The 129,246-nt window shown below is 60.3% G+C and overlaps 3 protein-coding genes across 7 annotated transcripts; 1 reads left to right on the forward strand and 2 right to left on the reverse strand.

Moving 5' to 3' along the window:
- Positions 1-1,267: 1,267 nt before the first annotated feature.
- Positions 1,268-40,915, forward strand: LOC311621301 (tryptase beta-2-like; the record flags this gene model as incomplete). 3 transcript variants are annotated; one of them, XM_084881237.1, is made up of 6 exons in its annotated part: positions 39,200-39,216; positions 39,418-39,481; positions 39,623-39,794; positions 39,905-40,170; positions 40,324-40,487; positions 40,562-40,915. In XM_084881237.1, 5 exons carry the CDS (start codon positions 39,418-39,420, stop codon positions 40,724-40,726), a joined length of 831 nt encoding a protein of 276 aa, XP_084737363.1. In that variant the 3' UTR covers positions 40,727-40,915. The 3 variants fall into 3 exon arrangements, with proteins under 3 accessions (XP_084737364.1, XP_084737365.1, XP_084737363.1); XM_084881238.1 differs by lacking the exons at positions 39,200-39,216; positions 39,418-39,481 and adding an exon at positions 1,268-1,328; XM_084881239.1 differs by lacking the exons at positions 39,200-39,216; positions 39,418-39,481; positions 39,623-39,794; ... (1 more) ...; positions 40,324-40,487; positions 40,562-40,915 and adding exons at positions 1,268-1,328; positions 1,470-1,644; positions 1,757-2,022; positions 2,928-3,091; positions 3,168-3,698.
- On the reverse strand, positions 22,063-25,132 carry LOC311621303 (tryptase beta-2-like). Its single transcript, XM_084881241.1, has 5 exons — positions 24,862-25,132; positions 24,566-24,737; positions 24,187-24,452; positions 22,911-23,074; positions 22,063-22,838 (listed from the first exon to the last, which is right to left on the reverse strand). Exons 1-5 carry the CDS (start codon positions 24,920-24,922, stop codon positions 22,674-22,676), a joined length of 828 nt encoding a protein of 275 aa, XP_084737367.1. The 5' UTR covers positions 24,923-25,132; the 3' UTR covers positions 22,063-22,673.
- A 2,568-nt stretch (positions 40,916-43,483) lies between the features above and the next one.
- CACNA1H (calcium voltage-gated channel subunit alpha1 H) lies at positions 43,484-107,180 on the reverse strand. 3 transcript variants are annotated; one of them, XM_084881191.1, is made up of 35 exons: positions 107,026-107,180; positions 106,424-106,746; positions 69,726-69,837; positions 69,472-69,605; positions 69,026-69,123; positions 67,737-67,896; positions 67,138-67,456; positions 66,829-66,921; positions 64,689-65,484; positions 62,762-63,204; positions 61,104-61,255; positions 60,184-60,369; positions 59,413-59,530; positions 58,991-59,146; positions 58,737-58,827; positions 58,374-58,582; positions 56,247-56,657; positions 55,638-55,738; positions 55,389-55,512; positions 55,229-55,297; positions 54,905-55,089; positions 54,614-54,740; positions 54,309-54,434; positions 53,913-54,002; positions 53,481-53,673; positions 52,942-52,959; positions 51,642-51,793; positions 50,667-50,776; positions 50,170-50,303; positions 49,937-50,007; positions 48,618-48,696; positions 46,622-46,743; positions 46,122-46,548; positions 45,841-46,001; positions 43,484-45,269 (listed from the first exon to the last, which is right to left on the reverse strand). In XM_084881191.1, the coding sequence occupies exons 2-35, from the start codon at positions 106,723-106,725 to the stop codon at positions 44,295-44,297; spliced, it is 7,044 nt and encodes a 2,347-aa protein (XP_084737317.1). In that variant the 5' UTR covers positions 106,726-106,746; positions 107,026-107,180; the 3' UTR covers positions 43,484-44,294. The 3 variants fall into 3 exon arrangements, with proteins under 3 accessions (XP_084737317.1, XP_084737318.1, XP_084737319.1); XM_084881192.1 differs by lacking the exon at positions 52,942-52,959; XM_084881193.1 differs by lacking the exons at positions 49,937-50,007; positions 50,170-50,303; positions 50,667-50,776.
- Positions 107,181-129,246: the final 22,066 nt, after the last annotated feature.

Below are 129,246 nucleotides of genomic sequence, written 5' to 3' on the forward strand. Positions count from 1 at the left end.
GTAATTCATTATATTGACAGACTATGAAAGAGTAGCTATTATTGTCCTATGCTTAGCAGCAGAAAAAAACTTTTACATAATTCAACACCCATTTCAATTCAATGGAAATAACTATAGCATGCTGTCTTGATTAATTTGCTGAGAATTTCTGTTGGATTGAAATGGGTGTTGAGTTGTGTTAAAAAAAAAAAAAAAATTCTGCCACTAAGCATAAGATAATAGCGGTTCTTTTACAGTTTGTCAATATGATGAATTACATGGATTGATTTTCACATGTTAAACCACCTTTGCATGTATTCCAGGCCTGGGTCAGCTGAGGTTATAGACAGCTGGGAAGAACATCACTCACAAACTGCAAATCAAGACATTGCTGGACCCTATCAAAGAACTGAGGTCACAGGGCAAAGAGCTGACCCAACATCTGGAGAGGAACCAGACCAAGCACTTGGTCACCTGGGACAGATGTGTAGGAGCCAGCCAGGGACAGATGGGTCCCAGAGCCAGACGGGTGTCTGGTCAGGGTAGAGGGCAGCCCGAGGCTCCCCTAGGCCACAGGAGGGGCCATCTGGATGGCAGTGGGTGATGCAAAAGGATCAGGACTCTGGGTGTTGGGGGAGGTGGCTAGAGGCTCTAGTAACAAGCAAGCCCAAGGGACTGAGGAGCTGGGAGGATGAACAGGCAGGGATAGTGGTCAGCCCTGGTTGTGGAGGGCGGGGGCCAGGTGTAGTGGGGCCTGACTGAGGGGTGTCCAAGGGGAACTGGCACTAGCTGCTTGTTATCGGTTACCTCTATCTGCCTGTTCCATCACTGATGACACTCAGATCCCAAGATAACAAGGTATCATGGAGATCAGCAGAACTGCTCAGATAACACCCGGACATGGATGTTGTCAGATACCCAAGAAATCCTGGGAGGGGGATCAGGGCCCTGGGTCTGAATCATCCACTTCCTCCACCCCTGATTGGAGGATTGAGCAACCCCTCCTCTGACCCGCCACTCACCCCATCTGGAAGGATAAATGGGAGAGGAGAGTGGGCTGGGGCAATAGCAGCAGCGACCTGTCAAGGTAAGCACCCCACCAGACCCCACCACCTGGGGTTAGTGCACTGAGTAGCTGAGCCTCACATCTGGAGCAGCAGGACCTCAGACTCCGGGTCTGAACTGGCCCCTCATCCCAAGGTCCTCGACTCCATCTGCCCCCACACTCTGCAGACCCCTACCGGGCTCAGCCCCCCTGGGTCAAGCAGCCCCTCCTGGCTCCTTCCAGATGCTGAGTCTGCTGGTACTGGCACTGCCCCTCCTGCTGAGCCCGGGCCATGCAGCCCCTGGTGAGTCCTGACCCTGCTCAGCCCTGTCCCTGCCCCTGCCCCTCCCCACACCGGCTCCACAAGGGGTGGTGGGCTCACAGAAGCCCAGGTTTGTGTGGGCACAGGGGCTGGGCTGTGTCCTAAGGGTGTTTCCTGCCCCAGCCTTGAGCCAGGACCGGGAGAGAGTGGGCATCGTGGGGGGGCAGGAGGCCCCTGGAAACAAGTGGCCCTGGCAGGTGAGCCTGAGACTCCTACGAGACGAATACTGGCAACACATCTGCGGAGGCTCCCTCATCCACCCCCATTGGGTGCTGACCGCCGCGCACTGCCTGGGACCGTGAGTACCCGTGGGACCTGATGGGTGGGGGCTGGGGCTGGGACTGCATCCCCACTCCCTCTGAGTTAACAGGCACCCGCTCAGTCCTCTGAGTAAGTGCCCCTCCCTCCAGGGAAATCAAAGATCCCGCAAGCCTGAGGGTGCAGCTGCGGGAGCAGCACCTCTATTACCGGGATAAGCTGCTGCCTGTCAACCAGGTCATCGTGCACCCCAACTACTATGATGTCGTAGAAGGGTTTGACATTGCCCTGATGGAGCTTGAGGATCCTGTGAATATCTCCTGCAATGTCCAGCTGGTCGCTCTGCCCCCTGCCTCGGAGACCTTCCCCCCAGGGACCCCGTGCTGGGTGACAGGCTGGGGTGATGTGAGTGAGAAAAGTGAGTCACGCACAGTTGGATGAGGGGAACCAGTCACACCCATGACCCAGCTCTGGGGTTCCCTTTTGGGGATGGTCCTGATGGGACAGCTCAGGGAATGGAAGTTTGGTGAGCTCGGCCAGGGAGAGCTGGCAGGGGCAGGGTGTACCAAGAGAAGGGACTAGGTGCCTGGGCGAGGAAGTCACTTAGGGCCACCGTGCCTCAGTTTCCCCTGGTATTTCATGGATGGAATGTAGGAAGGAGAGAAAACACACACCCAGGCGTCATTACTAATAAGAAAAAGAGATCAGCCCGCCACCGCAGGCTGGCCTGCTCTTCTCCCTGTGCCCCAACAAGGAGCCCGAACCAGGCACCAGGGGGCAGCTGGATGTGCTGAGTCTGACCCTCCAGCACCATTGTCTTCTCCCCCTGAGCCCACAATCCAGGGCAAAGCCTTAGGGACACTGAGCATGAGCAGGCGCCCTGCGTGAGGCATGGCCTCTGGGCCTCCCACAAGGGACCTGGTTGTGGCATCACTCAGGCACACCTGAGACACAACATCCAACCCATCCAGCCCCGAAAACTGAGTCCTGGGGCCAGGCTGGCCTGGAGGCGGAGCTGGGAGGAACCCGGGCCTGGCTCCCACCCCTTCCCTTCCCCAAAGGGGCGTAGGTGAGGTCAAGGACGAGGCCCGCTTTGGGGGAGGAGGTGGTAGCCCTGCATGTGCCTGGGCTCAGGCCTGGCACCAAGGAGGCAGCGGCAACCCCCTGCTGCCATCCCCGCCCCTGTGCCATCCCCACCCCTGTGCCATCCCTGCCCCTGTGCTATCCCCGCCCCTGTTCCATCCCCACCCCTGTGCCATCCCATGGCAGGTTGGCAGAGCCTCCCAGCCCAGCCTGCTTCGCCCTCCTCCTCTCACCCCACAGAACATCTCCCCCCGCCGTTCCCCCTGAAGGAGGTGAGGGTCCCCATCGTGGAAAACAGCAAATGTGACGCGGAATACCACACTGGCCTGTACACGGGGGACAATATCCAGATTGTCAAGGACAGCGTGATCTGTGCCGGGGACAAGGAGAGTGACTCCTGCCAGGTGCGCCCGTGTCCTCCCCGGAAGCCCCACCCCCCCTCAGCCTCTGCAGCCCCTTGCTGACCCCTCTCCTCCCCAGGGCGACTCTGGAGGGCCCTTGGTCTGCAAGGTCAACGGCACCTGGATACAGGCGGGTGTGGTCAGCTGGGGTGACGGCTGTGCCCGGCCCAATAGGCCCGGCATCTACACCCGCGTTACCTCCTACCTACACTGGATCCACCAGTACGTCCCCAAGGAGCCCTGATGCCACCTGGAGCCAAAGACAATACAGCCCCCTCCTGTCCCAGACCACTGCTTCCTGCCCAGTGTCAGCCCTTTCCTCTCCCTGCCCTCTGCCCTAAGCCCCTTCCCTCCAAGCCAATAAGCCCAGCATCTCCTCCTACCTGCACTGGATCCACCAGCATGTCCCCGAGGAACCCTGAGCCCCTCCCTCGGGCTGCCACCTGGGGCCGAGGAGAATCCAGCCCCCTCCTGCCCCAGACCACTGATTCCTGCCCAGTGTTTGCCCTTTCCACCTCTGTGCTCCCTGCACTGAGCCCCCCCAGCCAACCCCTCCTCAGCCCAGGGAGCGGGTGGTGGGCACTGCCCCTCATTAAAGTGTGTGAAGAGCACATGTGGTTGTGGCCGTGTGTCTCTCTGTGGGCCTCACCGAGAGGGAGGGAGGGCTCCAGGGGCAGACATGCAGCCACTGTGTGTCACTGTGGAGACCCGGCCCTGAGCACTGGCCTGGCTGTGGGGACACCCCCTCCTCAGCCCCTAGTGCTTTGGCTTGTCTCCTCGGGGAGCGGTCATGGGAATTCAGGACACAGAAAGCAACACAGAGCATTTAAAAGACGACTCCAGCCCAGACAGAGTGGCTCAGCGGTTGAGCATTGACCTATGAACCAGGATAATTCTAGGGGCAGCCAGATACCCAGCATCGGGGTCACAATGTAGACCCTTAGCCCCACACAATGGGGCCCCCCGACCATGCAGTTCCCGCACTCCCCAGGCCCATCCTCAGCCTCAGGCCGCACTGTGCACGCACATGTGGACATCGGGAGGCTGCCTAGGTGTCCCCTCTGCGGACGGAGGGAGGGAGAGGCTGGAGCCTCCCATCACACAGAGACCACGTGGTGCCGTGCCCGGGGCTGGGTGCAGGGGGGACACTGCTTCTCACAGTCAGTGTGCCAGCTCCCACGCGGAGCCGTCTCCAGGCTGCTACAGGGACAGAGCTGTCCCCAGTCAGGGTCTCAGGACCAGAGGCGCCTGTCCTGAGCACACACCCCGCATGTCTGCCCTGTGCCAGCAAGGGAGCTGGGCCTGAGTCCAAGCACCTCCGTTTCCTGGGGGCCAGATGTCCCCACAGCAATGGGGGCCCTGCCTGTCACCCTCCAGCCCCCCATTCTGGTAGGGGGCAGCATCTCACTGAGTTTTAATTAGCATTTTATGGGATTTGGTGTGGGAACCCCTTTCACAATTGGGGCCCCTGGGCAGGAGAGGGGGCAGGTGTCCTCCTGCAACACTGACGGCCCGAGGCCCTCATCCAATGTGTCCGCCTCTTGGATGAGTGGTCGCTGAGCAAGCTTCCTGTCACTGCTCAGGGCCAGTGGCCGCTGGTTCTGTGCCTCAGGCTTCTGTGCCTGCGGCTTGTCTCCTTGGCACAGCGACCATGCCTGAGCTCCGCTGCCCACGGTGCAGACTTGGCAGGTCCCCATGGGAGGGCATCTGCCCACTCACCTGAGCCTCCCCGCTGTGGACACCGTGGTGGGGAGCTCACCTCCTCCTTCCCTGTCACCCTTAACCATCTGATTGCAGCCAGAATACCGCCCTTCCTCCGTGTGAGAGCAGAGGGGCGGCCAGCGCCCTCCCCGCTCCCTCTCCGCACCACACTCTTGGGGCTGCGCTGTGGTCGGTGGCTGAACTCCCTGGATTGCTCACCTTGCACAAGCCCAGCTACACGTTCCCAGCACAGGCTGTTCTGGGGACACTGAGGGACAAGGGCTCCTCCGGTGGGGGTGCAAGGAAGAAAAGGGACATGGGGGGCCTGGGGCTGAGACCCCCACACTGAGGGAACAGGGAGGAGGCCGGGCACCCCGCTCCCCCTTGTCTGGCCCTGGGATCTGGAGGCGCTCAGCCAGCAGCAGTGACAGACAGTGAGTGCTGGCTTATCAGGGAGGCTCAGCGGGCCTTCCGCTGGGCCAAGGGGGCTGTGAGGGGACAGCCCCTTCCTCTGTGCCCACATGGGTCCTCCTGAGGGTGCTCCGTGCAGGCCCACGGTCACCGGCTGCTGGTGACCCGCACCACAGGTACAGGCGAGGTTGGCACTCGGGTACACCACCCCTCCCTGTGCTCTCCTGGAAAATGGAACCGAGTCACGTCAGTCATGGAGAAGGCCACACCCATGGTGATTGGAGTTTCTTGTTGGAAAAAAGGCATGCCATCTGGAGGTGTGCAGGTCCTGCAGGAAACCATGTATGGGGTGCCGGTGGAATGAGGGGTCTCAGTGCTGGAGACAAATGAGCTAAAACAGGTGAAGGCCCTGAAGGCCCATCGTGTGGGGACCAGGGAAGGCCCTGGGGGTCCAGAGGGCAGAGGACTAGGTCCCTCCCGACCTGCCCCACCCCACGCTGGGCATCATCCGGCCCCCGGGGCCAGGCAGGGCCGGCCTGGGCTGCAGCCCCACTCCCTGAGCTGGACAGAAAGAGCGCTTTCCCCTTTCCCCTGGAATATATTCCTAGAAGTGGGATTACTGGGTCATATGGCAGTTCCATTTTTTTAGTTTTTTGAGGAAACACCATACTGTTCTCCACAGTAGCTGCACCAGTCTGCATTCCCACCAGCAGTGCACGAGGGTTCTTTGGTCAGGGGCAGGACCAAAGCCGGAACTGTGATGAGGGTGTCCGAGCCCTGATAGGGGAAGGCTGAGGGCAGGTGGGCAAAAGGCACAGCTTCTGTTACCTAACAGCCTCGTTGTGCAACACCTCAGTGGAAGCTGGACAGCGAGGGCGGGTGGGGTGCTGTGGAGGGAGCACTGTGCCAGCGTCCAGGGGTCCTCACGTGTCACAGTGGAGGTCTTAGGGCCCGGGGCAGGGAGGGCTCCTGAAGGCCCTCATTCATGTCACTGGCTGTCCCATTCGGGCCCCACTAAACCTCAGGGCAACTGTGAGCACCCTGACAATGACACTGAATCTCACTCACTCTGCCCCACTGCTCAGAGGGACACAGGCCCCAGCGCAGCTTTGTGTCCACAGGATGGCTTTGCTCCTCACCGAGGGCAGCGCCTGGACTGCCTTCGAGGCAGCACCCCTCTCCACAGTGCCCGCCAGGCTCTGACCGTGGCCGCTGATTTCTGTGTGCTGCTCCCTGGCACCTCTCCTGGTGGCTGTCCTCCCACAGCCAGGCCTCTGTCCTAGATGCCGTGGTGCCATCCATGACACCCAGACTGTCCAACTCCATCTCCACCATCCACTCCTTCCTCCTGCTGGCTCCCCCCTCTCCACTCTCCCTCCTCCCAAGGCCCAGGCACCCTGGCACCCACCGTGTCCTAATGGGTAGGAGACTTGACTGGCATCACCAGGGCTTCCTAGGGTTTGTTTACTGGGCTCCTACCACACAGGCTCCGCAGCTGGAGGTTCTCATTGCCTCTGTGGGGCGTTCCCAGTGTCTTGGTTAGTAGTTGGTTTGCTTTCCCCTGAGGTGACCAGTTTTGCCAGAAGAGGCTCCAGGTGCAGTGGCCTGGCTGCTCCCCCTGGCTCCAGGGCATGCTGGGAGGGAAGGCTGGAAGCCCAGGGCCCCGAAGACAGACTGCCACCCATGACTGAATTCTCAGCCCCAGGCTGGTCTCCCTGCACCCGGAGCCTCCTAGGGCCTCTCTCCATGTGTCCCATGCATCATCTTCTGCATGTGTGTGGGCATGTGTGCTTATATGCATATGTGTGTGTGTGTGTGTGTGTGTGTGTGTGTGCCTGTTCTTGTGTGTTTGCGTGTGTGTGTGGTTGTTCAGTTGCATGGATTGGGAAGTTCTGATACATGCAGACATATGGTCACATATAACTTTGATAGACGTTGGACAGGAGCAGATCACAGCGAACACCATGTGACAAGACCACTTGTCAAGTTCACTGAGTTTAAGAGCGGCATCCTGTATCCCATCTTTTGTTACTGACACTGGACATGTATTTCTCTGCCTTTGTTTACGTCCTCGGCAAATACTGAGCCTGAATTTCTGTTCTCAGAGGTCTCTTCCAGTGCCTTGTATTGGAAGACAACAGGCTACATTGGTATTTTAAGCTTTCTCACACTTATATCAAAAATGGGCACAAGCCCTCCTACATTGGGAAATTTAAAAAATGTACTTTTAAAGAAATGTCAGAATAAAAATTAAAAAGTATATATGACTCACAATGGTGACAATACCACGTCCTAACATTCACAGGGACATGGGGGCTTGCACCTGGAGGGAGATGAGCAGTCCCTTCTGGATTTAGTACAAATAGAACAGAGAATGTCCTGTTGAAGTCAAGAAGTGAGAAAAAAGATGTCAGAGGAAACTGAGAGAGAGCATAAGCAATAGGATAAAAGATCAGCCAACTAAAGGAAGGGAGTAAGGGGTGATTTAAAACCAATAAAAGAGCATAATCATTATTGCTTGTCTCATTTTCTGTTCTTATAAGTGTATTTCCAGTAGGACATGATCTCACTCATCTAGGAGAAATGAAGAACAACATAGACTGATGAACAAGAACAGACTCAGAGACAAGGAGCCATGGGTCAGACTGTTGGACCTCAGAAGGAGGGTGGGGATAAAGGGGAGAGATCAACCAAAGGACTTGTGTGCATTCTAATGAGCCTAACCAGTGGTCAAGGACAACAGGGGGGTGGGGCCATGACTGGGGAGGGGTGGGAATGGGAATGGGGGGATGAGGACAAATATGTGATACTGTAATCAATAAAGAAATTTTAAAAATAAAACAAATAACAGAAGCACCTGGACTATATAATAAAGAAATTACAGGGTTGCAAAGCCAAAGGTGAGTTCCTAAAATCTAATGAACTAGGCCAGTGGTCAGCAAACTCATTAATCAACAGAGCCAAATATCAGCAGTACAATGATTGAAATTTCTTTTGAGAGCCGAATTTTTTAAGCGTAAACTATATAGGTAGGTACATTGTTATTAACTTAATTAGGGTACTCCTAAGCTGGCCTTTGCTAAAAACCCAAGGGGCCAAAGAGCTTGCGAGCTGAAGTTTGCCGACCACTGAACTAGGTAAACCTCTGGCAAGATCGATCAGGCAGGAAAAATGATGCATAAATAATATTAGTAATAAAGAGGGGAACAGAAACATGGACAGGCAGAGATTTTTTAAAATCGGAAGAGGTTAGTATGAACAACCACATTAAACAAATTTGCCCGCAGGTGAAATGGACAACTTTTAGGCAAATATAACTCATTAGAACTGACTTTAGGAGAACAGGAAGCAGGACCGGATGTAGATTCATGAAAGGCCAGCTTCTGGGTGGTGAACATCTACCCAGAACTAAAATATAAAGTACAACACAGGAGAGTTACAGCACAGCATGGCTTCCTGGAGAGTTACACTGAGACTTAAGGCCTGAGCTATTTTTCAGGGAACAGAAAGGAGGCAGCTCCCTGGTACCCTGTCTGGAGCACAGAACCAGACACAGAGAATAAAGGAACATTTCAGGCCACTTTCCATTATGATCACAGAATGAAGAAATGCAAAGTAAATCATTATCAAACCAACTTTCAATGTGTAAAATAATTACCAAAGAACCCAGGAAGGTCTGAACCACCATGGTTTAACACCAATTAGTGCAATATGCCACATTAACAGAGCAGAAATAGATGATAATAGCCATGTGATAATCTCAATATATATGAAAAAATAATTTTATTTTGGTTGATAATTTCAACTAGTTTGTGATGAAACTCTTAGCAAACTTGGGCCCTAGGTGACTTCTGTAAATGATAAGGGTGGCTTTCCCAGAGCCCACAGCAAATGTCCTGCTTGTGGGGTTTGGGGGTACGCTGGCAGCCCCACCCCTGAATGAGGGATGATGGACAGGGAGGCCCAGACAGTGCAGGTGAGTCCAGGCAGCACACAGCGACCAGAAACACACAAAAGGAGTGAGGACCAGGAGGAGAACCAAGATGAGGGCATAGGTAATCACCTACACTCGCTTCCTCCCACAACCACATCACCACAACTAAAGGGCAGAACAACCACCACCCAGAACCGCGGGGAAGCTGGCCGAGTGGAAGCTCCATAACCCATAACAGGAGAGAGGGAGGAAGCGCACTGAGACAGGTAAGAGGCGCGGAGGCGCGGAAAGTGCTGGCATCGAGATGTGCTGCTCTTTAAGCCGGGAGAGAGATACAAGCTCCCGCACCCTCTGAACTCCAGTTCAAGGACAGACTCTGGGGGACCCAGGCCCCGTTTTCTCTGACTTCCCACGAGCTAGGGCCGCCCAGCCATTGCTTTTATGCTAATCCCTTCCTGGTTTCACTGTCCCCAGCTTTAGTAAGTGACCCCATAGTCACCTAGACTCGTGTTGTGAAATGTTTCCTGCACGAAGTCAGGAACCCACATGCTACCGGCCGTCCTGGGCAGGCTCGCCAACTGCCAAGGCCCCCTTCCCGATAACAAAAGGATGAAGTATCTTATCACACAGAGCTGGGTGTTTGTTTGTGTGTGTGTGTGTGTGTGTGTGTGTGTGTGTGTGTGTATTTTAATTGATTTCAGAGAGGGAGAGAGAGATACAAACATCGATGATAAGAGAGAATCATCGATTGGCTGTCTTCTGCCCACTCCCTACTGAGGACCAAGCCCAAAACCCTGGCATGTGCCCTTCACTGGAATCGAACCCGGGACCTTTTAGTCTGCAGGCCGACACTTTATCCACTGAGCCAAACCAGCTAGGGCTAGAGCTGGATTTTCATATTCAACCTGGATTTTCATACTCAACCTGTAAAAATGCCTGGATGTGACTCAGTGGGCCAGGGCTGGGCAGAGGGTCCTTATGGGACTGAATGATGCGCCCAATCCTGCTGTCCTTCTCCCGAGAGCCCACACCACCAGGCTCACTGTTCTCACAGCCTGTCGTGTCCCTTCTTGCTTCTTCCACAGCTCCATGCCCCTCCTGCACACCAATCCCTGGGCGCCCTCCCTCTGGCCCCGGCGGGGGTCACCCGGCACCCCTCCTTCCATGCAATGCACTGCAGGGTGGAGATGTGGCCCTGCTGAAGCTGGCACACCCCGCACCTTTCTCCTGCACCCACAGGCTGTCCCTCTGGCCTTGCTCAGCTCCTACTCCCCCAAGGCAGCCTCTGCTGGGTGACTGGCTACGGGGGCATCAGGCCGAACCAAACAGTAGGTGAGACGACAGGGTCTAGGGCTAGAGGAAGCTGCCCAAGGAGGAGCAGAAGGCACTGCCAGGTGCATGAGGCACCCCAGCCTTTTCTCTGACCCTTCCCTACAGGCCCGGTCCTGGCCTCATCCTGCCCCCCAGGCCTGCTTTGGACAGGCATCTGCCTCATTGCCCACACACGTGAACCGCCCTGCCCTGGGGCCGGGACCCATCAGACACTGCCCCTCGGGCTGTTTCCCAGAGAACAGGCACTGAATGAAGCCCCCAGTCCCACCACACCTGCTGCCTCCCAGTCTCTGAGGACCCCAAGCTTCCCTCCCTTCTCCCACCCTCACTGTCCACTCTGCCCCGCAGTGGCCCTGCCCGATCCACAAAGGCTGACACAGGTTCTAGGCCCCTAACGGAGCCCATCACCAAGGAGACGCTGTGGGCTGGCACTTCCAGGGCCACAGGGCTCCTGCAAGGTTCGTCTCCTCTGGTCTGGCTCCTGCCCCTGGTGCCCTGGGGGGCTGGGGGAGGCACTAGCCTGGCTCCTCAGGACTTCAGTTCCCCATTCAGTCTGTGGGGATGAGGAAGCAGAACCCCCATCCACAGGGACCCTGTGATGTGCCATCCTCTGTGCTTAGCAAATGGCTTTCTAAGTCACCCCTCTAATCCTAAGGGATCCCATACCGCAGGCTGGGTCCTGGGCTGGAAGCTGAGGGTAAGGGCAGCTGCTATGATCCAGCTCCATGAGGCTGGGGACTCTGTCTCACCCCAATAACACCATGTGCAACCGTGTGTGTGGCTCAGGGCTGGTGCTCAAGACTCTGGCTGTTCCAGGGATGTGAGCAGGTGCCACAGGGGCAGTGGGACAGGGTCCAGATGCAAAAATGTGACCTGGCTTCTAAGGGAGGCAGCAGGCGCCAGAGGAAGCTCTCAAACTTGGAATAACAATGAAGGGGTTGAATCTAAGCTCTGTGCAGTGAGAGGCTCCGCCCCAGGCCTCCCAGGGGCGGGGCCCAGTTCCTGGCCCCAAGCTGCTGCAGCTGCAGAGATGCTGCTCTGGGGTGCTGGCTGCGGGAGGGCACTATGCTCTGTCCCAGCCCCTTTTGGGTGCTGGGTGCTGCCAGGACCCCAGGTGCAGCCTGTTGATCCCACAGGCCAGGCTGCCAAAGGAGGGTGAGTTTGGACTCCATGCATCTGGGGGTACAGGCACACCTGTTCTGGGGATCCCGGCTGCGGTGGCCCCACTGGGGCTCTGGTCATCTCCCCGCTTCTGTCCTCTCCTCCCGCTGGGTGCAGACTAGGAGGAGTCGGAGGTGCCTTCAGACCTTAGACACATGCTGGGAAGAATTCAAGAGTGAGAGAGAAAGCAGGTTTTATTCAGGAGGGGTCCTGGAGATGATCAGGGGTTGGGTGTGGCTGGTGCGAGGATGGGGGGGGGGGGGGTGTGAGGGGAGAAGAAGCTCAGGTGCCCATGGGAGTGCCACGGGCCCAGCTGGCCCTGCTGCCACCAGTCAGCGCCTGGGATTTTCTACGTTCCTAGTGTTTGAACTTGGCGGTGCCAGATTCTGCCTCTGCCTCTGGGTCGGGAGGGTGGTCTTGTGATCTTGTGCCTAATGTGGTCCCTTCCGGGAGTGTCCTGACCTTTGTTGCCCCACCTTCTACTAGTGGAGCCTGTTCCTCTCCAGCCTGGATTGATCTGTTTCTATAGTCCTTGTTGTTGACCCTGAGACCACAGCAGGGGTTTCCTTCCCTTTGGTCATGTGTGTGTGTGTGTGTGTGTGTGTGTGTGTGTGTGTGTGGTGGGGAGGGAGGGTGGAATTGGGGCTCTGGTGAGAGAACCTGGGGGCTTATTGGCTGTGATGTCTGCTCCTACTTCCTCAATCCAGGTGTAGGGAGTTTTCCAAACCGTCCTCACCCCCTCCCGAACTTCCATTCCTGAGTTCTTTCAGGGATGCTGGGGAGGAGGGGCCCGGTTCTGGCTGACAAGTTTCCTGCCTGTTCAGTGTGGAAGGGAAGGGGCCACGTACTAAACCTACAAGCTCAGGGGAGGCCTGTGTGCAGCCCCACAAACTCAGAGAGCCCGAGTAACCCTCTGGGATGGTCTGAAATGAAAACTCTCTTTTTTTGTTGTGGTTAATTCTCACCTGAGGATATTTTCTCCATCATTTTTCTTAGAGAGAGTGGAAGGGGAGGCGGGGGGGGGGGGGGAAACATGCATAGGAGTGAGACACATCCATAGGATGCAGTTGGGGCAGGGATACTGCAACCCAGGAATCAAACCCTCGTCTCCTTGGTCCATGGGCCGATGCTCTAACCACTGAGCAACTGGCGAGGGCTGAAATGAAAACTTTTTCATTAAAAGCAGTCCGTGGTGGTAGTCCCTTTCTAATGTTATGGTCAGAACTAGTTAACATTGGAATTGTGTCCTAGAAGTGACAGATTGGACAAGAAGGTTAAGAAGGCATGGGCCCGAAATGAGATTTGTGGCAACTAAAGATCTGAGGCGAGGTAAGGACCAAGGGGTAGATGAAAGGACCAACCTTACTTTGTCTCAGATGAAGCTGGCGGAGGGTTTCCCTGGGAGAAGGGGTGTAGCCCCTTTGCCTGATCATAGATCTGTTCTATCCTCTTCAGCCTCTCCACTGGGGTTACTGTAGTGCAACAGGTTTTACCAGTGACACAGAATCTCCCTCTGGTGGCCCCTGGTGTGTACTGCTGCCACCTCCCTGCGGTGTTATGGCCATCAGGAGTCCTAAAATCTCCCCATAGGGTTTTATGGATGAATTTTTAGCTGTTAGGAGTTCCCTTGTTTCCCTAGATCTAAGGGGATCCTAAGCTCTCCTTCCTGAAGCAGGCTTCTCTGGCTTTCTTAGGCAGGAAGGGGGAAGGGTCAAAGGTTCCCTCTGAGTCTTTTCTTTCCTAATGAACAGTCCCAAATCAATATCCAAAAAAAAGCAGCTTCAGGGTGGCAGAATCTTGGTCCCTTCAGTAATTTCTTTGTCATTTAACTTAACTTAGTAAAACTCTAAAGTTTCAAGTTACCAAAGACTTTGGAAAACTTTGTTTAATAATATGTAATTATTACTGAAAAGCTTTATAAAAAACTCTTCAGTTATAACTATTTATTAGTTCTTAGCAATTCTATGAGATTTCAAAGTCAATTATTATCAAGATATATTTTTTTAATTTTCAGTCTTTTTTAATATATATATTTATTGATTTTTCACAGAGAGGAAGAGAGAGGGATAGAGAGTTAGAAACATCGATGAGAGAGAATCATTGATCAGCTGCCTCTTGCACACCCCCTCCTGGGTATGTGCCGACAACCAAGGTACATACCCTTGTCCGGAATCGAACCCGGGACCTTTCAGTCCGCAGGCCGATGCTTGAGCCAAACCGGTCCCGGCCAAGATATTTTCTTGACAAATTTTGTAATGGAGATAAATAGCATGAACTTAGTTTTGTAAACACAGGAAAAGCTAACATATATTTTATGTTAATAACTCTAAAAGAATCAAACTTAAGCCAACTTTAAAATAAAATATTTTCCCAGATCATATAATCCTGAGAAACATTTGGGATAGTTTCTATTTCTTAATTTATATAAGCATTTAATTCATTTAAGCCAATAAAATATTACAACCTAGTAACTGCAATCCAGAGGCAGAAAACACATCAGATACAATAAACAAACACAGCTATTACAAATTAAAACATAAAGAGAATCAATCCCTGCCGGGATTCTTGTCCCAGCATTAACAAAGGGTTCTGCAATCTGGAGAAAGGAGCTGATGTGTAGATGATTAAGAAGGAGTCCAAAGATGAATAATTTTGAAAGGAATTGGGGGTCAGAGGATCTTCAGCTAAAGGAGCTGAAAGACTACCTCCTTGTCTAGGACCCTGTGCTATTTATTAACACAATTTTTCCTAAGGCAAGGTGGAGACATACACTTCAAAGGGTACAGTTTCAAAGGGTAGGTTTACAGAAGCATTGTCAGTTTGGGGAATAGCCTACAGCTGTTCAGGTGTTTGGCCAACAGGAGGCAGTAACATGCCCTGAGCTTCTGGAGGCAGACAATCCTATTCAGGTTTGAGGGAGGCGCTGTTTAGCCTTTCAAAAGGTAAAATACATTTGACTCAATCCTTATTGAGCTCCCAAGCTTCACCAACTTTTTGATGAAACTCTTCTAATATATGACATGCTGGAATTGGTTCCTGGCAAATCCCTTGACAACTTTTAGGGTGACTGAAGAAGGAGGGAAGATATCAGGCAGGGACAACTTTAGCTGTTTGTGCTTTTTATTTTATTTTATTTTATTTTATTTTATTTTATTTAAACTATCGCCGTTTTCTTTTTTTTTAAATATATTTCTATTTATTTTAGAGAGGAAGGAAGTGTGAGAGAGAAACATCCGTGAGAAAGAATCAATGATCAGCTGCTTCCTGCAATAGAGATTGAACCCACAACCCAGGAATGTGCCCTGACTGGGAATAGAACAATGACATCCTGGTTCCTAGGCGGACACTCAACCACTGAGCCATGCTGGTTGGACTGCTTGTGGTTTTTGTTTGTTTGTTTTTGTTTTTAATATATTTATATTAATTTCAGAGGAAGAGAAAAACGAGAGAGATACAGAAATATCAATGATGAGAGAGAATCATTGATTGGCTGCCTCTTGCACTCCCCTCCATCCCTGACTGGGAATGGAGCCTGCTACTCAGGCATGTGCCCTTGACTGGAATCGAACCTGGGACCTTTTGGTTCTCTGGCTGACTCACTATCCACTTAGCCAAATTGGCTAGGACTGTTTCCCTTTTGTTGGGTCCAAGTTGCTCAGCCAGGGACCTGACGTCTCTGGATGTGGGAATTGAAAGAAAATACGAGTGGCCGTGGGAATGTGGGTCATGCTTTATTGCATTGTCGGCAAACTCATTAGTCAGCAGAGCCATATATCAACAGTACAACGATTGAAATTTCTTTTGAGAGCCAAATTTTTTAAACTTAAACTTCTTCTAACGCCACTTCTTCAAAATAGACTTGCCCAGGCCATGGTGTTTTGTGGAAGAGCCACACTCAAGGGGCCAAAGAGCTGCAGTGGCTAGCAGGCCCCAGTTTGCCAACCACCGGATTTATTGCAAACAAAGCAGCCACAACCGGCTGCCCAGTGGCACCTTATATACTCACTCAAAGAGCAGCGGCCTCGGGCCAGTTAGTGACACCTGTGCTCATTAACATAGCAGGTCACGTGAGAGCGCACTTGCACAGCACCTGTAGTGCTACTGCTGAGTCATGGCCCTCCTGCATGCAGATGGCCAAGGGCCTTAACAGTAACACTGCTGTGTCACTGCCTTCATGTATGGCTGGTGGGCCTTTAGCCTCCGATGCACTCTGGACAGAGCCCCACATCTTTGATCGTGTGTGGAGGGGGCAGACTCTAGTGTGAGGACCTGGAAACTTATTGGCCGGTGATGTCTGCTCCTCCTTCTTCATCCCACCTGTAGGGAGTGTCCCCTGAATTCCTTCTATTCTGCCTCCTGACTTTCCTAAATCCTGGAGGGAGGGGAGACAGGCGAGGTCACCAGTCCCTGGGTTCAGGCAAAGCTGAAAGGTCCTGAAGTGGGGACAAGTGGACTTGAATGGCCTCTTGGAACGGGAGGCTCCTCCTGCCTCCTGTCTGGGCCTTATCTCCCCACCATGGCCCTGACCCCTCCACAGAGGGCAGGCGCCAAACCAGCGGCCAGCTGGGAGAATGCAGGATCTTTCCTGAATGCGCCCTGGGACCCCATCGCCCTCTGACCCCACACCTATAAGTTGTGGAGAGGCAGGGGGCAGGTGCCAGAACAGCAGGCCTGACCTGGTGTCACAGAGGAAGTCCCCAAGGAGGAGGGTCCTGCACATACTTCGCTGGTGTCTGTGAGAATGGGGCCTCTGAAGGGAGGGAGGGTATGGATCCTGAGCACCCCCTCCCCTGCTTCCCCTGTCACCTGTGTGACCTCAGGAAGGTACTCCCCCACTCCACCCACAGCCCTTCCCCCCTCCCGGTGCCCATTGATGCAAGCATTCCCAGACCACAGGGATCCTCATGGGTGCTCTCCTCAAGGAGGAGGTGTGGGTGCAGTCAGATAGTTTTATTGACTTGCAACAAGTAAAGGAGACAGGATTCTCATTCAAAGGCCCGCCTCCCCGAAGGGAGGCTTAGCTGTTGCTCATATACAGTATGTGGTTAACTACACATTGACTTCAGCTTTGCAGCTGGCTACACTTACCTAGTAGCTGGTTCCTGTCAAGCGCATCCTGTTTATACCGGTTAGGCCCCCGTCATGACCGGGTGCCCGTGTCGGCACTGAATGTAGGCTCGGGGCACATGGGTGTCTCCCGGGTTCTTAGCCACACCCTCCTGGGGAGCACATTGCTGCTGTGAGCTGGGCAGGGGCTGGAAGGAAGGGGAGATGGGAGGGGCTGGGGGCGGTGGGCTGGGAGAGACCCAGGAACAATCCAGAGGGGATGAGGGGGATGGCTTGGGCCCCTGGAGGGTTTCTCCTGGGTGTGGCCAGGGGTGCAGAAGGCCAGCCAAGGAGTAAAAGTCCAGAAATGAGGAAGGAGGAGGGAACCCCCACCATCTGGAGATGTCCCACCACTCAGACCTCTGTGTGCAGACAGCCCTTGGCCACACTCCCAAGGAGGAGCTGGTGTGTCGACGCCACCTGCTGGGCGGTTTAGGGAGATTCTGTTCGCAGGCCTGGGATCCCACAGCAGGAATAATAACCACAGGCTTCGTTATCTTCATTAGCTAAAGATCTGTGTGCTCCAAAGCTTGGCCACACTGAATTCCTGTTTTTCTGGCAGAAAAATGGGTTGATGCTCAGATCTTTCAAGGTAAATATCTTTAAGAAAAGACTTCTAGCCCTTGCCAGTGTGGCTCAGTTGGTTGGAGCATTGTCCTGTGTAAGGAAAGGTTGCGGGTTCAGTTCCCGGTCAGTGCCTGTACAGAAGGCTACCGATGTTCTCTCTCACATCGATGTTTCTCTCTCTCTTCCCCTCTCTGTAAAACCAATAAGTATATCAACGGGTGAAGATGAAAAACAAAAAAGAAAAGACTTCCATGATGAAAATGTTTAATTAGCTTTATCTTGCATGCGCACATAATTAAATGAGCCAATATTAAGTCTACAATTTGAGCTGGACCAATGCATACAGTCACATAAGCACCACCATAGTCCAACTAGACAACCTTCCACCACCCCTTTGTAATCAGCCCCACGTGCCCGCTGGGGAGAGACAGGAAAGACCCAGGAGGGAGGGAGGAGGAAGAAGAGCTGAGGACCGGCCAGCTGTTCCTTGTGTACATCCTGAAGTGAGGGCTTATTGCCTCCATTTGCCCTACAGGGACCCTGCAGTCCAGCAGCGAGTTGCTATCTCAGAGGCACACAGTCAGACTGAAACCAGACACAATGGGTCTGAGACCGTCTGTCACTACTTGAGCCAAATTCAGCAGAGACACGGTTGAATTATATGTGAGTGTTTATTCCAATAACTACCATGTTTCCCCGAAAATAAGACATCATCCGAAAATAAGACCTACTTACAGGTTTCCTTCTGAGTGAAAAATAAGGCATCCCCCTGAAAATAAGCCCCCCGCCCCCTAGGCTAAACATGAGAGATTTGGTCCACTGATTCTGAAAGAAATGGAGTCACAAGAAATTCACCAGGAAATTCAGGAATTGGATTGTTATGATGATGTTCCAGAAGATGATGACATGATTGTCATTGGATAAATGAGTAAATTCTTGATACTGTAGGATTCACAGTTTGTCTGGTTTTTGTTGACAACTACCATACTACTGTACCGTATACAGGTAATAAATTTCCTTTATTTTCATTTAACAATAAATTCTTCTTCTTGCAAAAATAAGACATCCCCTGAAAATAAGACCTAGCGCATTATTGGGAGCAAAAATTAATATAAGACACTGTCTTATTTTCGGGGAAACAGGGTAGAGGCCCGGTGCATGAATTTGTGCAATGGAGAAGTGGTCTCTCAGCCTGGCCTGCCCCCTCTCACAGTCCGGGAGCCCTCAGGGGCGGGAGGCACCCCAGTGATCAGGGGAAGGTGACACCCCCATCATACTTCTGCTGTCATTGCTGGTGGAGCAAGCCTCGGCCGGTCCAGGATACCTGAGCCTTGGGCGGCCCTGGGTGACTGGGCAGCTGTCATCCAAGGCTTGTCTGTGCCTCGGGCAGGCGTTGGGCAGCTGGGGTCTGGGGAGACTGAACACCGCCATCTTGTGGATGTGGGTAACCCCATCTTTGAGGGTGGAACAGTCAATTAGCATAGTCCCTCCTTATTGGCTGTAGGGGCTGCTATCTTTTGGACAGCATGAGGTTCAATTAGCATGTTCCCTCTTTATTAGATAGGATGCCAGCAGTGTGGGGAGAACAGTCACCCTGGGAATTCTACTCTGACCAGTTGGCTGGTTATAGAACACAAGGGAGAAGTTAGTTATGTGCAGCTGCAACTGTAACAGAGAAAGAGGAGGGCAGGGTCTGCAGTCCGGCCTTCAGGAGCTCAAAGTCCCATAACAAGGTGGCCAGCCTTCTATGACGTACAAACAGCTCAGTCCATTCCAGGGGCTGGAGAATGGTCAGTGTTCCTGAGGCAAACTCGTGGAGGGGGTCAGGGTCCAGGCATAGCCACCAAACCAAAGCACGTCCTGTCCTTGGTCTGTTCTCAAATGTAGTTCTTTTCTGAGTCACGGACCCACCCAGGCATCTGATCTTACAGCCTTGTCTCCTCCTCCCGTTCCCCAGGGTCTATAAGGAAACTCTAATCAACAGTGAGGGGAATCATCACTAAACACCTGAGGCTCTGTTCTTCTCACCGACTATCCAGACCACAGCAGGCCTGGCCGGCCTGGCTACAGGGTTGAGTATCAACCTATGAACAAAGAGGCCAAGGTTCAATTCCCCGTCAGGGCACATGCCCAGGGTTGTGGGCTCGATCCCAGTGTGGAGCATGCAGGAGGCAGCCAATTCATTATTCTCTCTCATCATTGATGTTTCTATCTCTCTCTTTTCCTTCCTCTTTGAAATCAATTAAAAAATTGTCTTTTGGGGGGGAAATACCCCAGCAGGACCCATCATCACCCCAGACACCAGGCTGCAAACCTGCGCCTTTCCTTCTCGCCTGGCACAGGTGATGTCAGTGCTGCCCGCTCCTGGAAGCTCGCCGCAGTTCCCAGGCACACTGGCTCCTCTGTCCTCGGGGAGCCTGGTCTTGGGGGTCCTCACAAGGGTCCCAGCTCAAGACACAGCTTGAACCCAGCAGAGACAGCTCAGGCCCGGTGACCAGACTCTCCCCGCCCTGCCCTCCCTTATGTCCCTGTCCCCATCCCCACCCTCAGGTCCTGTGAAGTCCACCCAAGACCAGCCGGACACAGCTCTAGCTGCCCAACTACGGGCGGCCCTTTCAAACAGTCCTCTGTCTGGCCAGCGCCTGGTGACCGAGCTGACTAGGGCTTCTGGGAAGGGCTAAGACTTTCTGGTCCCAACCCCCCGCTGCCTGCCTAGATCCAAATCAGGGACCCCATGGAGCCTCCTCTCTGAGATGTGGAAACTGAGGCACAGGGCAGGCTGCCTGAAGACCCACCAGGACCGAGCTGCTCCAGAAACTGCCAGAACTCCGTCCCACCAGCACCAGCCCAGAGCCTCAGCTCAGAGGTGCGTGAGCCACGTGGCTCCGATGAACACGGACGTGAGTTGCACCACCTCTGGGTGCAGGCTGTGTGAACAGGTGGCAGCCACACTCAGGAGGTGACCTCGGGAAAGGGGAAAGCGCCCTTTCTGTCCAGCTCAGGAAGTGGGGCTGCAGCCCAGGCCGGCCCGGGGGCCAGATGCTGCCCAGTGTGAGGCGGGGCAGGTCCAGAAGAACCCAGTCCTCTGCCTTCTGGACCCCCAGGGCCTTTCCTGGTCCCCACACGATGGGCCTTCAGGGTCTTCACCTGTTTTAGTTCATTTGCCTCCAGCACTGAGACCACTCATTCCATCAGCACCCCATACATAATTTCCTGCAGGACCCCCGCTTCCCCAGATGGCAGGCTTACTCTCCAACAAGAAACTCCGATCACCATGGGTGTGGCCCTCGATGACTCTGACGGGACTCGGTTCTGTGCCCATTTTCCAGGAGAGCACAGGGAGGGGTGGTGTACCCCAGAATGCCACCCTCGCCTGTACCTGTGGTGCAGGTCACCGGCAGCCGGTGACCGTGGGCCTGCACGGAGCGCCCTCAGGAGGACCCATGTGGGCACAGAGGAAGGGCTGTCCCCTCGCAGCCCCCTTGGCCCAGAGGAAGGCCCGCTGAGCCTCCCTGATAAGCCAGCACTCACTGTATCTGTCACTGCCGCTGGCTGAGCGCCTCCAGCTCCCAGGGCCAGACAAGGGGAAGTGGGTGCCCGGCCTCCTCCCTGCTCCCCCAGTGTGGGCGTCTCAGCCCCAGGCCCCCCATGTCCCTTTCCTTCCTTGCACCCCCACTGGTGGAGCCCTTGTCCCCCGGTGTCCCCAACACAGCCTGCACTGGGAAAAGTGTAGATGTGCTTGTGCAAGGTGAGCAATCCAGGGAGCTCAGCCCACGGACCACAGCGCAGCCCCAAGAGGCGGTGGCCGGCCCCTCTCTGCTCTCACACGGAGGAAGGGCAGAATTCTGGCTGCAATCAGATGGTTAAGGGAGAGAGGGAAGGAGGAGGTGAGCTCCCCACCACGGTGTCCACAGCGGGGAGGCTCAGGTGAGTGGGCAGAGGCCCTCCCACACTGACCTGCCAGTCTGCACCGTGGGCAGCGGAGCTCAGGCATGGACGCTGTGCCCAGGAGACAAGCCGCACGCACAGCAGCCGGAGGCACAGAACCAGCTGCCCAGGGACCTGAGCGGTGACAGGAAGCTCACTCAGCGACCACTCATCCAAGAGGCAGACGCATTGGAGGAGGGCCTGGGGCTGTCAGTGTTGCAGGCAGACACCTGTCCCCTCTCCTGCCCAGGGGGCCCCAATTGTGAAAGGGGTTCCCTCACCAAATCCCATAAAATGCTAATTAAAACTCAGTGAGATGCCGCCCCTACCAGAATGTGGGGTGGAGGGTGACAGGCAGGGCCCCCATTGCTGTGGGGACATCTGGCCCCCAGGAAACAGAGGTGCTCGGACCTCCGGCCCAGCTCCCTCGCTGGCACAGGGCAGATATGCGGGGTGGGTGCTCAGGACAGGCACCTCTGGTCCTGAGACCCTGACTGGGGACAGCTCTGTCCCTGTAGCAGCCTGGAGACGGCTCCGCGTGGGAGCTGACACGCTGACTGTGAGAAGCAGTGTCCCCCCTGCACCCAGCCGCGGGCACGGCACCACGTGGTCTCGGTGTGACAGGAGGCTCCAGCCTCTCCCTCCCTCCATCTCCAGAGGGGACACCTAGGCAGGAGCGCGATGCCCACATGCGCGGGCGCAGTTCGGCCTGAGGCTGAGGATGGGGCTGGGGAGGGCGGGCACCGCATGGTCGGGGGGCCCCAGGGTGTGGGGCTAAGGGTCTACATTGTGACCCCGATGCTGGGTACCTGGCTGCCCCTAGAATCATCTTTTTAAAAACATTTTTATTGATTTCAGGGAGGAGGAGAGAGAAACATCTATGATGAGAGTCGTCGATCGCTGCCTTCTGCTCACCTCCTTCTGGGAACTGAGCCACAACCTGGGCATGTGCCCTGACCAGGAAACAAGCTGTGACCTTCTGGTTCATAGGTTAATGCTCAACCTCTGAGCCACTCTGGCTGGGCTAGAGTCGACTTTTAAATGCTCTGTGTTGCTTCCTGTGTCCTGAATTCCCATGACCACTTCCCGAGGAGACACAGCCCCAGGCACCAGAGGCTGAGGAGGGGGTGTCCCCACAGCCAGGCCAGTGCTCAGGGCCGGGTCCCCACAGTGACACACAGTGGCTGCGTGGCTGCCCCTGGAGCCCTCCCTCCCCCTCGGTGGCCTACAGGGGGACACACGGCCACAACCACATGTGCTCTTCACACACTTTAATGAGGGGCAGTGCCCGCCACCCGCCCCCTGGGCTGAGGAGGGGTTGGCTGGGGCTGCTAAGGGCAGGGGGTATGGGAGGTGGAAAGGGCAGACACTGGGCAGGAAGCAGTGGTCTGGGGCAGGAGGGGGCTGGATTCTCCACGGCCCCAGGTGGCAGCCCGAGGGAGGGGCTCAGTGCTCCTTGGGGACGTACTGGTGGATCCAGTGCAGGTAGGAGGTGACGCGGGTGTAGATGCCGGGCCTGTTGGGCTGGGCACAGCCGTCACCCCAGCTGACCACACCCGCCTGCATCCAGGTGCCGTTGACCTTGCAGACCAGGGGCCCTCCAGAGTCGCCCTGGGGAGGAGAGGGGTCAGCAAGGGGCTGCAGAGGCTGAGGTGGGGGCCTTGGGGGAGGACACGGGCACACCTGGCAGGCGTCACTCTCCTCGTCCCCGGCACAGATCACGTTGTCCTTGACAATATGGACGTTGTCCCCCGTGTACAGGCCAGTGTGGTATTCCGCGTCACATTTGCTGTTTTCCACGATGGGGACCCTCACCTCCTTCAGGGGGAACGGCGGGGGGAGAGATTCTGTGGGGTGAGAAGAGGAGGACGAAGCAGGCTGGGCTGGGAGGTTCTCCCAACCTGCCATGGGATGACACAGGGGCAGAGATGGCACAGGGGTGGGGATGGCACAGGGGTGGGGATGGCACAGGGGTGGGGATGGCACAGGGGCGGGGATGGCACAGGGATGGGGATGGCACAGGGGTGGGGATGGCACAGGGGTGGGGATGGCACGGGAGGGGATGGCAGCAGGGGGTTGCCGCTGCCTCCTTGGTGCCAGGCCTGAGCCCAGGCACACGCAGGGCTACCACCTCCTCCCCCAAAGCGGGCCTCGTCCTTGACCTCACCTATGCCCCTTTGAGAAAGGAAAGGGAAAGGGTGGGAGCCAAGCCCGGGTTCCTCCCAGCTCCGCCTCCAGGCCAGCCTGGCCCCAGGACTCAGTTTTCGGGGCTGGATGGGTTGGATGTTGTGTCTCAGGTGCGCCTGAGTGATGCCACAATCAGGTCACTTGTGGGAGGCCCAGAGGACGTGCCTCATGCAGGGCGCCTGCTCATGCTCAGTGTCCCTAAGGCTTTGCCCTGGATTGTGGGCTCAGGGAGAGAAGATAATGGTCTTGGAGGGTCAGACTCAGCACATCCAGCTGCCCCCTGGTGCCTGCTTCGGGCTCCTTGTTGGGGCACAGGGAGAAGAGCAGGCCAGCCTGCAGTGGCGGGCTGATCTCTTTTCCTTATTACTAATGACTCCTGGGTGTGTGTTTTCTCTCCTTCCTACATTCCATCCATGAAATACCAGGGGAAACTGAGGCACGGTGGCCCTAAGTGACTTCCTCGCCCAGGCACCTAGTTCCTTCTATTGGTACACCCTGGCCCTGTCAGCTCTCCCCGGCCGAGCTCACCAAACTCCCACTCCCTAAGCTGGCCTATTGGCACACCACGTTGGACACCATCAATGTTTGGGCCCCACGTTGGGCGCCATTATTATTGGAGCCTCTGGGTGGGCGTCCATTAATGCCAGGGTTCTTACCCCAGCATTACGAAGGTCTCAACAATCTGGAGAAAGAAGCTGCATGTCCATTCAATAAGGAGCCCAAGACCCCCCTCCATCCCTCCCCCGCCCCATGCCTAAGCCCTACACCTTACCTCCATTGCCCACATCCCCCCAGCCTGTCACCCAGCACTGAGTCCCTGGGGGGAAGGTCTCCGAGGCAGGGGGCAGAGTGACCAGCTGGACATTGCAGGAGATATTCACAGGATCCTCCAGCTCCATCAGGGCGATGTCAAACCCGTCCAGGATGACATAGAAGTTGGGGTGCACGATGATCCGGTTGATGGGCAGCAGCTTGTCCCGGTAATAGAGGTGCTGCTCCCGCAGCTGCACCCTCAGGTCCGCAGGATCTTTGATTTCCCTGGAGGGAGGGGCACTTACTCAGGGGACTGAGCGGGCTCCTGTCCACCCAGGAGGGAGTAGGGATGCAGTCCCAGCCCCAGCCCCCACCTATCAGACCCCATGGGCACTCACGGTCCCAGGCAGTGCGCGGCGGTCAGCACCCACTGGGGGTGGATGAGGGAGCCCCCGCAGAAGTGCATCCAGAATTTGGTTTTGATTCTCAGGCTCACCTGCCAGGGCCACATGCTTCCAGGGGCCTCCTGCCCCCCCACGATGCCCACTCTCTCCAGGTCCTGGCTCAGGGCTGGGGCAGAAACACACTCAGGATACAGCCCAGCCCCTGTGCCCACACAAACGTGGGCTTCTGTGAGCCCACCACCCCTTGTGGAGCCTGTGGGGGGCGGGGGAGGAACAGGGACAGGACTCACCAGGGGCCGTGTGGCCCGGGCTCAGCAGGAGGGGCAGTGCCAGCACCAGCAGACTCAGCATCTGGAAGGAGCCAGGAGGGGCTGCTTGACCCAGGGAGGCTAAGCCCGGCGGGGGTCTGCAGGGTGTGGGGGCAGATGGAGTTGAGGACCCCGGGATGAGGGGTCAGTCTGAGGTCCTGCTGCTCCAGATGTGAGGCTCAGCTACTCAGTGCACTAACCCCAGGTGGTGGGGTCTGCTGGGGTGCTTACCTTGACCAGTTGCTGCTGCTATAGCCTCAGCCCACTCTCCCCTCCCATTTATCCTTCCAGATGGGGCGGGGGTCAGAGGAGGGGTTGCTCAATCCTCCAATCAGGGGTGGAGGAGGTGGATGATTCAGACCCAGGGCCCTGATCCCCCTCCCAGGATTCCTTGGGTATCTGACAACATCCATGTCCGGGTGTTATCTGAGCAGTTCTGCTGATCTCCATGGTATCTTGTTATCTTGGGATCTGAGTGTCATCAGTGATGGAACAGACAGGTGGAAGTGACAGTTAGATAACAAGCAGCTAGTGCCAGTTCCCCTTGGACACACCCCAGCCTGGCCCCACTACCCCTGGCCCCCGACCTCCACAACCAGGGCTGACCACAGTCCCTTGGGCTTGCTGGTTACCAGAACCTTCAGCCCACCTCCCCCAACACCCAGAGTCCTGATCCTTTTGTGTCAGAATGCTCCTCCTGTGGAGCCTCGGCCAGCCCCCACCCTGACCAGACACCCACCTGGCTCTGGGACCACGTGTCCCTGGCTGGCTCCTACAGCATCTGTTCCAGGTGACCAAGTGCTTGGTCCTGTTCTTCTCCAGATGCTGGGTCAGCTCTTTGCCCTGTGACCTCAGTTCTTTGATAAGGTCCAGAAATGTCTTGATTTGCAGTTTGTGAGTATTGTTCTTCCCAGCTGTCTACAACCTGAGCTGACCCAGGCCGTGGATACGATGTCAGGTTGGGTCCAGGCTCTGATTTTTCCAAAGAAGTATAGGTCATTTCTGTAATGCAAAGGTGGTTTAACATGTGAAAATCAATCCATGTAATCCATCATATTCACAGACTATAAAAGAACAGCTATTGTCTTATGCTTAGAGGCAAAAAAATTCTTTTACACAAATGAACACCCATTTTAATTCAACAGAAATAACTATAGCACACTGTCTTGATTAATTTGCTGAGAATTTCTGTTGGATTGAAATGGGTGTTGAGTTGTGTAAAAAAGAAAATTTCTGCCTGTAAGCATAAGACAATAGCTATACTTTTATAGTTTGTCAATATGATGAATTACATGGATTAATTTTCACATGTTAAACCAATTTTGCATTCCTGGAATGAATTACACTTGACCGTGATGTGTCAGCCTCTCCATATTTGGAGGAACTCAATTCACCAAAGTTGGATTAAGGATTTTGGTGGCTCGCTCTAGGAGGGACACTGGTCTGTAGTTTTCTTCCCATACAATATCTCTGGTTTTCTTATGTAAACTTCTCTGGGTCACAATGTGTTATCTAGATCCCATCTATATGGCTCCTGATTCAATCTGCTAATATCTTGTTGAGGATTCTCATGTTTATGCTGATGAGGGATATTCGTCTGTAGTTACCTTCTATGTAATGTCTTTGACTAATTTTGGTATGAGGGTAATCCTGACCTTAAACAAAGAAGTTGGGCAGTGTTCTCTCCAACTGGGATAGATTATGTAGGTTTGGTATTCTTTCTTCCTTAAATGTTGGGTAAATATTTCAGGGATATCATCTGGGTTTGGAATTACCACGAAGTCGGGGCTAGAATGACACATTATTTTCTCTTGATTCTTCTGTCAGAGGCATGTCCTGGGTCTCAGGAGCTAAAGCCCAGGTGTGGGCAGGGCTGCATTCCTCCCGGAGGCTCTAAAAGAGAATCAGTTCCTGGACTCTTTCAGCTTCTAGAGGCCCCCCAAGTGCTTCAGCTCCTGGCCTGTCCTCCATCTTCAAAGGCCACAGGGAGCATCTCTCCCACACCCTCCATCCCCTGCCCACAGCTGGGAAGAGCCTGTGATTTTAAGGACTCACCTGAGGACACTGGGTGCATTCGGACGGCCTAGGGAACTCTCCTGTCTCGAGGCCATCACCTTAGTCATGTCCACAAAAGCCTCTCTCCCGTGAGCCCACAGGCAGAGGCACAGGCAAAGGGGTGAGGATGAGGACATCTTGGGAGGGCCATCCTTCTGCCTCCCAAGCACAATGGCTGCCAGTGGGGAGAGAGGGTCCCAACGCTGGAGGCTAACTGGGGTGGGACAGGTGAGGGCCATCACCCTTCCTGTAGGGGTCTAGATGGCACTGTGTGGTCCAAGAGGCAGATGACCTATGTTACTGCAGACCCACCCCATCCCCTAAACTGGGCCACATCAGGCCCTCAGTGGCCTGGACAGGTGGTGCCATTGCCATCCTTATCATCATCAGGGCCAATGTGGAGCACCCACTTCACAGCTGAAGTTCTTGGCAGGGGGTGGTGGGAAGGAGACAGGTCTGCACCCTAAGAAGACTGGTCCTGGATCATCAAGCAAAACCCTCCTCAGGTCTCAGTTCCCCCAGATCTAAGAGGAGATCACTGACCTACAATGACCTCCAACTCATCCTGTGACTGGGAGCTATCTGGAGGGTCAGGAAGTCCTGGCCCCTCCCAGAGCCCCCTAATCAGCTCAGTGATCCGGTTCTGGCAGCACAGGGGACGGTTAGGAAGGGCTGCCCCGGGCTAGGCAGCTGTGATGTGTCTGTCTGATCTGTGGTGGAGACCATGGGATCAGGGGGCAGCTGAGGCCACTCTGCACAGGGCTTGACCTGTCTCTGCCAGGCTCTTGGGCCTGGGCCTCTAGGCCTGCATTTCTTTTATAGAAATACACTTTTAAATTTTAGAACAGGTTTAGATTTGTAGCCTGCACCCAACTTCCTCTATTAGTAACATCTAATAATAGTCTGAGTTGTTTGTTATAATCAATGACCCCATAGGATACACTATATTAACCATAATCCCTGGTTCATTGGGATGCCCTTCCTCTTTCTGTCCCAGGATTCCATCCAGGCCCCACATGACATCTAACCGTCGTGTCTCCTTAGGGTCCTCTGGGCTGTGACAGCTTCTCAGACACCTGGCTCATCTTGAACATTTGCTGCCTCAGTCCCAGAATCAGCCATTTCACCAAGGACCCGGCTCCTTGTTTTGGAGATGCTTTTAGAAACCCGAGTCTGGGCTTCACTGGTTTGCTGGTTGCTCCGGGGTGTCCTTGCATCTATGCCCTCAGCTGAGAGAACAAGGAAATGTGTGTGTACTGACTGGTGTACAGACACATATGAATAAAGATCTTCTTATGTATTTTTTAGTAAGCTAATCAAGACTTCAAACTTGTGTTTCCAGTTCAAATACATCACCACAGAGGTCACTCTTGCCTCCTCCATGCTTGCCCCAACCTCCCTCCCCAATAGGGAGGACCCAGCCCCCAACACCCTCCGCCCAGTCACCTCACTGCTTACTGTCGTCGAAGCAGTACCAGATGGTCACCCTGCACCCCTGTGGGAATTAACTCTGTCAATCAGAGCGTCGTGCTGTGTGCAGTCCCTGTGCTTTTAGTGTTATGGTCGCCACGCGTTCCCCAGTGGCTCAGGTCAGCCACACGCCCTCCCGTGGGCTCGTTCCATGCATTTGTAATACAGGTGGAGGCTCTGTCACCTTTTGCATCTGTTTCCTGTTATTGCCAGGTGGTATCTCTTCACAGGAACGGACAGGGTGCTTCTCCTTTCAGCTGTTGATGAACTTCTGCTTACTTCCTGCCTGGACTGCTGCAGATACAGGTATGGGCACATGACTGGTGACGTGTTTCTGTGGAGGTCTCTCTGCATCTCTCCTGAGTATGTCCTTGCACAAGCTTCTTCCCGGCCCCTCTCCTTCCCAACTCTGTCACCTCTCCGGTGGCCAAGCTCCTCTCAGGGACAAATGGTACTCAGATCCAAGAAGCTGCTGATTGCTCTGGGACCGAGCCAGAGAATGTGTGTAAGGGCACACATGCACTCACACACGTGCACATGCATTTGGCAGGCACGAGCGCACATACATCCGCACACATATACATGCCCCCACACCTTTATAGTTCTATATCTATATTGAAATGCGAGCTTTCCCCAATCCCAAACCAGTTTATTCCAGCTGTTTCCTCTTTGTATTGGCCTGCCTTCTCCGGCATGTGAGACCTGGTTTCTGTCCTTATGCATCATCTTTTTTTGTCAATCCCCCCCCCCCCCATGGACTCTGACCCCACATGGGCAGAGCAGCCCCCAGCACCAACCCAACCAGGGGCCTACCTGCCCTGCCCCACGCCAGGCTTTAGCTGCTCCATTCAGAAGGAAAGGGAGGGAGAGGGAGGAGAGTGGGGAGTTCTGACATTCCAGCTATTGCTCAGAGGTGGGGGACAGGGGGGACAGAAGGTGTGGCAACGACCTCCTGGTCTGCAGTTTCCTGATGAGTTAGCAAGATGAGCCTCTTGTCATGTGCTTCCGGGTCATTCGAGCTGCTTCTGTGATAAAGGATCGGCACACGCCTGTGCCCCTTTTTAATGGGGTTGGGTGTCCTCTTACTGAGCTGCAAGAGTTCCTTTTCTCTTTCTTCTCTCCCTCCCTCCCTCCCTTCCTTCCTTCAGAAATGTGGATACAGTCCTTTGCCAGGTACATGCATTACAAATCTTTGTCTCCGGGTAGTGGGTTGTATGTTTATTATCTTCACAGTGTTACTCAGAGGGTAAGCGTTAAGTTTTGATCAAGTCCCATTTATCAGTTATTTTCTCTTTGGAGTCCCCTCCGCCTTCCTCCAGGTTGGGAAGATTTTCTGCTTCGGTTGCTCCTGGATGTTTTTATAGTTTTAATGTCTACAGTTAAATCTATGCTCCATGGTGAATTAAATATGTATGTTAGGAGGCAAGTGGCAACACTCATGTTCTCCCCCCACCCCCACCCCCACCCCCGCCCCCACACACGCACACAGGTTACACAATCATTCAGAAACATTGGTAAAGAAAGACAGCCCTTCCCTGGCTTGAAGGTAATTGATCATTAATGTGTGGGTCTCTTTCTGGACTTTTGCTTCATTGATCTAAACAGCTCCCTCTTCTGTTACCGCTCTCTCTGACTGCTACCGCTTTCTACAACGTCACCAGGTCTCAGCGTGTGACCCACAAGGGTGGGTGCCAGGCTCATCGTGTGCAGGTTTATTTCTAGAGCCTTCCACAGAGCACGGCTTGTGCCCCCCCTTCCCTGTGGCTGGTCCCCTCAGTGTCTGTGTAATGTAAATATCTGTGTTTTCCTATGGTCTTACACTCTACAGCAGCTGTTGATCTGTTACCGCTAGCAGAGTCACCTAAGACCATTGGAAAACACAGATATTTACATTATGATTCATAACAGTAGCAAAATTATAGTTATGAAGTAGCAAGGAAAATAATTTTATGGTTGGGGGTCACCATAGCATAAGGAACTGTATGAAAGGGTTGGGGTATTAGGAAGGTTGAGAACCACTGAATTCTAGAGGAAAAAGAACAATTATGAAGAACTCATCCTTTCAAATTTTAATAATTAAGACAATGCAGTGTTGGGGCAAGATGTACACAGAGATAAAAGGGATGAATCAGAGCCTAGGTATAAATCCAGAAATTACAGGGTCATTTGTATTATGACAATATTGCCACCGACTGAACGGGTAACTGGCAGCCTCTCTAATGAATGGCTCCGGGTGGATAAATGTATGGGGAAAAGTGAAACCTGGCCCTTACTCACGTCACACACACAAATTAACTCGAGATGGGTGTATGTGAAATGTGGTGCTAGCACTAAGTTTGTAGAACAAAACAGGAGAACATCTTCATTATGGTGGGATCCTTCTCAGCAGTAAACAGGGAATGAAGTACAAACCACAGAACAACCTGGATGAATCTCAGAATTGTTTCCCCAAGCGTAAGCACTAAGGCGCAGCCCGTATGACCCCTTTCGTGTGAAGTTCTGAAACCACAAAACTAACCGACGGTGATAAAAATCGCAGCGGTGGCTGCCCTTGGGGAGGAGGGCTTGAAGAAGACATGAGGAAACTACTTCAGATAATGGAAACGTTACAGATCTTGTTTAGGGCGGTGGTTATATAAATATTACAACATTCAAACCTAATCAAAACTGGACTCTCAAGCCCTGTGAATTCTGTGTATGTTTTATCTCAATTAAAAAACATGCAGCCCTAGCCATTTTGGCTTGGTAGATATAGCGTCAGCCAGTGCAATAAAGGGTCCTGGGTTTGATTCTGGTCAAGGGCACGTAGCTTGGTTGCAGGTTCCCTGGCCCTGGTCGGGGTGCATGCAGGAGGCAACCTATTGATGTGTCTCACTTCGATGTTTCTCTCTGTCACTCTCCCCCCAACTCTCTAAAAATCAATGGAAAAATATCCTCAGGTGAGGATTAACAAAGACAAAACAAACAAACAAACAAAACACATGTGATTACACACAGGGGTGGACAAAAGTAGGTTTACAGTTCTGAGTACACAGAACACAGAGTTTATTCTTATATAAAAATATAATAAAAATATATTATTATTTATTAATATATTATTATTTAATTATTAATTAAATATATTATTATTTAATAATAAAAATATATTATTATTTATTTTTATCATATTATTTATTTGTATTATGTAAACCAACATTTGCCCACCTTTCTCTTTCCTCCTCCCCTCCCATCTGCTCTGACTTGTAGAGTTTGTAAGTTGTTACTCCTACCCTCACAACAAGAAAAATGCAGTCCTGCCAGTGTGGCTCAGTAGTTGAGCGTTGACCTATGAACCAGGAGGTCAGGGCACATGTCTGGGTTTCGGGCTCAATTCCCAGTAAGGGGTGTGCAGGAGGCAGCTGATCCATGATTCTCTCTCATCATTGATGTTTCCATCTCTCTCTTCTTCTCCCTTTCCCTTCCTCTCAGAAATCAATAAAAAATAATTTTTTTAAAAAATGCAGAACAAACTGAAAGTCAAATAAAGACCCATCAGAGAATCTAGGTCAAAGGGCAAGCCAGTCCCCAAACTGGAGAGATGGGACAGAGAACACTGCTCACGCACAAAAGCTGCAGCAGATCCTAGTCAGAACAGGCTAATTGGCTAATTGCTGGGCACTGATCATGGGCAGCTTGAGAGTTAAACACTCTGGGGTCCCAGGCTTGGAGGGGGGAATCCCATATTTTAATGACTTTTTCCTCCAGGGGTAACTCCAGGGGCAACACCAGGCTTTCAGGTTGCAGGATATAAAGTTAACATTAACTCAACTAGAGGCCTGGTGCACAAAATTTGTGCGGGGGAGAGGGGGTAGTCCCCTCAGCCCAGCCTGCACCCTCTCCAATCTGGGACCCCTCAGGGGATGTCCAACTGCCTGTATAGGCCCCATCCCAGGGATTGGGTCTAAACCAGCAGTCATACATCCCTGTCACAATCTGGGACATTGGCTTCTAACTGCTCACCTGCCTGCCTGCCTGCCTGATCACCCCTAACTGCCCCCCACAGGTCTTGTCACCCCCAACTTCCCCCCTCCTGCCATCATGATAGCCCTCACTGCCCCCCCCACTAACCTGGTTGCCCCTACTGCCCCCTGCCAGCCTGGTTGCCCCTCACTGTCCCCCTCTGCTCCGCCTAGTCACCCCCAACTGCCCAATAACTGGCCTGGTCACCCCCAACTGCCCTCCGTGCCAACCTGGTCACCCTTCATTGCTCCCCTCTTCCAGTCTGATCGACCCTAACTGCCCTCCCCTGCCAGCCTGGTTACCCCTCACTGCTCACCTCTGCCAGCCTGGTCACCCTCCATTGTCCCCCTCTGCCAGCCAGGTCGCTCCCAACTGCCCCCCCCTGCTTGACCTGGTCACCCCTCACTGCTGCCCCCTGCCAGTCTGATTGCCCCCAACTACCCCCTCTGCTGGCCTGGTTGCCCCCAACTGCCCCCTGCCAGCCTGGTCACCCCACGCAGCCTGCTGTTCAGTTGTTTGGTTGTCCCTCATTGACCCCCCTGCGGCCTGGTCACCGCATGCAGCCTGCTGGTTCGGTTGTTACTGTAAGGACATACTGACCAATTTGCATATTACCCTTTTATTAGTATAGATTGCTATATACTGCTAGATACCAATAATGGAGAATTGAAAGTTGAAATTAAAATCAATACTTTTCACTTTAGCATCCCCAAAATGAAGTACTTAAGAATAATTTAACAAAATATGTATAAGATCTACCTACATAACTCCGATGAAAGAAATCAAAGATCTGAATCAATGAAGAGATATCCATGTTCATAGACAGAAAGACAATATTATTAAGATGCCATATCTTCCCATCTTGATCAGAGATTCTATACAACCCCAATCAAAACCCTGGCAAGTTATTTTGTGGATGTTAACAAGCTGATTCTAAAGTTTATGTAGAAGGGCAAAGGACACAGAAAAGCCAACTTGATATAAAATTTTTAATCCTCATTCGAGATATGTTTTTGTTGATTTTATTTTTTAGAAAAAAGGAAGAAGGGAGAGTGAGAAACACTGATGTGAGAGAGAAACATGGATCGGTTGTCTCCCATATGGGCCCCGATTGGGGATCAAACCCAAAACATAGGTATGTGCCCTGATCTGAATAACGCCTGCCACCTTTTTGTGTATGGGAATGCTCCAACCAATTGAACACCTGGCTTGGGCAAAGCCAACATGATATTGAAGACAAAAAACAAAATTGGGGACTAACTTCAAGACTTACTACAGAGCTGTAATAATATTGATGAAAGAAGAGACACATAAATCAATAGACTAAAATGACCCATACAATAGTCAAATGGCCTTTGACAAAGAAGTAAAGGTAATTCCATGGGGAAAAAAAGAGTATTTTCAACCAAGAGTAACCACTAAATAGCTACCTGCCAAAGTGAATCTTGACACAGACCTTTCACAAAGATTAATACAAATTGGGCCATAAACCTGAGTGTAAAATACAAAACTATAACACTTCTAGAAGATAATATAGAAGAACATCTAGATGACCTTGGGTTTGGTAATGAGTGTTAGTACTAGTATGTGTGTTGCCAAAGCCAGTATGTGATGATAAGTTTTAGATACACCATCCAAGACATGATCCATGAAAAATAATTAAGTTGCATTTCATAAAAATGAGAAACTTCTGCTTTGTGAGAGATACTGTTACTAGAATGAAAAGATAAGCCTGAGTGGGAGAAATTCTTTGCAAAACACATATCAGAGAGAATCCAAGATGGCTGCTCAGGTAGACACCTAACCGCAGCAGCACACAACAATTTCAATGGAATACAACTAAAATGTAGAGTGGACATCACCCAGAGCTACAGGTAGTCGACTGACTGAAAATTCTACAACAAGAAGGAAAGAGAAAACCAGAAGGAAAATCAGAGGAGCTGAAAAAAAGCCTAAGGTACGGAGACATGCTGCGAGCTCGCACGCACGCACTCGGAAAGGTCGCAGCCGGAGAGGAGGAAAGGGCTGGGTGCTGCCTGGCGTTCCCTAGCAGGAAGGAAATAAAACCCCCAGCCTGGGCTGAACCCCCAAACCGGCAGCGCTGAGCCCCATGTTATGGGCCAGACCCTGGGGACCCAGGCTCCGGCAGGGGGAGACGGGGCTGTGAGGCAGAATCCCAGGCGAGCAGCGAAAAGCAGAGCCCCCGGAGTCACGCGCACATTGCGCGCAGAGGACTGAATGTTGACTCTGATGCTGGATTACCCTAGCAGGAAGGAACAGGGCCTCCGGCGCCGCTGAGCCTCAGTCCGGACTGCTCTGAACCCCAGTTCTGGGCCAATCCCTGGGGACCCAGGCTCCAGTAGAGGGAGACGGGGTTGTGAGGTGGAGTCCTGGGAGAGCGGCGAAAGGTCGAGCCCCCGGAGTCAGAGTCGCGCACATTGCTTGCAAGGGAAGGAATGTTGACTCTGATGTGGGATTGCCCTGGAGCAGGGGTCCTCAAACTTTTTAAAGTGGGGGCCAGATCATGGTCCCTCAGAGAGCTGGAGGGCCGGACTATATGAACTACTAATTCCTACTGTAACACCTCGGCTGCGCTCACTGCCCAAAAAACCTGGCGGGCCGGATCAGACTCCTCTGCGGGCCGCATGTGGCCCTCGGGCCGTAGTTTGAAGACCCCTGCCCTGGAGGGAAGGAAACGGGAGCCCCGACTGTGTTGGGCCCCAGTTTCGACTGCTCTGAACCCCAATCCTGGACTAGACCCTGGGGACCCAGGCTCGAGCAGGGGGAGACAGGGCTGTGAGGCGGAATCCCAGGGGAGTGGCGAAAAGCAGAGCCCCCAGAGTCGTGTGCACTGCGCGCAGAGGACAGTCTGTTGACTCTGATCCTAGACTCCCCTAGCGGAAAAGAGAAAAAAAAAGCTCCAGACTGGAGGAATGCGACAGGGAGCAGGAGCCCCTGCTGGACACCGGCCAGCTGGGTGCCGGCAGGGAGCCGGGAGACGGGGCCCCCAGAGAAGGGGGGGTGCCCCTGAGCCTTCGACCTCTGAGAGCGGGCAATGGAGCCAAGGCCTTGGGCTGCTTCCTGGGTGGCGCCGACCCCGGCAACAGGCTGGAGCAGCACAGGAGCCCGCGGAGAACAAAGGGGTGCCACAGGCCAACCTGCTGAGCTCCCAGGACAAGGAGGAAGAAACCAAAGAAGTTCTCAATGTGAAGAAATCAAGTGAGAGCAAAAGATAATAAAATTACTTAAGAAAGAATACAAAGAAGATCTTGAAAAATCAAAGACTAGGTCAGAACTCAACACACCAGCCAACATTGCAACATATATGCGTTTAAAAAAAGAAAAAAGGACAGAATGTTGGAACAGCGGCGGCCAGGCCTAGAGTGCCCAGGCACAAGGCAGTGGCAACTGGGCCCGGAGCAGCAACGGCCAGGCCCCAGAGCAGCAGCAGCCAGAACCAGAGCAACAACAGCCAGCACTGGAGCAGCCAGACCTGGGGCAGTGGCAGCCAGGCCTGAGGCGGAGGCAGCCAAGCCCAGGGTGGCCAGTCCAGGAACACCCAGACCCGGAGTGGCCGGGCCCGGAGAAGCCGGGCCCAGAGCAGCCGGGTTGGGAGCAGCCAGGCCCAGAACAGCAGTAGCCAAGCCCGGAGCATCCAGGCTGGGAGCGGCCACCCGGAGCAGCCGGGTCGGGTGCGGCCAGGCCCGGAGCAGCGGTTGCCAGGCTGGGAGCAGCCAGGCCCGGAGCAGCAGCTACCAGGCTGGAAGCGGCCAGGCCCGGAGCAGCCGGGTCGGGTGCAGCCAGGCCCGGAGCAGCGGCTGCCAGGCTGGGAGCGGCCAGGCCCGGAGCAGCGGCTGCCAGGCTGGGAGCGGCCAGGCCCGGAGCAGCCGGGTCGGGTGCGGCCAGGCCCGGAGCAGCGGCTGCCAGGCTGGGAGCGGCCAGGCCCGGAGCAGCGGCTGCCAGGCTGGGAGCGGCCAGGCCCGGAGCAGCGGCTGCCAGGCTGGGAGCGGCCAAGCCCGGAGCAGCTGGGTCGGGTGCGGCCAGGCCCGGAGCAGCGGCTGCCAGGCTGGGAGCGGCCAGGCCCGGAGCAGCGGCTGCCAGGCTGGGAGCGGCCGGGAGAGGCCGAGGCTGTTGCTCCTGGGAGAGGCTGGGCCCGGAGCAACCGGGCCCAGAGCAGCCGGGTCGGGTGTGGCCAGGCCCGGAGCAGCAGCAGCCAAGTCCAGAGCAACTAGGTCATGAGCGGCAGTGACCAGACCCGGAGCAGCTGGTTGTGGAACGAACCAGAGCAACAGAGGCCAGGCCCGGAGCAGCCAGGCCCGGAACAGCTCGCTCCTCGCCTGTCCCTGCCCCACGACTGCCTCTCAGACATGGCTGGAAACTTTTGTGGGAACTTGAGGGTCTGCTGAATCAAGTGATGAAGGCTTAGATCTGGATGTGTTGAGTTAGTATAGGGCTGGGGTGTTGATCTGTGAGTGCCTTGGGTGGGGCCTGGATGAGGCTGGTTGACCTATTTGGAAATGTCTTTTGTGTGAAATGTATCATTGGGCATGTGGAGGTATTATTGATATGAGAAAATGCTAAGTAACTGATTTACTATCTGAAAAGGGATTTACTATCGGGGAAAGGGAGGGAGGAAGAGACTGAACATAAACTGCACCTATGGATGAGGGCAATGGGGGATGGGGAGGGGGCGTAGGGTTGGGTGGGAACCTGGTGGAGGGGGGAAGAAATGAGGAACCTTTGTAATAATATGAACAATAAAGATTGATTTTAAAAAAACAAAACAAACAAACAAAAAAACACATATCAGATAAAGGACTGTTATCCTATCCAATAAAAGAATAATATGCAAATTTACCATCACTCTAAGACACAAGGTGGCTGCCCCCATGTGCACACAAGATGGCCACCACAAGATGGCCAGCAGGGGAGAGCAGTTGGGGGCAGTTGGAGGCCAGGCCATCAAGGAAGGGGAGTTGGGAGTGACCGGGTCAGCAGGGGAGGTCAATTTGGGGGTACTAAGCCTGTAGGGGAGGAGAGTTAGAAGGAACCCAAGCCTCAAGGGGAGGGTAGATGGTGGGGACTACAGCAGCAGGGGAGAGCAGTTGCGGGGACCAGGCCTACAGGGGAGGGCAGTTAGGGGTGGTGACGAGGCCAGCAGAGCAGGGAAGTTTGGAATGACCAGGACAGTAGAGCAGGGCAGTTGTGGGGGGCCAAGGCCTGCAGGGGAGGACAGTTAGGGGACACACAATCCTGCATGGGAGGGCAGTTGGGGGGGATCAGACTGCCAGGGGAGGGCAATTAGGGGTAACCAGGCCGGCAGGGGAGGGCAGTTAGCGGGTGATCAGGCTGGCAGGCAGAAGTGGTTAGGGGCAATAAGGCAGAGACAGGTGAGTGGTTGGGATCCAGCAGTCCTGGATTGTGAGAGGGATGTCTGACTGCCTGTGGGATCTGGCCTAAACTGACGGTTGGACATCCTTCAAGTGGTCCCAGATTAGAGAGGGTGCAGCCTGGGCTGAGGGACACCCCACTATGCACGAATTTCATGCCCTGGCCTCTAGTACAAATAGAGAAATAACTCTTACTCCTCCACAATAAGAAAGCAGGCAACTCAAATAAAAATTGGCTGGGAGGAACATGAAGCAGCCCATGCCCTGGGTGAGCTCTGGGAGCGATTCTGCCTGCGTCAGTCGATGATTCTTGTTCCCAACTCTTCCCTGATGGTGACCTGGATGGAGAGGGGAACGCAGGCAGTTCCGGAATGCCATGAGCGGGGAGGCTGGCTGGGGCCCCGTGACCAATAGGCCGAGGGGAGAGTGAGGAGGTGGGATGGATGAACCGGGGACCAGGAGTAGTGGGGCCTGGTTGGGGGAGTGGCCAGGGGGAATTGGCATAAGGACTGTTATCTCACTGTCACTTCCCTCTGCCTGTCCCAGGATAATGGCACTCAGATCCCAAATAGACTCCACTGTGATCGGCAGAACTGCTCAGGTGGCGTCCGGACATGGATGTTGGAATGGAATCTGCCATCCTGAGGCCTGTGAGGCAGCAGGGTAAGGACGAGGGGCTGTTCCCTCCCAGAGCTCACAGGGAGTCTGCCAGCCCCTCCCTGGCGGTGAGGGGGGAGGGCTGAGCCCTGTGAATACAGAGAGGTGGAGAGGAGTGACCAGGGTAAGTGCCACTGTCCCATGGGCGCCTCCCTGCTTCTCTGAGGGTGGCCCTCAGACACGATTCCTCTTGGGGAAACAGGCAGGGTGGGAGCGGCTGGTTGCTTAACCAGACAGCACCATGGTTCCTGGGCGCAGCTGTGCCTGGAGGCCTGGTGGAGGGCTTCTTACTGCCTCTGGCAGAGGAGAGGAATGTAACCCCAGCAGCTGGAAGGGGAGCTATTTCCGTGCCAGGGCTCAGCTGGCTGACAGAGAGGTACGCTCAAATGTCCAGCTCCGAGGCCATGGCAGGATTGGGGAGCCCTGACACACAGAGAGGACACACGCATGGATGCTAGAGCCCCCGCCTACCCCAGCCCTCGGACTGGACTAGGCATCTCAGCCTCCAGAGTTCAGGAAGGCCGGGCCCACCTCGGGGTGGAGTGATGGTGGCTTGGCCTCCACTTGGCTGTGTGCCCTCCTCATGTGACACCTGATGGGTGCCTGCTGGTGGGGGTAGAGGTCACATGGAAGCCTTGGTCTGATCATCCACTTCCTCCACTTCGGATTGGAGGATCCAGCAACCCTCCTCTGACCCCCACTCCATCTGGAAGGATAAATGGGAGGGGAGAGTGGGCTGAGGCAATAGCAGCAGCAACTGGTCAAGGTAAGCACCCCATCAGACCCCACCACCTGGGGTTAGTGCACTGAGTAGCTGAGCCTCACATCTGGAGCAGCAGGACCTCAGACTCCCAGTCTGCACTGACCCCTCATCCCGGGTTCCCCAACTCCATCTGCCCCCACACCCTGCAGACCCCCGCCGGGCTCAGCCCCCCTGGGTCAAGCAGCCCCTCCTGGCTCCTTCCAGATGCTGAGTCTGCTGGTGCTGGCACTGCCCCTCCTGCTGCTGAGCCCGGGCCACGCAGCCCCTGGTGAGTCCTGACCCTGCTCAGCCCTGTCCCTGCCCCTGTCCCTCCCCACACCGGCTCCACAAGGGGTGGTGGGCTCACAGAAGCCCAGGTTTGTGTGGGCACAGGGGCCGGGCTGTATCCTGAGGGTGTTTCCTGCCCCAGCCCCGAGCCAGGACCTGGAGAGAGTGGGCATCGTGGGGGGGCAGGAGGCCCCTGGAAGCAAGTGGCCCTGGCAGGTGAGCCTGAGACTCAGAGACCAGTACTGGATACACTTCTGCGGGGGCTCCCTCATCCACCCCCAGTGGGTGCTGACTGCCGCGCACTGCGTGGGACCGTGAGTGCCCATGGGGCCTGGTGGGTGGGGTTGTGCCTGGGATGGCATCCCCACTCCCTCCTGGGTGGACAGGAGGCCGCTCAGTCCTGAGTAGGTGCCCCTCCCTCCAGGGAAATCACAGACCCTTCATTCCTGAGGGTGCAGCTGCGGGAGCAGCACCTCTATTACCGGGACAAGCTGCTGCCCGTCAACCGGGTCATCGTGCACCCCAACTACTTCACCGCCGAGAACGGGGCAGACATCGCCCTGCTGGAGCTGGAGGAGCCCGTGAGGGTCTCCTGCAGATTTCAGCGGGTGGCTCTGCCCCCTGCCTCAGAGACCTTCCCCCCAGGAACTCCCTGCTGGGTGACAGGCTGGGGTGATGTGAATTCAGGAGGTGAGTGTCAGGCACCTTTGGAGGGCTTGGGGTAGTGGGGACCAGTCACACCCAGGACCCAACTCTGGGTTTCCGTTGGGGGAGGGGTCCTGACAGCAGGCTGGGGCAGTGCTGGCCTCCTCCCTGGTGCTGAATGCTCTCCTCTCGCCTCAGTGCCCCTCCCCCCGCCGTACCCCCTGAAGCAGGTGAAGGTCCCCATCGTGGAAAACAGCGAATGTGACTCCGAATACCACGCTGGCCTCTACACCGGGGACAACGTCCGGATCGTCCGTAAGAGCATGATCTGTGCCGGGACCACGAACAAGGACTCCTGCCAGGTGCGCTGTGTCCTCCCCCGAGGGACCCCCCCCCTCAGCCTCTGCAGCCCCTTGCTGACCCGTCTCCTCCCCAGGGCGACTCTGGAGGACCCCTGGTCTGCAAGGTCAAAGGCACCTGGATGCAGGCGGGTGTGGTCAGCTGGGGTTTTGGCTGTGGTGAACCCAACAAGCCCGGCATCTACACCCGTGTCACCTCCTTCCTGGACTGGATCCACCAGTACGTCCCCAAGGAGCGCTGAGCCCCTCCCTCGGGCTGCCACCTGGGGCCCCGGAGAATCCAGCCCCCCCCCGCCCCAGACCACTGCTTCCTGCCCAGTGTCTGCCCTTTCTACCTCCCTGCACCCTGCCCTGAGCTCCACCAGCCAACCCCTCCTCAGCCCAGGGGGCGGGTGGTGGGCACTGCCCCTCATTAAAGTGTGTGAAGAGCACATGTGGTTGTGGCTGTGTGTCCCGCTGTGGGCCTCACCGAGGAGGAGGGCCAGACACACAGCCAGGGTCAGACACACAGCCAACGTCTGTCACTGTGGGGACCCGGCCTTGAGCACTGGCCTGGCTGTGGGGACACCCCCTCCTCAGCCCCTGGTGCCTGTGCTGTGTCTCCTCAGGGAGCGGTCATGTGAATTCAAGACACAGAAAACAACACAGAGCATTTAAAGGACGACTCTAGCCCAGCCAGAATGGCTCAGCGGTTGAGCATTGACCTATGAACCAGGATAATTCTAGGGGCAGCCAGGTACCCAGCATCGGGGTCACATTGTAGATAGATCTTTGGCCCCACACCCTGGGGCCCTCCGACCACACAGTGCCCGCAACCTCAGGCCGCACTGCACACGCACATGTGGACATTGGGGACTTATCAGGGGGCAGGTGTCCGCCTGCAACACTGACAGCCCCAGGCCCTCCTCCAATGCGTCTGCCTCTTGGGTGAGTGGTCGCTGAGTGAGCTTCCTGTCACCGCTCAGGTCCCTGGGCAGCTGGTTCTGTGCCTCCGGCTGCTGTGCGTGCGGCTTGTCTCCTGGGCACAGCGTCCATGCCTGAGCTCCACTTTCCATGGTGCAGACTGGCAGGTCCGTGTGGGAGGGCCTCTGCCCACTCACCTGAGCCTCCCCGCTGTGGACACCGTGGTGGGGAGCTCACCTCCTCCTTCCCTGTCACCCTTAACCATCTGATTGCAGCCAGAATTCTGCCCTTCCTCCGTGTGAGAGCAGAGGGGCGGCCAGCGCCCTCCCCGCTCCCTCTCCGCCCTACACTCTCGGGGCTGCTTCTGTGGTCCGTGGGCTGAGCTCCCTGGATTGCTCACCTTGCACACATTCCCAGGGCAGGCTGTGCTGGGGACACTGAGGAACAAGGGCTCCTCTGGAGGGGGGTGCAAGGAAGGAAAGGGACATGGGGGGCCTGGGACACTGGGGGAGCAGGGAGGAGGCCGGGCCACCTGCTTCCCCTTGTCTGGCCCTGGAATCTCCAGGCGCTCAGCCAGCAGCAGTGACAGACAGTGAGTGCTGGTTTATCAGGCTCAGCGGGCCTTCCGCTGGGCCAAGGGGGCTGCGAGGGGACAGCCCTTCCTCTGTGCCCACATGGGTCCTCCTGAGGGTGCTGCGTGCAGGCCCATGGTCACCAGCTGCTGGTGACCTGCACCCCAGGTCCAGGCCAGGGTGGCACTCTGGGGTACACCATCTCTCCCTGTGCTCTCCTGGAAAATGGGCACAGAACCGAATCCCGTCAGAGTCATCGAGGGGCCACACCCATGGTGATCGGAGTTTCTTGCTGGAGCACAGTCCTGCAATCTGGGAGTGTGGGGGTCCTGCAGGAAACCATGTATGGGGTGCCAATGGAATGAGGGTTCTCAGTGCTGGAGACAAATGAGCTAAAACAGGTGAAGGCCCATTATGTGGTGACCAGGGAATGCCCTGGGTGTCCAGGAAGCACAGAGAACCCGAGGCCTACTAGGCCCAGATCCCAACCCCCAGACTAGGTGACATCAGGCCTTCAGAGCCTGGGAGAGCTGGCCAGGGCTACACTGCCTTCCCCGAGCTGGACAGAGGACAGTTCTCCTTTCCTCAAAGTGTGCCCTCACAGGTATGTTCCTGTGACGGGGTCAGTGCAAGAGAGATGGTGCCACTGCCATCCCTGTCCGTTGTCAGTGCAATGTGGCCCAGGCACCTTTGCGCCACATGTGCAGGCCAGGTGCTGGATGGAGACCAGTCTGTGGCCTGAGAAGGCACATCCTCGCTCTCCCCCTCCATGCACCTTGGCTTCCCCCACACCTACAAGGGGGTCAGTGACACAGAGGCGCCTACAACCCAGGCCTGTGACTAGGAGCTGGGCAGGGGGCTGGGACTGGGAAAGTGCAGTCCCTCCCAGAGGCCCCTCTGCAGCTCAGTCATCAGGCCCTGGCCAGACAAGATGGTCAGATAGGGGTGCCCCAAGCTGGGCAGCTATGCTGTGTTCGTTAGGTCAGTTGGTGACCATGGGACTGCGAGACGGATGTGGGGAGGGTGGGTTGGTGACCTCGGTCATGGGGTTTCCGATGTTTTTGCCACACTGAGCCTTGAGCTTATCACAATCAGGCTTTGAGAACAAGGAAAGGGGTCATGGGGCTGCAGCAAGCAGGATGTGGGGCAGGGGGTCAAGGACTCCAGGGCAGGGAGATAGCAAGAGTGAGGTGCCTTCTGCAATCCTAAGCTGACTGCCCCGCTGGAAAGCTCTCCCCGTGGGGACCCCCCACAGCACCCTTCCCTGTCAGCAGCTCTGGCAACAACTTCTCCAGCATGAAGGCAGCGTGCTCTGTTGCTATGATGAGCTCAACGTTTCTGGAACTTCCCGACCATGGATCTGCCGAGCGGGGGGAGCACAGACACCAGCGGGCAGGTGCTCAGGAGAGGACCCTGCCACTCTACTGGGGCGGCGGTCCCTCCAGCTGTCCGCCCTCTCAGGCGGGACTGAGGTGCCAAGGGCCGCCCACTTGTTCTTTAAATAAGTTAATGTTTATTCTGTTTGCTCTGCCCCCCATTCCCTCAAACGTCAGAAGCTGAATTTTCTGCATCGGATTATTGCAACTTGAACCTGAATTGGTAAGAGAAACAAAGTGAAACAGAGGGGACCGGTGGGGACGCTCTGCCCGGACCCCAGGACGGCCGTTGGAGGTGCTGGACGCGGGGTCTTGGCTCCCGTCCCCTGGGGATTCGGCATTTCACAGAGGCCAGAGTCCCCGGGCGTTTTCTGGACAGAATGGCGGGGAGGGAGGGGGGGTCCAGGAAGGGGAGATGGAGAGACAGCGATGGCAGAGGGCGGGATGAATGGACGGGAGCTCAGACTGTGAGGGATGGTGAGGCACGGCTGCGGGGGCCTTGGTGACGGGGCGGCCACCCGGGGGGCACAAGGGGCACAAGCGTGAGTTCCCGATGGAAGGAAGTGGATGTGAGGGCGGGACTCTGCTGGGCAGCCTCTACCTTCTCCCTTTGGCTGTTTTCTGGTCCTTGTCCCTGGTCCTCGCTCGCGAAGGGACTGCTTGCTGACCAGGCTGCCTGCAGTCTGACCATGGCGGCCAAACTCGTAAAAACCAAACCTGAACCGACAGGCCCCCAGCCTGAGGAGCCAACCTTATTCCTTTCACCCAGAGCAGCACCTGCATCCCTCTCCCTGGGCAGACGTCCGTCCTCCCGGCTCCTCTGCCCGACGTGGGGCCCGAGCCGGGGTCCATGCACGGCCCTGCCTGGGGCCACCACCCCAGCAGACACCAACCCCAGTGCCAAGCCCGGGGCCACCACCCCAACCCCAGTGCCAAGTCCGCGAGGCACCTGTCCCCAGCTACACAGGCTCATCTGCACTGTCGCCAGGCGTGGGGCTGGCTGGGGGGGTCCCTGCTCTCTTTGGGGGGCTCTCGGGGACGTTGAGGTACAGCCCCCATCCCTTCTCTGGGGGGTCGCCGAAGGGCATGGGAGACTCCGTTTTGTGGGGTTCGGCCGGCGCTGCGACCCCCGAGGAAGCTCTGGGCTCCGGGGCCGCCCGGTGGCCACTGTCCAGGAACAGGTCCCCGCTGGGGCCCCCCACGTCCAGCGGCTCGAAGGCAAAGCTGGGGATGGTCAGGTGCTCCGCGCGGCAGGGGACCTGGCCCCAGCGCTCCCCCTTGCTGGCAGGGTCCACCGCCGAGCCCTCGCCGGGCTCGCAGGACGGGGTTCTGCGCCGCAGCGTGGTGCTGCCGCCCTCGGCCGCCGGGGGCCAGGCCGCGCCCTCGTCCTCCACGGGGGGGTCTATGGAGATGCAGGGGGGGCTCATCTTCTTCTTCCGGCGTGACCCCAGGGCCGGCTCGGACTCCAGGGCCTGGGCCTTCGCCTCGCCGGGCTCCGGGCGGCTGTCCCCTCCCCCCTGCTCCGCCGGGGGCCGCCGGTGCGGGTCTGCCCGGCCGGGCTGGTCCAGGACGCCCTGAGCGTCCATGCCATAGAGCCCGCACAGGTCCGGCTTGCCGGCCGCCACCCCGCGGGCTTCGGGCGAGGGGCTCCGGGCCGAGCTGGTGATGTGGCTGACCTCCTCGTCGGCTGGGTCCAGGGCCTCCGCCCCCTCCCCGCCCGGGGCCTGCAGCTGGCTGGAGGAGAGGCAAGTCTGTCCGAAAGCGTGCTTTCGGGCTCGGACGCTGGCGGGCCTCGGGGAGCGGGGAGGGGACCGCAGGGAGTCCCCCAGGGACGCCTGTCTCGAGGGGGTCTTCCCATCGGGCTCCCCCACGTCCGGGCCGCAGTCCGCAGGGCCGTCAGCCTGTGCTTCCAGGGAGCTGGCGTGCAGGGCCTCCTGCAAGGGCGTGGGGTCAGGTGAGGCCGTGCAGAGCCCAGCCAGCAGCCGGGGCGCAGACCCCTCCCCACCTGGGCCAGAGGGGGCTCCGGCACCCGCGAGGTGGGAGTCCAGGGAGCAATGGGGCCGAGAGCTCCTGATGCGGGTGTCACTGTCCTCCAGCCTCGCCCATGCCACCCTGGAGACCACTCTGCATGCGGGTGCCAAGCACTTGTGCCTGTCACGATGGGAGGGGCCGTGAGGAGCAGAGGGCTGCAGCCTGGGCAGGGAGAGCCTGTCATGGGCCCCTGAAACCCTGCTGGGCACAGAGCTAGGCCAAGGTAACCTGTGCACCACCAGCCCGGCGTGGTACCCTAGGCTGGGAAGGGTGGTCTGTGGGTTCCTGAGGCCTCAGGAACCACTGCGGGGTGTGGTGGGCACTGAGGCTGCTGCCCAAGTGGGGTGTGGTCCTGGTGGCTGGGACCTCTGTCATCACGAGCTCTAGGGATGAAGCACCCCCGTCACTCATCCTTTAATGGGGAGAGGGGCCCCCTCAGGCTGGGCAGAGTTGGGGAGCGGGGACTCCTCCTACCTGTCTGCAGAGTAGGCGGCTCAGGCTGGGGGAGCGGGCCGCGCCCCGCGGGGGCAGGGTGAGGAGGGCGCTGCTGCCCCTGGCAGGGGAGGATGAGGCTGACAAGACCTGGAGGGAGGCGCAGGGCTCCACAGGCGGCACGTGCTCCACGGAGGTCACACCTGGGCAGGAAGGGGTCTAAAGCAGGCGGCTGTCCCCGGCCCCGAGCCCCCGCCCCGCCCGAGTCCGGCTGCCCGTGTCCTCCGCCTGCCTGGTGTCCCCAGCGGTCCCCGGGGTCGTACCAGAGGTGGTGCCCACGTAGGTCTCCATCTCCACCTCCTGCAGCGGGTGGGGGTGAGGGGCTGAGGCGGGCGCCACGGGCCGGAACATGTAGCTGTCGTTGGGCAGGGAGAGCATCCTGGATACAGACACCTTCCGAGCGACCGGGAGGCTGGGGGCCTCGGGGCCAGCGCCCGGGCTCTGAGGGGCCGCGGGCCCGGGCCCCGCGGGCGGCCCCTGCGCCATCTCCAGCTCCAGCTCCGCGTCCATCTCGGCGTCCTCGCGGGCCTCCTTGTTGCTCTCCTCCAGGTGCTTCATGAGCACGGCCACCACCACGTTGACCAGCACGAACTGGGCCACCAGCACGAAGGTGACGAAGTAGATGGGCGAGATGGCCGGCAGGTAGGTGAGGCAGTGCTTGTCCTCCCGCACGCACTCCCGCAGCGTGTCCTGCGGGCGAAGGGCAGCTGCAGAGGGCACGGGCCCACCCCCATCCCCGCCAGCCGGCCGGGCCGGGTGCTACCTTCATGATCCCGTTCCAGTTGTCCCCCGTGGACACGCGGAACAGCGTGAGGAAGGCCATGCCAAAGTTGGAGAAGGTGGCGTGCCGGCTCAGGCCCTCACAGGGGTTGTCCTCACTGCACTCTGCAGGGCGAGATCCGCCAGGTTATACACGCCGGGGTCAGCCACACATTGGCATCAGGCACACTCTGGGGTCAGGCTCACACGCTGGGGTCAGGCACACACGCCAGTTCAGACACACACTCTGGGGTCAGGCACACACGCCGGGGTCAGCCACACGATGGAGTTAGGCACTCACGCTGGGGTCAGGCAAACACCGAGGTCAGCCACACACTCTGAGGTCAGGCACACACACTGGGGTCAGGCACACACGCCGGGGTCAAACACACGCCGAGGTCAGGCACACACGCCAGCTTCAGGCACACACGCCGGGGTCAGGCACACACGCCGGGGTCAGGCACACACACTGGGGTCAAATACACACTCTGGGGTCAGGCACACACACTGGGGTCAGGCACACACACTGGGGTCAAATACACACTCCAGGGTCAGGCACACACGCCGGGGTAATGCATACACACTAGGGTCAGGCATACACGCTGGGGTCAGACACACATGCCGGGGTCAGGCACACACGCTGTGTCAGGCACACACACTCGGGTCAGACACATACTCCGGGGTCAGGCACACACTCTGGGGTCAGGCACACACACAGAGATCAGGCACACCTGGGGTCAGGCACACACTCCGGGGTCAGGCACACACACTGGGGTCAGGCACACATACTCCGGGGTCAGGCACACACTCTGGAGTCAGACACACACACAGAGATCAGGCACACCTGGGGTCAGGCACACACGCCAGGGTCAGGCACACACGCTGGGGTCAGGCACACACTCTGGGGTCAGACACACACTCTGGGGTCAGACACACACACAGAGATCAGGCACACCTGGGGTCAGGCACACACTCTGGGGTCAGACACACACTCTGGGGTCAGACACACACACAGAGATCAGGCACACCTGGGGTCAGGCACACGCTGGCATCAGGCACACACAGTGAGGTCAGGCACACACTGGCTGGGCACCTGAGACCCACCAGGAAGCAGGTCATGCTCCTCTGAGGCAGGAGTGATTGCCTAGCTTGGGGTCCCTGGCAGGTGGGCACCCAAAGGAGGCATCTGGGGGCATGTCTCTTTAAAACAGGGCAGGGTGCTGCCTGAGCCCTGCTTGTTCTAGATCAAGGGCTTTCTGGGTGGATGAGCCGCGGCCCGGGGGCCAGCCCCTCTGGCTCAGCCCTAGCGCTGCTGGCTTCCCAGACCCCGACTCGGGTCAGGGCACTCCCAGGCCCCAGGGAGTAATGGGGCCGCCCTGGAGCCTGAGGCAGGGCCGGCGGCCAGGAGTCAGGCCTGGGGCCTGGGGCATGAGCTGCCAGGTTCCAGGAGCTCCTTCTGGGCAGAACCCAAACTGACAGCCACCTCAGCTGCCCCACACAGGCCCCCTGGTGGCTCCTGGAAGCCACTGCGTGTGTTCAGAAGACCCCGGCAGGAAGGGGAGGGGACCCTAGCTGAAGTGGGCTGCCAGGAGGGTCCCCACCTGCCCCCTGCCCAAATGGGGTTCAAGAAAATCCTTGGTGACAATTAAGGACATGCTGCAGTTTGTCCCCGGGGGACCAGTGCAGATTAGGGCGACATGTGCACGCGTTTGCATGTGGATGCATGCTCTGGTTCACGTGTGGCTCTGCCTTCCTTGCTGGGCTATAAATACACTGGGTGTGAATGTGCACATGTGTGTGCCATGGGTCTGCGTGTGCTTAGATGCTCCTGCGTGTGTCGCTGTCATGTTCCTCTTGTGCAGTGAAGGTCTGGGAGAGCAGGGGGCCCTGCCTTGGCCTGGCCAGTGGCCCGAGCTATCTGCCAGACGTTGTGTGTGTGTGTGTGTGTGTGTGTGTGTGTGTGTGTGTGTGTGGCTGCGCCTGCCTGGACCACAACTCACCAAGCCTGCCGAACAGCTCCACTCCCAGGGCAGCATAGATAAAAAACAGGAGCATGAAAAGTAGGCCGAGGTTCCCTACCTACACAGGAGAGAAGCAGAAGCAGGTCAGGCCTCCCCCCACCTGCTGGGCAATCCGTGCCTGGCACCCACCAGCCACCCTCACCCCCCGTTCTTGCCAGGCAGGAGGGCAAGTTCCCAGGTAGGTGTGAGAACTCCTTCTTAACCCCCCTGACCCTTGGCCCTGGCTCCCATGCTCCCTAGGGGCTCCCTGTCCTGCCTGGTGCTCAAGGCCCCTCTTTGACCTCTCATGCCCACCCTGCACCCAGAACCACCCTGCCTCGAGTACCTCTGCTCCCCAAGACCTGGCAGGTCTCCCAAGGCTCTGGCAAACTCTGGGTAGGGTCTGCCTCCAACTTTGGGGTCCCCATAGGGAGGCCAAGGCCAAGGCCAAGATTGTATCATGAATCTCACCCACACACCCTCCCAGCACTTACGCTGCCCTCCAGGCAGGGTGCCCTGTCTTCGCATACCTCCATGCCCCTGTCGCTGGGGCATGGCCAGGCCCAGGCTTCCCTCCCCTCCTGTCACTCCCACAGGCACAAAGGACCTTAGGGACTGTCCCTCAGACAGGGCTGAGGAACGCTGCTCAGGGGAGTGGGGGCTGGCTGGGATGATGGGATGATGCGTGTGGACAGACAGGCCTGTGGGTGAGTAGGTGACAGAGAGAAGGTGCTAGATGGACACGCAGCTGTGGGGTGCATGGCTGGCTGGGTAAAGACAGAGGGACACAGGGGTGGCTAGGTGGACGGATGGCTGGCCGAAAGAGAACCGTGGACAGATGGACACATGGCTGAACAGGCTGGGCTGGCGGAAGGCCTGGACACTGCACAGACGGGGCAAAGGGTTTCTTTCTGTTCAAGTGGTCACCAAGGACCGGCGTGGGGACTGCGGACGCAGGAAGTGAGGACACGGGGCCTGCGTTCGCTCCGAGAGAGGAGAGAGGCCTCCAGCCAACCCCCGGTCTTTGGGTTTCTCGGGACTCAGGAGACCACCGTGGCCAGGTCCTCTGCCCTCACCCCACTGCGCCCACGGCTGGACCGGGGAAGGCAGGCACTGGCTGTCTCTCTTCCCCGGAGGGACCGAGGCCCAGAAGGCAGCCAGCCACCTCCCGCCCAGCACCGCCACCAGTTCCTGCGCACGTGGGGGTGATAAATGAGGTCATCACAGTGCAGATGACGGACTGAATGAGTGGCAATGAGCAGGGCTTGCCTTCTTGGGGGTGTCTGGGCTGCCCACCCCCGAGGCAGCCGTGCGCCTACCTGGGGCAGGGCTTGCACCACCGTGTCCAGCAGGGCCCGCATGCCTGTGGCCATCTTGAGCAGCTTCAGCACTGGGGGCCGAGAGCCGCGTGTCAGGGATGGGCTGGGGCCCGGCCAGTCCGATCCTCCCCAGCTGGCCGGGCCTCAGACCACCCGGCCCTGACGTTCCTGTCGCGGGCACCAGACCCCTGCTGAGGCCTCGGGGCGCGGCCCTGGGCCCCCAGACTGCCTACCGCGGGCGATGCGGAGCACACGCATGATGCGGATGAGGGTGGGGTTGATGGGCAGGGCCGCGCTCATCTCGATCTCCTCCAGCGTGATGCCCATGATGGACAGCAGCACGATGGCCAGGTCCAGCTGGTTCCACCTGGGGGCCAACTGGGCTCAGTGCCATGCTGCCTCCTCCCCACCTCCCTGTCCCCCCTTCCCCTCACGCTGCAGCCCTTTAGAGCAGGGGTTCCCTCCCTATCGTCCTGGAAGCATCACCCACAGGGTGTGTCCTGCTGCCACTCTGGGGCTTACCCTGGCATCACTCCGGAGGCATCCTATTGTCACCCTCGGGCATGCCTTGGTGTCACCCCTGGGTGCACCCCACACCTCTGCTCAGCCCCCCGCTTTGCAGACAGAAGGCTGGGACCACCAGAGGGAAGGGCTGTGGCTCTCACCTGTTCCCTCCCCCCGCAAGAGCGCCATGGGTCCTTCAGGGCACCAGGTGGCCCCACCCACAAACCTGTCCTTGAAGAACCTCCGGAATCCAAATGCCACCAGTTTAAGCACAGCCTCAATGACAAACACAATGGTGAACACGTAGTTGCAATACTTGAGGGCCTCGTCCAGCGACTGTGGACAGAGTGTCAGGCTGTGGAGGTCACCCTGCCTGGGCCTCCCCTGCTCCCCCCCTCCTCCCCCACCCCATCGTGGCACTAGGCACCCAGTGCCTGGTCCTGGTCACCCTGCCCCATCGCTCTCCTGTACCCTCTGGGTGCCCCCAGGCAGAGGACAGGTCTGAGGCCCAGCTACTGAGCACTTACTGTATGCGGCCTGTGCCAGGTCTGGGAGGCGTCACCTGGACTGACCCCTGCAGCATTTTGAGGTCAACGCTCAGGTGGGGGGAACCTGCCCCCGTGAGCCCAGACTCCTGGCCCGCCTTGCCCAGGCCCCACCCACAGTCTGGGGCGAGGGCCAGCCCTCGCCAGCCAGAGCTCAGCTTCCTGGAGAGCTGAGTAGGTTCCCACTCAAAGGCTGTGATGCCCTGAGAATCCTCCTTTCCCGGGGGGCGGGGCGGGAGAGGGTGTCCTGTCTTTAATGGAATGATGGCGATGCAGATGTGATTGGAGTGACCGCTTACGCCCGCCTGGCTCCTGCCAGCTCTGCCTGGCTTGTTCCTGGACTGTGAAACCTACAGCCTGGGAAGCTGGACTCGGACATTTCAACAGCCAGAGTTTCAAGATGGAACCACTTGTGGCAGGGAGGGGGGCTCTTTAGGGCAAGTGGCCCTGAGAGTTTCAATTGATGTGAAAAGGAGGACCCTCTGTTCAAACAATTCATAAACCTGAGTGAGGGCTCACCCAGGGCTGCAGACCTCCCGCTCCTGACCAGGCCACCCACTGGGTGCCGGGCCCCTCTGCCCCCCGTGGCACCCTGGGGCTCATCTCCCACCCTGGTCCTGGGCAGGGCGGGCAGGGTCTTGCACCCTGAGCCCCACCTTGGGCTGGTCGTAGTGCTCCATGGACATGGTGATGACGTTGACCCCGATGATGAAGGTGATGAAAAGGTCGAGGTAGTGGCTGGTGCACAGCGAGTGGATGGAGCGGCGGGTGGGCGAGTAGTCGGCGTAGTAGGGCCGGCGCTGGGCCTCTGCAGGGAGAGGGCGCCTGTGACCGGGGCTAGATGGTGGGAGTGGGGCTGGGGGAGGGCTCTGGGCTCAGATGCGGGGGGGTTTCCAGGAGGGTGCAGGAGCCCCTTTAGGTAAGGGGTAGGTCCCTGTGAATGATGGACACCCTGGGTGGGAGGCCTGGGCAGGAGTGGGCCTCAGGGCAGCCCCAGGAATGGCTCTGGACGCTGAGACTTGACCTTGCCCTGCTCGGATCTCCCACATTGGGGCCTTCGTGGTATGCTCCTGGGCTGGCATTGGGGTTCTGAGACACTTAGCAGATGGGAGCTTTCTTAGGGGGCAGGTCCCCTCACCCCTCCTCCAGCGCCCCCGTCTGTCTGGGCATGAGCTGTCCTCTGGCCACCAGGCCTAGAGTCCCTCCCCTCCCAGTCTTCCCAGAGGCCAGCAGCCACTGCCTCCTGCCTGGGGTCTGCCCGGCTGCTGGTCCATCTGATGGCCATCGCCTGGGGAGTCATGCGTTGACCAGCTGGCCTGTCTGCCCTAAATGCTCTCCCTGCAGTAACCCCTTCAGAGCATAGCAGTGCCCACTGAGCGCCCACTGGGAGGACATAGCTGCCACCAGTGCACGCGACGACCTGCCTCAGCCACAGAACCATGCGGGGATGGGGGCCGGGGCAAGGAGGGCAACTGTCCCAGAGCCTGGGAGAGCAGGGCCCGTGGGCCGAGCCCGACCTGAGACCTCATTCTCCTGGGTCTGGCATGCGGTGACTGCAGAGGTCGGCTCAGCCCGAGCAGCCCAAGGGGCCGGCAGCCAGCAGGGCCAGGCCAGCGCTGACGACACGGAGCAGCCACGAGCTGGCAGGATCCCAGAGCACGGCAGGGAAGCAGCCAGGCATGCAGGCCGGGCAGAGGGGCACACGCAAGCTTGCAGGCAGCGGCCTGGACACCAGGCAGGGAATGGACGCCCCTCCCCCCCACCCCGACACCTGGCGCCCAACCCTGGCCGTCCCATGCCCACCCTGCAGCAGACCCCAGCAGGCCTGGCACCCGCCTGGGATGTCTGCCCGTCCACGTGGCAGTGGCTGAAGGGCGGAGGCCAGGCCAGCCTGCAGCCCCGTGCAGGGGCTGGCGGAAGCGAGGGGCTTAGGCATGCGGGGCAGGGGGCAGATACCTGGGTTGGGCAAAGTGCCTGGAAAGACAAGGAGACGGTCTGAGCTGGCTGCGGTGGGCGGGACTCTCAGCGGCCCCCTCCTGCAGGAAGCCCTCCTTGCTCCCAAGCCGGGCAGGGGCCTCCCTGAGACCCTCTCCTCTCTCTGTGCCTTGGGACGACTCTGCTAAGTTTCCCCACCCCCGTGGCCTAACGCGCGGGCGCGAACCCTTTTCAGGAGCGACGGTGGGCGAGAATCGGGGTCTCCTTCGCCTCCTGTGCCACTTGGGCGGGGACCCCTGCCTCCTGCTGCAGCTGCCCTCCTCCGCCTGGCTCCCCCTGAGGGCCCGGCCACCATGCAGGGGCCCAGGCACAGGCGGGCCAGCGTGCAGAGCCATCTGGCGGGGTGGGGGCTGGGAGGCCGAGGGGAGCAGGGCCGGGCAGGGCGCCCCGGGCCCCCAGCCTCACAGCCCGTCCCTCGGTTCGTCCTGCTGCCCCTGCCGGCCGCCGCCCGCCCGCGGGCGCACAGGCGCAGACCCACCGCGGCCTGGGGCGCGACTTACTCCTGCGCTTCCTCTCCAGGCGCCGCTGCCGCTTCTCCTCGCGCCGCCGCGCCTCCTCGGCCTCCTGGTGCTGCCGGCACTTGTGGAAGTTCTCCACCACCACGCCCACGAACATGTTGAGCACGAAGAAGCTGACGATGAGCAGGAAGGAGATGAAGTAGAGCAGCATCCAGGGGTTGTGGTTGGGCACCGGCTGCAACACAGGAGGACGCGTGGGCACCCGCTGCCCGCGGGCCCCGCCCAGGGACAGCCACGCCCAGACCCCCTCCTCTCCCCTCCCCCCCCCCCAGGTGCTGCAGCCTGCAGGGCCAGAGAGGGGGCCCCAGGACACGCAGCTCTCCGGAAGCGTTCAGAGCTGGCTCCCTGAGAGGACCCAGAGGCCACCCGAAGGGTCCACGTGAAGGGCCGGGGCTGCCCACGGCCTGCCCGCACCTGCTGGTCTATGCCCACGGCGTCCAGCCCGTCGTACATGATGTTCACCCAGCCGTCCTTGGAGGAGAGCACGAACAGGGACATCAGCGCCTGCGGGGCCACAGCAGGGCGGTCACTGCTTCCTGTCGGCCCTGCTTCGGGCCCGGGAGACCCCACAGGCCTCCCCCACAGCAGGCCCGCCCGCCCGCCCGCAGCTCTGGAGTCCTGTGGCCCTGCCATTTCTGCTTCCAGAAGACCAGGGCGAGGCCACCCAGGATCACCGCCTGGGTGCGGACCTCAGGGGACTCCAGGTCTGACCCGGCCCCCAGCCAGCCCCTCCGCTCCTGCCCTCCCCTCCCCTCCCCTCCCCTCCCCTCCCCTCCGCTCCCCTCCCGGCCCCACCCGCCCCCTGCCCACCTGGCCCAGGTTGTCGAAGTTGTACTTGCGCCGCACCCAGCGGTAGTGGGCGGCCCGGCACTCCGCCCTGGTGGATATGTTCCTGGTGTCAGGGCCCTCGCAGTAGTAGAACTTGCCCTTGAAGAGCTGACAGGGCAGGTGGTCACCCAGGGGGCCAGCCCAGCGCCCCCCGGCCCACCAGCCCCAGCAAGGGGCCTCCTGGGACAGCAGAAGGAGGGGCAAGGCCAAGCCTTCCTGGGGCCGCCCAATGGCTACCGACCGCCAGACCACCCTCTCTCCGACGGAACACCCCACGGGCGACCCACCTGCACCCCCAGGATGCCGAAGATGATGAAGAAGGCGCAGCAGATGAGGACGATGTTGCCGATGGGCCTGAGGGACGATATCAGGGTCTCCACCACCAGCTTGAGGCCAGGAGCGCGGCTGATGACCCTGCACGGGGCGGAGGGGGCCGGCCGCGGGGCTTACCGAGGGAGTGGCCACCGCGCAGGAGGCGCGCGTCATGCAATGACCCCCGCCCTTTCCAGCCCCACCCCCACCCCATCCGTCCTTGTCCCCTCACCCGGCCAGCGCCACCCCCCACCCCGCCCGCCCACCTCAGAGGCCGGAGCGTCCGCAGCAGGCGCAGCACACGCAGGATGCCCAGGATCTTGGCGCCACCGGCCGAGGCCAAGGCCACGACGATGTCCACCAGGGACACCAGGACCAGGAGGCCGTCCAGCACGTTCCAGCTGCTCTGCAGGTAGGCGTGCTCGCCCGACACCAGGCCCAGGGCCACCACCTGCCCGGATCCCGGGGAGGAGGGTTCAGGCCCGAGGCGCGGCAGCAGACGGGGTGGGGGGTGGGGGGCAGCAGCGGGGAGCTGCTGGCAGGAGGGGGTGTGAGGCCAGAGGACAGACCCCAGGGCTCCCCCGAGGTACCTTCATCGTCATCTCCGCCACGAAGATGGCCGTGAAGATGTAGTTGGAGACGCTGAGGAAGACACGCTCCTGCAGGAAGGGGACGGTGAGAGGGGCCGGCTGCACCTGAGAGACCCCTCCCACCTCCCCCCCACCCAAGCCCCGGAGAAGGGGGCCTCACCGTGCTTCCCGGGTCGATGTCCGGCCTCTCCAGGGCAATGGTGATGCAGTTGAGGAAGATGAACACCAAGACGACGTGATCGAACATCTTGTGAGCAATGATTTTCTGGCAGGAGGCACGGAACCTGGCGGGGGGGTGCTGAGTGAGGGGTCCGGTGAGAGCCCTGCGGCCCTGAGACCAGGGAGCTAACTGCCGGGAAACGTGGAGTCCCAAAGGGCGCAGCCTCCCCCGCCCAGGGCCCCCCTGTACCTGTTCTGCGGGGAGAAGAGGTACAGCGACCAGGGCTCACGGCTCCGGCACCACTCCGGCTTGTAGGGCTCCAGCACCTTGCGCAGGCGTGAGCAGCAGCTCTGGGAGAGGGTGCGGGTCCTCAGGAGGGGCCCAGCCTCTCCCAGCCGACCCTCCGCCCTGGGGTCCCAGCTCACCTCCCACCCAGGCAGGCGCGGGGAGAGTGACCCAAGCTGGGAGCCCATGGGGCCAGGTAGACAGCCGTGCTCAGACCCGCCCCCTCCCCGCCTCCAGAAGCCCCCTGCCTGTGCAACTGGCCTGGGCAATGGAGCGAATGCCTCACTGGGAAGGCAGCCCTGTCCTCTCCTCCACCCCAGAGGGCCCACCAGCGGCTGCTACCTTGGAGCTCAAAACGGCCCTCAGCGGGAGGTGGGGGGCTGACCCTGGGGCCAGTCCGGCTCCAGAGCTCTCGAGGATCGACGGAGGCCCGTTAGCTGGGACAAGCCCCGCTCAGCTTGCCCAGGTTCTCCCCTTTCCTCTGAGGACCCCCCCACGAATGACGTTCAGGCTCTGCTCCGGGAACCAGCTCATGACTAGAGGGAGGCGGCAGGTGCCCCGGCGCCCACTCACATCCTCCATGTCGTCGTCATACTCGGCCGGGTCCTCCTTGTGGCTGTCGATGCGCAGGAAGAACTCGCTGGGCAGGGCCAGCGTCTGCCCGTTGCAGTCCTGGAGCTTGGCGGGCGGCAGGGAGGCCGGCCGCAGGGGCTGCGCGTCCAGCGTGCCGCGGGGGTCCAGGGACTCGGTGCGCCGCAGCGGGGCGGCCCGCGCGCCCGGCGAGGCGCCCACCCGGGGCCGGCCGTCCTCGGCCTCCTCGTCCGTGCTGCCCCTGCCCTCGCCGGACAGCAGGGACTCCCGCTCGCCGCACTGGCTCCGGCGCTTGAGGCTGGGCGCGCGGCCCAGGCTGTTCCAGCTCGAGCGCCGGCTGCTCCAGGCGCTGTTGGGGCCCCAGGGGGCGCAGGGCGAGCTGCGGAGGCTGGACTGCAGGGGGCAGGGGGGGGAGGAAGGGAGGAGGACCAGTCCTCAAGTGCCCCTAAACAAAGGTGACCAGACGTCCCGCTTCTTAACGATTTTTGTCCCCCGTCCCGTGGCGTTTTAAAAAAGTCCCGATTCTTTCCAAGACTTTTTTAAAACGCTGCGGGATGCGGGACAAAAATCGGGACTTTTTTTTTTTTTTTTTATGATGGTCATAAGCTAAGGCTTAGACATTCTTTTTTTTTTTTTTTTTTTTTTAATATATTTTATTGATATTTCACAGAGAGGAGGAAGGGAGAGAGATAGAGAGCCAGAAACGTCGATGAGAGAGAAACATCGACCAGCTGCCTCTTGCACACCCCCTACTGGGGATGTGCCCGCAACCAACGTACATGCCCTTGACCGGAATCGAACCTGGGACCTTTCAGTCCGCAGACCGACGCTCTACCACTGAGCCAAACCGGCTTTGGCAAAAAATCGGGACTTTTTAGAAGGCCACGGGACGCGAGACAAATTGTTAAGGATCAGGACTGTCCCGCCAAAAGCGGGACGTCTGGTCACCTTATCCTAAACAGCTCAGGCTCCCGGGCACCCAGACACAGGAGCCTTTCCCCGCCCGGTCGCTCCATTGGGGGGAATTTGTTCCTCATCACCTCCGTCACTATTAACACCTGTGAGGGGGGTTCTCCGCGCAGACCGTCCTGTTAGGGAGAGGCCAGCCACACCGCTATCCCAGGGGCTGCCTAAGGGCAGAGCCGTGAACGAAGAGCTGGAGATACAGCCAGCAAGCGTTAGGGCTGAGCAGGCCTCCTGCTGGAGGACGGACGACGGGCAGATGCAGGTCACCGATGGGCCTGGGACCGGCCCCTGACCCTCCCCAGACAGCGTGCTCGCTGGCCCTGATCTCTGGGGTGGGGCCCCAAATCAGTTACCAGCTGGCAGACTCCAACCTTGTAAAGAGAAGTTCGGCTGACGCCTTACGAGACAAACCAACCTCGCCCAGCCTCCGCCCTCTCTGCTGCACCCAGGTCACCTCCCGGGTTTAGCTCGGCTGAGGTTTAACGCTGCTCAGGTTCCTGCCCTCCTCCCTCGGGGCTGCCCCGCTCCTGTAGCTCAATCACCTGGCCCAGCCGGGTTCCCTGCCTGCCGCCCACGGGAAGATGCCCTCCGGGCCATATCCCACGCCCCTCCTGCAGTTAGCTCGTCCTGCTCTGCCCCCCCGCCCAGGCCTTCCGGCTGTGTCCCTGGGGACAGACAGCACTTCCTGGTTTGTCTGCAAAGCCCCCACGGGACACTTGATTCTGACACACAGAGCCCTTCACACACACACACACACACACACACACACCACCACATCATGACGTGTGCGCTGACTTTACACGTCTCTGCAGCCTCTTTCCTGTCTTTCCTTCTGACCTGCGCTCTGCCAGCTTTCCTCTCACTGCCGTTTGGAAGATAAACTTCCTGCCTGACATTCTACCAGAGAGAAAGGATCCAATATGCGTTCCCACGTCTGGCCGCTCTGCTCCTCCAGCACAGCCCCTCCTGCTCCGTCTACAGAAATCAAAGCCCTCGGGGCCAGGGGCTCAGAAGGCAATCATGGGGGAGTGCAGGTGGGGGGCCGGCATGTGGGACCCTCACTCATTTTGGGGGAAGACCCTGAGGAGCTGGGTGCCCGGAGCCTGGAGGTGCCCTGAGGCAGGGGCAGGGGACAGTCCCTACCAGAGACTTCTGGTCGGCCAGCTGCGGGTCCACGGAGCTGCTGCTGCCACGCCGGGAGTCCAGGAGGCTGTGGGCCGTGTCCAGGTTTGGGGAGCTCTTGGGGGTGGGCCTGGGCGTGGCCGCGGTGCGCATGATGACCGGAGGGGGCAGGCTGCCCCGGCCCTCCAGGTGCCCGTTGGGGGTCACGGCCAGGGAGTACATCTTCATCTCTGGTCAGGGAGGGGGCTCTCAGGAAGGGGACTCTGCCAGCGGGGACTCACCCCCGGGGAGCCCCCTCTCTGCCAGGTCAGCACAGGCCCTGACTGCCCCGGCCCCTCCATCCCTGACCCCCTCACTCCCCCCCCCCCCCCCCCACACACACACCTGTGGCCCTGAGGTCTCTGAACTTGTCGAAATCCTCTTCCAAGTGAGTGGACGTCTTGTCTTCATCAGTGTCAGACCTGTTGGCGTCGCCCTGCGCCCCCCAGAGCAGAGGCGTGTGTGGGTGGGAGCCCTCTTGCCCCGCCCCCCACAGGGAGGGGGCTGGGGGGGCAGTGGGTGAGGGAAAGGCCCGAGAGACGAGGGGCGGGAAGGATGGAAGCCTCTCGGTGTCAGTCTTGTCTGTGCCGGGCTCTCACCTCCGCCTGGAAGCCCTCCACCAGGATGGCCACCAGCAGGTTGAAGAGCACGTAGTTGCCGAAGGTCATCAGGGCCACGAAGTAGAGGGCGGCCCAGGAGGAGGTGGAGGCCATGCCGTTGTAGAGGACGACGTTCCAGTCCTCCTGGGTGAGGATCTGGGGGAGGAGGGCAGGGAGGCAGAGGGGGGAGCAGGCCCGAGGAGGGGCTGATGTGGTGGGAGAGGGGATACCCGCCCCCTCTCTGGTCCCCTTGTTCTCTGCTCAGTCCTCCCCCCTTATCCCCCCGCCCCCCTTGGACATGCTGGCAGCTCCTCAGAACCAGGAGCTCTGCGCCAGCGAGAGCACATGCCCCCGCCCCAGGGGACGGCACCGCTGCCCCTGCTGCTCACAGCTCGGCGGCTCCGGCCCCGCCCAGGCCGTACCTGGAACACTGTGACGATGGCCCAGAGCAGGGAGTCAAAGTTCTTCCTGTCGGGCACCGTGTCTCCCGTGTCCGTCTTGAGGCTGAACTTGCAGCCGAAGAGGTGCATTCCCAGGATGCTGAGGGTGGGAGGCCGGAGGGAGGTGGTGGGGAGCCGAGGGGCATACAGGTGAGGCCACTCTGCCTGCTCACCTTCAAACCCAGATGCTGCTCCTCTGGGCCTCCTTCCCTCCCTCCACGGGGCCCCCTGCTTTCTGGTTCATGGGGTGTTCGTGGTGGGGACACCAAGGCCAGGGGAAGGAAGGACAGCCAGAGACCACTCTGCTCCAGGCAGGGGCTGGGACCTGGGTTGCCTGCCTCACTCGGCCTGCCTGGGCCGCCCTCCGCCCCGGCCTCTCCCTGAGTCCTGGCCGGGCAGGCACAGCAGGGCAGGCACAGCAGGTGCTCACAAATGACGACCTCCAGCCTGGCTGCCCCCGTCCCTTCTCCGGTCCCCTTGTTCTCTGCCCAGTCCCCAATCTGTCCCTCCAGAGGTCCATCCTGTCCCCACCTTCAGCTGTGAGGCCACGAGAGCAGAGCCCAGCCCGCATCTCACGTGACTCACGCCTGCACAAGGCAGGCATCTGGCACCTGAGCTTCTGCAGCTTTGAGGCTCCCGCTGCCCCCCCCACCACCACCCACACACACACACACACACACACACACACACGGCCCCAAAGCCAGGAGCACGAGGCCAGGCAGCAGGGAGGGCTCCCTCCGGGGGCGGGCCCACCTGAAGATGAAGATGAAGAGCATGAGCAGCATGCAGAAGGTGGCCACGTTGTCCATGGTCTTCATGAGCACCACCAGCTGGCGCCGCAGCGCGGGCATGAAGCGCACCAGCTTCAGCACCCGCAGCAGCCGGAAGGTGCGCAGCACCGACAGCCCGCCGTCTGCCTGCCCGATGATCTCCCAGACGCTGCGGGCCCGGCCGGGGGTCAGGGGTGCCGCCCTCGGCGGGTCCCTGCGCCTTCCCCGCACTCCCCGCTTCCTCCTCCCGGGAGCAGGAATGCCGGGGAGCCACTGTGGCCCGCACCCAACCCATGTGGAACAGCAGGTCTGGCTGCATCGAGGTACCCAGAGGGGCTGAGGGACCTGAGGCTGCATCAAGGGGCCACAGGCCCAGAGGCTACAGAGGCAACATCTCTGAAATCCACGAGCGAGCTGCCATCCCTGGCTCTGGCCCAGACTGAAGCTTAACAGAGGGCTTTCCCATCCTACACCTTCCACAGCCATGCCTGCTCGTCTGTTCTTGCTCAACCCCCCTCTGCCCCCCTTGCCTCCCGAGGGCCTCACTTCCTCCTGGGGAGGAACTTCCCCCAGAGTCTCCCGCTCCTTTCTGTGTGGACTTCGCTGCAGCAGACACTGCGGGGGAGGCTGAGCCCTCACAGAGGCCAGGCAGGAGGCCCGAGGACCCTGAGCACTCACTCTATTCCTGGAAGGAGCAGCTCTGGTAGATTCTAGAAACATACATCTGGCATGCAGCTGACCTACGTGTGTGTACCCCACAGTGCCTGCGGGAAGGGACTCCACCGAGCACCCCCGTGGCCCCCCAGAGAACACTGCCAGCGGCTCCGCTCCCTCTGCCCGCGGCTCTGCTCTGACACCGGAGCCTCCAGGAGCCCCGTGGCCCCCGCGGGAGACGGGACCCACCTGATGACCACGATGATGCCGTCGAAGATGTTGTAGGGGTTCTGGATGTAGCCCAGCGGGCCGCAGGCCAGCAGCTTCAGCAGCATCTCCAGGGCGAACATGCTGGTGAACACGATGTTGCTGATCTCCAGGGCGTTGGTCAGCTCGTCCGGCTGTGGGCGGCAGCAGCAGGACCGTCAGGGGAGGGCCACTGCTGCATCAAGGGGCCACAGGCCCAGCGGCCACAGCGGGCGTCTCAGGAACCTATCGGCTGCTGAAGGAGGCAGCTGGGCCCCAGGGACAGCCTCTCCAGCTGGACCCTGGCCCGTCCGGCCTTCCCTTTGTCACCATTTCCAGCATGGCCCCCTGGCCCTTCCTCACCTTCCCCCCAGAATGCTGTGCATTAGGGCTCTGAAGACTCCCCGGGAGCAGGGCCAGAGTGCCTGTGCCAGGGTTCGGGTGGGTGTGGGGGTGCTTGGGGCACGGACAGTAAAAGAAAGGGTGCTTCCGAAAGCGGGCCCGGTCTCTGGGGCCCTTACACACCCTTCCTTGTGGGCAGAAGGCCCCAGAGGCCCACCGTCCTGGGGACATTCTATCCTGTGTGTGTGCACCAGCTTGTGTGCACACCTGTGCTAGTGTAAATGTGTGCATGTGTGTGCAGGTGTGTGCATGTATCTGTGCCTGTGCACGTACCAGTGACCTGCTTGTGTCTGAATGCCTGAAAATGTGCTACACATGTGGTAGGTGTGCACATGGTTATACACACGTGTTCACATGGTCTACACACGTGTTCACATCTGAATGGGTAAGCCTTGCATATGTGTATCTGTGGACCTGTGGGATTGTGTGCCTGTGTGTGTACTGTGTGCACGTGTGGTGGAGGCTCCTCCATGCAGGGGTCCCTCAAAGCCCACTGCCACCCCTGGCCTGGATCTCACCCTCACAAAAGCCGCCTCCCGCCTGGGTCTGCTTATGGCTGACACTGCTAGGACTTCCCCTAAATTGCTCCAGGATGAAAGAACACAGCTTATGTGACTTGAAGGGACCGATGGGTAGGAGATGAGGAAGTCGATGTGGTCATTAAAAGTAAATGGACCTTGGTCCTGAGAGGACACCATCTCCTGCCAAACCCGGCTGCCGCCCTCCTGGTGTGGCCCTGTCCTGGGCCAGTGTGCAGGGTCCCCTGGGGGGCTGGGCACCCACAATTCCTCCTCCTGGGGCCATTCCACATCCCCACCTATTCTGGTCACCGAGAGGCACCCCATCGGGTGCTGCCGGTGGGTCTGGCTCAGGTAAGGAGGGCCTCTGTGAGAACTGGGCCAGGGGCACCTTCCTGAGAAGAGCCACCAGAGGACCTGGTGAACACCCTCAGCTCCCACTGCCTCGGGGTCTGGCTGGTCTTCACCCCCCTCCACCCCCCAGACCAGAGCGACTCCAGGCAGGAGCCTCGGTGTCTGTGTGTCTGTGTGCACCACTCCGCAGACCCAGCCCGAGGAGGAGAGGGGAGCGTTTGTTGAGTCACTGATAAACATCATCAGTCCCATCTGTCCCCCAACCTCCACAGCCCTAACGTGGGTCCCCAAGAGGCCGAGATCTCGATGCACACAAGGAATGTGCTCCCCAGGGGTCCCGACCCCAGTTGCGGCTCACCGAGGGCACGTGTCCCCGCGCCCACCCACCTGCTCGTGGTACTCGATGCCCATGCTCAGCGTGTTGGTGAGGATGGCCATCATGATGCCGCGGTTGAAGTACTTGCTGTCCACAATCCTACGCAGCTTGCCGCTGATGGTGGCCCACAGGTGGCCGAGCCCACCGGGCCCGCCCGAGGCCGCCCGCGGCTGTGCGCGCCTCCGCACCCCGCCCTGGGCCGGCGTGTCGGCCCCCGGGGCCGGCTGCAGGGGGTCGCGGCGGTCCCCGTGCCGCACGTCCTGCGTGAACTCGTAGACCGCGTTGCCGTCGGAGTCTCCGCTCTCGGAGTCGCTGAACTCGAACTCGGGGTCTCCCAGGGCGCCCGCGCAGTACGGGCAGTCCTTCAGCTCGCAGGTCAGCGTGCCCGCCTGGGGGCTGGGCAGGGGGCAGGGCACGCTCAGGCCTGACAGGCGGCTGGGGGCCTGGCCCAGTCCTGAGGGGTGAAGGGCACAGGCAGGGTCAGGTCGCTCGGCGGTGACACCTGGGGCGGGCCCACGCCCACAGCGAGGCTGCTGTAGAGTGAACGTGCACACCTGGGCAGACTCCTGCTCAGGAGCACACACTTCCCTGGAACACGTGTGTGCACACGTAGGAACACACACATGTACACCTGGGCACGCTCATGCACACCCTGGACAGGTGTGCTCTGCTCTACACAGGGGCAGGGACACAGAGTAAGGTGACCCACGGCATTTTAAAACAGTCCCGCCAAAACCGGGACGTCTGGTCACTTTTTTTTTTTTTTTAATATATTTTATTGATTTTTTACAGAGAGGAAGAGAGAGGAATAGAGAGTTAGAAACATCGATGAGAGAGAATCATCGATCGGCTGCCTCTTGCATACCCCCTACTGGGAATGTGCCCGCAACCAAGGTACATGCCCTTGACCGGAATCGAACCCGGGACCTTTCGGTCCGCAGGCTGACGCTCTATCCACTGAGCCAAACCGGTTTTGGCAAAAAAATCGGGACTTTTTCAAAATGCCATGCAACGCGGGACAAATTGTTAAAAATCGTCACGTCTGGTCACCTTAACATAGAGGGGCAGAGAAGCTCAGCTATCCTAAGCCCACATCTTCCCGAAACATAACGTGAGCCACTTCCTAGCAGCCACGTTAAAGGTGGAATTAACTTCAACACGTCTGTCCTCAGGCACATCGGCCATCATCGCTCCCACGTGGGCCCGACGTGAGAATGACGGAGAGCGCTGTGCACTCCTTCCTGGGACCCGGGCACACTCTGCACCCAACGCTGAGGCCTGGACTCACTACTACGCAGAGGCCCACAAGGCCGGGGCCACCTGAGGGGTAGTGCAGGGCTAGAAACACGGGCACCAGGACACGCTGGCTATCATGGGCACTGCGCACAAGAACACACACGCGATCCCACCCACACCCCTCCCTGCTCTGGGTGCCCCCTGGTCCACACACTTGCACACGCCACACGGGAGGGCCTTATCCTCTGCACGGGACCCCGAGTCTCTCCTTCGACCACCCGTCCGAGGTGGGGAGGTGGGTGAAGCAGAGGTGCCAGGTGGGCATCTGTCTCCCCCCTCTCCCCCCGCCAACCCTTAGGGGCACTGGAACCTGCACTCCTTCCCACCCTCCTGCCTGTCTCCCTTCCCGGAAGTGGGGCTGACCACTCCTCAGGGGAAGCTGCCAGGCTGTGAGCATGGGCGAGGTGGGGGCAACACTCTGCCACCTTCGGCGTTCTCACCCCTGTGGTAAACGCTCACAGTCCACTGAGCCGCTGGCTGCTTGGGGCTCCCACGGGTGGACAAAGGGGGCGCCCTCTCCCCGCTCCTCGCTGTGTCAGGGTGTGCGGTGCCAAAGCCCCTCCCCTCTTTGAGGACTCACAGGTGGGGACCACATCCCGGGGCCCCATCCCGCACTCAGCAGGGCGAGCGGGAGGGCCTTACCGTGCTCCCCCACCAGATGCTGGATCTTCTCGTAGGGGTCGTGGCTGCTCAGGCTGAGGGAGCTGTGCCCGCCGGCTCCCGGCGGCCTGCTGGCCCGCTTCCCCTGGGCCCGGGGGCTGGTGCCTCCTTTGCCGCCACCGCCGGGCGCCGAGGGCAGGATGGTGGGGTAGTTCATGGTGCCCAGCCCCACGGCCAGCTTGAGGCTGGTGGCGGCGGCGGCCGCCGCTTGCACCGCCTGGGCCCTCTCCTGCGGCCCTTCCACGTGGCAGTCCGCGTGGTACACGCTGTGCACCGACTCGGCGTCCAGGGGCCCGGGGCCGGGCGAGGGCGGCGAGGGCAGCGCTCTGGCCCGCACCAGGCTGGCGTCTCTGCGGCCCGGCTCGGGGCTGGGCCGGCGTGGGCTGCTGTGGCTGAAGTGGTAGTGGTGGTGGTGGTGGTGGTGGTGGTGGTAGACCAGGTGGTGGATGGAGGCGGCGCGCCGGCTGGCCCGCCGCGGCGGCTGGCCGGGGCCCTGGCCGTGCAGGGCGCCGCCGGGGTCCGCCCTCTTGCACCAGCGGCCCTGCCAGCGGGCGCAGAGGCGCAGGCCGCGCCGCTTGGCCTTGCGGCAGACGTGGCCCACGTACTTGAGCAGCTCCTCGTAGCAGCTGCCCGGCTCCGAGAAGCTGGCCAGCGTGCTGTCGTCCGACAGGTAGCGGGCGCGCTGCTCCCGCATCAGCTGGTTCTCCCGCTGCTTCGTCTCGGAGAACTGCGTGGCGATCACCACCAGGCACAGGTTGATCATGAAGAAGGAGCCCACCTGTGGCGGGCGGGCGGGCGGGCGGGCGGTGTTGAGCCTCCCCGCAGCCCGTCCAGAGCCTCGCTCACCGGGCCGCGTGCCCCAGGGAACTGGGGAAGAGGGGACACGGACACCCATCTGCCCCGGAGGCCAGGCAGGGGCTGCGGTTTCTAGACAACAGAGAGTCCCCGGCGAGGAGAGACACGCAGAGGCCTACTGTGCGCCGCCCCTCCCAGGGGCCGTGAGCGTGGCCCCGAGTGTGGCCAGTGGGGCGCCCTGGGGCGGGTGGGGTCCCTCTGACTCAGCATCTGGAACAGGCGGCACACAGTAGGTGCTTCTCTTCTCTTTGTGGACAGACGGGTCTGACCCTGACGAGACCCTCTAGCTCAGCGGTCCTCAACCTTCCTAATGCCGTGGCCCTTTCACACAGCTCCTCACGCTGTGGTGACCCCCAACCATAACATTATTTTCGTTGCTACTTCCTAACTGTCATGTTGCTACTGTTATGAATCGTAAAGTAAACATCTGTGTTTTCCGATGGTCTTAGGTCGCGACCCACAGGTTGAGAGCCACTTATCAGTGTCACCTAAGACCATCGGAAAACACAGATATTTACATGATGATTCATTAACAGTAGCAAAACTAGTTATGAAGTAGTAACGAAAATAATGTTATGGTTGGGGGTCACCACAGCATGAGGAGCCGTATGTAGGGGCCGCGGCATTGGGAAGGTGGAGAACCGCTGCTCTAGACTGTGGCCACCCTGCGCTTCCCGTCGGGCCGTCCTCTGTGACACGGCCACCGTGTGAAACCCTCCCTGCTCCTGACGATTATCGGAGACACGTGCCTATTGTGTTCCCGGCTGGGTCCTCGCAGACCCTGCCCGGACCACGTGAGGGACACACCGGGGCCACCGCACCGCGGAAGGCCCTGCCGGGAGCGCGTGGACACGGAGCAGGGTCCCGATTCTTCCGCAGCCTTACTCAGAACCTGGCGTGGAGAGCCTGGGCGCTCCCCGAGGGCTCCTGGAGCTGGGCTCACCCCCTCCTCCCCACACTGGCTCCTGCCCTCCCGCACCTCACTCCCTCCACTGGGGACGGCACCGAAGCCCGGGGTCTCTGCCGCCCCACCATGAAGCTCCGTCCGCCATGCCGGGCCCCCCGAGGGACAGCCAAGGCCGGATGGTGTACGCAGGCGGCATACAGAGACTCACAAATGGGCCTGGGCCGGGCCGACACCCACGAAGGAGCCCTGGGTCTGAGATGCGCTGTCACCACCCAGAGGCACCTCCGCCCTCTGACACCCAGGGCTGCGCAAGTCCTGCCCCGCCCGCCCACCGGGACACGCCTCGCGCCCCGTACTCACGATGATGAGCAGGATGAAGTAGATGAAGTTGTAGAAGGAGTGGGCGTCCATGACGTAGTACATGATGTCCACCCAGCCCTCCAGCGTGATCACCTGTGGGGGGCGGGGGGACAGGCGGCTGGACACACAGATGGCCCCGGGGTGGGAGGGCAGCCCCGGGAGGGCGGCAGGCCTGTGTTCCCTTACGGTCCCGGCTGTGGGGGCGGGAGGGCAAACTGGCCCTGCCTAGGCACCCCCTCCCCATGGCAGGCTCAGCCCCCAACATGAAAGGGGGAAACCGAGGCCACGCCGTCGCGGGCCGGCGCCCACCTGGAAGATGGCGATCCAGGCGTAGCCAATGTTGTCGAAGTTGATGGCGCCGTTGTGGGGGTTGGAGTCGCCGGAGCGGCAGACGTTGTAGTACTGGTTCCAGTTGATGCAGGCGTTGCGGCCAGCGCCGCCCGCGCCCTCGGCCTGCAGCTGCCCGTAGGCCTCCCAGCCCAGCGTGCACTCCACGCGCAGCTCCCGGCGGCTGGGGATGTGCGAGCACTTCTGCATGCCGTTGTCCCGGCGCGAGGAGCAGATGAAGGGGTTCTCGTCCCCCTCCTCCGTCTGGTAGTACGGCCGCAGGAAGGTGAGGTTGTTGTTCCTGGGGGCAGGCGGCCCGGTCAGGGGCGCGGGGACAGAGGGGGGGACCGGGAGGGGGCGGGGGAGAGGGAGGTGGGGGTGGACAGTGGGAGGACACAAAGAAACAGTGAGAGAAGGGGAGGGGGGAGCAAATAGACAGAGAGACAGAGAAAGACAAACAGGAAATGAGAGACAATCACAGACACAACAACATAGAGAGGGGATACAGAGACCCGGGTCCAGGCTGGAGGTCCTCGGGGAGGGGTGCGCCCCCCGGGGCGGGGCCGGGGGCGGGCTCGCACCTGACGAAGGCGCTGTCCAGGAAGCAGCGGTTGCGCAGCAGGCCGGCCCACAGCTGGACGCCCACGATGCCGAAGATGAAGAAGACGAAGAAGCAGAGCAGCAGCACGTTCCCCAGCATGGGCAGCGTGTCCAGCAGCAGCGTGACCAGGATGCGCATGCCTGCGGGGCGCGAGCGAGCGGGCGTCGTCGGCACGGGGACCCACGGAGGGACCCGCCCCCCAGCCCCTCCGAGGCCTCCCGCTGTTCCCCACGGTGTGGGCTCTGCCGGGACGCCCCGCCCCCGCACGTCCAGCGGGCCCCGGGGGACGATGGCGCCTCTGGGTCAGGCCCACATCCAGGGGAGCAAGGCTGCCGGCCGGGACTGTGCCCCTGTAGGCCCCAGGACCGGCCATCCGTCCAGCGGGCCCAGCTCTGTCGCGGGAACAGCAGCCGTGGGGACCCCCAGCAACGTGGGCTTGGTCTGCCTGCGCGCCTGGGAGCCCAGGCACAGGCTGGAGAGCTGCCTTCCCGTCCCTCTGGGAGCCACGATGGGCAGAGCCCAGCACTGGGACGAGGCCCCGACCCGCCTGCCCTTGGGCGGAGTGGACACCCCAGGGGGAGGGAGCACCGCCCTGCGGGTACGTGGCTTCCCGGGGAGGGCTGCAGGACAGGTCCTAACGGCCAGGGCTGGGGTGCCGAGGCCACCAGATAGCCAGCGAGGCTGTGTGCACAGCTGCATGGTACACACAGACCCCCCTTCCCCCCTACACACGCACACACAACCTGACAGCCACACGGGCACTGCCCCCTGAACACAGCCACTGCACTGAACACTCCGAAGACAGAAAAGCCCCAACCCCACCCCCACAGGGGCAGATGACCAAGGAGGACAGGCCATCTTCCCGGCACATGGCTGCGGAACTTCCCAGCAGCCTCTCCACACATCCCTGACGGGCCGTGGGCCTCTGGCAGAGCTCGACGGTGAGAGCCGCAGCACAGCTACAGCACGCCTCCCCCAGCACCACCCTCAGTGCCGCGCAGATGAGGAGTCAGGGCCCCCACGGCCGGCCACCAACCCCGCCCCCCGCCCGCCCCCATGTGGCCCAGGGTCGCCCTGCCCTTCCCAGAGCAACCGTGGCAAATGCTCAGGGCCCCGAGGCCCTCCTCCCCCAACGCTGGGGCCAGAACGCCCAGAACCCAAACCGGCACCATGGCATGGGGCCCTGTGTCCCCGTGGGCCCCGCAGAGCCCTCAGCGGAGCGGGCCGGACAGAGAGGCCGGCCCCAGGCCGGGGAGGGCGGTCACTTACTGGGCACGCGGTTGATGGCGCGGAGCGGCCGCAGCACCCGTACCGTCCGGATGGCCGAGAGGCTCACGTTGTGTCCGTCCAGGGAGTACTCCATCATGCTGGGGGAGGGCAGAGGGAGAGGGGTTCAGGTGGCGGGCAGGTGACCCCGAGGCGGGAGGAGCACGGCTCTGAGTCACCGCTGGACACTCCTCGCCCTCCTGGGTGTCCCAGGACAGGTGCCAGCCCTGGCAGAGGCCCCTCTGGCTTCGCACCTCCGACCAGGCTGCACCTGAACCCCGCCAGGGGGCGCCTCTTCCTGGGGCCAGGAAGAGCTTCACGCCTCTTCCTGGGGGCCCTGCGATCGGGGTGGGAGTTCCCCGCCAGGCGTGGCCAGGCCAGGGGCCTCTCCGGGCGGGCGCTCCGGCCCCGGGCGCGGCGGGGCTGGGCGTGGGCGGGGGGAGCTGTACCCCGCCATGACGATGAAGAAGTCCAGCCTGTTCCACGTGTCGCCCAGGTAGCACTTCTGCCCGAACAGCCCCAGGGCCACCATCTTGATGACCATCTCCGCCGCGAAGAAGGCGAAGATGAAGTCGTCGAAGGCCTGGCGGGAGGAGGGTCTGAGAGCGGGACCCGCGCTCTCCACACCCGGGACGGCGTGTCCCCAGGGGTCACTCGCGGCCCGCGGGCCGGCCCGGCCCAGCCCCCGCCCGCCCGGGCCCACCTCCAGGATGATGCAGCGCTCCGAGCGGCACTTGATGTCCTCGCACGGCCGGAACATGCCCAGGGTGACGCAGTTGAGCATGATGACCAGCATGCTGACGTGCTCGAACCACGTGGGCGCAGGCGGCTGGGTTAAGGGTCAATGAAGGAGGCTGGTAGATAGCCACGGGGTGCGGGGGGAGGAGCTGGACCCCAGGACCTGCCCTCCACCCGCTGCCAGGGTACCAAGCCCTCCACAGCCCTGCACCCACCCCACCATCTGCGAGTTAAGGGACGGAGCCCTGACACCAGCCTCAGATACCACTGTCTGACCCCCGTGCCCAGAGGAACAACTGAGGCACAGACGAGGGCTCCAGGTGGAAGCTGGAGACCACCTGCCGCGTCCCCCCCACCCCACCCACCAGGTCTCTCCCAACCAAACAGGTGACACACACAGGGGAGCATCTCACAGGCGCTGCCCAGCCTAGACTCAGAGCCCCCTCTCCATCCCCGCCCCTCCCCCCCCAGGTGACTCCAGCAGCTGGAGGAGGAGGTGAGCTTTGGGGCAGAGCGGTGACTGGGCCTGGAGGATCTGCAGCCCTACTGTGTGTCTGGATAAAGGGTGATGGGATGTGGATGAAGGCCAAAGGAGGGAGAACATCCCCTGTATCCTCCTGACCCCCACCAGCCAGTCGGTCCTGAGAGCAAAAGCCGCCTTGGAGGGCCACGTCCAGGAGCACTTCCTGCTGGCAGGTAGGAAGCCAGCCCAGGGCAGGGCCTGAGGGTGCTAAGCCGGCAGCAGGTACTGCATCCCAAGTACTGTGTGTACCCGGGTCCTCAGTGAGAACTCGGCTCTTTCAGCGAGTGGCCACCAGATGGCACCCTGGCTCCATGCAGGCCTTAGTGTGGGGGCCGGTCCACTCAGCGGCTGCCGAGGGCAGGACTGCACCCCACACCTGCACCAGTTGGTTCATCAGGAAAAGGGGAGCCCTGTGGCAGGCCAGCCATGTCAAGTAGGAGGGAAGGGCCACCAGGATGGGGGGGCCAAGACCCCTGCCTGGCACATGGCTGTGCTCCATAAGGCAGCCCTGAGCACCCACCCTGGCCCGAGCTACGTGGTGGCACTGGGGCCGGGAGTGCTCCATGCAGCCCCACCTTCAAGGGGCTCCAGTCCCAAGGTGACCAACTGGCGAGGGCTGTTCTGAGATGGGACCGTGGAGGGCACAGGGTCTGTGGAGGGCACAGGGTATTTACAGGTGGACGGGCTCAGCGATGAGAAGCAGGAGGTCACACCCTGTGTGCCCCTCCTTTGTGGGACTCTGGAAGCCAGTCTCGACCCCGCTTCCCCCAGCCTCTGGCACGGGGTGGGGGTAGGGCGACCGTGGAGGCCGGCAGGCCCTGGCCCACAGCGTGACGTGCAGCGTGGCACAGAGCCACCGATGTAATTACACGTTCCCACCGAGCGCGCCATAATTACACTTAATGGGTTCAGCCGTAACAAGTGCCTTTGCTGTGATTTGACTGGGGAAAAACAGAAATTGGTGTCCTGCTAGGGCAGCACGAAGGGCCGCGTGGGACCTGGCCCCGTGGGACCCGCTGAGAGGTCTGGCAGGCGACTGCACCGCCTGGGCCGGCAGGGCCTGCAGACGAGCCCGGGAGGCCAGCCTGCTGTGTGTGTGTGTGTGTCTGTGTCTGTGTGTGTGTGTGTGTGTGTGTGTGTGTGTGTGTGTGAGTGTCTGTGGGTGGGGGTGGGGAAGAGGAGAGCGCTGCAGCTAAAACCCGCACCCAATACCCACGTCACACCTACTGTGCGCCAGAATGGCTCCGTCTCCAATCTTGAGGAACCCACGAGGTGCGGTCCCACAGCAGACTGGATGCTGAGCCCACCCACGGGAGCTGGCCCTCGGGCACGGGACCAGGATGGGAGGGGCAGACACAAGAATGGACTGATCTGGGGGATTCTTGCAGGAACCGGTTCTGGACCCTGGAGCTGGTGGTGGTAGAGCTGAGGAGCTCAGTCCTCAATAGAGTGGAGGGGATGTGTCCGGAGCTGGTCTGGGCCAGGGCCCATGAGAGGCTGCTCAGGTCAGGGGGTAGGAAGCCCCACTCCCAGGCAGGAACTAGGAACTACAACCCAGGACCCCGGCAACTTGCTAGGACAGCCATCCTGGAGTCCCCGGGTCTACATCTTCTCAAACCTCTGACAAGCAGAGCTCCCACTGTACCTCCCTGCCCAGGGCACCCCCTGAGAGCTCAGGACAATCAGCCATGTTGACCGTGACCCAGGACCCAGCAGGGAGGCCATCAACACAGGCTCATCTGAGAAGCGGAGACACCACCACAGTGGCTGGAAGAACCAACCCAGTCAGCACACCCCAGGCACCCAGAACGTTCTCCATCCATCCCTGCAAGCTCTCACCCTTTTGGGGGCTACTATCCTTGTGATACACCCCTACCCCTCTCCCCCCATCACCCCAAACACACATCAAGACCCCAGGGTCCTGAGCTTGGGCCCTGAGACCCTGCCTTGGTCTGTGTGCAGGTGCACACGCCCGAGCTTGGCTCTTTTGAGAGAAACGCCATGGAGCACCTGCCCTCCTGCCTTGGGGACAGCCAGCACCGCGCGGGCTCCCTCCGCCTCCTGCATGCACACGAGCCAACCTCCACAGGTCACGGCTGCCCCCTCGGCACGCCTTGGTGGGTGGCTGAGGACATGCAGTGCCAACTGGACACTCATCACACGAAGCCCAGTGACTTCCAGAAGCTTAATTACACAGATGGATTTTCTGGGTTTTAATTAAAAAAAAAAAAAAAACCTTTAGGTTTTGAACCAAGTGTTGCAAATTAGAATCAATTTCTGCTGTGCGCCCAAAAAAGCCAGACTGACGCATGGTCGGGAGGCAGAGGCCGTGCTGGCCTGGGGAGGGCGTCCTCCAGCTGCCTGGGTCCTGGGTCCACAGCTGAGTGAGACAGTCTCTCCCAGGGACTGTGCAGCCAGGGAGGCTCTGCTCTAGCCTGGAAGCCTCAAGAAGGGCAGTGAGGCCCTGACCCCAGCCCCCTGTCTACCTTGGGCCCAGTTCCTTAGACCTCGCTGATTATCCCTTTTGCAAACAGAGGTGAGGGAGACTACAGGGACCGCCCCCAGCCAAACAGGCCCCTGGTGTACAGCTTGGCAGGGAGGGGCCTGGAGTGACTCTCCCCAGGGGAAGTGCTACCTCTCAAACCATGGCTCCAAAGTACCCCAAATAACCCACCCCACCCACAACGGCAGGCCCCCTCAGCCAGGAGGATGTTTGCTCAGGGGGCGGGGCGGGCAGCGGTCGCTGTCCGTGGTGCTGAAGTGGCCCTGTGCTGGGCATGCTCTGGGCTGGGGAGGGGCACCGCTCACCCAGGCTTTAGCGGAAACCACCCCATCCTGGGCCCTTCCCCATTCCTGGACCCCCGGCTGGCTAAGAAAAGCATGCCAAAGGCCTTTCTGCAGGTGGCGCTGGCTCACAGATGCCTTCTTGAGCATGTGCATGAAGAGGCCCTAGGGCTTGCCCTGTTGCGTGCAAAGCCCAAAGCCCACATTGGTCATTGCCTGGTGGAAATGTCCAGGAAGTGGGGGCAACGCTGCTTGGAGCATGCGTGGTAGCCAGGAGAAGGGGCTTGTGGTCGCTCAGGGCATGTCAGGGGCTGTCAGCCCCTCACCAGCAACAGCAGGGGACCCTGACACTGGCTCTCACCAATTACAGTGGCCTCCAGGGTCCTGGGACAGGGCAGGGGTGCCCAGGGAGGCCTGCCTGGTGCAGGACAGTGTGGACCACAGAGTGGTCCTGACCTAAATCAAATCCTCATTGTTAACAGGCAGCATCCGCCACGCCTGCCCAGAACCGTCGGCTTCTCACACTACCCGGCTCTGAGTTGGGGAAGAGACACACCAAGGAATCCATCCAAATTCTTTTCTGTAAGGCGTCCAGTAGGCCCCAAGCCCCCCTTTCTGTCCCTCATCCTGACCAATGCCACCCTGCCCCTCCATGATGGCCCCAGACACACCGAGGGAGGAGACATGGCATTTGCCCCCACAAGAGGATACTGGGTGGCAGGCTGTCCTGTTGGCAGGACCAAGGTCAGGGCAGGGGAGATCCTTTCATCTGAGGGACACAGACAGGTAAGCGGGCATTCCTCACTAAGATGTGGTTCCCACCTCAGGGCCACGGACAAACAGGGAACACAGTGGTGCAAGGGCCGTGGCCCCCAGGCCTGGCTGCTGCCTGGCCCCCAGGTTAAGAGCGGGCTGTGTAGGTGCAAGGCCCCCAGGCCGGCTCCCTGCCAGGCTGTGATGAGATCACGCAGACACTCTGGGTCAGGGAGGAGGAGAAGGTACCAGCTGCCCAAGCCTGCCCTACACTGCCCGCCGCTCCTCCCCAGAGCAATCTGCTCAGCCAGCTAAGCTCCATTAGGCAGAATCCACAACAGCCTGGCGTGAGCTCCCGGAGCCCCTGTGGGCACCAGGGCATGCAATGGGAAGAAGGGCGAGTGCAGGGAGGGGCAGCTCAGAGCCTGCCACTCAGGACACCCCAACCAGGCCACACTGGCTCCTTTCCGACTCCCTGTACCTACAGCAACCCCCTACCCTTCCTCATCCACTGCCAGAGCCTCCTGGCTGGGCACCGCCCGCCCCACCCACCCCCTCCCCGCACTGCCGAGAGGGGTGGCTCTAGACCAGTAGTTTCCAAAGTGGGGCACTTGCCCCACAGGGGGCAATTTGAGAATGAGTTATTAACAGCGAGTATTCTGCATTTCTTATGGTTCTAGGGGCCATATACAGTCCGTAAATATTTACGCATTTCAGTTCTCTATTACGTTTTGAGACTTTGCTATTTTTTTTTTTCATATCACTTCATATTATTATTTTTCAAACAATTTCTTAGTGATTTCCTCCTCAGTGCTTCAACTGTCCTTTCATTCTTTCATTTTTCTCTGTCATGGATGCCATGGTCTTTGGAAGCTTGTTTAGACCACGTTCATGGCCTTTTAGGCTTCCTCCCTGTGAACAGGCGTTCGCTTTTGGAACAATAAGAATTGTATGTCACGGGGAGGGGGGCATCAGGATTTCAGAGGTGGGGCGCGGCCAAGAAAAGGTTGGGAACCACTGCTCTGGGCCGTCCCTACCAGGCAGGCGGAGCGCCTCGGGCTGGTGGTGCAGGGACACTGACCACGTGTGCGGCTGCAATCACAGAGAGTAGCCTCCAACCCCGACCAGACTCAGATCTTGGGTCTTCCCATGTGGTATGGACAAGGGGCCCGGCCGGCAGAGAGGTCTGAGGACAAGCTGCAAAGGATGGACGTCCGGTAGGTCCAGGGCATCCAGGCTCATGCGTGCCTGCTCCCAGACACACCGTGGGGGCCTGAGGCCCCAGCTCCCGGGCCAAATGCTCCCTGCTGAGCGAAGCCCTCCTTGCCCCACGGCCCTGCATGGGGGGCCTGCCACCCCCCTGCCTGCCATCGTTTCTCCCACCCCATTCATCCGCAGGGGCATTCAACCTTGGGCTTTTTCAATTTGCTTTGGGAGGAAAAACCTGTTTACTCCTGGGAGAAAGCCCCTCCTGCAGAAATAAACGACCCTGGGCCCCCGGAGAGGGAACGTGAACTGAGCCCACATGGGTGAGAGGGTCAGCAGGGCTGGAGCGAGAAGGGCAGCTCCCAGGCCCAAAAAGGTGCCTCACCCGAGACCCCAAGGCGGGTGCAGACTCGGGGGCTCAGTGGGCAGCACTCAGTGGAGGGACTCCGAGAACTAGCCCTTCTCAGAGAGCAGAACAGCTTCCTGCACCCCCACCCTGCCGGCCCCGGACCACACACACGTCCACTGAGAACCAGGGCAGTGCCAGGGAATCAGAGGCTCCGGGACCAGCCACCGAAGTCCCCTGGCCAGGGCGCAGGCACGGCAAGCCAGGCAGCACCGTTGGTTACCTTGCGAGATTAAAACATGTCAGAATGTGTCTATTGCCAGATGTATCCATGAGGCCACAGAGCACAGGCAGCTAGAGAGGAGGCACAGCGCTGCCTGCATCAGCACAGAAACGCGTCCTGGGAGGATGGAGTGGAAGGGCCAGTGGTGGGAGAACAGGTGACCCCACGGATGAAAAAGCCTCATTCGGGACAACGCCTCTCCAGAACACATTAACGTACGTGCGCTCAAGGTACGGGGAAGTTCTGGAAGACCCCCCTCAAACAGGAAGAACCATGGCTCATAGTGGGGAGGGGGTGGATTCGGGAGGAGTCAAGAGGCCACTTTTGCTCCCCCCCACCCCCCTGCTGTCTGGGTGTCCCCACAGTGTGGCTGTGGGCTGCTTATGGTTACAAAAGTGAGGGGTCAAGCCGAAACCGGTTTGGCTCAATGAATAGAGCGTCGGCTTGGGGACTGAAGGGTCCCGGGTTCGATTCCGGTCAAGGGCATGTACCTTGGATGCGGGCATATCCCCAGTAGGGGGTGTGCAAGAGGCAGCTGATCGATGACTCTCTCTCATCGATGTTTCTAACTCTCTATCTCTCTCCCTTCCTCTCTGTACAAAATCAATAAAATATATTTAAATTAAATTAAATGAAATTAAATTAAATTAAAAAAAAAAACAAGCTATCATTTACTGAGACTCTTAAAAAAAATAAAAAAAATTAAAAAAAATGAGGGGTCAGAAAGCCCAGCTGTGTGGCCTGGGGAACTGGTGGCGGAGTGGGGTGCGGGAAGGATCCCTGCCTGATGGGCTCCCCTGGCACGCGGGGGCTCCCTGCCCACCCAGAGCAGGCACACTCAGCTCCCTGCCGTGGAACAGCAGGCACAGCGCCTCAGCTGGTGACCCAGCGCTTCCAAGTTGCCACGGCAACAGACTCGTACCAGCCTCTTCCCTTGGCCAGGCGTCTGAACAGGGAGCTGAGACGTACACCCCTGACTGGCTAGGGGGGTCTCCCGGATGGACCGGCCTCCACACTGCAGGGATCCTGAAGAAGGCCTGGCGGGGCACCCCCAGACCTGGAACTAGGGCCCTGTGACGGCTCCCACCTTCTTTTTTTAAAAAAAATAGAGAGAGAGAGCTAGAAACATCGATGAGAGAGAAACATCGACCAGTTGCCTCTTGCACACCCCCTACTGGGGATGTGCCTGCAACTAATGTACAATACATGCCCTTGACCAGAATCGAACCCGGGACCTTTCAGTCCACAGGCTAACGCTCTATCCACTGAACCAAACCGGTTTCGGCGGCTCCCACCTTCTTGCGGGCTTTTCTGAGCACCTTCAGGGAGCCAGCCTCAAGAAGGCAGACGGGATGGGTGACTTCTGAGCTGGGCAGCAGGGCCCACTTGGGTGCATGCCACCTTCTAGGCGATGTGCCCCCCAGCACACCCCGGGAGCCCCCAGCACCCCAGGGCCCTCCTGGTGGCCTCTTGACAACCAACCAGCCTTGGGTGATGCTGCTTGAAACCTGCCTCCCACGGGTGGGTCCAGGTGCCCGGGAAGGTGGGGTCCAGCAGCAGAGAGTCCAGTGCCGCTGGACCACCCCAGACCTCACTGGCCAGCAGCCAGGGTCAGGGGCTCAGGGGTGTGCCGAGCAGCTGGGCTGCCGCTAATTCTCAGCGGGCAGGGCTGGGTCTAGCCAACGGGGAGCCAGGCTCCGTGCGCCTTCGAAAGTGAAGCCGTCGCTGCAGGCAGCGAGCCGAGGTCATGCCACTTGGCAGCCCCCCTCTGACCCCAGAGTCAGGTGTGGTGCCCTAGCAGGTCCCAGGCTCCAGCCCTGCACCCCAGGGCCTCGCAGGCCTCACCTCTCCTGCAGGTGACGCCCAAGGGCTTGGGGACTCAGCCCTGGCCGGAGCCTCAGGCAGGGGTCTGCTCCTGGTCTCAGGGACCCAGCCTGTGTGGCAACCTGGCGGGGGGCGGGGGGCTCCCCATCCTTGAGACACTGAAAACCCGCTTTGGGCAGAGGGTGTGGACCCTGCCTACTGCCTGTGGGAGGTTATCACCCATTCCCCACTGCCCGCCTCCATCTTGTCACCAGGGTGTCCAGGAAGAGCCCCCTGAGACCTTAACATTTCCGCCCCAGTCTGGGGGCGCTGGCCCTCCTCGAAGCACTAGCACAGCCCCCAGGTTAGATGGTCCTTCCCCAGTGGCTGGGGACAATTGTTCCATAGAGCTCTTGGTTAATTAATTGGTGAGGTAATTAATTAATTATGCTCCAATGGCACTGATGGGGTCCAGCCCCGGGCAGGATGTTCAGGTGCCGATCTTGGGGCCGCTGGGCAGTGGCATAAAACATCCTCACCCACCTCCTAAAGTCCAGCACTCCCATTAGGTGGAAGTGACCCACAGCCTCAGTCGCCCCCTCACAGGCTCACAGACCGTTGGTGATGATGCCTGTGTAGCTGGGACCAGGGGGTTGAAACAAGGGGGCCCTGTGTGGCGGAGGAAACCCCAATGTAACTGTGCCTGGCCCACGGGGACCCCCTGGAGCTGGGAGGAGCCACACAGGGGGGCGCGGTCATTTCTGTAGCTACCCCCCTCGGCTGCAGCCCAGCCGTCTCATTTGGGGGTATGGAGATAGGCCACTGCCTGCAGGAACATGGGAGAGGGCCTCTGCCTCCAGAAGGCCACGCCAACCCCCTCTAACACAGGGGGCCCCAACCCAGGGCCCCGGGGGAAAGCAGGCATCTGCCTCCCAAGGCCCGCTGTGCCACCCAGGCTCTGCCATGGCCCCCGGGAGCCCCGCCTCATGAGTGACAGAAACCAGCCTGAGTGAGTGGACAGTGCCCTCAGAGCTCCCACAGCAGGCCCCGAGCGCATCCTCAATCCCGATGCCCGGACGGGTCCATGCCTCAACAAGGCCCTGCCCTCGCCAGGAGCTTTCTGGGCACAGGGCACCAGGTCCTCACCTTCCAATCCCTGGTAACTGAAGTGGTGGCCAGGGTATATAGCAGGGGTGTTTTATATAAACTGGGATACTATCTCTGCAATCAATCTATCATTTCTGTTTTCTCCCTCCTACTTCCTTCCTCCCTTCCTTCCTTCCATGTGTCTGTCCATCATGTCCCACCCACCTCTCCATCTAGCTGGGCCAGTCCACAGTTCTAACCTCTGATGCCTCTGCAGGAAGCCCCAGGTCCAGTTCTGAGGGCTTGGTCAGGGGACAGTGGGGTTCGTGTGAAACCCGGTGGCGCTGCTCCCTTGTGTGGCCTTGGACATGTCCCTGAAGGTGCCCGTGGCTCAGTCATCTTTCGGGCACCGAGCGCAGATCTCTGTCTCCAGCGCTCACACTACAGTGAGCACACACCACCTTGCAGTGACTTATCTGGACTCCCAAGCAAGCCTCTGAGGGCAGGGGCAGGAGGCCACTAGTGAGGGAAGTTTCTCTTCTTCCCTGAAGCTGTTGCCATGACGACAAGATGCTGACTGCTGAGGACCTGGCGCAGCTGGGAGGACAGAAGAGGGGCCCTGGGAGGGGGGTCCCCTAGTCCACTCTCCTCACTCCTCACCAAGAGCTTCAAGGTGAACCCCTGCGGCTCCGCCCCCTGCCAGCCTGCCCTCCGGGAAGCCATCGCCATAGGGGTTTCATTGAGGGAGAGGGCGGGGCCCAGAGGATGGCCTTAGTGCTTGAGAAAGAAGGGAGTCAGAGAGGGGGGGGGCGGTGTCGGCTGGTCTGGCTGCAAGTAGGTTACTTTGAAGTTAGAAATTAAACGGTCACTAGATGCCCCACCAACCCACACATAGAGGCTCTGCACAGGGAAACCCCTGGGCTCTGCAGGCAGCTCCAGCAGGCTGTTCCTGCCCCTCTGAGCCACAGGACTGTTGCAGGGTGCCCTGACACTGTGGGCCCACCCCATGGTCATGACTGATGCGGGCAGCCGAGTGGGGTCCCCACCTGCAGGCTCTCTGCCCCCTGACCAGTGTGCACCCCACTGGCCTTTACCAGACCGTTCCCTCTGCTGTGAACCCCAACTTCCCTCCCAGCCCTCCCTCTGGCTGAAGCCCTTCTCCCCATCCAGCCCGACCCACCGTGGCCTGGGCCTGCGTGACTCACACGCACTCTCACACTCGCTCAGCTGGCCAGGGTGGGGAGCCAGCCGGCCAAACATGGAGCTGTTTGTTCTCCCCAGTGGCTCAGGGTCACGTGGGAGGAATTGGGGGCGGGGGGCTGGGCTGCCCCTGGGAGACACCTCCCCTGGGAAGCGGAGAGGCCGGGAGTCCACATACCTCGGGAGACACTCAGCGGGTCGCCCTACAGCGCATGACGCCACTGCCCGGCAGCCTTTCTCCTGGACCCCAGTGCGTGTTCTGAGCACTTCTCGCAGTGCCTGACCCCGGCCTGCACTAGACCCCCTCCCCAGGCCCCCCTTGGGAGTCCAGGCCCTCGGAACAGGGGGGGCTCTGCATACCTCTGGGTGGATAGGACCTGGGTCTCTGGCTTCCCACAGCTCGGGGCGAGGCCCAGAGGCTGAGGCCTGCCTCTGGCCCAGCAGAGCCAGACACCTGGACACTGCCTCCACCCCACTCCGCCCATGCCATTACTGAGCTAATGGGGCAGTGCATGGTTCTCAGCCTGGCGGTGGTGTCTGTGCCCGTCTGCCACAGGAGGGAGGGGACCAGGCGGGCAGCCCCCGTGACGCAAGCAGGCAGGGCCCGGTGGTGGCAGGCGCGTAGCACACGGAATCCAGAGTGAGCCTGTGTCCACAGCAAATGCACGTGCACCGGGCACCGGAGAGCGGCTTCTGGGTGTGCGTGCACTGCCTGCTCCGGCAGGCCTTGCACACCCCACACACATGCCGCTGAGCGGGACTGTCTGTGCGTGTGCACACACTCACCCACGTACAACACGCACAGCCGCAGGATGCACTATCACACGGGCACATACATGTGCTCACACACACGCTGAGGTGCGCAGCTTCAAAGCGCTGACCTTACGAGGGACAGGAGGTCGGCCTTCCCCGGGAAGGAGAGCCCCACCCCCAGGACGAAGCGGAATGAACACACAGACACCGTGGAACCGAGCATATGCCCACAGCCCCCCTCTCCGCACAGCTCTAAAGACCACGCTAATTAGGAGGAGAGCTGATGTCTCCGCTCAGAGCTCTTAATAAAGATCTTGATTTGAAGGTTTTTGCTTTTTTCAAGGCACAACTGAGAGGAAAAGTGCCCTGTGTCTGCCTCCAGTCACCGTGCCCACACAGTCTGGCTCGGCAGCCCGCAGCGCCGCACAGAGCCCTCGCCAGCCACTTGGTGGTGGCGGCACCCACAAGTGCTCGGGAGGCCCTCCCCCGGGAGCGTCTGGCCGGAAAGCGGGGCCGGCCCCCAGCACTGAGTCTCTCCCCCACTTCCAGGTGCCCCTTAGGCAGCTCCGTGTCATGGCTCTGGCCCGGTTCCCGCTGGGAGCGGAGGGCTGAGGGCTCAGGCCGCTCCTGGGGCAGGGTCTGGGAGAGGAGAGCTCAGGAGGAACTGGCCTCACCAGGTGAGGCCTCCTTCCCAGCCACGCCCCTGCCCGTCGTGGATCCCCTCGGGGGGAAGGGGACCTCTGCACATCCCACTGGGCCCTGGAAGGGAAAGGCGTGGGCAGAGGGCACGGAGCCAGGAGGGGCCCCTGGGGAAGAGGACCGCCTGCCTGTGGGGACGGGCCTGCAGGGCCTGCTCCAGGCAGGAATTCTTCAGGCCAGAAATAACCGCCTCCGAGCCGCCGCACAGCTGCCCGGGGCCTGAATTAGCGACCCCAGGGGACTGGACGCTCCTTCCATGGGAACGAGGCTTGCAGCACCCCGCTGTTGGCCCGGCCCCAGCAAAGGGGGCCCGGGGCCTGCACGAGGCCGGCTGGAGGAGGCTCCTACCTGCCCGGGCACAGGGGGAGCCGCCTGGCAGGGCACTGGGGAGCGGAGGCAGGGCATCGACAGGCCGAGGGGGCGGCACCGGGGACGTGTCCTCCTTGTTCTGGGGCCCGGAGCCTGCCTGGCCAGGCCTGGCCTCCCTCGCTCAAGAGGGAAACCAAGGCAGCCGAGTCCCTCCCTCCTGCCTCTGCTGGTGACCCTCGTGGTCTCGTCCTTTGTGTTAAGAGCCAGCTCACAGCTGGGAAGCCCCAGCGACTGTGGTGGGGACACGCACCCCATGTGGACATATGCCTCCGCACACACAGGAGCGCGGCTTACCCTGGCAGGCAGGAACACATGGCCCTCACCCCACACCGGCCGCTCTCGGCAAATCCTGGCTTCCCCACAAGCCCTGCCTGTCCGCCGGGTGTTTGTGAAAAAGAAAGGACAGGCCCCCTCTGGGCCGGCCTGCTCTCCCACGGCACAAGGGCACGGCCTTCAGCCCCCACCCCAAGGGCCGAGTCAGCCAGGGCCTCCTTCTGTGGTGGGAGGATAGGGGAAAGGCCCCAGAGCCTCAAGGCCAAGGTCAGAGACCCCAGAATTCAGCCCCCACCCACAGATGGGACCAGACACCCTCCCCACTGGCCTCCAGGCACCTTCCCGGACATTCTGGTGCTCAAGAATTCCTAGGGGATTGGATAAAAATACGGCTCCCTCCCGCTGTGGGCCCAGGGCCTGGTGTTTTAGATCCCAGGCAGGTTTGGGGAGCCGTGTGCCCGAGGAGGGTTGAACCTCTCTCCAGCCTCAATGGGCCCCTCTGCAGGAGGCTCCCGCAGGGCCCTAGGCTGGGCAGAAGCCCCACCCGGTGGGAAGCACGCAAACCTTCCAAATGCGTCCTATCACTGGGAGTGAAGGGGGCCCCTGACCTACAGACCAGCCCCAGGGGCTGCTGAAGGACAAGTGCCTGGACAGACACGGGACACAGGTGCTGCCGGACAAGATCCCCACCAGGGCAGTCACACACACACACACACACACACACACCCGTTTACAAAAAACTTCCCCCTGGGACTTGGCCTGAGAGGAGCCACGGGGCCAGCAGGCAGGGCTGACCAGAGAACCCAGCATCCTGGGATGACATGATGGAGGTGACACACAGGGGCTGGTGGGGGGCCAGGCAGGGCACCAAGAAGTCGCCGTCAGGTGGTAACATCAGCGCAAAATCACCCCCGACGGAGCCTGGGGGTTGGGGAGGCTGTGGTGGGGGGGCCAAGGGAGGAAGTACGGGCCGTGTGCTCGGTGGCCCGGGCGGAGGAGGGTGGGGGTGACGGCAGGAGCCAGGGAAGGCCTAGGCTGTGGGTGGGGGGTCGGAGGCCAGATTCCGGCCTCCTGTGCTATAGACGGACACACAGAAGCCCAGGGAGAAGCCAGCTCCTGGTCACGCGCAGAAAGTTTAAGGCTCCGTGGAGGCTGCTGTTGCCCTGAGCGTCCCCCGCCCCCACACTGCTTCCTCTGGGGCGGCCTGGGCAGCCGGCTCGCTCCTCACCAGGAGCTGCTCCCCCAGCCCCATCCCCGCCCCCGTCCGAGTCCTAAAGGCCCCCGGCCTGGGAGGCGGGACACCAGGCGTCTGCCCTCGGCCCTCCCCCCTGCCCTCCATGTTATTAATAGCAGTGACATTTTTTTAAAAAGGCGGCCAGACCCTCAGAATGTCAACTTCAAAGTGAAAGGAGCCAGATTTGGGCTCAGGGTCCCACCCAGCACTGGTGCCCTCCACCCCCCACCCCCCTCACGCACACACCTGCAGCCACCCACCCCCCTCCAGGGCCTGGTCCCCACACCCAAGCCCAGCCCCCAGACTTGACATTGACACAATGCCACTGCCGGTGTCCTCCGAGGTCCTACCCAAAAGGAAGGGCAGACGGCCCTCTGCACAGAGGATGGAGGTTCCCACAGCTCGGGGTCACGTTCCGGCCTGGGCCACGGCGGCCAGCACACACCCGCCTTGAGGAATCCTGAAGCCCAGATGCAGGGGGCCTTAGAGCCAGGCCCAGGGGACACTGGCTGCCTCCACCCTCCTGCCCAGGCCACGGGCACCTGCCCTGCTTGGCCAGCCCTGACGGGCCCTTCCCTCCCTCTCTCTCTCGGTCCCTCCTAGCCCTGCTTCTTGTCATGGGCGAGGCTGTGTCCCTTCCACATTCGTACCTTGGAGTCCTAACCCCCAAGACCTCAGGATGTGGCTGTATTCGGGAGAGGGCCTTAAAGAGATGATTAAGGGTAAGCGGGGCCACATGGATGGGCCCGAATTCAATGTGACAGCCGTCCTTGTAAGAGGAGGAGATTGGGACAGATGCAACTACCAACCCATGAGGACCCGGGGGGAGGGGGGTGAAGAGGGACGGGGGTGGGGGGGATTTACACTAAAGAAGGGGCCTCAGGAGGAACCAGCCTTGCCCAGCTGATACCGGCCTCCCCGCCTCCAGGGCTGGGGGAAATAAACGTGCGTTGAACTTCCTGGCCTGTGGCGCTTTGTTTGGGCCCGTGGTCGGCAAACTGCGGCTCGCGAGCCACTAGGCGGCTCTCTGGCCCCTTGAGTGTGGCTCGTCCACAAAATACCACGGCCTGGGCGAGTCTACTCTGAAGAAGCGGCGCTAGAGGAAATATAAGTTTTAAAAATGTGGCTCTCAAAAGACATTTCAATCGTCGTGCTGTGGATATCTGGCTCTGTGGACGAATGTGATGAGTTTGCCGACCGCTGGTCTGGGCAGCCCCGAGAGGACACACTCCCCAGGGTCACCTCCCTGGGAGACCTTCCTGTCTGCTGGCCGGTTCTGGCTCACCCCTGGGCTGGAGCTCCCTGGGGGGAGGGGGGCAGTGGATGGCTGCGATGCCCCATCCCCACAGACTTCCAGAAGTCGGGGTGAAGAGACGTGGGGAGTGGCCCCGGGCGTCTGGCTGCCCAGACAAAGAAACAACTGGACAACGGCAACTCTCCAGCCAGGGTGGTGTCTCCCTGGTCTCCTTCCAGGTCTCCTGCTTCCCTGGTGGGTAAACTGAGGCCAAGGACTTGCCACCTGCCAGGTCACAGAGAACCCGGGCCTGGCCAGCCCCAGGTCCCCAGTGGACATTCAACTTGGTACCCTTGTTCCCTAACTTTCTGGGAATCCTCCCCAGAGAGGCAGATTCCGCCCCTACTGGCCCCAAAGGGACCCTGCCCTGCCACAAAGGACACTCTGCCCCTCCCTCCCCCCTCCCCCCCCAGCAGCTGGGGTCCTCTCTCTTCTGGGTGGCCAAGTCCCCCTGTCCTCCCTGGGGCCAAGGCTGTCTTCACCACTCCCCAGAGGGTCACACACAGAGGCAGGCTCCTGTGCTGCCCGAGGCCGGCCAGCCGCTCTGCAGGTAAAGGCCCCTGCCCCAAGCCCCAGGCCCAGGCGGCCGTGCACAGCCGGGCTTCCGGGAGGCGCCGGTGCGGGGGGCGGGCGGGGGGGCGGGCGGGGACAGGTGCCGTGTCCCCCACAGGCCAGGCTCCTGGTGTCTCAGCAGCAGCAGGCACGTTCGGCACCGGAACCCCGTGCCCCGGGACAAGAGAGGGAGTCCCTCAGACGGGTGGCACGGGCTCCCCGCGGCGCTAATTAGAGCTCCTTGCAGCCGCACGCTCAGCGCCCACAGGCAGGGCGGCCCTGGCACACACATTTCAAAAGACATAGTGTTTACGTTTAATGGGCCGAGATTCTTTAAGCTGAGAACCCGGCGGAGCCATTATGCCAGCCAATTTGCAGAGAAGGCGGAAGCTCTGCGCGCGGAGACCGCTGAATGAAGCACACCCACGTGACTGGAAGCGGGGCGGTGGCCCCGGGAAACTCCAGCCCCCGGGGTGGCCACCGGGATGGAGGGTCTGGAGCAGGGCCCAGGCGGCGATCACGGCTGGAGACCCAGACTCCGCCCGATAAAGTCACTGCAGCACCCGGGCTGACGTGACCTCCCAAGTCCAGTCCCCCGTGAGCCTACCACCGGCAACACCCGTTCACCTGCCTGCCTGGGGGACACTCCTATTCATCCCTCAAAACCCGTACCAAGGACTCTTCCCCCACGAAGTTTCCGGAGCTAGCCCAGGAGTTCCTCTGCTCACTCAGCCATTTACCGAGCAACTACTATGTATCAGGGAGCACGCCAGGTGGTGTGGACACATACGAGTCAGCCTTCACAGAGCCAGGCAGAGGACAGTAACAAACAGGTGATGGGGCCCTGGCCTGAGCAGTGGTTAGGGTGCTGGCTAGAGTGTTGGCCTTCGCTCCAAAGGGTGTAGGTTCGATTCCCGGTCAGGGGCATGTACCTGGGTTGCAGATTCAATCCCTGGCCCTGGTCCGGGCATGTATGTGGGGTAACCAATTGATGTCTGTTTCTCACATTGATGTTCCTCTCCCTTTCCCTCTCCCTCTCTCTAAAAATCATTGGGGAAAAATACACTCAGGTGAGGCTTAACAAAAGCAAACAAGCAAACAAAAGGGGATGGGTCCAGTGGTTACAAGTGCTAGCAAGGACATCAGTGCAGTGAGAGGTCACCTCGGGCCTGAACAGCCCTCACACCTTTCCGGCCTGAAAGGAAAGGGACCAGCCTCTGGGCCGCTGGGGCGCCCAGCCTATGCCAGGCCCTGCAGCGAAAGCAGGGTGGGGGGATGACAGAGCAGCAGGGACGGGGGTCCCGTAACATGGCAGTCTTCCCGGCTATTGAGGCAACTCCCAGGCCCGGCTCCTCACCCCCTCACAGCATCGGACAATGAAGAGCAAGGGGTTCTGTGGAGCCCCCTCCCAGCACAGCTGGGGCTTCATGGTGCCACACAGAATGGCTCATGAGGGGCAGACACAGGCCTCCTGGAGGAAGAGCTGCCCTCCTGGGGCTCCTCAGAGCACTCCCCGTTCACCCCTACACAGAAGGATGGACCCTCCGGGGAACTCTGCACACAGCCAGCTCTGCTGGGTAGGTACACAGTAGGACCACACTCCCGAATGGATCACGAAGATAGCAAGGTTGCACATTATGTGGGGCTGTGCGCTTGGGCTGCTGCACGCAATAGGGCCTTCATGAAATCACTCAGCAGGACCTCAAATTATGTAGGGCTTGGGCTCAGCCCTGTGCACACAATAGGGCCTCACATCCCTCAGATGGGGGCTGTGGAAGAAGGACTCTGCACAGTGGGCCCTCACCCTCTCAGTCGTGAGCCATGCTGGGCCTCATCCGAAACGGATGTACACACACACAGGCTGTACACACCGCAGGCCCTTGGGCCCCACCTCCCGCCCCATAGCTGGCGGCCCAGCATGGCAGAGGAGGGCGGGTACCTCCCACCTGCTGCCTGGCCCCGGGGAAATCTCGCAGCCACGCAGCACGGATTGGCCCATCCTGGCTCCCTTCCCGCCACCTGCACCTGAATCGATCCCCTAATAACTCAATCCATTAACGTCTGAGTGAAATTCTTGGAAACCAGCAGGAAAAGAATGGCTTCTGTGAATCATCTGAGTCATTTTTTTTTAAACAATGGGGAGCCTCTCCCCTCCCCGGCACGGCGCTGGCCACGCTCACTGCATCCAGGGAGGCGCCAGGTGCACCAGCTGGGGCTGGGGGTGGGGAGGCCACAGCACCCTGAACCCCACAGCCCGGCCAGGCACTGCCTTCCCTCCCAGCGTGGGAGCGGCATCCCTGCCTGCAGCCTGGCTACACCATGGCCTTTGCCCCTCACATCCGGTCTGGCTGGGGGCTCGGGCTCCCCACGTCAGGGGAGAATCTGCATGCTGGCGTGCGTCCCCCAGGAGGGACAAAGGCCTTCAGAGGGTCCAGTTCCAGCCATGGGTGGGCTCTGGGAGAGCCTCGAAGCCAAAAGGAGGGAGATGGGTGAGCCAGCAGGGCTCAGGGTGAGCCAGCCAGACTGCTGTGCCCATCTGTCCATGGCAGTGGTGAGCAAACGAAGCTACCAACTGCCTGGGGCCGGGGAAGGTGGTCAGGACCCCAGGAGTCCTGCACTTCTCTCAGGTGCTGAAGACCACACCTCATCTGGAAAACGGGGACACCGGACCTCACATTCACCCCAGGAGGAGCCGTTTCGGAAGGAGCCCGTAGAATTCTCAGAGTGGGCGGAGGACTCAAGCCCTCCCGGGTTCCTGAGGGGCCTGCCTTCCCCACGGGCACCTGCCAGGCCTCGGTTTCCCCAGAGGCCTCCCGACCTGACTGGACGCATGGCAGGAGGCGCAGGTCACGCCTCCGGGCTCCCATCAGGCCAGGCAGCCAGACTTGCAAAACCGCCAGGTGCCCCTCTTCTTGCTCCATTTCATAAGAGAAAAATGTTCACTCACAAGAGGTTTATGGTTGCTTTAAGTGAGTTACTGAACAGCCATCTCTAAACTTCCCAGTTTTAAACCCCAGTAAGGTGCATGCTGAGACAGTTCTGTGGGAGCTCCTGGGGCCTCAGTTAACAGTGAATGAGGGGGTCCCTAGAGCCTAGAGCTTGGGAACCCCTGTGTTATCGGGCCGGAGAACAGGGCGGCCAGCTGTCCGCAGCACACACACCTTGCTCCCACACTCCACAGGCGGTCTCCCGCCCCCCAGAGGCTCAGACGCACCCCGAAGCCCGCTGGCCCCCGAAGCCCTGCCCACACCAGCAGAGCCACATCACCCCCATGCTCATGGATGCCCTTCCGGCCTCCACCGTCCTGCAGACGTCCAGGTCCGGCACCTGCCCAACTCAGGGACCCCAAGGGCACTCAGCCCACCCAGAGACAGCCCCTGGGTTCCGACTGACCCCGTAACAACCACGCCTCAACACACGCCTTAACATCCATGGGGCATAAAAGTGCCTCTAGGCCCTTCAGCCACACAGATGCTATTCCTGCATGAACAGTGCCCCACGCCCCCACCCAATTGCAGGTCAGTACCCTGTCCCATGCTTCCCGACCCCCCCCCCCCCCAGAATCTCCTCCCTGCATCTGCCAGAGACTATACTGCTGGCCCCTGCCCGCCACGGGCCCCTCTGCCTAGGAGGCCGCTTGCTGGACCGAGAGCTGTCTCCACGGTTGTAGGCAAGCAGCTCTGGGGAAGCTGGCGCTTTAATAAGAAATCCTTTAATTAGGGAATCCCGCTCCAAGGACAGGCACGTGGGTTACCTCCTGTTCCCACGTCTTGGGGTTCCTGCTGCAGGCCTGTGCGGCAGGCTGCCGGGGGCGGGAGGCTGCCGGGGGCGGGGGGGGGGGGCGAGCCTGGGGCACAGAGCTCTGGAGGAAGCCGGCGGAGAGCGGAGAGCGGAGAGCCCAGTGCCTGCCTGCCTGAGGGCGTGTCCTTCACACATGAGCAGGGGAGGCACGTTTTGAAGCTTGTGTCCCCCCAACCCCCTGCCCCGCGCACATTTCTGGAAGCTTCTGTGAGGCCAAGGTTCAGGGATGGGAGGGTCTGCCATTTGGTTTCTGGCCCCAGATGGGATGGGAGCAACAGGGAGGCTGGGCCTCAGGGTCGGGGGTCGTCAGGTGGACCAAGAGGTGCCCGCCACCCAGAAGGGGCAGCTGCGGGGCCTGGAACGCCTCCAGCAGGCCGGCGACCGGCTGCCACGGCCCAGGAAGCTTCTCCACGAGAGCGCGTCACCGCCCCCCGTTGTGGCCTCACCCTCATGCCCCCACGATGACTGACGGCACAGCAGTTGCCCAGGCAGCCCAGGCCCCCCGCAGGCCTCCAAACGCTCAGGGGCTCCGGCCCAAAAAGAGTGGGGATGCCCGAGGTTGCATCCATAAGGAGGCTGCTGGGTAACCAGGGTCCCCCCAGGCTGCACCCCGGGAGGATGGGGCACACACTGTCCAGCATGGACAGAGGCCTGTGTGGGACCAAAATGGGGCTGGGCCAGCCGGAGTCAGGGTGTGTAAAGGGAGCGGGGAGACATCAAGGGATGGGGGTGGTGACAGAGCCAGGGGAGGATCTGGGCACAGAGTGAGGGGCAGAGCTGGGTGTGGGGGCCTGGAGCCCCGGCTCCGGCGGCACCAAGGTCACTCGGCGACTCCCTGTGGCCAGGGCCGGGCAGCTGCTCGATGACGCACTGGACAGTCCAGTCCCAGGAGCTGGGGACCCTCAGCGAGCCCCTGCGCCCTCTGAAATGCAGGTCCCCACCAGGTGGAGCAGGGAGCACCCTCCTGCTGGTGAGTTACCTCCAACGGCAAGCAGGTCACCGGTGCCCCAGAGACGAGGGGATGCATAGAAAGGGGGTAAAATCACACAGCACCCAGGAGGTGAGAGCCAGGGTCCACCCCGGGCCCCGCCCCCCCAAGAGTAGGAGGGGTCCCAGCCTCTCCCTGCCACACACCTGCCGAACCCCCCTGCAGAGGATGTGCCAGGAGGGACCATTGGAGGGGGCACAAACCTGGTTGGCATGGCAACCAGGAAGCCAGCCCCCGCACCTCAACCAGATCATTGTGCTGGAGAAAGACACTTTTCTAATTAAAATCAGAGAGACGGCATCGATCCTCAGCAGTCATTAGGGATGTCAGGAATGGGGGGATGGGAGGAGGGGGAGGGGGTTCTGCCCAGGCCGGGGAGCAGGTCAGACTCTCTTTTCCCGGCCTAGTTGCCCCTCCCATGTCCCCATCTCTCTCCTTCTCTTTGACGGCAAAACTCTGACCAGAGGCCACAAGCGGAATCTGCCGGCCTTGCCTCAGATTCCTCCGAATTCCCGAGGCCGGCAGCCCCGCCCCACCCTGCCGGTCCATAGAAAGGACCAGAATGCCGGGGCGTGGGCTGCCCCTCTTGCAGGGTGGGTGTTGCCCAGCTCACTGCACAGATGTGCCCCGGGGCTGAGGGGGCTGGGGTCCAGGGGCAAGACCCCACCTCGGTGCCCACCAGGCGCTCAAGTGCCAGCGGCGGGAGGCACCCTGGGGAAGATGGAAGGGTGTGTGTGTAGGGGGGGTGCTGTCTCTCTGCCCGGCCTCCAGAGCGCTGCAGATAAACAGTCTAAATTAGGAATTAAAACATCCCCGCTCCCACCAGCCAGCAGGCTGTATTTCAAACGTGCAGGGAACACCCCAGCCACCGCGGCCTCACAACCTCCTAACGGGATTCTAAGGGGTCCGGCTGCCCCGAGGGGCCAGTCTCGCTGGGCACAGCCCACCTACCTGGGGGCTGGCCTCCCTGAACCAGTGGGCCCAGGGCTGGGATCTGGGACTCAGGGCTGCCCTGCCCAGCCCCCACCGGCCCCCGAGGAGGGCGAGGGTGGAGGGGCATGTAGCCCCGTGGCTGTGAATGGGGGGAGTAAACCCTCCTGACTGCCCGGCCTCCCACCCCGGGAGAGGCCTCTGTGGTGTTGGCGGAAATGCCCACCCTCAGGCACTACGTGCGGTCCTCGGAGGGCAGGGCCACAGGGACCCCCTCCCTGAGCTCCAGGGTTCAACCAACCAGGCTTCCCGCCCACCACTCTCAGCGGGAACTGGGGGGGGGGGGGGGGGGGGCGCGGGAGGGGGGAGCCGGGGGAGGTGCTGTCTGGAACAGGGTGCGTCTGGGACAGAGGGAGCTCTGTGCCGGAATTTCAGGCATCAAACATCAACAGAACGCGGCTCCCTTTGAATTCCAGACACCCGGCCCAGCGCCCAGCGCCGGGCTGGTCCAGCTGATCCCACCTTCACTGGGGAGGGGGAGGGGGGAGCGGGGAGGGGGTCTGGGTAGAAGACTTAGGGTCAAGGTCAAGCTGGGAGACGGCAGCGTGTCAAAGCTGAGAGTTGGGAGGGCCATATCGGCACAGGGAGAAGGCACCGGAGTGAGGGCCCCTGAGAGCATAGCGCCCCCAACATGGACACCCTGGGACTGCCCCTTGGCCAGAGGGAAGATACTTCCTGGGGCATCAGCTGCTCCAATGCATTCACCGGCATCCCCATGTGGGCACCTGTCTGGTGGCATGGCCTGGAGACTCGACCTGCCCACTCTGGCTATGCACAGCGGACCGTGGCCGGGCATGGGGCACCACGGGTCCGTCCATCTTGGCTCCCTCCCCCCCTCCCAATACACAGCCACGAATCTCAGCCCACACCCAGCCATAAAGAACCAGCAGTCAAAGCTCCCCCTCCAGAAGCACATGCTGGTCCTGGGACTGCAAGAGGGACAGAGAGGGCTGGGGCTGGCCCACAGAACCGAGATGGCCAGAGGGAATGCCAGGGGTCCGGCCCCAAGCACCACCCGGCCTGCCTCCGCTCGTCCCGCCTCCGACCGTGAGGCCCTGCCGAGCCCCTGGGGACAGCCCTGCACAAGGCCACTCGCCACGTGTCTCTGCGTGGACACCGCTGGCCACGGCAAGTCAGCACTGCCCAGAATGCCTCCAGGGGCAAGTTCAAGATGACACTCCTTCCAGAGGGAGACCTGACTGTCCTGGAGCAGCTGGACTGAAATCACAGCGGCCACCAGGAGAAATGAGTCATACAGATGCCCGTGGGGACCCCACACGCCCTGGGCACTGCCAAGTGGCAGATGCTGATGTCCCAAAGCTTCTGGCAATTCCTATGTGCAAGTCCCAACCCCCAGGACTTCAGAACGTGACTGCGTGTGGAGAGACGGTCCTTAAAGCAGCGATTAAGGTAAAAGGGAGCCAGGTTGGAAGGCCCGAACCCAATGTGACCAGCGTCCTTATCCGAGAGGAGCCTGGCACACAGACACCCACAGAGAAGTGACCGGGCGAGCACACAGGCAGAGGCAGCCATCTCCGCGCCCGGCAGCGAGGCCGCCGAAGGGACCGGCCGCTGAGAGGACCTCGGACCCGCAGCCGCCGATCCTGGGAGGACACCGAGGCCTGTGGTGTGGGTCCCCTGGCTGCGGTGCCTGGTTACGGCGGCCAAGGAGACTGACTGAGGCAGCAAGGTGTGGGGTGTCCTGACCACCCCAGGACAAGGAGTCCCCATAGCAAAGAGGCCCAGGGGGTGCTCAGGGATCGTTATAAGTGAGTGAGGGGCTTTCAGGGTCCATAAGACCAGCTGGGCTTCGCCCTCACAGAGACCCCCTCTCCTGCCAGGTTCTTACCAGAGCTGTGCCGACACCACTTCCTCCAGGAAGCCCTCCCCACCTGCAGCACTGCATCGTCCCAGCTATGGGGGGGGGGGGCCTCCCTCCCACCCAGAAGCTACTCAGGCAACTGGGGGGGTGGGGGGGTGTCCCGGAGTGGCCAGGGAGCGAGCCAAAATCCCAAGTCCAGGAGCCTCCCAGCCAGTTCGGCAGCCCCGTGGCACCTCCCAGCACGCCTGGCCCTGTCCTACAGCGGGGCCCTGGGGCAGATTGCCGGACCTCTGAGAGGGGGATGCACCTGCTTCAGATCCCCACACTGGGGCCTGCCAAGGAACCAAAGGGGAGGGGCCGTCAATGCCTGCTGCAGATGCCCACCAGTGCGGACCAGTGTCAGGCAGGCATCGGAACACACTGGACCACGTGGGTTCTTGGAGTCAAGAGCACGGACAGTCATCGTGGGCAAACGAGGCAGCTGCCCTCCCATCACGGGATGGGTGAGGGCCACCGAATGCTCCCTCGCCTCCCTCCCGCAAAACCAACCACTCTGGTCCACCTCTCAGGGTCCGGTGACCTCACTCCTTCTAGAAAGTTCTCAAAATGCTGGGCGTGGGGCAAAGGCATGGATGCCAGCCCTGAGCATGAGCAGCCACCCGGGAACAGGCCAGTGCTCCCCCTGCTCATCCACTAAGGGTCCACTGAGCACTCACTACACGCCAACACCCTCACGCCACCAGCTCTTAGCGCCTCCGTCTCCTGTGTCTGAGGAACCCACATGTGGCCCTGGGAGGCAGCATCTCTGAACCCAATAAAGTGCTTTATGTAACTTGGGCCAGGCCGGTAAACCAGGAGCCTGGCTGGGGATTAGTGGCAGGCGTTGCCACGGCAACCTGATTAGTGGGAAACTTGCGTCTCCGCTCAAGCCTTGGCGTCTCAGCCCAAGCCTTGGCGCAGCTGGGCAAAGTAAGAGGAAGCCCAAGAGGTTCATTAGCAACAGGTTCCCATGGCAACCGCGCCAAGCTCATTAATAATTTTTTTTTTTATGCCAAGTGTGGGTGTTGAAATTCTCCAGAGGGCTGACAGAGGGATGGATGCCGAGCAAACACACACGCACATACACGCCAGCTACTCCCACCCGCAGCCTGGCGCCACCCCGCCAGGGCTCCCGGCGACACATGCCCCGCCCACCCATGTGCCCACTGTAGGCCAGGACGCGGCACCCCGCAGGCCACGTGGTTCCACGTGGTTCCTACGGCCGTGCCCTGCAGGCAGGACGGGCTTTCGAACGGCGATCGAGATCAGAAGGGCAGCTCGCACCAGCCCGGGAGGCTTCCAAGACAAGACGCTCTTCTAAAGTGGCAGGGCTGCCCACCTCCCGGGGTTACCCGAGCGCCCGCGGAGGGGCGATGGGGCGTATCCGGCTCGCACAGGTGGGCTCTGGACGAGTGTGCTGCCTCATGCCCACGGGCTCCCTCCTCTGGGACCACCGCCACGGCTGCTGCTGCAGCTCAGAAAGACAAGCCCCGTGGGTGCGGGGTCAGAAAGTGGGCACCCCTCCCGGCGGGCGTGGCTCAGCTGCTCGGAGCATCCTCCGGTACCCCAGCCGGTGGCGGGTTCGATGACCGATCAGGGCACACGCCCAGGCTTCCGTCTCCGGTGGGGGCGCGTGTGAGAGGCAGCTAATGGATGTTTCTCTGCCTCTTCCTTCCTCTCTACAATCAATAAAAGACATTTAAAAAAAAAAAAAAAAAAAAAAAAAAGTAGGCGCTGCACCTCAAATGACTCAGTACAGTTCCCCCCAAACCCAGTAACTCTGCACCCAGGAGAACTGAAGACGGGGGTTCAAACGAAATTTGTACACAACTGTCATGGCAGCATTGTTCACAGCAGCCAGAAAGTGGGACAGCTCGGTGCCTTCCAGCAGATGAATGAGCGAACACGATGTATCCATCCATCCGACAGAATATCACCGGCCGTGCAGGGAGCGAGGCGCTGCCATCTGGCACAGCGAACACGGATGAACCCCGAGAACATGGCGCTCGGGGAGAGGAGCCGGGCACGGAGGCCACACGGTGCGACGGCACTCCCAGGGGAAGTCCGGAACAGGCAAATTCAGGGCAGGGAATTAGTGGGTGCCGGGGCTGAGGGAGGGGGGCAGAGTGACCCACCGCTCATGGGGATGGGGGGTCTCCTTTTGGGGTAATAAGAAAGTTCCAAAGTGGACTGCAGTGACACCTGCACAACTCCTGTGACGAGAGCCAACACCACTGAGGTATACTTGTATAACCCGAGGGTATTTCTTCCATTGATTCTCAGAGTGGAAGGGAGGGGAAGAGACAGACAGGAAGGTTGATCGGGGAGAGACACATCAACTGGCTGCCTCCTGCATGCACCTGACCAGGCCTGGGGGTCAAGCCTGCAGCGGAGGTATGTGCCCTTGACTAGAATGGAACCCAAGACCCTTCAGTCCACGGGCTGACACTCTATCCACTGAGCCAAACTGGCCGGCACTGGATTGTGCGTTTTCTGTGTGTTGTGCGTTGTGCGGTGTGTGCAGGCCGCTGAGAGGACGGGTGAGTGCCCGAGCCGGCCTGCCTGGGCCCCAAGTCCTGGGGGCGTCATGGGGGCCAACTCTGAGCCTCAGTTTCCTCATCAGGAGACAGACTTGGGTGCAGAGGTGTCCCTCCAGGGCTGAGACAGAAGGAGGGGCTCCCTCTGGCAAACCAGGTGAGGCTTGTCCTCATGGTCACCTTGCTCCAGGGTCAGTGGTGGCCGGTGCCCGACCCACAGGGTATCCCCATGTGCTGTGGGCAAGGACGTGACCCACAGCCAGCAGGACCTTCCGGAGTGAGGGACGCCTCCCTCCCCGGAAGAACCTGGCCACCGCCAACCAACCCCGTCTGGTCCCTTGGGGTGGCCTGTCCCAGGAGGAAAACACGCAAAGGCAGGGACGCCCGCCACCAGGTTGCAGTTGCCCAGTTTGAATGTGCGGACGTGCAGCGGCATCGGTGCGGAGGCCCAGGAGCGGCCACAGCAAAGGAATGTGGGATTTGTAATTAGAGGACACACAGGTCCGGTCTAAGTCCAAGCACCGCCATTCACGGCCATGGGGGCGACAGCCAATCACCCGCTCAGGAGCCACCAGCCAGGGCTGCCCTTTCACGCTGAGTGGAAGGGAACGGTCCAACCCCGAAACTTCCGGAAGAAGGCAGTGCTGGCAGGGCAGGGCGGGAGCGGGTGGAATGCTGGACGCCACGCAGACCTGGGAGCGAGGCGTGAGATGGTGGCTCTGCTGCGTGCTCTCAGGGGCAGCCAGGGCTCCCCGAACCCCCAAGGCCCAGACGCACCTTTTTCCTCTGCCCTGGAGCCCCTCCCCTGCAACAGCACCCAGAAATTCCACTGGGCAGGGACGAGGCCAGACCCCCTTCCCGGAGCCCCCCATCTGGCCGCAGGCTCCCCGAGGCAGTGCCACCTGTTCCTCCTGATTCAGTTGATGCAGATTTCTAATGCAGAATGGGGGGTGGGGGGGCTGGGGGGGGAGAGAGAAAGCCCAGCTTCTAAGACATAAAACTGTGGTCTGGGATTTGCCGTTTGTGAGCCTGTGTGTCCCAGGCCCACCGGCAGTCATTTCTCTGACAATGCTCCTGGCTTCTGGAACATTCCTCGGATGATGTCATGTGCCTCCTGCCCATCCCTCCCAGCAATCGCAGCACCCAGGTCAGCTAAGGGGGGACTAGGTGGGCCCCCCATCCCGTGTCCTAATACTTAGCCAGCCTCCTTCCTGCCTCAGTCTCACCTCAAATGCTGCACCTGCAGGGACGTTCTGATCTCCCAGCACCACTGGGAGGTGCCCCCCCTTCCCTGCCCTCCTCCTGGGGGGGGGGGGGGGGGCTCTATAACTTATGCTCCCATTTGGGACACCTCTCATATCCTCCTGTGCCCACAAACCAATAATCAACCCTAGGAGCAGCCGGTAAAGGTGCTCCTGCCATAGGGCACTTCAGGAGTGCCCAGCCGGCCACGCCCGAGGTGCATAGCACACACACACACAAGCGGTCCCATCCGCGATCATGCAAGCAGCAGGCCTGTCCTGCGGCCAGAGCCAGAAGGCTGCCCTGCCAGCAGCCCAGGACCCGTGTGTCCTCTTCCATCCCGATGAGGTGCTAATGCAGGCTGACTCATCCCACTGCGGCCACGGCTGGCCAGGGATCGCAAAGACAAAGGGACGCGGCCGGACGGGTATGGCCTCTGCCTAGCCCCAGGGGGGCCGGCACCGCCCTCCGCAACTTCCTGGCAGGTGACAGCCAGCTGTGCTCTGGGTCCCTGTCCCTGTGGCAGGCTGCGCTGCATGGGGCTGGGGCTTGGGAGGGCGGTGGGCACAGGCCAGCGGCTCAGGAGATCCCCCAGCTCACGCCATGCCCGACACCTCCCCCTTCTAAGGACCTGAGGCTCCCAGCCCACTCTCCGATGCCCCCATGCCAGGTCCCTGACCCCCACCACCCTGGAGACCCAGGGCTTACCCAACACCTGCCCACCCCCCTGGCCAGGCCACCCCCAGCAGCCTGAAAGTACCCTCTGCTCACAGCCACACCCTGGTCCCAGCAGAGCCTCCTGTCCCCCACCCCCCCAAACACTGTCCGCAGGAGCAGCAGCTGGCCTTGGCCGTCTCAGGGTCTCATCCTCTTATCCGCCTGTCCCCGCCCCCCGCACACAGCCCTGCACTGCCCCACATTCCGTACAGGGCTCCCTAAGCCCAGGCACCAGGCGGGAGCCCTGCGGCCTTGAGGCCCCCCACACCCTCCTCCCACGGGGCTCCGTAAAGCCTGGGCCTGAGGCGGCCTTCAGGCTCTGGGATCGGGGGGCCTTCGGGGAGCCCCGCTCTGGGCTCCAACCTGCGTCCTCTCTGGCACCTGTGGGCCGTGCCTCCACGCTGCTCAGGAGGACGCGGCAGCAGCTGGAGCCCAGACGCCTCCCGGAGCTGCCCACACAGGCCCCTGAAGGAAGCCCTCCACCTGGCCGAGGGCCTCAGGGAAGAGCCAGGTGGGGCTGAGAACGAGGCTCCCGCTCTGCCCTTGACCCAAACGGTACCCTCCGGGCAGCAGGAAGGCCCCTGGCAGCCCAGGAAGCACTTGCTGAGGGAGGGTCCAGACTCCCAGTGGCCTCTCCCTCAGCTTCTGTCCCAGGGAAGAGGCCAGTCCAGAGGGAAGATGTCGAAGGCCCAACATCACCTAGGGAAGCCTCACCACCCCGCCCCCCATCGGGTGGCGCAGAGACAGCCCTGGGCGAGCCCTAAGGCACCCAGACGACTTGGGCAGAGAGACACAAGGCTTGGGGTCTGACGAGGCCCCCCTGCATGATGCTCAGAAGAACAGATTCTCAGTTGGCTTCCCCTCCCCGGTGACTCTGCTCCTCGTCAGAGAGCCTGGCCTGGCGGTGATTCAGCCCAGAAGGGACTGACCCCCATTGACAGCATCGCCTGCATTTCCCGCCGGGCACTGTGAGGGCACGCGGGCTGGGAGGGGGCTGCTGAGTAAACCACCACGTGGGGGCTACCCCACAGGAGCCCTCTCACCCCATGGAGGCTGCAGGGCCGCGATCGAGGTATCCCAGCCGGTCCCTTCGGGGGGCCGTGAGCTCTGGGGGCTGCGGGAAACCTCTGTGTCCCTGGATTAGTGGACACGTCACTCCAGTGTCTGCCCCATCCTCATGAGGCTTCCGTGTGTCTGTGTCTCCTCCTCTTACGAGGACACAGGTCATGGCATTCAGGGCCCTAGGTCCCTCCCTATAAGTTCACCTTCAGAGGTTCCAGGTGGACATGAATTTGGGGGACATTCTTCAAGCCAGCACGCTGGTCTACACATGCCAGTCTGGGTGCCCAGTGTTCACCTCCCCACAGCCACCCCCCGAGCACAGCGCTCCACCCGCCGCTCTGTCCACCTGCCCATCCCGCAGCTCCGGGCGCACCTGCCCAGCCTGGCGGCTCTCCCAGGGCCCCGCAGCGATGCCCCCAGTGGGAGGCGGGGAGTCCGCATGCCCCAGCACGGCCGCCCCTGTTGCTCCTGTCGTTCTCTGTCCCTTCTGTCAGTCCCTGGGGCCAAAGGACAGGCGGCCAGGACACAGCTGGCCCCACACCTCCTGGGGCACCTTGGAGGCAGAGGGGGTTCAAAAGTCACCCCCAGGGCAACAAGTGGGTGGCCAGGACTCGGCGTCAGGCCTGGCACCAGGAATGCCCCATCCCATGCGCACACCTGAGGACACGAACTCCGTTCTCCAAACGCCGCTGGGGAAGCTTGTCGGCCGCGGGAGGAAGCTGAGAAAGTCGCCCGCCGCCCCCCTGGGCGTCCTTCCAGGGGGTGTGGGCACTCAGCCCTTGGTCCAACCTCCCCTTGGGCAAGACCCTGTGCCACCACTCCAACCAGGGGAGCACGTGGGTATGGCCCCTGGCCGGCACCCCAGCTGTCCTCAGACAGCCACAGCGAGAGGTCTCGGGGGGCGGAGGTCTGTTCGGTTTAGAAAACAAAGAGCCAGGACACGACGAGGCCCCCCAGGCCCTGACGCTTCGAGGTGCTGACCTTGGCAGCAGGGCGGGTCCAGCCTCTGACACCCGGTCAGGGCCCAGAGCAGGAGGGGAGCCCCAGGCTCAGAGCCCACCCTGCCTTGCCACTTTGGGCCTCAGGGACACAAATTCGGTCCAAAGAATCTGCTGCCTCTGGAAAGCTCGGCCCCAGCCTCTCCTCCCCTTGGTTAATGCGTCGATGCCCCGCACCCTCCATGCAGGCCGGGGCTGGACCTCAAGGTCTCCAACGGGTGGCCCTCTCTCTGGCTGGCCATGGACTGGACTGGGCCCTTTACCGGCCGATCAGCGTGCCACGCTGCCCGTGAGGAAGAGGAGCAGTCAGAGGTGATGTGAGGGAGAAACACCAGGTCACAGGAGGTGGCCAGCGGCCCCTCCCCCAGTGGCCAGGGAGACCCCAGGAGGCCCCAGTCCTGGCTTCTGGGGCCACTGACTTCAGGCCACATCCCCTGGAGAGATATAACGGTGTCCCTACCCCAGTGCTCTGAGCAGTGAGGGGCAAGAGACAGCTACGCCCTGCCAGGGACTCTGCCGGCCAGGGGCAGACAGGTAAGGAGAAGGAGAGAAAGGAACAGAACAAGGTGGAGGGAGAGGTGGAGAGAGGCTGGGGCATCCAGCTGGAGGCCACTGCAGCCCAGAAGAAGGGCACTGAGCCCCGCCCTCACCTTCCCAGGCCAGGGTCCCCCCACGCCAGCACCCTGACCTCACCTGGGGGCCGGCCCAGGGGAGGGGTGGGGGTGCACTGGCAGAGCCCAGAACAGAAAGGACATCAGGACCAAGCAGGCTGGCTGCTGCTTGCCAAACACATCTATCTGCACGGGTGCCAGGGCCAGGCTCTGCCCAGCTCCGGGGGCGGGAGGGGGGCAAGGCAGGGGTTGTGCCCACCCAGGAGGACTGCCTAATGTGTACCCCACCCCTTGAAGGTTAGGGGGCTCCCACGGGCTCCCAGCTGCTCGCAGCACAGCAAGCCAGCTCTGCACGCCCCCATGGCCTTCTGGGGCTTTTGTCCCTGTCAGCTCCCTGTCTTACACCAGGCAGGGCTGGGGGCTGGGGGCTGGGGGCTGGGGGCCGGGGGCTGGGAGCAGCTCTCACCCTGGGCCATCCCTAACTTTCGGGAGCCTGGGGGAAGGTGGTTCCAGGTTCCCCTGTCAGCCCTGCCTCCAACTTTGCAAAGAGAGAAACTCTGGCTGAGGCCAGGGTGGGGGACTGCTCTGGGACACGACCTTGACCTTGTCCTCACCACATGTAAGAAGGGGGTGCTCCTGGTGCCCCTGGAATCCTCCCACATCCAGGAAAGGTGCTGGGGCCCAGGGAGGCAGCTCCCCACAGCACAAGGCTCCCTGCTCCCCGCTGATCCGGGGGAGCCAGAGGCGGCAGCAAACCCACCCGGAGCCCTAATTTAGCACACTCAGCAACTGTCCCCGCGCGTCGGAGCTCCAGGCTGACAGCACCCAACACCCCTGTCCTCGCTGCGGCGGAGGGACAGTGCCCGGGAGGCGAGACTCCGGTGTCCGCCGGCCCACCTGCCGTCGGGGCCCCGGAGGACGGCACATCCCGGCCGCCCGAGGGAGACGTGACTCTAAGGTGCAGGGCCCCTTCCGAGAAAACCACGAGCTGCGACTCGCTCTGGGAAGGCAGCAAAGCTCTCCGGCAGGCGAGCAAAGTGCTCCGCCTCTGGGGAGGGGGCTGAACATAGGCTGGGGCAGCTTCCGCCATCTCTGACTCTGACCCGGGCTCCATTCCCTCGTCAGACCATGAGCCATGGCCTCCCTTCCCCCCTCCTATCTGCCCAGGACGGGCGCCCACACTGAACTGTCCGCCTGGAAATCCAATCGAGGCCCACGTGACTCGCAGTTGTTCCCAGTTGTGTCAAAATTCACCGCCGAGGGGAGGAGACAGTAATTGGCCTTTTGTGCCACCGAGTTAAATACCCGCTGGCAACCAGGAAGGAAGCAGAAGAATATTCTTAACGCAGCGTCCAGGGCTCTGAGGGCAGGGCAGAGCGGGCACGCTGTGATACCAGCGAATGAAGGTGACACAGGTCCTGCCTGACCTTGACCGTGCAGAGCCGCTCCGAGGACTCATCCCTGGGACGCTGGACCGGCTGGCCCGTGCCCGCAGCCTTTCACATCGGGAACCGGGACAGGGATCCGGCCAGCCGCTCCGGGAGGTGGGCTGCCTTCCCCGCCTCACTTCAGGGAGCACCCGGGACCCCCTCTGAGCACTCCACTGTACAAGGGGGGCTGCCCACAGCCGAATGTGATGCCCCCCAAGTCCAAAGGCTCCCTTGGAAGGCAATAGCCTGTCCTCACCTGGGGCCTCCAAGGTGTGGGGGTGAGGGCCGCACCAGCACCTTCCCACCTTCGCTCCGTCAGTGCCCTCCACCTGCCCTTCCACCCCTACCTCCCCCCAACTTCTCCCTGAGCCTGCTCCCAATACTGCTTCCCCGCTTGAGGAACCAGCCCCAAACCCCAGCTGGAGGCAGACCCACTTCCTGAGCCCCATGGCCAGCCCACCACCCACCCACCCACCATGCACACAGGCCTCTCCTGCCTCTCTCCCACGGCCCACCGTGCCCCTCCTCACCTTCGCCTCACAGCACACCCCCACCCCCAACCGCATGGGCACATGCCACCTGCCTCAGGACCTCTACAGAATGCCGTTCCTCTGCCTGGGGCACCCCTGCTCCTTTCCAACCTCGTGTCACCCCGCCCACAGGTCCCCGGGCCCATCTAGCTGATGCGGTCTCCCGGCTCCCAGCTGCCCAAAGCCTCCATCTAGTCTAGGGGTGTCGAACTCAATCAGAGAAGGGGCCAAAATCTAAAATCCAGCCTAAATTGCGGGCCGAATGGTTTACTGAACAGTCATAAACTGACAATGTCATAAACTGACAGCGGAGTGCAGTGATGACAGCGCGGTGCGGGCCACATTGCAAGGCCTGGCGGGCTGGATTTGGCCCGCGGGCCTTGTGTTTGACACATGTGATCTAGTCCATCCTCTCCGCCTAGGGGCCCTCGCCAAGATCAGGCCAGCCTCACGCTATTGCGAAACAGCCAACAGCTGGACACGCTGGGCACACAGCGGGAACTCACCGAGTCCTGGGGCGTGCCGCTCAGGGAGACGCACGGTGGGCCCTCCTGGGGGCCGGCACGGAGCTCAGGCCGGGATAGGTTTGCTGACGGAAGCTGCCCTGCAGTGAGAGCGTGCTCACGGAGGCTTCCGCACCATTGGCCCGAGTGCCCCCCAAAACACACACATGCACGGGCTCGCACGTGCAGAGCCTCTCCAGGGTCTTGCTGGGCAGCAGATGTGGGGGCAGGTGCCTCACTTGGCCTCATGGTGGCGCCACACACCCAAGGCACTTAGTGCTCCCAGGTCCAGGGGCCCCTCCACCAGCCCCCAACCCCAACTCCTGCAGGTGCTCAGAGATCCGCTTCCCACTGACACCCTCCCCAGCTCTCCTGTGACACTCCTGTCTTAGCTGAGGGTCTTCACTCTCCCCCTCCGCATCCACTCCCCAAGCCTCAGAGGCTGGAAACACTTCTGTCCCTGCCAGACTCACAGCCGGCGCTCAGTGTAAACAACCTAAGCCACCAGAGCACAAGGTGGGGGCCCCGGAGGCACAGGGACACGTGTCACCCGCTCCTTCTTCAGTCAGAGGAGTCTGGGCAGTGCCATGGGCATCAGCCACAGAGCCCAGGCCCTCTGAGTCCCCGCCGGCTCCGCAGAGGGCCTCCCCCCCGTCCAGTCCCAGGCCTCCCAGTGCCCGCCTGTGAGCGCCCACAGCCTCCAAGTCCAGGGGCACGGACACGCCTCAGTGCCAGGAACCAGGTTCTGGGGTGAGGAGGGGGCTTGGGACACAGAGGAAGCCCTGTCCTACCAAAAACAAAAAGGGGGGGGGGGGCCTTGAGTGTCAGGGCCATGAGGTCAGGAAGGTGAGGACCTGAGACTGCCCTGCTCACATCAAGTCTGCGGGAACAGAGGGAGCTCAGGGGGGCCTTCTCTTTTCCAGATCACCACCCCACATGTCCTGGCTGGGATGCCCATGCCTGCTGTGAGCCTCGGGCGACTGGCAGCCGCCACAGAGCGGTGCGATAGCTCAGAGCATCGGTTTTAAGGACACATTTGTCCAGCCTCACCTGCCTGGCAGGCCGGGCCCCGCCAAGCACGTGGACCTGAGAGTCAGGCTGGGCTCACCCAGCTCCGCCCTCCGCGGTCGCGTGACCACGGCCTGTCCTTTGCCTCCTCCCAGCCCTAAGCCCAGGGGCCCTGGGTGCCTGGCCCTGGGAGACACCTCCTGGAGGTGCCCACCACCCTGAACCCCCAAGCATCCGCTCAATCACCTCCTAGTCCCTAAGCACCCTGGCTGGGCTGCAGCCGGCCTCCCTCACTCACAGGGGCCTCTTGGCGGGCCCTCCCTCCCAGCTGCCAGCACCCCTCGAGGGCCCCGCTCAGCCTGGGCGCTGGGGCACAGCAGCTGTGACACAGGCAGGCACCTCGTCAGGAACCCCGGGAGCCCGGGCAAAACATAACCCAGCCACGCAGATGCCACCCACCTCCCGCTATAAATAAGCCTGTGTAGGAGAGACAGCACTTGCCCCAAAACTTCCAGCACAATTACATTTCCAAACAGCAAAGGAAATCAATAACGACAGGGGCCGTCCTTGGAGGCTCCTTCGCCGTGGACTGGCGTTTCCCTGAAGGCAGAGACGGAACATGCGTGTTTGCGTGTGCAGCAGGGGGCCATCCGCTCGGAGGCTCCAGAAAGGTGCGGGTCTTAGGGCCCTTCCTGTGTTCCAGCTGCCAATGGCATCTCTGCTCGGGGACATCAGCTAGGACCCTGCCAGGTAGGGTCCTAGCTGTGTAGGTCCCCAGAGCAAACCCCACTATCCTGCGCGTGCCCCTTCTCCTCCTCCTCCCCCCCCCCCCCCCCCCCCCCAGTTTACCCTCTGACGCAGGGGAGACTCCAGGGAAGGACAGTGAGCGCCCTGTCAAAACAGCCAACAGCAGGGAGACTCCGAGGGCGACAGACCCGGAAGCACCCTGTGGCTACAGGACACCCCAGTCCCCAGAAACCCTCGCCACATGGACGAGGCAGGGATGGGAGGGCTCAGCCCCCCAGGCCTCGCACCAGGCACCACCGCCACCACTCCCAGGCATGTGAGGCCTGTGCGGAAGCCCCACGGGCTTTCCTGGAGCGGATCCCGACCCCACCTGTCCGGGCACACCAGCTTATTTTAAGTTCTCCTGTGGCCAACACACCCCAAGCCTGGACCTGGCATTTGCCGGGTCAGCAGCCATTCCCACATGGGGCAGGGGCCCTGATGAGCCCACCCCAAGACAGATAGGGGCTTCCTACAGGACCTGGAGTAAAATTATCTAGGACGCGGGCTCCCCGACTGCCTGCCAGCAAGAGGGGACAGCTCTCCTCCCTGGGTGACAGCCTCAGCTCCTTCTTGCTCCTGGGGCCACAGGGCATCTTCTCCTCAGGTCACAAGAGAGCCCAGGTCAAGGGATTAGCATGAGGTCCTGCCAGCCCATCCCCACCCACTCTGGGCCTCCCGGCACCTGGGGTAAGGCCTCCCTCCCGCCGAGTCACACAAACAACCCTGTTAGACATCCTAGGGGACACAGCCGGGCCTGGAACACCCAGAACACCGGGGCCAGGCGGGAGGGCTCCCGCAGCTGCGAGGGGACAGAGCGGCCAGGCCCAGGGGCTGTCAGGGGAGAGAAAGTGCAGGCCTGCAGTGCTCTGTCCCTAGCTGGTCTCTGCGCTTGGAAAGGACTGACATGCGAGGAAGACCAACCTCCTGCCCCTTCTGTCCCGGGGCTGCAGGCACCCCCAACGTGGCCCAGCACCCCACCACGCCACGCCACCTTCCTGCCAGCTCCGGGCTGGGCTCTGGAGAGAAGGCACACCTACGATGACCCTGCAAGGTTAGGCTGGCTGCTGCTCAGAGGCCCGAGCCCCAGCAGCCTCAGATGCCCATGGCGGCGGCAAGGACAGAATCTGCCTGCTGCCATGCCGGGGAGGGCCCTCTGGCCACCGCCAAGGCCCACCTTCCTGGGCCGTGATGACCTCCTTCACAGCCAGAAGGTGATTCTAACTCAGCCGATGTTTGGACTTGAGAAAAGAGAAACACAGGTTTTATTCCTTTTTTTTTTTTTTTTGTACAAATTCCTCTTTGTATTTAATATTTATACAGTTAAACACACAAGGTAGGAAAAAATATATACACGCATTGCTCATGTTGCCTTTGTCTGTCTCCTCAACGCTGACAGGGAAAGTTTATGTCCAGGGTCCCACTGCTGTCAACCTCCTCTCCTCAACTGCCCCTCCTACCCCGCAGCCCGTCCAGGACGTCCAGTCCCTCCAGGGCCGGGGTTGGGAAGGCTTAGCACCCAAAGCCTGCCCACCTGGCAACCAGCTCCGAGGGGGAACTAGTGGCAAGAAGCAGCTAGGAGGCAGGGTGAACCAAAGCTGACAGTCCTCAAAGGCCACCTACAGGAAAGAGGGTAGGGAAAGGGGGAGGGGGGACAGCAGACCTGCTGCCTGCATCCCAGAAATGCCTCCTGGCAGGATTCAGCTCTGCTCTGGAAGCTTTTCCCAAGTCTGTGCCACTCTGGCCAAGAACCGAAAGGGTGGTCCCTTTCTCTCCAGCCAGAGAAGGCACCGGGAGAAGGGACTCCAGGGTGCAGTGCCAGCTGCCTCCCTGCCCCCACCCCAGCTGCGCATGACTTAAATCGGCCCCAGGACTGAGTTCAGCCTGGAAAGGCGAGTTCACAACCAACGTCACCGCCTCTCCCCGTGGAAAAAGGACCAGAGAACGCTGTAGAAAGCGCATTGCTTCCAGGGGTGGGGGTGGGGGGACCTCCACGGGCCTCCCGCGGCGCTGGGAAGCACAAGGCACAGGTAGAAAACTTTGCTACCCTACTCTGGTTCCTCCCGGCTTTCCCCTCCCCAGCCAGGGTCCCGCCGCAGAGCAGACATCCTGCAAGCCTAGGAAGAATTCTGATCACAGCCCACTGGTGTGCAGGGAGCTCCGTCCTCCCTTTCCTGAGGACCCCGCTCCCCTCCGAGCCTTCGGTAGCCTGGCCGCTACTCTCTCTCTCTCGCGGTCCCAAGTGGCTCTGGGCCGGGCATACCCCATTCGAGTCGGGAGGGACGCCCCCCGCTGTCCCCCAAAGCGCGCCCCTGCCCCGCGCCCCCCGCCCCCCGCATGCCCGGCCCTAGCCGGGTCCAACGAACGCGGGAGCGCGTGGTCGCCCTCGGGGAGGGTCCCGCGCGCCGGAGCCCCGCCGGCCGGCGGCCAGGGAAGGATATGGGTTGCAGACCAGCCGGAGGCACCAGCTGCGCGGCCGCGTGGTCTGCCCGAGGCAGAAGAAGACCGTGGCCGCCAGCGCCGGGTACGGGACCGGCTGCTCCTCCTCCTCCTCGGCGCCCGGCTCCGCCGCCGCCGCCGCCGGGCTCTCGGGGGGCGACGCGCTGGGCCCGGACTCCCGATCCGCCTCTCGTCCCGGCGCCCCGGGGCTGGCCGGGGACGCCCCCGCGGCGGCCGCAGGGCCGGGGGCCGGCGCGCCCAGGGTCACCCGGACCTCCTCCGCCGCCAGCGCGCCCTCGGTCATGGTGGCGGCAGCGGCCAGCACCTGCGGGGGACACGAGGTGACCGAGCCCCGGGAACAGCAGCCTCGCCCGCCCCAGGCGGAGCGGAGCGGAGCTGCGAGAACAGCCGCGGCCGCCGCTGGGATGTCTTTGTCTTTTCTTATTAGAGACAAATGCGCCCGCCGCCCCCTCCCCCCGGCGAGCGCTGGCGGCCCCTCCCCCACGGGGGGCCCAGGCGGGTGCTCCAGGGGCCCCTCGCCCGCTGCGCCCAAGTTGAAGAGGTCCCGGCGCGCAGCGGGGCGCGCGTCCTCGCCCAGTCTCACCTCGCTCCGGCGGCCGGCGGTGTCCCCGCCGGCATGGCCCGGGCGGGCGGCGCGGTCACTGCGGCCCCGGCACGGCGTTCGGCCCCGGCAGGAGCGCCGCCGCCCCCGGCCCGCGCCCCCCGCCCACCGGCTCCGGGCTGCGGCCCCGGCGCCGGCTCCCGCTGCGGCTCCGGGTGGCCAGGCGGCGGCGGCTGCCCGGGCGCGGAGCGGAGGGGACCGCTGGGCGCGGGCCGGGGGCGCGGGGGGCGGGGGGCGGCGCGGGCTGGAGGGAGCGGCCGCGAGCGAGCCCCGAGCGTGTCCGCGCGCCGCGCAGGAAACTTCGGAGTGAGCCGCCGGCGGGGCGGGGCGGGGGCGGGGCCGGCGCGGGGGGCGGGGCGCAGGGAGGGAGGGGGAGAGCCGGGCTTGGGGGTGCCTCTCCACTCCGCCCGGGGCGGTCGGGGGGCGCGGAGGGGGCCGTCCCCGCCCCGAGGCGCGCGCAGGAGCGATCCCTCTCCGTTTGCGGAGGACGACCGGCCCCTTTTAGGTCCGCGAGGCTGGAGTTGGACCCTTCCCGCCCCCTCGCTGAGCCCCTCTCTCCCTCCCTCCCGGGTGAGCGGAGCGCCAGGGGGCGCTCGCGGAGAGGCTTGGCGGGGTGGGTGGGGGGAGCGGCGACAATGTCCTCCCCGCCCCCAGCTGCGGGGGCGGACGGAGCCGCGGAGGCGGGCCCTCCCCTCCCCCACGGCGCTGCGCTGCGGGCGGGGGGTCTGCAGGGGGCGGGCGCGGGCGGCGCGCTCCGGCCCGATCAGCGCTGCGCGCCCCTCCCCCTCCCCGGTGTGTCCCGGGTGTGACCGTGACCGTGAGCGTGTGCTGTGCCTCCGTGTCTGCGGGTGGGATCCTGGGTGCTCCCGCATCCGCACCTCCCCCAACGCGCGCACACACTTAGCGCGCAGCCGGTTTTGTGAACTTGTCCGCTGCCCAGCCCCTTGTGGGCGGATACCTGTGGACCCTGCCGGAGAGATCAGGCCCCCCCACTCACACTGAGCACGCGAGGGACAGATCAGAGAAACTCCTGTGCTCCAGGGGGTTCCTCCGTGGTGGAGTCTCGTGGGGCCCACTCCCTCGGGGCCAGGACCAGACCAGGAAGGTCCCTTCCAGGCCCACAGAGGGATCACCCACCCGAGACACTCTCCCCCCCCCCCCACCTCAGACACCGGGAATAGCAAGGTAGGTCCCAAGGACAGGGTCTCCGTGCCTTGCAATGTCAGCAGAGGGGAGTCTCCCCACCCCAGTGTCCCCACTGGACACCGAATCCCCTGAGGCTCTGGCCAGCTTTTCACTCCCCCTCTATCCTCCCCCCCCCCCCCAAACACACCCCTGATCCCCCATCTGTCTGCCTTCACGATGGAACTGCATTCCGGTGCCTGACTTCCCCATATCCCAGTCAGCCCAGGAGGTCCAGCCCACCCTCACAGTGGAGATACCCCACCTCCTTTGAACAAAGACATGAGTGGCTGGTCATCCCAAGCTGCTTCCAAGGCCTCTGTCCTCACCAGATGCTGGAGGGAGCAGAGAGTAAGGGCCCGCCCGGAGACCCACAATCGAAGAGGCTCTGGCCAGGGCACTGCCAGCACGCGGCTTCCCCACCTTCAGAGTGGCACAGCGGAGAGTGAAGCCATGATGCAATGGGTCTGCTGTCCAGGGGGGCAAGGAAGGCCCTGTCCTGGCCCCCTGGACCCTGATACCTGTGGACCCTGCCGGAGAGATCAGCCCCCCCATTCACCCTGGCCCCCGTGGTGAGGCAGGCACTAGAGCTGCAAGGCCACGTGGCAGCTTGAGTGCAGGTCCCAGGCGGTGCCCCGCACGGGCCACCACCGCTCAGCAGCACTTCCACTTGTATATGTGAACTTTTCCAGAAGTTCAGGAAAAGGAAAACATTTACTCTATTTTAATGCTGCTACTTAATGGTGGAGGGCCACGGCGGGTAATTAAGGTTCTCAAAGAGCAATTAGGGCCGTCTCTGTGCAGGGGAGGGACCTGGGAGAGCCCAAGGTCTGGAAGGCAGCCCTGCTGGGAACATGCAAGGGTGAGTAAGACACAAATGCTGCTGCAGGATCCCGGCCAGGGGTCACCTGGGCCCCCATCCTTTCACACTGCCTGCCTCGTTAAAAGTGAAGATGAGACTCAAAACTGGTCAGTGACTTGCTGGACAAAAATAACTGGGAGGTGGACAGTGCTAGGCCTGGGGGGGACGGGGGTTGCAGCGGTGGCTACCAGCCCAGGCCCTGACTTTGCTCCCTGCAGCTTCATCCCAGCAAGGAGGCATCCACAAACAAGTCCTTGGCCAGGGGAAGAAAGCATGACAAGCTGGGTTAAGCGTCACCCAGAGCCTAGAGAGAAGGAGCAGGGAGCCTACTGGGGCACAAGAAAGCAGCTGGAAGAGGGGCAGGGGCTCCAGCAGGGAGGGCGGCTCTGGGGCAGGCAGGGGAGCTGAGGAGTGAGAACCAGAGAGAGCCCGGGGCCCATGAGGTGGGCAGGCCACCCAGTGGGGTGTAGAGAGAGGGCGTTCCCACAGGGCCCTGGGGCACAGGGAGGAAGCTGCGTGTCATTCTAACTATGACCGACTGTCACCCTCCCCTGTCAGGCTCTGTCCTCCAGATGTCCCTCCAGAGACAAGGCCGTGGCTTTTTAAAGCAGAAGTCGTGTTTATAGGCGGCATCTATAGCCTGACAGAGCAGGGAGCCTTCGGGCATCCCGTGGCCCATTTACCGGCCTGTGGGGCCGTGCGGTCACCGGGAGGGGCATTTTCCACCTCAAGGTCTTGGAAGGAGGCCTCTTCCCACCATCTTCCGCTTCACTCGGCCGAGCTGAGGACCTGCCAGCATTATCCTCTCAGGGCTCTGCATCCGCCGGGCAGATGCTCCAGTGGGGCCGGCCCCCACCCCCACCCCCACGCTGAGGGCTGTGCCTCTGCGATGCTGCTGCAGCGGCGGGCACAGGGGCACAGATCCCTTGGTCTCCCTGTGATGCAGCTGAGGCCTGAGCTCATGCCAGCTGGAGGGGGGCCGCCCAGAAGTGGAGGATGGCTTCACCCTCGAGAAGGGAAATGAAAAGCAGATCATAACGTGATAGGAGGTGAGAAAATGGCGTAAAAACAATGTGACTGTGATGCATTCATAGGACTGGAAAGGAATGTTAGCGAGATGAAGCACAGGACGGTTTGGAAATTGTCATTAAAATTGGTTAAACTGTACAGAGTGTTCAGATGTGTGTTGTTTTTTTTTAATCCTCCAATCCTCTAGAATATTTGGTTCTATTATGTTTTGGGTTTTTTGTTTTGTTTTGTTTTGTTTGCTATTTCCTCTTATTCTTTTTTTTTTTTTTTTTTTTTTTTAGGGCAAAACTTTTCCTTGACAAAGAACTGGTGGTGGTAGTGGTGGGGAGCTGGGGGGGGAGGGGGCGGGGGAAGGGAGCGAGGGGGAGGCGGGGTGGGGGGGGGGGGAGACGGACAACAAATGTCCCATTAGCTCAGCCAGGGGGCAGTGGAAATAAGATCCCTTCCCAGGAGAAGGATTCAGACCTTTAGGGCTTGGGCTGAGATCACGGAGTCCATGCTGCCTCAGGGAGCACCCCTTCACCTCAGCATGGGCAGTGAGGCAGTGGCCAGCACAGTCCCCTCTGCCAGGGCTTGTGGAAACCTGCCCAAGCTCAGGGTCCAGGGGTGAGGGGCACACCCATTACCTGCCCCAACCCAGCCACACTAATCTGTGCCCAGGGCACCCTGCCCACCCTCTGGTTGGAAAAATGGTCCCCCACCACCATGTTGGTCTCTTCTCCTGCCATTTACATGGTCTCCTCCTTCCTTCTCCAACTGTCCCCCTCCCCCTCCACACACCCTCTTCCTTCCTAACTCTCCCACTGGTTCAGGCCACTGGGGCAAGCCTCCCTGAGCCAGTGGGGACCTGCTTCCAGGAACCATTCCCAGTCCCCCCTCCCCCACACTGTCCCATTCAGACCACAGACCTACCAGCCAAGCGGCCCCTCCAGCCGCCAGCACTGGCCGTGCAGCACCACCACGGGAGTGCTCCCACGGGCCCGGAAGGGGGTATGTCCACACAGTGGAACAGCATGCCGCCATGAGGAGTGGAGCACTGACACCCTACCACACGGATGAACCTTGAAACCGTGACGCTCAGCGAAAGAAGCCAGACACAAAAGGCCGCCTATTGCATGGTTCCAGAAATTTCAAATGTCCAGAATGGCAAATCCACAGAGACAGAAAGTAGATAGATCGCCATGGGGTGGGGGGCCGCGGGGGGTTGGAGATGGAGTATCCTGTGGTGATGAAAATGTCCTAAAATTGCCCTGGCCAGTGTTTCCCAGTGGTTAGAGTGTGGGCTTGCACACTGAAGAGTCACAGGTTTGATTCCCAGTCAAGGGCACATACCTGAGTTACAGGTTCAATCCCCAGCCCCAGACAGGAGGCATGTGAGAGCCAACCAATCAATGTGTCTCCTCTCTCTCTCTCTCTCTCTCTCTCTCTCTCTCTCTCTCTCTCTCTCTCTCTCTCTCTCCTTCCCTCCCTTCCTCCTTCCTTTCCACTCTCTTTAAAATCAATGGAGGCAAAAAATCCTTGGGTGAGGATTAAAAACAACAAAGTTGTAAAACTCAGGTGACGGCCTTACGCTATCCTATGAAAGCTGCTTCTACACACTCAGTGGTGGACTGCGTGATGTGTGGATCAGATCTCAAAAGGCTGATATGATGGTGAAGGCAGCACTAGTGACTGTGACAATGGTGGGCCCAAGACCCCTGGGGGGCTGGAGCTGGGCCGGCCTCGAGGGGGCTGCTGCCTGGGACGGGGTGGGCCCAGGGAGAACAGAGCCTGCAGCCTTCAGGGTGCTCACCCCAGCTCGGGGGCCTTTGGGACTCTAGGGCCCTGGGTCACCTTGTAACCACTCCCGGCCTGGGCTGAGGTCTCACTGCTGACCAGACAGGGGATGGGCATGTGAGGAGGGCAGCCTGGGGGGGGGGGGAGGGGGAGAAGAGTTGGGCAGGACCTCATCCAAGGGGGGAGTGTCTCAGCTTTGAATCGGGGTGCAGCCCCTCCTGCCTGAGCCACTGAATGTCTCCCAACAAGCATCCTCCCAAGGTGGGGGCGGTGACTCCGGCTGACCTGGGTGAGGAAACGGGGCGTGCGAGCCCCGGCTGGAGACTTTGAAGGGGCTGTGGGAAAGCAGGCGGCCGGAGTCAGATGTCAGGCCTGTCTTCTCTCCCGCGGACTCACAAGTGCTTTATCAGACTAAGGCCCTTGGGAGGTCGTGCTGCTGCCCCAGGGGTCCCAGCCGCCTCCCCGCTGGCCAGGCGCTCCCGGAGCCCAGCCAAGCCAGCTCATACCCAGTGGGGAGCGAGGACCCTCCATACGGGCTGCATGCCCGCCTCCTCCCCACAGGCAGGGCAAACAGGACCCACTCCGGGCTGCTCCAGGAGGTGCCACCGGCTGCCTGGTGACATCTGAAGGATGAGCAGCCAGCCTGGGTGAGGCGGGGTGCCAGAGGGAACAGCCTGTGCGAAGCCAGGGCGCCCCCTGAGTGGCGGCATTGGGGGGCTGGGCGCCGATGGTCAGCGGGACACAGGGCTGCAGAGGCGATGGTGACTCAGAGGGGGGAGGGGGTTTACGAGGCCATCTGACTCCTGTCTCCTCCTACACAGTCACTCCTGGAGCACAGTTTGCATCTTTACGGTAAGCGGAGCGGACTGAGTTGCCAACTGCCATGTCCTTACACAGCCCCTCCCCGGGGAGGCTGCCCCGGCTGCGGGGAAGGTGGGGAACCTCCCTCTGGGCATGGCACCCGGGCCAGGGCCAGCTGTGGGTGGCAGATGGGACACAAAGAACCAGGCAGAGACCGAGGCCCCAGTGGCATTTCCATCCTTTGTTGTAAATTGTTCCTGGTTTGTTTAATGTTCCCTTAATTCACTTATTACTAGTTTCCCTGGGGTCCACTGGCCAGGATGTGGAAGGCAGTTCACATTTTCAGGAAAGAGAGCAACTTTCTTTTATTTTTTTATTTAAAAAAAAATACATCTTGGTCTAACAGGTTTGGCTCAATGGATAGACATCAGCCTGCAGACTGAAAGGTCCTAGGTTCAATTCCGGTCAAAGGCATGTACGTTGGTTGCGGGCACATCCCTAGTGGGAGGTGTGTGGGAGGCAGCTGATTGATGTTTCTTTCTCATCGATGTTTTCTAACTCTCTCTCGCTCTCCCTTCATCTCTGTAAAAAAAAAAACAATAAAATATGTATTTTTAAATACATCTTTATTGATTTCAGAGAGGAAGGGAGAGGGAAAGAAAGATGGAAACATCAATGATGAGAGAGAATCATTGATTGGCTGCCTCCTGCACATCCCCCCATAGGATCAAGCCCGCAACCCAGGCATGTGCCCTTGATCGGAATCGAACCTGGGACCCTTCAGTCCGCAGGCCGACGCTCTATCCACTGAACCAAACCAGCCAGGGCGAGGAGCCACTTTCAACAAGGGGACCCTTTCTCAGCGCCAGGGCCACCAACCTACGCAGAGCTGTGGGGTCCATGCCCGGCTCACCGGCCTGCCTGCGCCCCTGCCCCGCCTGGCCTTCCCGGGAAGGGTTTCAGATGGCCCATGTCTGGCCCCATGTTTGGCCCAAGAGCTCTGACAGAGACACGTCATGGCACCCGGGCCAGGGCCAGCTGTGGACTGGCACCTCAGAGGTGAGGCCTAGGGCATGGGGAGCTGAGAAAACACAGGTATCCCCTTCACTCCTGCCCAAAAGTGGTGGCAAGAGAGGCACCACCCCACAGGCCAGCCTCCTGGTCCCCAGAAACAGCCTGACCGCCGACCCTGCCAAAGCTGGCAACGGTCCCTGTGGGCCTGGGGCATCTCCAAGGCTGAGCAAGGCACACGGATCACACCCCCACCAGCAGCCAACCGGTTCCCGAAAGTTGCACCCTTGAAGCAGAAGTGAGTCTGTGGGTGGGCAGGCAGCCAGGAGGATTCTAACTTAAAGTGACAACTTCCGGTCCCTTCCAGCTCCCAGATTGTCCAGGCAGGCCAGCGCCAGCTCCTGCTGATTCCTGGACTGAGTCTGCAGCCTCCTTGACTTGTGTGGGGCCGCTGCTGCCGCTGCGGGACTAGTCAGAGCTGACCTGGTTGAGGGCACAGGACAAGGAGAGGGCTATTGGTTGGTCGGTCCAAGACCCAGGGCCAAACAGCCATGTCCTCCAGCTGCGCGTGCCCAGGACCTACTGCGAGGGGCTGAGTGGAGGCTGGGGTGAGGATGTATCCAGGTGTCTGGCTGGGGTGGGTGAGGAGACAATGGCTGGAGCAGAAGGGGCGTGTTGAATGGATGAGGGAGCCTCAGAGGGTCACAGGGCCTGAGAACCAATTGTATACATGGACAGGTTCTGCCTGAGGTTGACTTCCCCCAGAAGGCGGCTCTGAGAGAGGGGTGTGCTCCTGGGCAGCTGGAGTTTCCAGGGCCCCCGGAGGCTCAGTCCTGCTGGGGACCCCATAGGACCATGTTGATCACAGCACAGAGTCATCGCCCTCTGCTCCTCCCAGCACTGGATGGATGGGTCCCTGGGGGCTCCTAGCTCCCTCCCTAAAGAGCTAGATGCAAGAGGTGGGGAACCTTTGTTCTGCCAAGGGCCATTTGCAGATTTACAACATCATTGTCAGGCCATGCAACATCACCAACTTAAAAATTAGCCTCCTATGTGTGATCTAGCACTTCATTAACTGGCCCCCTGACGCCTTGGCAGGGCCAGACCAAATGATGTTGGGGATCTTACACGGCCTGGCCCGCAGGCCAGACTGTCCCCACCCCTCAGCTAGAATCCACCTTCGCTCAGCCAAAGCCTCCCTCGCTTTGCACACCTACAGTGCTCCAGGGAGATTCTCTCTGTGCTGGCTGCAGCGGAGACCAGACACATCCCCTCAGCGATGTTTAACTTTCTGCTACAATCTCCTCCATGCCCTGGGCATTGGGGCTCGTACTGGACCCCTTCCCCCTCCCCACTCCCTCCCCTACCCTGGAGATTATCCGCTGGGAGCTCCATGAACCCAGGGCCAGGGAGGGATGGAAGTGCTGTTGTCTGGTCCTTGGCCCCATTAACAGCGACGTAACATCCCCCTCCCCTCGCCCCCCGCCTTCAGACTGCAAGGAGAGACTTGAGGCTCTTTCCTTTTTTTTTTTTTTTTTTTTTTTATCAGTAACTCATCTGCTAGCTGTTGGCAGACAAGGTGAGAGTAAAGAAGATGGCGTCTTTCTGCTGCCAGAACAAGTGTGTCTCCGGCAGCAGCTGTGATAAAGCACGTCTGGCCTGTCACGGAGGTGGCCTGGTCCCTGGCTCAGGGGACCTGCCGCCGCTGGGGTACATGCCTCCCTCCTTTATCTCGTCCACACCTCCGCCTGCCACCGAGCCGCCTGCGGGAACCAGGGCTGTCCTTGCTCAATCCATCAGCCCGGACCACCACGGAGGCATCAGCTGCAGCCCCTGGAGGACTGATGAGCTTTTCATCCCCCACCTGGAGGGCAGGACGCATGTGCGGAGTGTCAGAGCCGTCCCTCCCCCCAGGAGCCTCTCCCTGAAACCCCACCATCAGCACATTTCTTTGTTCGCGCCCTCCTCAGGCTCTTCTTTGCAGAGGCCACATCCTCCTGGGAAAGGCTGTGCATCGAGTTATGGTAACCACTGACATTTTAGTACGAATTAATTTCTCAGGTCCCTCGGTGTGGCCAGCGGCGGAGAGCAGGAAGTTTAGGTGGTGATAGTGGGAAAGGACAGCAAGGGCTGCTGGGAGGAGCAGAAAGAGGGGGGGTGCTCTAGGCTGGAGTCTGCGGATCTCAGCTGCCCAGCCCCAGGAAAGGACCCCCACCACCACCACCACCCCCGCCACCCCCGTCCCTGGAGGCAGGGTCTGTCTCAGAGACACAGATCTGGGCGAGCTGGGCGGGATCCGGCCTCCCAGGAATGCGTTCGGGGGTGAGGACTAGGGGCACCGAGGATGAGCCGGGCCACACAGAGGGTCCAGCTGAAGGCAGGAGCAAGGTGCCCCTGGAAGAGGAAGCTCTGGGGAGATCTTACAAAGTCAAGGGGAAGTGCCCTGAGCCAAGCGCTTGCCTTGGGGAGGCAGGAGGCACCTGCGCATGCACCTGGGCTGAGCCTGGAACTCGTCCTGGGAGCTCAGCCCCTCGTGGTCTCTCTTTGGCCCTCAAGGCCCGAAGCAAGGCCACCCTCCCCATAGGGTGGGCCCTTGGGGATCAGGCAGTGCCTTCAGGGCCCCTGGGCACAGGAGATGCCAGTCCAGTCCAGGAGGGTTGGTGTGGGGGCCAGGGAGGCAACAACAGTGAGGCCTCTCCCAAAGGGCCCCCACCCCCCCACAACCCGACCGACAGGAACCTCGTCAGGCTCCTGCCCCTCGCCTGGCCAGAAAGCAGCTGCAGGAGGCACAGGGATTTCTGTCCTGCTGATGCCGACGCTTTAATTTCCCTGGATTTATGGCCTTTTCTGTGGCTTTATTACCGAGATAAGGACGGAGCCCGTCACTGTCGGACGGCGCTCGGAAGTGAAGCCTGCCCTGCAGATAAACACCGATGCCATTTGTTCCTGTGAAGGGCGGCTGAGCGTCCCCGGGGAACCCCTGGTCAGTGGCCAGGGCGCTGGTCACCCCAGTAGGCAGCCCCTCGACGGGGCCAGACGTCCCACCAGGGACACAACCGCAGGGACTTCCTCCACCTGATGCAGGCACTCGTGAAACCCCCACAGCAACAGCCATCCGGCTCGGTGGCAAAGGGCTGGAGCATCCCCCGAGATCAGGGGCAAGAGGAGGGCACTGCTGCTACACACTCTTGCCCTGGAGGTCGAGTCTGTTCACTAGGCCCCAACTGCAAACCACCAGCGTCCCTCACCCGGGAACAGACAGCCCGTGGACACTCATACCAAGGAGTACCAGTCAGAGCACAAAGGAGTGAGTGAGCTCCAGGGGCAGAAACTGGGATGGAGCTCAGAGCGTATGCTGCATGAGAAAGGCCAATAAAGAGTGTATACTGTGATTGCCCTTATATGTAACTAGAGGCCCGGTGCATGAAAATTCATGCACTGGAAGGGGGATCCCTCAGCCCGGCCTGCCCCTTCTCACAGTCCAGGAGCCCTCAGGGGTGGAAGGCAACCTGGCGATCAGGGGAAGGCAACGCCCCCATCACCCCTCTGCTGCTGCCACTGCCAACAACGCAAGCCTCAGCTGGCCCTGGGCAGCTGGGCAGCTGCCATCTGAGGTTTGCCTGCGCCTTGGGTCTGCCCTGGGTGGCTGGGGGGCTGAGGGGACTGGGGGACGCCACACGGAGCAACCAGACCTGCCTGGTGGTGGGCCTGACCATACTTCACACCTGCTGCCCCAATGGGGCTGAGGGGACTGGGCACTGCCATATTGTGGCTGTAGGTGCTGCCATCTTTGAGGGTGTGACAGTCAATTAGCATATTCCCTCCTTATTGGCTGTTGGCAATGCCATCTTTGTGAGGGTGTGATGATTAATTAGCATATTCCCTCCTTATTAGATAGGATTCTGTAGTTGCAAGTCAGCCTCTAGAGATAGAAGGCAGGTCAGTGGCCACCTGGGGCTAGGGGGACGGAGGGATGACACATTTTGGAGTGTTTGCTATTGTTTTCATTTTGACTCTAGTGACTTTACAGGTATGTACACATGCTGAACTTCCAGTGTGTACAGTTTATCGCATGTTGATCACACCTCTCACTAAAGCTGTTTGAGAACATAGATGCTCAGAAACAATAACCCTCAATGTATTGTACACTTTATATCTGCGCACCTTACTGTATGTCAACTCGTCCTCAGTAATGAAGCAACAGAGCCAAAGGGAGAGCGTTGCCTGTGCGGGAACCTGGGCGGGGGAGAGTGGCTGAACCCCTCGCATGGAAGCGGCACCCCCTGGACTTGCCCCCTCCGCTGGGACCCTGAGGCCCGAGCACCAAGGCCGCAGTGACCCTGGCCTGATGTGGCCAAGGCTCCGGACTAGCACAGCCCGTTCTGCGATGTCTTCATATCAGACCACAGGCACTCCCTCTTCACACTCACTCTCCTTCACAGTTTGATCCTCTGCGTGCAGGCAGAGAGGGGGCAAAGGGCAGAGACTTGGGCAAGTCGAGGGCGGGAACTGCAGGGCCCTCTGGGCCAGGGGCCATCTCCGGAATGTGCTCTTGGGACAGGCTTGTGAACTGAGTCACTTTTGGCTTTTACCCAGCTTTCAGCAAGGCCCCCTCGTCTCCTCCTCCCAGCCTGGAGGAGGGGTGGATTTCCATGGCCAGAGAAGGGGTGGGTTTGGCCTCCCAGAAGCTCCCATACCCCAGAGGAGGTGAGTGGTGGGCAAGAGTCCAAGGGGTGCCCTTGGGTAGTAGCCACACTGTGCCAACCCCCCACCCCCCAATGGCCAGTGGGTTTTCTCCTCCTCAAACGGTGGGGGGAGATCCTACCTTGTTTCCCCGAAAATAAGACATCCTCCGAAAATAAGACCTAGCGCATGGAAAGATAAGACATCCCCTGAAAATAAGACCTAGCGCAACTTTGGGGGGAAAAATTAATATAAGACTGTCTCATTTTCAGGGAAACAGGGTAGAATGGTGCTGCCCAAGGGGCAGGGAGCCCTGCCTACCCCTCACCTCCCTAGAGGCTCTGCCTCTGGCCACCCCAATCCAACAGGGTCCCCCCGCCCCCGGTCTGTCTCAGCAGGCTGACCTTGCCTCCAGGAGCTGGACACTCCTGACCTGGAATCCAATGAACAAGTCCCCACGCCGCCGCTCATGGGCCGCGGGGTCTGCCTGCTCCGTGTGGGGAGGGAGCCTCCAGCTGACTCAGTGACCAGGGAACTTTGACCAGGGCAGGGTGTGACCTCTGAGAGCCTGCGTTTCCCACTCTGTAAAATGGGGTACCAGTCCCTGCCTCCAAGGGATGGCAGGAACAATGCAGGGTCTGAGCAGGGAAGCATGGGGTGCCTGGGGAGCACCCCAGACAGCATTCGGACTGAGCACCCATCCAGATGGCCTCTGGGTGAACAGCACCCTGTGAGCGTGTCGGGCGGGGGTGGGGGGGTTGTGGAGGGGAGGGGTTGCAGGAAAAGCCATCACACACCGGGAACAACACAATGAAAATCCATCCCCTTGTTCAGGAGGCAGGAAATCCAAACTCGGTGTCACAGGCGCACGCTCCCTGCTCCCTCCACGTCAGGAGAGGGGGCCCTTCTGCCTCCTGCAGCTGCTGGTGCTGCGGCCTCCCTGCTGTCCTGGGTGTGTGGCTGTAGGCCTGGGTCTCTGCCCGTCTCCCACAACCTCTGCCCTGAGTGTCTGCGTCTTCTCCCCTTCTTTTCTCTTAAGACGCTGTCATCGGACTTAAGGTCCCCGGGATAATCCAGGATGATCTCATCTCAAATTCCTTAGCTTAATTAATCTTCCAAGACCTTTTCCCAGTTAAGGTCTGATTGCAGGTTATGGGGATCAGGATGTGGGTATACCTTTTTTGGGGGGGCCACCACCCAGCCCACCACACAGCCTGGGCGGGGGCATTTCGGGGGTTCTTCCTGAGGCTCCTGTCCAGGTGGCAGTGCATCTCCTGGCCGAGGGAAGCCTCCAGCCACGGATTGCCCCTCCCTGTTCCTCCTCCGGTGCCCGCCATCCCGGAAAGCTGGCCCCATTCCCGTGGAGCAGCGCGTGGCCTTGGGCAAGGCCTGGGGCTGTCTCGGGCTTCCCGGGAATGCCTTCCCCTGATGTACGCGTCTCCTTTGTTGTGGCTTCTTGCAGCTTTACCCAGCGGCTGGGCCTGGCAAGTGACCTGGTTGCTCTGCCAGGACTGGCGTCTATCTCTCTTTCCTTTCTCCCCAGCTGGAACGCAGACAGCACTCCTGTTAGTGTTTAACATCTCCCCGGGGACAAGGGCTTGCTCCGAATCCCTGGAGCCCACACCGGCATGGAGTGCCCAGCACCTTTTGAAGCTGTGGGTTTTCAGTGGGAACCGGGGCTCTGCAGGGACATGCAGAGTGGATATGGGGATCCCAGGCAGCAGCATAAGGAGGAAATACCAGCCAATAACACCTGAAAACGCTGGATCAACTGCAGTGAACATCGCTGTAAGTGCTCAGCCGTGTCACCAGAGAGGAAAGGGAATCATCAACGAAGAGCCGGTCTCCGCCCGTTTGAGCTGCTGTGACCCACCGGGGCATGTAAGAAACAGACACGTCTCACAGTTCTACAGGCTGGAAGTTCGAGATCAGGGAGCTGGCCTGATGGGGTTCTGGTGATGACCCTCCTACAGTCCTGCTTTACCTGGACCCAAGCCCTTATGTTCTCATATGACTCAATCCCTAAACCACTGCCTAAGAGATGGGGCTCCCCCTGCTCCAACCCTAAGGCATCATGGATGCATAAACCAGTCTCCCCACCTGACTCTGTGCGTCCCCCAAATCCATGTTGAAACCTAACCCCCAAGATGATGAGTAGTATTAGGAGGTGTGGCCTTTGGGAGAGAGATGATGAAGTCATGAGGGTGAAGACTGATGAATGGGATTAATGCCCTGATAAAAGAGACCCACAGAGCCCTAACTGGTTTGGCTCAGTGATAGAGCATCGGCCTACGGACTAAAGGGTCCCAGGTTCGATTCCGGTTAAGGGTATGTACCCTGGTAGCAGGCACATCCCCAGTATGTGCCGGAGGCAGCTGATTGATGTTTCTCTCTCATCGATGTTTCTAACTCTCTATCCCTCTCCCCTCCTCTGTGTAAAAAAAATCAATAAAATATGTTGAGAGAGAGAGAGAGAGAGAGAGAGAGAGAGAGAGATCCACAAAACTCCCTCCCCATTCTGCCCTGTGAGGACACACGTCCCAAACATAAACATGAGTAAATGTGAAGAACAGGAGCAAATTCCCACCCAGGCTCAGGTAGGTGAAGACCGAGGACCCCAGTGAGGAGTGATCTTAGTGACGGGTAGACAGAAGAGTCTGATGGCTTCGAGGAATGGCAAACAGACTGACAACAGACATCTCAAGGGCAATGAGAGTCCAGAAGATGACAGAACCGTGTGCCCAAAGTGCAGAGGGAAGAGTCACAGGCGGGGAGTCCTCTGCTCCTCTGCTCACCACCAGCAGGAGGCAGGAAGAGGCTCAGATTCATCTGGACTGAAGGGTTTCCCACTCCGACTTCTGCTGAAAGAACCGTTCAGGGAGAAGAAGCTGAACTTAGAAGGATGATGCACATGACCATTAGAGGGAAAATAATTTTTAAAAAATGTTTTCAAAGATCTAAAGATCTAAGTCAATGGAAAATTTCGATGTTCATGGAAGGGAAGACTCAATGTGGCAGAGATCACAATTCTAAAATTAACCTATATGTTTAATGCAGTTTCCGTCAAAAGCCCAACAAATGTTTCTGGGATCTTGACGAGGTTACCCTAAAATGCACGTGGATGAAAAGGCCACGAATTGCCAAACCAATTTAAAGAAAGAATTAGGGAGGGTCCGCCGGTGGCTCAGCTGATTGGGGCATTGTCATGTGCACCAGAAGTCAAGGGCTGATTCCCAGTCAGGGCACATACCTGCGTTTCGGATTTGATCCCCGGTTAAAGTGCATGCTAGCGGCAATGTATCTCTCTTTCTCCCTTTCTCTCCCCTCTTTCCTCCCTCTCTAAAAACAAATAAACAAACAAGAGAGGGTTTCTCAACCAGATATCAAGATTTATCATCAATTAAAGTCATTAGAAAATTAGGGGACAGACAGAAGAAGAGGGGGCAGAGCAGATAGCTAGAGAAAAGTCCCACATACCTGGCCTAATAGCCTTTGTGGGGACTAGCAGTGACCAGGAAGAGGGAAGGGTGGGTCAGCAGGTGTCTCAGGTGTCTGTATGGCTGGAGCAGCCTCAGGCCCACAAGTGTGGCCAATGGTTAAAACTCTGAGAAAACGAAGCCCCATTGAAAAAGCCTGCTGAGCGCCGGGACCGGTTTGGCTCAGTGGATAGAGCGTCTGCCTGTGGACTAAAAGGTCCCGGGTTCGATTCCGGTCCAGAGCATGTACCTTGGTTGCGGGCACATCCCCAGTGGGGAGTGTGCAAGAGGCAGCTGGTCGATGATTCTCTCTCATCGATGTTTCTAACTCTCTATCCCTCTCTCTTCCTCTCTGTAAAAAATCAATAAAATATATAAAATTTAAAAAATTTAAAAAAAATAAAAAGCTTGCTGAAGTGTCAGGTAAATAGACCCAACATCCGAAGGCAACAAAGCAAGTCTTCCCCTTGTAGTAGGTCCCAAAATAAGCTACTTAAGAGTCTTAATCGCCTCCATTAGTCAGAAGGCTGCCTTTCTCCATCGACGTGTGCACAAATACATCTGTTTTTGCAATATTAAAAAAAATAAATAAATAAAAAATGTTTTGAGAATGTGCTTCATGGCTTGTTAAACACAACCTCCATGCAAAGTTAAATTAAGTAGACTTCCAGCTAGAGCTGAAACGAGAGTAGCTTCAGTTTAATGGATATAACTTGAGAAATAGATGACCGGTGGGTCACCTGGCAACAGGCTGGGAGGATTGGGGGGGGGGGGGTGCGGGGTACAGCTCTGCCACCTCCAGGGGGCTCTGGACACTCAAGCATGAGTCTGCAGAGGAGTCCCCCGAGAATGGACTGGCCATGTGGGGTTTATAATAGAGAGTCATGCATTTTATCACCATTACTGTGTGCTACATTTTATCTCCATAAAAGTTATAATAAGCTGCTGCTGGACATACATAAACACACCCCCATACACCACTGGCAACTCCCATACATAGGGAAATCGTCACTTGCTAAGTCTGCGCAGAGGACACCACACTGTGTGGATGGAAAACCGCCTGAGGCCACGAGACACCTGCCTGTATTCAATCTCAGAGACAATCTGCGGTTAGCATTACTATTTTCTGTGCTCTCCGGCATAATCTGAAAACGGGTTAGCTCCCAGAATCCCCTCTCCCGGTGGGATGCCCGCACTCCCACCTCGAGGGAGTGTTTCCATCCACTTCCCACTGTGGCCAGGAAAGCCAGGATGCAGCCTGGGCTCAGGAGACCCCGTGTCCTAGAGTTCAGGACAGACTCTTGCTTAGGGCTAAGAGAAACATCTCTTGTATTCCGGGCCACGGGTAGGGGCAGGGCCGGGGGGGGGGGGGGGGGGGAGGCACAGGCCGCCTGCTTCCTGCCCAGCCAACTGTGTGCCAGGCGCCCGCCTTCTCCGCCTCCAGGCCGGCTCCTTCTACCCCCACGCTGACCTACACTCTGTAAAGCCAGAGCGCCAGGTTGGCAGCACGGCCCAGCCGAGAATCGATCGGGTTGTAATTGGGACTTGGAAGAGGTTTAATATTTAACCAGATTAAATATTTAAACAGGACGAGTTGACAGGGAGCACGCAGACACAGGGAGATGGAGAGACAGGTCCTGAAGATGGGGGGTAGGCTCCATCCACCCGGGAAGAGAGACTCAGACACCCAGGACCAGCTTCCAGGGCTACAGCGGGCGCTCAAGAAGGTCCTTTTGGAGGGGATGACTGCGTCCCAATGACCAGGGCTGACCGGAGGATTTCCAGCTGTCTGCTGGCTGGGCGTGCCGAGGTATCTCCAGCGCCCTTCGTGGGACCCTGTTGATTGAGTGCCAACCACATGCCAAGCAGGGCAGGGGGATGGGACTGCCTTGCATATGCTCCTGTAAGGCTTTGAGGTGCTGCCTCCTCCAGGAAGCCTGTCTGGACTGAGCCAGTTCCCTGTTACACACACCGTCACCTTCCTGCTTGTCCTTGTACCCGTGCCATTTATAAGGATCTTTGCGAGGCTGTCTTGATGCAGCTAGTAACCTGCTTGCAGTTGGTGCTCCTTGCCTGTCCTCTCCCCAGCGGGGGCACCCCGCAGACAGCACAGAGGGACTGGCCCGGGGCCATGAGATGCAGGAAAGGAAAGCGCTGATCCTAGCTCTCTACAGGCAGGGCGACAATTAGGACCGCCAGGCTGGAGGCCCTGTGATCCCCTAGCTTCTGAGGTCTGGGATGAGGGGCCAGACTTGACTCAGAGCCATCTCAGTCAGGGAGGCTGTCTAGGGGCAGATGGCTGGTGGTACAGTCACAGGGAGCTGGAAAGGACAGGGCTGTGTGAGATTCATCCTCTCAGTCTAGACTCTAGAGGCTCCAAGGGAGGATACTTTCTGTCCGTACAGTTCCTGGTGTGGCCAGCAATCCTTGGGTTATAGCCTCATCACCCCAGTCTCTGCTGTGTGTCTGCATCTTTAAACCTCTTCTTATAAGGACACTCGCCATTGGATCAGGGCCACCCAAATGATCTCATCTTAAGTTGATAATGTACAGACCCTTTTCCCAAACATCCCATTCACAAAGACTGGGGGGGGGGGGGGTGACACATAAACTTTATCTTTTAGGGGGACAAAATTCAACCCACTATCCAGGGGTCACCTCCACCAAGGTGGGGGCTGAGGGGTGGCTCGGGGAGGTAGAGAGCAAACTCAGGGTCTCACCAGTGCTCTGGGCTGATGGCCGCTTGAGAGTCTGCATCTGGTTCCTTGCTGTCTACGGGCCGCCTGGGCTGAGCCTGTGGTCAAGGTTCCTGACTGAGTCCCCGGTGGGGCTGATACCACGGGAGCGAGGACAGGGTGTGGGCCTTGGCCTGGGGAGAGAAGAGGCTCTCTCCTCAGAGGACCCAAGACATGGGTCTGTGACTGCCTGGCCCCCACCAGGCTAAGAACTACTGATCTCCTCCTTGGCCTCTCTCCCCATCCGTCTTCCACATTTTGGAGCTGTTTGGTCCTTTACTCCCCACCACGGAAGCCCGGTGGAGTGGGAGCAGCTGTTCTAGGATTTCCGCGCCTACTTACTGCCCTCCTTCCCCCACCCCACAAGTGCCCCAGAGGGCGCTCCCAAGTTGAGCACTTGGTAGGATGGGACAGTGGGTGGGGCTGTCCAGTCACAAGGCCCAGAATTCCACAGAGTTCTCAGCAAATCCCCTCTCCTCCCAGGGCCTCCATCAACTCTGTGTGGGCCAGTAAGACCTCTGGCCTGGGCGCCCTTGAACCTGATGTCCTCTGTGGCCCACACCGTGGGCCTGCTGACAGCTGTGGCTTCCGGCCAGTGTGCAGAAGACGGCCAGACAGCCTCCCTGTGCGGGCTGAGGAGGGAGGGGCACTTGGTGTCCCAGGTCCCTGTCCCCCAACTGCCCAGGGCAGGGCCCCAGGACCACTGGGGCGGTTTCCCACACACAGCACCCACGTGGCCAGGATGAGCCGGGTCTGCAGAATGTCAGCTCGGTGCAAGAGGAAGTGAGCAGGGTGGCTGGTCCCTCTGATGTCTTACAGACCCCGGGGAACCGGGAGAGACAGCCCACACCCAGGCCAGGCGAATGGCTGCCTTCCAGGTAGACCAGGGCTTCCTGAGGCCGGGCGGGCCTGGGGCTGGACCGGAGGGTGTGACCAGAGCGGAAGGAGAAACGGAACGGGGAGGGAGAGGCCGTGATGGAGCCTGACTCCCACAGGGAACACTGGAGGGGGCAGCTGTGCCAACCACCCAGGACACAGCAAACTGGGCTCAGTCCTTCTCTGGCCACTTGGGAGCTGATGTGGGCTCTGAGGTCAGAAGACTGGCACTCGCCTCCTGGCTGTCTGACTTACCCCTCTGAGCCTCGATTTCCTCACCTGTGAAATGGCTCAGTAATCATACCTGCTGCGGGGTGGTCATGGTCAGGGATGAGGCTGGGCTGTTTATACCCCAGTACAGTCTCTGGTTAAGGATTGTGCCCTGTGTGGGGGGGTAGTGTGTCCCCATGAGGGGCCAGGAAAGGGCCACAGGGCATCAGGACGTGAGTGTCCACCTGTGGCCTCTGGAGTGGGTGCACGGAGGTGACAAGGGCCTCTGACTTAGTCCTCCCTCGCCTCCTGCCCAGACAGGCAGGCAGGGGTGTGTGATCAGGTCTGCACGTCTGCTCTTTGTGGCTCGAGGCCTGATCCCAAAAGAAAATATTTGGTTTCCAGGGCTGATGGCCTCGAAATGCAAATATTGCTTCTCTGTTTCCAACAAATAGCCAAATTTGGGTCTCTCTGAGCCCTCAGCTCCCTGCCGAGAGCTCCCTGAGAGATAGCCAGAGGGGAGCCAGGCAGGGCTCTTTCCGCCTGGAGACACCCCTCTCTCCTCCAGGGGCCCACCAGCCAGCCTGGGGCCTTATCACAAACAGAAGCTTGTAGAGGGCAGAGGGCAGCCCTGGGCAGCAGGGTGAAAAGGGTGCACAGGGGCCTGGAGCCTGTAAGGTCCCTCTTTCTCCCCTTCTCTGCCCAGCATCACCCTCACTCTGAAGCCCACACTGACGTGGTAGGCTGCGTTGCCCGGCCCTCTCCCCACCGGGAGGGGCTGCGTGTGGACGAATCCCCAGATGACCCGGCACATGGGCTCTGCTACCAGGTGATTTGGAGCTTCCCGGGCAAAACCTATAGGGTTTCCCCTGAAGGAGGCAGGAGGTTCCAAGTGTGAACACCCAGCCGGTGGGGGCCTGCCATTGGGGCGGGGGACCTGCCACACGAGGCAGATGCCATGATGCCTGGCTGCATGGGTAAAGTGAGGACCCCTGGGAGTTCCCCAGGCCACTCAGGGTTCTCTGTGCCCAGACCCCTGAGGTAGCTCCCACGGCCAGCCTAAGTGCTCATTGGCCCCGTTCACAGAGCTGTTCGCAGAAGGAGCGATAGCTGGGCCTGCTGCCCCTCAGGCTAAGGACACTGGGGGCACGTGTTTCCAACATGGTGGGGTGGGGGCTCCCGGGTGGGGAGCAGCCCAGGTCTGCTCCAGCCCACCATCCTACAGAACAGCCGGGGTGGCCTCAGGGAAGGGGCCGTGCCAGCTCCTCCTTCTGGGGGACACAAGGCCAGGACGCTGCTCAGGCCCCTTCACCAGCTTTGGGACAGGGAGGGCGAGTGGGGGCTGCAGGGAGGGGGAGCCCCAGGCCCCGGGGTAGAGGCAGAGGACCGGCTGCCCAGGGGCCTCCCACGGCACTCCGCCGCCTCAGGCCAGGGGAGCTGGAGGTGCTGAGTGGAGGCAGGACAGACCTGCACCGGCACAGGGGCTCTGGTGGTGCAGGCAAGGCGTTGCCAGGCAACCGCCAAACGCATCTGGCTGCGACTCCGCTCCCCGGGGCGGAGGAGCCCCAGGATTCAATATTTACCCGTTGCCACTTGCTAAGGCGCTTTTGTTCTGGGCGGCAGGAAGGGACAGTGTCCCTCCCGGAGACCGGGGGCCCCGTGCCCGGGGGTGACAGGGGCCACAGCCCTGGGTCCCTGGAGGGGGAAACACTGAGCCACCGCTCTCCGGGCCCAGGGCGGTCTGTGCTCTCAGGAGAGGGGCCGGCCAGGGCCTCCCCGTGGCTTAGAGCTGGAGGCCTGGGTGCTGTGAGGTGAAACTCCAGGCCCGGGGCCTCTGCTGGGCCCGAAACAACACGAGGGCCTGCCTGTGCTCTCTGCCAGCCTGGGCCCACCCTCTGCAAACTTCCCCGGCGGCCAGCGTCCCCAAGCAGAGCCTCCTGCATGGCCCGCTGGGTCACTCCTGGGCCCGAGGTCCAACTCCCTAGGCCTCAGTTTCCCTATGAGTGCCAAGGCATCTGGGGTGCCTGGTTGTTCCCTGAGGTGCTGGGTGACGCAGGGGGACCCCTGTGGGCTCCAGGAGAGATGTTGGTTGTGGGGGAGGCAGAGCCGGAGATGTCCTCTCTCTGGAGGCCCAGCCCTGGCCAGGCTTCCTCGGGGTGAGGGCTGAGGACAGGGGCGTCTCCAGGCGTTGGGACAACAGGAGGTAGACTCTGCCTGCCAAGGGTCCAGCTGGTCCCACTCACCCCTCTGCCCCCCTGGCCAGAACTGGACGGTCAGCCAGGCTCACTCAGGACCCTGCTGCGCAGCCAGGTTTTCCCGCACCTTCTGGGGTCCTGTTTGCTCTCCCACGGGGCCTTCTCCCCAGGCCGGGGAGGGGCTGGGGTGTTTCCTGCTGGGAAGGGTCAGGGCTGGGTAACAGCCACTTGGGTGGGAAGGAGCTGACCCTGTCCTTCGTGGAGACGCCAAGCAGGATCTTCCAAACGGCGGGCAGATGGAGCCTCAGGCTTCCCACCCACCCTGCAGGCCTCGCCCCTCTGCACCCCCCGCCCTGCCCCAGCCCTGGCTGTCTGTGCCTTGGCCACACCCCCAGGGCCCCTGGCCCCCCCTCTCCCTCTGCCTCTACCCTCATGCGAACTAGGGCGTCCGAGTCTGAGGGTGTCCCCCGCGCAGGTGCTGGGTGCCCAGGGAGTTGAGTTGGCCATTTCCCTCCAAGGGTACTGGAGGCCCAGCCTCCCCCCTCAGGTCAGGGCAGCTGGGCATCCGGGCACCTGGACACCCCAGGCCTCAGCCCGCCTAGAGGCTGGCAGCCTCAAGGAGTCTAGGGGTCCCCAGGCTGGAGAACTCAGGTCTCCCGGGAGGAGGGCCCCCCCTCACCCATGGAATCGCAGGTGGGTGTGCTCAGCCGCAATCAGGAATCACAGCCACTGCAAATGTGTAAGTTTCCACACGTGAGTCAAATAGATTCGGGATTTCCCTGTTCCTGAGCATAAAACGCATGAGATTTCTAAGTGTGAAATGTGCTTTCGGTGTAGTCCCAGTGCTGGCAGCAGACGGGTGCCCTTCTGAGCTGGAGGCTTGTGGATGGAGCAGAGGCCCCAGCCCACCCAGCCCCATTCAGCCCGGGGCCTGGCCTCAAGGTCCTCATCCCAGTCAGCCATCCTAAAGCCAGGACTCCCCACATACCTGCTGGGACAGTGCTGCCCACCTGCATCCAGGACAGTTCCGCTCTGCTGTGCCCTGGGCTGAGGGCCGCACTACCCCCCCCCCACCACCACCACCACCACCACCACCACCAACCTGCCCCTGGCTCTGGATGAGAGGAGACTCATAGACTTTGGGCTCCTGTGGGGTTTCATTCATTCACACGAGCACGTTCCGGGCCTGTCCGTGGCCCAGGGGAGGGTCTGGTGGCAGAGACTGCGCAGTGAGGAATCTCGAGGCAGGGCACACGGGACCCTCCCTCCCTCTCCTAGGCACCGTGTGGCCCCAGAGTCCTCGCCGACCACGGACGACCTTGTGCGGGGTGCTGAAGTCTTGGGTGTCTCCAGGAGAATCCGAGTGG

Source organism: Pipistrellus hanaki (assembly GCF_964339955.1).
Source record: "Pipistrellus hanaki genome assembly, chromosome: 4".
Lineage (NCBI taxonomy): Eukaryota > Metazoa > Chordata > Mammalia > Chiroptera > Vespertilionidae > Pipistrellus > Pipistrellus hanaki.

What these genes read in the sequence shown, in the direction of transcription:
- LOC311621303 (XM_084881241.1), bottom strand. Translation starts at nt 24,922, where the DNA reads ATGCTGAGTCTGCTGGTGCTGGCACTGCCCCTCCTGCTGAGCCCGGGC. An exon ending in CCCGGGCCACACGGCCCCTG is followed by an intron (nt 24,738 to 24,861) that starts GTGAGTCCTGTC and finishes TTTCTGCCCCAG; the next exon opens with CCCTGAGCCAGGACCTGGAG. An exon ending in GGGGGATGTGGGCAATGGAG is followed by an intron (nt 23,075 to 24,186) that starts GTAAGGTGTAGG and finishes CTCACCCCACAG; the next exon opens with AATCTCTCCCCCCGCCGTTC.
- CACNA1H (XM_084881191.1), bottom strand. Translation starts at nt 106,725, where the DNA reads ATGACCGAGGGCGCGCTGGCGGCGGAGGAGGTCCGGGTGACCCTGGGC. An exon ending in CGCCATCAACCGCGTGCCCA is followed by an intron (nt 67,897 to 69,025) that starts GTAAGTGACCGC and finishes CGCGCCCCGCAG; the next exon opens with GCATGCGCATCCTGGTCACG. An exon ending in AGCACTACGACCAGCCCAAG is followed by an intron (nt 50,777 to 51,641) that starts GTGGGGCTCAGG and finishes CTCTGTCCACAG; the next exon opens with TCGCTGGACGAGGCCCTCAA.